The 144,179-nt window shown below is 35.8% G+C and overlaps 1 long non-coding RNA gene across 1 annotated transcript; it reads left to right on the forward strand.

Annotated features, from left to right (window-relative positions):
- The first annotated feature begins 11,678 nt into the window (after positions 1 to 11,678).
- LOC118555492 (uncharacterized) lies at positions 11,679 to 43,624 on the forward strand. The gene is made up of 5 exons (XR_013443009.1): positions 11,679 to 11,758; positions 25,257 to 25,359; positions 36,434 to 36,551; positions 37,364 to 37,504; positions 43,543 to 43,624. It is a non-coding gene; the product is annotated as an uncharacterized LOC118555492 (long non-coding RNA).
- Positions 43,625 to 144,179: the final 100,555 nt, after the last annotated feature.

A 144,179-nucleotide genomic window follows, 5' to 3' on the forward strand; every position in this document is an offset into this window, starting at 1 on the left:
GAGCCACCCAGGCACCCAATTTCTTTTGATACTAGTCATTCTGACAGGCATAAAGTAACATTTCATTGTGGTTTTGATTTACATTCCCTGATGGTTGGTGATATTGAGCCTCTTTTCATGTGCCTTGTGGTTTTGATTTGCATTCCCTGATGGTTAGTAATATTGAGCCTCTTTTCATGTGCCTTGTGGTTTTGATTTGCATTCCCTGATGGTTAGTGATGTTGAACCTCTTTTCATGTGCCTGTTGACTACTTGTATGCCTTTTTTGGAAAAATATCTATTTAGATCTTCTGCCCATGTTAAAATTTGATTATTTTTGTTATTGAGTTGTATTAGTTCTCTGTATATCTCAGATATTAACCCATTATTGCATATATGACATATATTGTAAATATCTTCTCCCATTAAGTAGGTAGCTTTTCATTTCATTGATGATTTCATTTGCTGTACAGAAGCTTTAAGTTTGATGTAGTGCCATTTCTTTATTTTTGCTTTTGTTGCCCTTGCCTTTGGAGTCAGGTCCAAAAAATTATTGCCAAGACTGATGTCAAAGAACTTACTGCCTATGTTTTCTTCTAAGAGTTTTATGGTTTCAGGTCTTACATTCAAGTCTTTAATCCATTTTAATTTTTGTGTATGGCATAAAGTAGTGGTCCAGTTTTATTCTTTTGAATGTAGCTCCAGTTTTTCCAACCCCCCCTAGTGAAGAGACACCGTCATATATTCTTGTCTCCTTTGTCATAAATTAATTGATCTTATAGGCATAAATTTACTTCTGGGATCCCTATTCTGTTCCATTGATCTATGTCTATGTTTTTATGCCAATACCATACTGTTTTAATTACTATAGTTTTGTAATATAGTTTGAAATCAGGATGTGTGATGCTTCCAGCTTTGTTCTTCTGTCTCAATATTGCTTTAGCTATTCAGGATTTTTTGTGGTACTGCATGAATTTTAGAATTTTTCTTTTCTATTTCTGTGAAAAATGCTGTTGGGATTTTGATAGAGATTGCATTGAATCTGTAGATTGCTTTGGGTAATATGGATATTTTAACAACATTAATTCTTCCAATCCATGAATATAAAATATCTTTCCACTTACTTGTTTCATTAGTTTATCTTATGATTTTCAGTGTATAGGTGTTTCACATATTTGGTTAAATTTATTCTTAGGTACTTTATTCTTTTTGATGCAATTATAAATGAAATTGTTTTCTCAATTTCTCTGTAGTCGTTAATATGTAAAAATGTGACAGATTTTTGTATATTGATTTTGTACCCTGCAACTGTACTGAAATTTTCTAACAGTTTTTTGAAGGAGTCTTTAGGGTTTTATATATATAAATGCATGCTGTCTGTGAATAGTGATGGTTTTACTTCTTCCTTTCTAATTGGGATGTCTTTTTTTCCCCTACATAATTGCTCTGGCTAGAACTTCCAATGCTGTGTTGGATGAAAGTGGTGAGAGTGGGCATCCTTGTCTTGTTCCTGATCTTAGAGGAAAAGCTTTAAGTTTTTCACCATTTCCTTTGATATTAGTTGTGGGTTTCTATTATTAGCTTTTTATTTTGTTTATCCCATATGGCCTTTATTATGTTCAGGTATGTTCCTTCTACATCCAGTTTGTTGAGAGTTTTTATAAATAGATGTTGAATTTTGTCAATGCTTTTTCTGTATCTATTATGATGATCATATGATTTTATCTTTCATTTTGTTAATGTGGTGTATCCCGTTAATTGATTTGTGGATGTTGAACCATCCTTGTATTCCTGGAGTAAATCCCACTTGATCATGTGGTATGATCCTTTTAAAGTATTTCTCCCTTTAGGTCTGTTAATATTTGATTTATACATTTAACTGCTCTTATGGTGGATGTGTAAATATTTACAAATATTATATCTCCTTGTTGGATTGTCACCTTTATCATTATGTAATGCACATGTTTGTATTTTATTGCAGTCTTTGTTTCAATGTCTATTTTGTCTGATATGTTTAGCTACCACAGCTTTTGATTTTCATTGCACAGAACGTCTTTTTCCGTCCTTTCACTTTCAGTCTGTGTGTGTCCTTACATCTGAAGTGAGTCTCCTTAGGCAGCTGATAGATGGATCTGTTTCTTTTTTAATCCATTCTGCTAGTCTATGTCTTTTAATTTAAGAATTTAGTCCATTTACATTTAAAGTAATTATTGATACATATGTACTTATTGCCATTTTGTTAATTGTTTGTTACTTGTTGCCATGAGTCTCACATATAGCAGCATACATATGTAAAACAGTCTATTTTAAGTTGATACCAAGTTAAGTTTGAATGTATTTTAAAACTTTACATTTTTACTCATCGTAAGTCCTATGTTTTATGAGTTTGATGTTACTTTTTGCATCTTTTTATTCTGTGTATCCCTAAGAAATTATTATAGTTATAGTTATTTTTACTACTTTTGTCTTTTAACCTTCATACTAGCTTTATAGGTGATCCACTACTGTTACTATATATTTACCTTCACCAGTGAGATTTTTACTTTCAAATGTTTCCTTGTTACTAATCAGTGTCCCTTTTTTCAGCTTAAAGAAGTACTTTTAATATTTCTTGTAACTTCAGGTTAGTAGTGATGAACTACTTTAGCTTTTGCTTGTCTGGAAACTTCTTCATCTCTCTTTCAATTCTGAGTAATGATCTTGCCAGGTAGAGTATTCTTGGTTGGAAGTTTTTTCTTTCAGCACTTTGAATATATCATGCCACTCTCTTCTGGCCTGCAAAGTTTCTGCTGAGAAATCTGTTGATAGTCTTATGGAAGTTACCGTGTATGTAACAAGTTGTTTTACTCTTGCTGCTTTTAAGACTCTCCCTTTATCTTTAACTTCTGACATTTTAATTATAATGTATCTTAGTGTGGGTATCTTTGGATTCATCTTGTTTAGAACTCTTTGAGCTTTCTGGATCTGGATTTCTGTTTCCTTCCCCAAGTTAGGGAAGTTTTCAGGTATTTTTTCTTTGAATAAGTTTTCTGTTCTTTTCTCTCTCTTTTTCCTCTATAATCTATTACTCTGTTTGATGTTGTTTTAGAGGTCCCTTAAGCTATTTTCTCTTTAAGACCTTTTCTGTTGTTGTTGCTCTGTTTAGATGAGTTTTACTGCCATATCCTCCACATCACTGATTTTTTTCCCTCTGTTTCATCTAGTTTCCTGTTAACCCCTCTAGTGTATTTTTCAGTTAAGCTATTACATTCTTCAGCTTTGTGACTTATTTTCTTATATTTTCCTTCTCTTTATTGAAGTTCTCACTGTGTTTATCCATTCTTCTCCCAAGTTTGGTGAACATCTTAATGACCATCACTTTGAACTCTTTGTCAGGTAAATTACTTATATCCATTTCATTAAGGTTTTTTTTCCTGAGGTTTTATTTTGTTCTTTCATTTAGAACATATTCCCTGGTTTCCTCATTTTCTTGACTCTCTGTATTTGTTTCTATTTATTAAGCAAAATAGCTATCTCCTCCAGCTTGAAAGAGTGGACTTGTGTAGGAGATGAGACTTATTTTGACCTCTGCCCTCACTCTTGGTTGTCTCTTAAACCTTTGTGATTGTCTAAGCAACTTGATTTAGATTTGATAGGTCCTAATTGTTGAAGGTGTGTTAAGACCTGCGAGTGTTCCAGACGGAGAGATCTAGTCAGTGCCTAGTTTCAGGTTCATTGGAAGTTAGTCCCTCAGGCAGCAGCTTTTAAGTTATGCAAATATATACAGTCCTGTGGGACCACAGGTGTATAATCTGCTGGCTGCCAGACCATGCAATCTGGAGCTGTCCCCTTCATAACAGTTGCAAAAAATTGGGGTTCCAGACAAGCTCCTTTCTGGGAGGTATCAGTGGGCTGTAGCAAGGCCAAGGGATATGTTCCCCGAGAGTACTTCTGTGGCCTCTAGATAGTAAACCTGAAGCCTTCCCCCAAGCTGAAGCTCTCGGACAATAGACTTTTTCACAGGAAAACTGGTGGTGTGTTTCAGTCTTTGCAGTGCTCTGGGGGTGGTAGCCTGCCAAGAACTGTCTCTCCAATTGTTTCAGACCTCTGGGCCCCAGAAATGTAATCCCCCAGCCACCAGAGCCAAGTGCTCAATGTGTGGGCTGTGCAAGCTTGCCAGCTTTGGCAGGGCCCTGGGAGCCATGGCAGCAAGGGCACTTGCCTGTTAGCTTTGGTGGGACTGTGGGATTGCTGTGAGAGCAGGGTGTGACCACCAGCACTAGGAAGTCAGAGGGAGAGTGCAAAAATGGTGCCTGCCAGCAACCCTATCCCTGCAGAGAGTCCCAACAGGCTCCTGTACCTTTGGCAGATGCTTTAAGTTAGCAAATGAATGTCCTTCACATATGGTGTAGGTGCATTTCAAACTGCTGCTTTTACAATGGGTCCCAGGGTGAGTGAGTCTCTGTGCAAGCTCTTTTTTTTTTTCTGTACAAGCTCTTTAAGAGTGGACTCTCTGTTCTCTATAGCCTTATGGTTCTTCTGGATATAAGCCCCACTGGTTTTCAAAGCCAGATATTTTGGAGGCTCATCTCTCCTGTGCAGATCTCAAGGGCTGGAGTATGTGATGAGGGGCACAAACCCCTTGCTCCTCAGGGAGCAGCTTCATATTTGTGAGATCTCTTCTAATTATGGATTGCCATACTAAGGGTGAGGATTTTGATGAGACTGTTTCTCTGACTCTTCTACCCATCTTGATGTGGCCCTTTCTTTTCTTTCTTTTTCTTTTTCTTTTTCTTTTTCTTTCTTTCTTTCTTTTCTTTCTTTCTTTCTTTCTTTCTTTCTTTCTTTCTTTCTTTCTTTCTTTTTTTGCGCACGTGCGTGAGAGAGCACTTGCACATGCACGAGAGGGGGGAGGAGCAGAGGGAGAGGGAGAAAGAATCTTAGGTAGGCTCTGTGGAACGTGGTGTGGGGCTTGATCTCACAACCCTGAAATCATGACCTGAACTGAAATCAAAATCTGGTTACTTAACCGACAGAGCCACCCAGGTGCCCCCTGATGTGGCCCTTTTATCCTTTGTTGTGGAAGAGTTGTTCAGCTATTTTTTAGGTCTTTTTCAGAGGGAATTGTTCCATATGTAGCTGTAGATTTGTTGTGTCTGTGGGAGGAGTAAGTAAGGAGGAGGATCTTCCTATGCTGCCCTCTTGAACTTCATCCAGCAGATTTTTAAAGGAGCATATTTCAAACTCCCTATGAAGTAATGAATTAGAAATTCATTTCTAATGAGTTTGAGTTCAACTTGGTTGGCTTTGAGTTCAGCTTGGTTGGCAGCTATTATTTGGTACATAGATCTCATGAGAGAGTAGAGTGCATTTATATAATAGCTACTCTGAATTCTGCATAGCATTACATGGTCATATTAGAGATAATTCTTAGGCTTTCCATCCATATCAAAAATGTTTGAGGGTTTACTTTCACATTTATGATGTAAGACTGGAGCCTTATAACACTACTGTGGGGAATGCAGAATTCAGGATAAAGTGGATGTGTTTCTGATTCTATCCAAGGGGATTTATTACTGGAAATACCAAAAGGATCTCATTGTACCAAGGTTTCATTTATAATAAAGTTGCATGGCATGGATCTTGTGGATAGCATTACAGTATAGTTCCAGGTTTCCAGGACAGATAAAAGCAATTACATATAAAAGAAAAACAATCTCTTTCTTATAAGCTTCCAGTGAGTTGCACTATGGTATTTAAATACTTACTATTTGTTTTGAACAAAATTCTGTGCCATATCCTGCTCCTTTTCAAAGCTTTGTGGTTAGCAGTGACAGAGACTTTTTTCTTGACCAAATTTTGGTCAGACTCCTTGGAGCCCACTTGTAAGCTAGGTCCCATCCTCAGTCTCATCCATCTTCAGCCTACCTAGTCTAGTTGTAGCAGGAATTCTGCTAAGTCAGTTTATTGAGAATCTCCCAATCCTTGATATCTGATCATCCTGGTCTGTCTTCAGCAAGAAACCTGTGAATTGGATTTGGCAAGAATTCCTCTGCGTTTGATGTCTTCTCTTCATAATTTTTCATCCAGTGACTCCCTCCCTCTGCTTGTTGACTCTAAATCCCAGCTGTCTTTGCTGTATTGAGTTGAGCCCCAGTCTCTCTCCCCTATTGTAGTTGTCTTGACACCTATCACAATAGTCCCGAATAAAGTCTTCCTTACTATTTTAACAAGTGTTAGAATCTTTTTTTTTTTTTTTTAACAGCGGGAAGTACCAATCATGTTAACCCACACCCTGGACTATATTCAACCAGTCAGAATATTTTTTTAAACTGCAGTTCTCTTAATGGAGTTATACGGGTATGAGCCCTAAGCTGCTTAGGACCATTTCCTGCAACCACCACATGAAGAAGGTGCCATTAGACAATAATATCACACAGACAGAAAGAGGGTCCAGGTTTAGCTGCTTTTAAGTCCTTCTTTACAGCCATCCTTAAAATCGGCTCTACTTCTGCCCTTCCCAGTTGTGAAAGCAAATAATTTCCTTCCTTCCTTCCTTCCTTCTTTCTTTCTTTCTTTCTTTCTTTGTTTCTTTCTTTCTTTCTTTCTTTCTTTCTTTTCTTTCTTTCTTTCTCTCTCTCTCTCCTTCTTTCTTTCTTTCACTTAAGAACATTCAACAAGGTTTCAGTTTCTTAAAGCAAAAATGTCCTGATTTATTCACTCATACAGTACTTTTCATCTATCCTATTATATTATTGATTTGTAATCTTAATTTCTCAATTATGCTATGTATAATTATACTTTGTATAACTCCACAAAACATAGGCTCTTAAGATTTACTGATTTTTCTCATTTTTTATGTTCTTGAAAAGTAAAGATTTACAACTTGACATTTTTAGAAGTTCTATGTTCTAAATAGTAAATTATTTAATAAAATGTATAAAATAAATAAGTTTATTATTTAGAACATAGAATATATGGATTAATATGAAGGTAAACTTATCTATAATTTCAATATGCAGAGATGACCTGTGAATAATCAGTGTACACCCATCCATCATTTTCCATGGGATCATAATATACATATTACTTTGTTTTATTTTCATTTTATATCTTTTTCTGAACAATATATTGTGGACATCATTCCATGAATTAATAGCATCATTTTATCACATAAAGGCAATGCACTTTAAATATATATAAAATATATTAAAAATATATTTAAAAATCTCCTATTTTAAGACATCTAGATTCTTTCCAAAGATTCCCTATGTTTAATACAAACAAACCAAACAAGACTCAAATTTTTAAGCATTCTTTTTACATGTTTCTCACATGTTTGACTATTTCCTGAGGAGATATATACATTTTAAAAAAACCTTTGGTACTTATTGCCAAATAACCCTTCAGAAATATGGTATAAATTTATATCATAAAGTAATAAATTAACAGCCTTATTTTTTTTCTCAAATTGTAGCTAAAAACTCTTGCTTTGTTGTTTTTAGCTTATAGTTCATTGTGTTTGAGGGTAAAGGTATTTTTTGGTTTATTTCTTTAACTTTTTCTTTGTTCAATTCTTATCCCTTATTTACAAAATTTAATTAATCTCATTTTTCTATTGTGATTGCCATTTTTTCTTACTGATTCGTTAGAACTTTTAACATATTAAGGAGGTTAGCATTTATCACTGATGATGATTATAACGATTATATTTTAGAGTTATTGGCTCTTTTTCTTTTATACATTAAGAAGTTTTGTTTAATTTTTTGTTTGCATTTTAATTTTTGGTAAAGTATATTTAGAAAAGCAGCCAATTTTTGATGTTTCACTTTGTTATTCCTGTAAAGGCTGGCCTATTTGTAGATCTTGGGTCTTATATATATAGAATTTTGGATTATATATATATGTGTATATAATTATATTTAACAGTCATTAAATAACTCTACTTTTTAAAAGTGATGATCTGAGTATGTTTTGCATTTTATATTTGTATGTATTTTATATTACATACAAAATATGTTATATATAAAGTTACATATTATATGTAAAAGGCATATAGCATATATAACTTCATCTTACAATTTGGCTTAATGGAATTTATGCCATGTTGTAGCAATTTGACAATAACTTTAAACTTGGTAAAGGTTAGAAGTCAAGATTAACAAGTAGCATATTAACATAACACTAAAATGTTAAGAATACCCTGTAGAATGCAATTCTAGATGTTTGTTACAATGGATCAATTTTTCATTAAATTCTTTAAACCATTTCAATACTGTCTTGGTACAAAACCAACTGCCCTTCTTAATATTTGCCAGAAGATGGCGCTATACTAATAAACTAAGATCTCTCTATATTTTAGGAATTGCAGATAAATTTTGTCCAAGTATTAAAATCAAAACAATTCCGAGGGCTTGACAAATAAATCTCTAATGATATGCTCACCTTATCTTTAATGCCTGTATCTTAAAATGATAAGTTTTCTATGTATTTGTAGGGAAGGCCTTAGCATATTTTACTCAGTATAATTTTTTTTTTCTTACATTTTCATTCTTCTTCCTTTTCAAGTTATAAGATAAATTTGGGTATAAAAAGGCAGCTAATTAGTGGATTTTAAAGTTACACTCACACTCACAGGCACAACTACTTCTGTGCTGAGACTGAAAACATTGACTGAAAGAAACCAAAGCCAAAGCTTAACATTGTGATGATTCCATGGGACTAATCACAAAATAGTAGCTTTTGTATTTATAGTTATTTACATTTAACAACAGTCCACTAAAATTTAGCTTAGGGGAATGTTTACACTGTATTTTACTTACATCAGGACTCAGTCATTCATCAGAGGTTCTATAACAGAGCAAGGATTCCTTTAACCACTGCTTTTATTTAATGCCTTTAAATATAGGTGTCTTTTAAAAGGCAGCTAATTTAGTGTAAGCTGAAATGCCTCAATATGTGCTAATAATGGAACCTTTGTTTAGCATAAAAAGTGAACCTTAATAATCCCCTTTCTTTCTGTATTGCTCCTGGCTCCAGAATTTTCTAATGAGTAGTAACAGGAGCTCAGCAACCCAATGTGGTTTCTTAACTTGACAGTAATTGTGTCTAATAAGTAGACCAGAGTATTCAGCAGAAGTTCCATTGAGGTATTCAGTATTACCTAGCTAATTCATACTAAGAACTGGGAAACAAATTGTATGCATTAAGATTGTCCATGAAGCCCTGGTTCAGAAGAAAGAACCATGGAGATAATGTAAAACTTTATTAATGAGCACAAATATCATCAGTAAATGTGTTATTTTGTTGTGTCTTTGGTATGTGCTTTCCGAATCCACATAAATACATAGATCAGCAGTGTCTCACTCCTTTCTTTATAATATGTAGCTCAATAGTTATCACTACCTTTATTGAGTTCCTTCTATGGGCAGAGTGTCTTCCAAATATTCAGAACTGAAGGGCACATTAAAAAAGAAAAAGAAAGCAATGCTTTTTGGTAACAGTCATTTAATTAGGGAGATAGAAAACCATATTCATGCAGAAAATAGCAAAATAGTTTATAGCACTAGGTAATATAGTGTAAAATGATTGTGGGATTAATTAGTGTCTACCTTGATTTTTGATTAATGCTTTTATTAGACTCTGAAGAAAAAATCTAAATATGTTGTTTCATACTCATCACAGTCCTACTATGTAGGTATTATTATCTCCCCTTTTTGATAAATGAGGACACTAAGTCGTCCAGAGGCTGACTGATTTTCCCACTCACACAGCTAATAGGCCATGGGACAGGATGCGGACTCATCTGCTCTATGTCCGGAGCTAGAGCTCTCTCCAACATGCCAGACCCTTTCAGTGCACGCCTGGCACCCAGCTTAGCCCCACACTCATTTTGTCTGCCTCCTAATGTGAAATTTTAGGTCACCTGTCTTTACTCTCTTCAAATAAAAATCCCACAGAAGATTTTTCGGCGTCAAAGTTGAGATTGATTTCTGTGATTCATTTGTCACTGTGAAAAGAGATTAGAGATGAAAGAAAAGTGACTCATAGGGTGGCTCATGTTCACTGCTGCATGACAGGCAGCTTCTAGAACAGAAAAACAGACTTTTCCTTTCCTTTGGGGGTAAGCAGCACAAGGACATTTCATTCAGAGAAGCTGATGAAATTTTGCTTTAAATTGGATACCCTATTTCTCCCAGGATCACTGTACAGTAATATTCCTATGTCCATAAAGTTTCAAGTTCATTCTCTTTTCGCAACTGTTTACACTGTGTACTTCTCTTCTAATAATTTTCACAAAATTATCTTATGTATTTAGGCCTTTAGAAAAGAGAAGTTGCTTTCTGAAAGCTCCAAAAGCAGAACAGTTAAATATTCCTTCATGCAATTTGTCCCATTCCCTCTCAACCTACTGCTTTGATTGGTTTGTTCTAAATTGTCCTCAGATTGTCTATGTGCTTTGAAACTCTTTAGAATTTATTACTTTGCTAACTATAAAAAAAAAGAGGGATGCCTGGGTGGCTCAGTCGGTTAAGTACCCGCCTTCTGCTCAGGTCATGATCCCGGGGTGGGGGTGGGGGGCTGCTTAGCAGGGGGGAGTCATCTTCTCCTTCTGCCTCTCCCCACCTCTCCCCTCTCATGCTGTCCCTATTGTGCTCTCTCTCTCAAATAAATAAATAAAATCTTTTTTAAAAAAGGATACATCTTTCCTAGAAAGTGTTTTGCCTTATTTGCACTTAGATTACTGATTTTGATTCCTGGTTTTTAGTAAATGGAGCCCAAAACAGTCTGGGGTAATAATTCATGATTACCCTAGAAATTTCATCTCTAAGTCATTGATAAAACTATTTATTAATCAAGCTCTAGTCAACAATGCAGAGGCTTTGTGAGTTATAAATAAATCTATACTGGAAGACAGTATCACAGAGGCATTGAAATATGCCCTTGGAGTAAGACAAACCTGCGCAGGAATTGCAGTGAAAGCTTGGATAAGTTACCTAAATTCCCTCAGCTTTGATTTCTTCTGACTTGTTTCTTCAAAAGCTTCTCATAAGAATTAAATGAAATCACATATGCGTGTGTATTATATGTTTATATATACATATATTTATTTATTTTTAAAGATTTTATTTATTTGAGAAAAAGAGAGATGAGCAAGAGAGAGAGAGAGCATGAGCGGGGAGAGGGGCAAAGGGGGGAGGGAGAAGCTGACTCTCAGCTGAGATGAAAGAAAAGTGACTCATAGGATCCATCCCAGGCTCCATCCCGGGACCGCAGGATCATGACCTCAGCCAAAGGCAGAGGCTTAAGTGACTGAGCCACCCAGGTGCCCCTATATACTTATGGTATTTAGCATGCTCTCTGGCACTTAGTAAGTCCTTAAGTGGTAATTTAAATTACTATCTCTTGCTTTTCTCTTTCATGGTTTTTAAGCCTTTATTCACAAACCAGACATTTTTTTTCCCCACTCCTTTTGCCAAAGATGTGTTCAGTTTCTTAATTTCAAAGAGAATGACCAATAATCTATTGCCACAATAATGCTGTATAACAAGCAAGTAAAATCCTGTTGGCATACACAATAAGCACTTGTTTTTGTTTACAAGTCCACGGTTTGGTGTTTTTGCTGATCTGGGCTGGGCCGTGCCAGTTTCCACTGTGTCTGTGGTCATCAGCAAATCAGCTGGTGGCTAGCTTGTCTAGGATTCTCTCAGCTGGGTTATCTACTGTCTGGTCCACATGATCTCTCATCCTCCAGCAGACCAGTTTGGGCTGGTTCTTTTTCAAGAAACAGCATGAGGAGGTATGTAAGATTTTTAACAGTTCCAAGTTCTCTTGGAACTGGCACACGGTCACCTCTGCTTTATTCTTCTGGCCAAAGTGTCTACCTTCTAAAGGAAGGAGCTGCAGAGTTATACGGCAAAAGATGTGGATATAGGAAAAGGTGGAGAATGTTTTTTTGTTTTGTTTTTGTCTTTTTTTACAATTAACCTATCATAAAGACAAGCTGGCTAAGAGAAAAAGAGACTTCAAAAACCTGCTAATCTGTTTTTGGCCGTTTTTATATCTGTTGCTTTCCACTTCTCATGATTTTTACGTTCGTAGCTGGTATCAGTGCAAAATACTCTTTTATACAAATAATAATAATAGCTGGCCATTATTGACTATATACTAAGTGCCAGGCATATTGGTATTTTGCATTCCCTTTCTTATTTAAATTTCATAATTACCCTTCAAGGAAGATACTATTATTATTTTATTATTATCATCTCTATCTTGGAGGATAGAGAACTTTAGAGAAATAATTTATTCATGGTCAGGATGCTAATAAGCAGCAGAGCCAGAATCTGAATTCACGCTGGTTGGAGTATAGAATTTGTATTGCAATACTGCCTTTCTCCCCTCTTCCATCAATCCTGTTTATTGATTCTGGAATGCGTTAGCCAAAATAAAGAAACAAACACTGACCACTTAGGTGGTTTTTACTTCGTATTAAATACAGATGAATTAATTCATGCCAGAAGCTATGGTTTTGAGACATAGCTCTTTTATATATAATTATTACTACAAGAGGCAAGCTAGAGAATACCGTGGAGGTTCCTTTTCCACCTGCAGTGTAGCAGAACTTAACCCTTTCAGAGCCTATATTCTAATTGGTGGCCATGTTCCCATAGCAGAATGAACCAATTAACTAAGTTTCCAACCAGCTTCTTGCTAAAATGTCAAGACTAAAACAGGATTCATTTAAAAGGCATACAATAATAAATGGGGTCCATTTAAAACAAGACACCCTAGGCTGTATTCCTAATTAGAAGATTGAAATGATCTCTATTCCAGAAATTGTAACATGTTCTCAGTATTTGTGTAGTTTTATTAGATGTTCTGATGTCTAATATCACCTGAGTCACTGAGACATTTTTTGGAAAGTTTTCTACTACATGAAATAACCTTCACACAGAATAAAACTAATTGGCTTGGATGCATATGAACTATACAAATTGACAGGATAACTGTTAACCTAGGTCTCTCACAAACCTCAACATCATCCTTGGTTTCTCTCTTCCTTCTGCTTCCGTCATTCCCACTTCTGCCCCCTCCCCCTGCCAATTTTCCAGTATACGCTTGCAAATCTGTAGATGAAATCTTTTCCATTTTCCCTCTTCTCTCCATGGTCCCTGCCTGCCACTGCCCTGGTCCTGACTCGTCATCTTTCTTTTGGAATGCAGAACAGCCTTCTAATATATTTTCTTACCGTTAGTGTCTGTTTCATCCACACTGATTCCAGTTAACATTTCAAGATAAATATCCCAAAATTCTTTATTTTAACATGGCCTTAAGTACTCTTATTATTGATTACCCTCACCTCTGTAGAATTGTCTTTCAGATTATTGGATGTCTTGGAGAGATCTGTATGTCTGATGGAAAAATCTCCATCTCATGCCAATCATTGTTGGGTGACAATTGGACAGGGCTGGGGATGTAGAGCTAGGAAAGGGAAGAATGGCCTGACATGTCACTCTAATCATCGGTACAGGGTATTGACTGCTGCTTACAATTTTGATCAGGTGTACAGGGTATTGATGAAGGGATCAGATGACTACTGTAGATTAGGGAAGCTGGAGACTAAATGTAGGGAAATAGGTTAACATTTGGAAGGCAAGTACCAGAAAATGTAGTTCTATGCAGGAATCATGCAATGGTCTGGGATGGGTCAGGTAGAGAGGCACTAGGTGGTCAGTACTAAAGCTGAGCTTCCCAAAACCACAATGAAGAGTTAGGAATCTCTCTAAAGATCACAGGAAAGGTGTAGGGAGCTGGTGCTAAATGATGCTGGATGGTACTGTGCTGTTGTGTGAGCAGGTCTCCATTCATCACTGGCTTCTTAGGGTGGTTCACTCACAGATTCTTCCTCTCTGATTTCAGTCGAAGAGAATTGTATGTGGAATTTCTTTCCCATTCTTATTGGGCTGAGCCCCATTGGGCTTAACTTCATAGAAAATGACAGAAAGCAGAGGAAAAAACATGATGCGAAGAAGTTATTTAAATGATCATTATATGTGAAAAATGCTCAAGCTTAATAGTAAACAAAGAACTATAATTTGAAATGAGGTAAATTTTTATTGATAAAATTGACAAATATGAAAATATACTCGATGTTGCTAAGAATGGGTGCAGGTATAGATTTCCTGTGAGTTTTGAAGAGAATTCCTAACTATCCTTTGAAATTTTGGGGAGCCCAGGCTGTAGTATTGGTGATGATTTTGGTGCAAAATGTTAGAATTTGGTTTGGTGATATATATTTGAAGCTTAAAAATATTTACATTGTTTGACCTATCAATCTACTTCTAATAATTTTTCCTACCAAAATCATTGAAGATGTTTCCAAATATGTACAAATAAGCATCTTGGACAAAATTTTATAAATTTTGGGAAATAGCTTAAATATACGGCAATATGGAGTTGGCTAAGCAAATGCTGGTCCGCTGATGCAGCAGACACCCATTAAAACTTATGCTATAGAATATTTAATAACATGGGCAAAATAATCATGATGTTTTATTATGAATATAACAGCACATTAAACAACTGTGTTTCTGTAGAAATTCAAATGTGTATGTATATACATGAAGAATCCTGTTAGGCTATAAACAAAAATGCTCTTAGTGATTATCATTGAGGGTGAGATTACTAAGGTTATTTGTTTTCTTTGTGTTCTTATACTTTAAGACATTCTTTAATGTTTATTTTGCAATCAGAATAAAACCTATACATTTTATTTTTTTAAAAGTGTTGACTAATATGTTTTATATTTGCTCTTATTATTGAAATATGCATTTTTTTTCCTTTTTGTTGGTGCTTATCTAGGGATGATTTCTATGAGGTCCATATTAGTTTAAAATATATCTATATGTTGCTAGTACTTATGTGAATGAAGTGTCACTATTAACACAATACATTTTAGCAGCATTAGCACATAACACTTACTTAAATAGTAACATTATATTGGGAATTCTTCACAGAACAACAAAGATATGGCAAGGAAAGGCAAGGGAAGAGAGGCTACAAAGGGAGTCATAATCACTCGGCCGACGGCTTCTTAAGCTAACCTCCCAAGTCTCCCATCAATATCTGAAAAATCAATTTTCTTCTCTCAGATTTCTTCCCAGTCTTAAAGCTAAGGCTAGCTTTAAACTGGATGAGTTTGAGGTTTGGGGGGATTACTCTATCAGGATAAGTTTATTGAGGTGGTGATATGTGAAATTTTGCAAAAATATATGGGTAAACTTACAACTCAAAAACTAGGTAAAAATGTTTGATGTTTATTAATTTCATGAAAGAGAGGTTATTTCACACCTCTGTTTATGCTATTAAAGTATTCATACAGGTAAAGTATCTGAAATACTTGCAGTCCTTTGCAGAACATTCCATTCAAGTGACATCTCTATGCCTCTAGAGAAGCTTTATCTACCAAGAAACAATAGCAAGGTAATTTTATCAGGTTGTGATTATAGTTTCATCTGTGGGTGTATCAGGCTTTGAAACAAGGTCCAATCTGATCTTGCAGAGAATGCACATTTGCTTGCAGCACTGCTTTTGGGGGTTTATAAGAGGAATCTGGAGCTCAGAATGTGAGATTTGGAAGCAGCGAGAGATAGCACGGTAGCTGAGAATGCTGTTAAGCATTACTGACAGTTAAGAGCCAGTTAAGAAAGTTTCAAGATAACTATCAGATATGCAAAGCCATAGAAGCCACAGCTATTGATGGTACCTTGATATCAAAATATTTTGAAATAGATTTGAGATCCAAGCTTGTATTTCTTTGAAATTCTATCTGGTTTAAATTACTCTTTTGAAAAGGACTTTTTAAAAATAGAGAGGTCAAATTAATAGAAGTAAACTCCGAAACAGGTTAAACCAAAGTATAACTGAACATTATTATCAAATTGAAGTCAAAATCCTAACTTGGTACTTAAGAAGGCTTTATTAACTTTTGATAGTGTCTTATCATCCCTGGTTAACTTATCACAATAAAGCATTCAAACATATAATTATGCTAAATACATACAATGCCGGGCAGTTCACTTATTTTTTATTTTTCAATACTAAAACACAGATGAAAGAAAATAAAAATATGTTTTATTCTGAATATATCAAGGTACATATTAATTTTTCTGGAATTTTTTTGAAAACTCCATCATTGAAATGTGATAAATAGGGAAATAATTATGGGTATTTAAACAGATTTTATGGTTAAAATACATATTTTTACATTATATTATAAGTGAACAAACTTTTCTAGATATCTGACCCACTGAAGACATTATACCATGATATTCAAATAAGTCTTTACTTGCGCAGTATTAGAAAGCTAACAAAAAATACCATGTTTGTTCTTACCCACAAGGTAAGATCCAGCAATCCTTCCCAAACTTCTCAAGATCAAGCTATTCTATTACTTGTTGAAGAAGGAAATCATGAACTTCCAGTTTCTTCTTTATCTGGGCCAGTGGCTATTTAATGGAGTCAAAAATTGCAGTGGACTCTAATCAAATAATACAAATTGCTAAAGATTTTATAATGGGGGTCAGAAGTCCTCTCACATTCATTTTCCTTTTTAAGCTATTATATTATATTAGTCTTTACTAGTTAGTGTCCTGCTAACAAGAGCAAAAATTTGTGAGATGAGTATGCATCCAGTAGAGCTGGGCTTAGACAAGCCTCTATGGCCGGCAGCCCTCTCCGTTATTTCAGAGCTTGCTCTACCAAATCAGATGGTCAGCTTTGCCCTGCACTGTCCGTGCTGCTCTCCTGGGCTCTCAGTGCATGCCACATTTCAATATGCTTTGAGGGGCATTGCCATACTCTGTCACCTATCATTCAATTAAAATGTAATCGAATGAGCCACCTGGACTGATAGGGCCTAATAAGTTGCCTATATAGACAGGAAAAGCTTCTAGATAATATTTCATATGTTAGCTGGGAGCAAATGGACAAAATCTTTATTTCATTTGCATAATCATTAATGATTATAATTTTGGAACTTTCAACCCAAAGGTTTGAAAGGTTTGTGGGCTATAGTGAATTTTGAAAATGAAAGTCCTAAAGCATTCAGATCCAAGACTATGAGGCAAGATATTTTCATATATTCATCCATTTAACACATACACACATATATAGATATTAACATAGATACACAGATTTAGTACCCACTGGATTGTCAGGCATGGTGTGACTATCAGAAATGTGTTGGTGAACAAAAACACACTATTGCCTGTAGGAAATTCACTCTCTGGGGGCACGGAGGCATTTATTTGATAACATAATAATGAATATATACAAGTGGGATAAGCGCAATAAAAAACAGCTTAGTGGTGTTAATGAGAGGATATAATTGGGGATTGGACCTAATTAGTTGTGATGACTGAACCCAGAGAAAAAGAATGTATCGATATTAACCAGGCAAAGAAAGGAGCGGGGTGAACATGCTCCAGGCAAAGGCAACAGAAAGGGTGGAGTTTCCTTGAGGAATGTGTGTCTTAATGAATCACCTCCACTTCTTGCTGTCTGAGAGTTAAAGGCAGAGACCAAGGTGGCTGTCCTTTCCATCCCCCAGTTTTTCCAACAATGACACCAACTCTCAGCTCAGTTCCCAAGTCTGTGCTGTAAGACTGAGGGACACAATGGAAAAAACAAAACAAACAAAATCAGCCAAATTATTTGTGAAGTAACTAAGACAGGGAACTAAACACACAATTTGCTAGCTTCTTTAGGTAAATATCTTTAACAATTTAAATCTCTGTAATCTGATGCTGGTTATTTCTGATGATTTAACAGTAAATCAATTAAGTGATGCTCCATAAAAGACTTTTAAACTTATGAAGCGAAGATCCATTCAACCTATATGGAAGTTAAATATTTATCAATAATATCATGATTAGCATAAATCTATTTGGATACTTACTGCTTTGACATTTTTCACATATCAATTTTTTTTGAATAAACAAACGAGTTATAGAGAGAGCATAAAGAAAAAAGGTTCTAGGTCTTTAGTCACAGAAATTTGTTAATTCTCTGGCAACATAGTTTGCTTTATAACTGTCAAATACTTTTTCCCTTTTGAAATAATACTACATCCCAAACAAATAATAGTGGTTACCCTTTCATGTCATACCTGCAACAGCTCCATATCACAACTACAGGTGAGATTCTCCCTGAGTTCAAGTCAGGAAGCAGTGTGTTTCAGAGTCTTGAAGAATAGGTAGATGCTGAAAAAAGAGGAATCAGTAATGATTCTTTAGGTAAGGTAAAGAAGGTAAGGGAAAGAAATAAGAAAAAATAAAATAACATGTCTACTATGGAAATCACTCTGGTGGACAGACAGATGGTGAATCTTCTGGTGAATATATATACATTCACTTCTGTCTATCTACCACTGTGTGTGTGTGTGTGTGTGTGTGTGTGTGTGTGTATCCACTAGAGAGATAAACACACATACATGTACAATTATACGTGTGTGTATATATGTATATGTATATATATATAATTACAGTGAGAAATAACATGGAAGATTGTCAATACTACCTATGTTATCATTACTTGAAGATGGACTTATTATCAAGATAAAAGTGATAAACACAAGTTTTTGCACCCCAGTATATATTTCTCCAAGACTATGAGACTATCTATTCCTTTTAGAAGAAACCTCACATTAGACAACTAGTTTGTGTGGTTTAGTTCTGTGTTCCTAATGAGACAGTCCCATAAAAGTCCTGGCCAACCAGCCTTAAAGAACACCATGTGTGGTAATCACAGCCCAGGCCAGGTGGGGATTCTCATTAAAGGTTAAAAATGTGTTAGAATTATAGTAAATAGTTTTTTGACATATATGCTACAATGGGTCACAAATTTAGATGTCTGTAGGGCTTGGCAAATAATGTAAATGCAGAAGTAGTGTAGGACAATGGTTGTCAAAATGCAGTCCTGGGATCAGGAGCAGAAGCATCAAATAGGGAACTCGTAACTAGTACAAATACTTGGGTTTCACTGAAGACCTAGCAGATCAAAAACTTGAGGTGAGGCCAGCAGAACGTGTTTTAACAAGCTCTGCAGGTAATTCTGACTCATGCTCAAGTTTGAGAAAACCACTGTAGAATAATGGGGAGTTGTGGGCTATAATGAATTTTGAAAATGAAAGTCCTAAAGCATTCAAATCCAAGGTCAACAAACAGAGCTGACCAAAACAAAGTATAAACACCATATAGGAGTGAAGAATGTAACCCATGGTACACCCATTTAAGAAAGAATAGATGTAGGAGTGGTTATGTTATAGTAATGGTTGTGAGGAAGAGTCAAATGCAGGTATACCACACACTGAAAAAGCTGAATTCTTTTTGAAATAAAGATTCATGTTTATAGGGGGCGCCTGGGTGGCTCAGTTGTTAAGCGTCTGCCTTCGGCTCAGGTCATGATCCCAGGGTCCTGGAATCGAGCCCCACATCGGGCTCCCTGCTCCGCGGGAAGCCTGCTTCTCCCTCTCCCACTCCCCCTGCTTGTGTTCCCTCTCTCGCTGTATCTCTCTCTGTCAAATAAATAAAATCTCTAAAAAAAAAAAAAAAAAGATTCATGTTTATAAATTATTAATATATAACATGTAGGAAACAAAAATTTTCACTGAGAATACATCTATAAATGTATAATCAAGACCAGTGTGAGAATGATTCAATATTTGCTTCATGAAGGAGTGGTGTGAGAATTCTTAAGTATTCTTATTATAATTAATACACTTAAATATGTGCAGCATGTGGCAAAACAAAATAACTCGATTTTATTTACTCTGATTCTTCTATCCATGGATCATTGGTTAGAGTGCCATATATACTTGGAGCTCCCTTCACTAAAGGAAAAATTTATAAGAGAGAGGTTCTTGTTTGCCAAGTTTCTGTTGTATCCTATTTTCCAGATTCTTGGCACACTGTTGGTACTCAGTAAATATTTGTTGAATAGATGAAAGTGAAGACAAAGTATTTTAATTTTCCTGCCTACTCACATCCTTTTTTTCTAAAATTATTCTTCCATAACTCGAACTCTGTGTACTGTGGGGCCTAGTTACCACCCTTTCACCATGGCTGATGGACTGTATAACTGCGAGATCAGAATGAATCTGGCCATTTTCTTCTTTGTCCTGGAGATATGGAATTGGGACACCGAGACTTCATGAAACTGTATTTGGCATTTGAACTGGGTGGTACTAGGTTGGCTATTTTCTGTGAATCTTTCAATGGGCAAGTAATGATTGTCTACCTACTATCCCTAGGATGACAAGAATACTTCAGTCAATAAACATGCTTAATTTATTGGGATGTGTAGATTGTTAAAATAATTACATAAATTGGGGCACCTGGGTGGCTCAGTCAGTTAAGCATCTGCCTTTAGCTCAGTCATGATCTCAGGGTCCTAGGATCCAGTCCCACATCAGGCTCCTTGCTCAGAAGGGAGTCTGCTTCTCCCTCTACCCCTCCCCCTGCTCAGGCTCTCTACCTATATATCTCCCTTGTGCATGCATCTTTTCTCTCAAATAAATAAATAATCTAAAAAAATACATAAATAATGTTAAGAAATTAGTGTTGTGAAGAAAATTAAAGCAGAGCAAGGTGATAGATAGCAAAGGGGGGTTATTATTTTAAATTGTCAGGGACTGACTCTAACCTGGTGCCATTTGATCAAAGACTGGCATTCAGTAAGGAGCAAATCTTTTGGCTATCTTGGAGAATAATGACCCAAGCAGGGAAAACAGCAAGCAGGAAAGCTCAAAAGCAAGAAGACCAGTTTGGTTGGACTAATGTGAGTGAGATAAGAGATGAAACTAGAGATAGAGTCAGGAGCCAAATCCTTTGTCAGGATAAGCTCTATGAATTTTTTCTAATGGCACTGTTAAAACTTCTTAAGAGTTTTAAGTAGGGGAGTGATTTATGTTGTCAAAAGATCATCTTGGGTGACAAAGAGTGGAAACAGGGAAACCATTTAAGGTGTTAACGCTGGTCAAGCAGTAAGGTGGTAGTGGATGTGCTGATGGTTAGATTTAAAATATGTTTTGAAAGTAAGCTTAGAGGATTTACTGTTGGTTTGGATATGAGGTATTAAATAAAGAGCAGATTTACTGGGTGAATCTCCTAAGTGAATGTGGTGACCTTTATGGAAATAGGAACACTCGTGGGGGAAGCAAGTTAGTTTGGGGTTATAGTGGCAACAGAATCAAGAGTGTGGTTGTAAGCATCTGAAATTTGGGATTCCTATTAGACATGGAAGTGAATACACTGAGTGGACTTCAGGTTATATGTCTAGAGTTCAGCACAGTGATTGACAAGGGCAGTTTTACTGGATTAGTGGGGACAAGAAGATGTGCAAGGTGAACTCAAGAGTGAATAAGAAGCAAGGAAGTATAAAGACAGCAGATGTAGACAATTGCTACAATGAGGTTTTTTTTTTTTTAAAAAAAAGAGTGGAGAAATAGAGTACAAACTATAAGGGGATTGTAGATCAAAGGTTTTTTTTATTAAGATGGATATTTTAAAATATTGTAACTTAAAGGTATGTATGACTATGGAATGATCTAGCAGAGAGTGGAAAAAATGACACAAAAGAGAGGGTAATTATAGAACTGACATCTTTGAGCAGATGTGAGGGGGAAGTGTTCTAGTCCACTAATGAAGGTGTTGGCCATAGACAGGGAACAATTTCTCTATTATAAGAAGGATGAAAGCAGAGTGTCTGAAGATAGACACAGGTCATTTGGTAGGTATGATGGTAGGGAGAATGTGTAAGTGCTTTTCTGGTTACTTCTACTTTTCAGTGACTATGAGGTAAGGTTCTCCGTTGAGAGTAATATGTGGGAAGGGGTGTTGGAGATTTTGAGAGAGAAGAGGTGCAAAATTATCTTTCAAAGTATATAAGAGTGAGTTAATTAGGGAAATATTTTGTGCATGAAAGAAGAGTGAAGGAAAAATGAATCTGAAATCTAGACAGAAGACCAAATGGTAAAATGGAAATAGAGAGAGTGATTTTGAGTCTAGTCTCACAAAAAGCTCAGCTATTCCTCTTGCCCTTGGGCATGTCTCTTTTCCATAAACCCATCTCTCCTCCCAGCCATTTGTTTGTTTGTTTGTTTTTTTGTATTGTTTTGTGTTGCTGAAGCAAGTTTGAAAACATTATAGTTATTTTTTTAACTATCATTGATTCTTTTTTTATTATTATGTAATGTTAGTCACCATACAGTACATCATTAGTTTTTGATGTAGTGTTCCATGATGCATTGTTTGCATATAACACCCAGTGCTCCATCATTGATTCTTGATGAAAACCCTGTGTAAATATAGAAAGGTATTATTGTGATATACTAACCAACATCTTTTTGATCCTGGGAGTTCCTCCAAAGGCTTTTCCCATTCTGTCAGCAACAGTTATTGTCTCATAAAAGCAGATGACAAAAGAGATAAATTTTTAGTATTAGGATTACTAAATAAAGCCCTGAGGGACACAGAGAATGAAGTTTATGCTATTAGAAGATAATTTTGAAGAACATGAGATCAGTTAGTGTCAGTCTGTTTGTTTTCACTGGCTCAGGAAGATGGAGACAGTTGGGTATAACAGTGCTTCCTTTTATAAGTCATGGAATTCATAAAAATTTATAATATTTGTAGAGGCAGCTAACTGTGGGCATCTCATACCAGGCCATAGCCAGCTATCCTAAGAAATGAGAGGATCAAACCTCATCACACCCGGAACCCATTTACAGCACACGTGTGGTGTGGTACACCCACCAGGAAAACTGGTAGAGCAAAGAGGAGAACACAGACATTGGTGCCTATGCATTAGGGGGTTTAAAAAATTGAGTTACGATTCTTCCACACTTAGGTTTTGGCTTGAATATTGTATTTCTTTTTTTTTAAGGGAGAAAGAGCACTGTATGAATTTATGGAGAGGTGAGACAATCTGGTTTCTTGTTCTTGTTTCCCTCTCCAGCTGCCTCTATTTCAGGATCAGACAACAGAATTTCTCCTTCCTTTCAGGATGCTGGGTATTGATATATACAGTCCTGTGCCACTGGAAGCAGAGAATTGAGAGTTGTAGATAATGTATGAAAGCAGCTAGCCCACGGGCTTGGGATAATATCTGCTTGAGAAATCTGTTGAATGAATTGAATGACTAAAACTTTAATGAGTAGAGTAGCTTAAACATTCTGATTGGGAGTCCTGAATCTTTGGTTTGATTCTATTAACATAGATTTGAGCCTCATCTTGTTGAGTATGGCTTTTTATTTCTGGGTAATTTAAAAGTGTGATTAAATGAAATCATAGAACTATTGAGGATCCAAAAGCAAGTTAATTATTTTAAAGTAGAAATTTCTGGGTCTTTTTTTCCCCGGAAATGTTTTCTCTGCTCTATGAAGTAATTTGGGTGAAAATTATGAACATTAAAAAAGTTAAGTGCACATTGATGTCACTAGCTCTAGAAATAAATTTCCTTCAAGGCCCACAATCAGTGAAGGAGAGCATGAGATTCCCTGAATGACTTATACTGGGTGGCCAGAAGTAAATAATTTCACTTGACTGTATGGGATTTAAGTAAGAAAGAAACATAATTGATTCAATACAATATTGGTCCCAACTTGGGGATGATAGCTCTCCTAAGAATTATAATCTACTTAGTATACAAATTCCTCAGAGGAAGTAGAAAAAAAAAAAAAGAACAAGATTAGCAAGTCAATAGGAAAAAGAAATCTATATATATAATTTTGTATTGATTTTTTCATGGTATGTAAATTAGAAAACTTGACTGACTCTGTATGTGAAAAAATTAAAAAACAAAACTGATAGAGCTTGTGAAGAACATAATTATGATTCCCAGAGGTGTGGGACCCACAGCCAGGGCTCAGATACACATGCTGGTGTAGAGTCAGATGATTATAGGGAGAAAAGGCATAAGTATTTGCATTTGTGGATACATGCAGAAGCTGAAATAAGATTAGATTTTAGGGAAATCTTCAAGATTTGTACATCTTGCTCTTAAAAATATATTCAATTTCTTGAGAAAATTGAGGAAGTTTTTGTCATATTTTCCCATTAATAATCAAAATAAGATGAGACTTACAAATATTTTTATATACAGTCCGCCCAGATAAACTGCAATAACTTAACTGTTTTGCTAAACTGCAAACAATCTGTTGTTGTTTGTCTTGTGTTCTGTTTGTTTAATGTGAAGATGCAGACAGCCTTCTGTTCTTTCGTTTACGGGGTCTCTTAATTCTCTGGCTCTCCTGGCACTGAGTCTTTTTTTTTTTTTCTTTTCTTTTTTTTTCTAAAAGGTAACAGAGTTATAAGTACAAGACATTTATTTCATTTGTTTTAATTTATAAAATCATGCCCATTCTCTAGGCCTTTGGGGGCATGAACTAAATAAGAACATATGGCATAATCTATTATTTTCTCAACTCTGGTTATGTTGTAAGGCATTGTTTAAATGTCAATGAGGAAACCTCGGATTGCTCTCCTTGGAACAGTGATTTCTTGGATAATGTTCACTTAAATTTAATAAAGGGGCATTTTATTTTCTTTAAGTAATCCACCAAGGCCATTGTTTTCAATCTTTTAAGAATAATGGCTGTAATCATTGCATTCACTGCATTCAGAATTCCTTTCTACTCCTGGAAGTCCAACTAACCTAATTAGTCATTGTCATAGGGCATATTGTTTAAAAAAATATCTTTGTAGTGTGTACTGTAAGTAAATTTACAATGTATTCAGATGGCTAACAGTCATAACATTTATTTTTTAGTACTTATAGTCTTAATTCCTAATTTAAAAGAAGTTTAAAAATGTGGCTAGTCAGGGAATATCCTTTTTTTTCAATTTTTTTTTTTTTAAAGATTTTATTTATTTATTTGTCAGAGAGAGAGAGATAGAGAGTGCACAGGCAGGGGGCAGGTAGAGGGAGAAGCAGGCTCCCCGCTGAGCAAGGAGCCAGACATGGGGCTCCATCCCAGGACCCTGGGATCATGACCTGAGCCGAAGGCAAACACTTAACCGACTGAGCCATCCAGGTACCCCAGGGAATATCCTTTTAAAGAATATTATTTTATTCACAATAAGTTTATATTTCCATGAGTAATGTTGACAGAATGGTTACAATTATTTCAGACAGCATAAAAATGACTATGCTGACCATAGAAAGAATGGATAGGTCATGCCAGGCCAAAGTTTCTAAAAGCCAAAAGTTTTTGTTTGTTTGTTTGCTTGTTTTACCAGAAGCCAAATCAGAAAACATGGATTTAAAGTCTACCTAAATGGCCAGCACAAGAGGCAAAAAGGATGTTCCGCTTCTCTGGAGGGTTCTACTTTGATCCTATCAGTAAGTAGTTGAGAACAATTCTGAAACATTGACCACCTTTTCTCAGTTTCTTTCTACTGCTTTCTTCCCAATTTTCTACCGGTGTTTCATATATATACACATGCGCATGCACATCCTGCCAGGTTACTACTCTCTGATGGTAGGGTGGGTGAATAATTGCTTTCTCTACCAATTTACATCTTGGCTTTTATTAACATTTTTATCTGAAAAGTTTTGCTGAACCTCATAATGCTCATATGTTAGAGATTTGCACCTATTTTGGCTGGAAACATTTAATGTCATCAAGAATCTCACATGTATTAGATTTACATTATTCTTCCTTTGCTTTTTTGGATAGGACCAAATGGCCTATTAAAAATCTTTTTTTTTTTTTTTTAAAGATTTTATTTATTTGAGAGAGAAAGAGTGTGAGAGAGAGCACAAGCAGGGGGAGCGGCAGAGGGAGAGGGAGAGGCAGGCTTCCCACTGAGCAGGGAGCCCGATGCGGGGCTCCATCCCAGGACCCCGAGATCATGACTTGAGCCAAAGGCAGACGCTTAACCAACTGAACCACCCAGGCCTATTAAAAATCTTTGAAGAGATCCTATAGTTGGAGAAAACTCCATGTCATATACTATTAACATAGAGCATGTCAAGAACTGTGATACAACTTGGCTAAATAGAGCATCAACCCCTTGAATATTGCCCTACAGACATTTTTCTCATTTCATAACCAGGACTATTAACATTCATAAAATAAAATTTGGTTGAAGTTAGGAGATCAAAATAGCAAAGAAAATATAAGGATATTTTTTTCCAAAGAAACTGGAATAGATGTTTACTATTTTTAGTGGTTCATCTGTGTTTTTTAATTTCTCACTAATGAATTTTAATCTATTTATTTGGAAAATAGATTTCATGAGAGATCACGACCCTATCTAACATTTAATAATGGATTTCCTGTAGGCTCAAAAGATTTTATACCTAAAGAGATATTTGCCCAATATTTCACAACAAAAAGAGATCCACGTGCTGATGCTTTACCAAGCACTCTCCTTAAGCCAGATCTCCTTCTTGGGCTCCAGATCCTTGCTGATCATTTCAACTTGTCCATTACATGGAGAACTAACACTCAATAAATCAACAGTGGAGCTAATCATCTTCTTGAATCTGCTCTTAGTCTTGTATTCCCCGTCTAATAAAATATGCACTTAACTTCTTCCTACCATACCATGATAAAAAAGTTAACGGTGCTGTTCTATCTCACCATGCTATGGCTCTTTGAAACCCGTTTGTATTGAAATAATACAGGTCTTTTTGCCTCTGTAGTTAGTTCCTTGTGCCTTTTATATAATTCTGATTTTATCAGTATTCATTATGTGCCATCATTTGCTGTGTTGCCTCTGAACATTGGCTTCCAATGACTCCCTCAGCAGTGGTTGCTGTATTTCATTGATGACCATGATAAGTGTTAGTCTTACCCAGAGTATGCAAGTTAAATCAGAATAATCATTTCCTGTTAAATTTATCATGCAAAATTTTGTAGCCTAAAAGTAGAATAACACATCTTTCAACTATGTTATTCTTTGGCTGTAATCATTGCATTCACTGCATTTCTAGAAGGTGATCTTTCAGTGTTAACTGCTTCTCCTCCTTCCACATACTGTCTCCTAGATAGGAGCAGTGACCCGTGGGCAGGATAGGCAAGAGACTCACGGACAGAGCAAGAGTAGTATCATTAGTTCGAAGAATATCCATCCCTGTCTGGCATAGCTTAAGACTGGCCCAGGAGATTATAATATTACTACACTGATCAGAAAAGAGAGGACCATTCAGAAAGATTGGTGTTGTAAGCAAGAGTCTTCTAAAGCTTTCACGGGAGATGGCACCTGACATATACCACAAAGCCTGCTAAGGGGGTGGAGTGTTGTGTAGCCGCACTCCTGCAGACTCTAAGCCAAGGTTGAGCAATGACCCAGTGAGACTGAAAAAAAGACCCAGAGATGGAGAAGGGGACGTCGGATTAATGCAGGAACTAATGTACAGGGTGTCTGGGAAAGGCAGACTGGATGAAGCATCTGCTGCTGGAATCTACATGCAGCAAGCTTCATAGGATAGCTACTAGCCTAGCAACTCTCTGTAGCTTTCCCCCTCCTTTCACAGCCAACATTCCAAGATCAAAGCCCACTACCTAGACATTCTGTGTTACCAATGAGATGCCCCAGGTTGGCCACCCCTGAAGCCCCTGACTTGAAACATTGAACAACATGTTTTTCTACATATCTTGTTTGCAGGAAATAACAGAGAGAGAATGAGATCTGTACATTCTCCAGATAATGATTAACAGGGGCATTCAGAGTGTGCCTGTATAAACCAGCCATCTGCCACTTATCATTCAGTTGATCTCCCTGGCTATCAGCAGCAAGGGCACACATAGTAAAAGTCACCTACCACCAACGCTGGCACCATTTTGTGCTACAGACTAGAGGTAGCACTATGGTTGGAACAAGGGGAAGGGTTAATGCATGGGCCCATACATATGACTCAATGACAAGGGTCAGTGGTTTTCTATCAGTAGCCAGAACCCTGAACTCACTCTATGTCCAATATGAGTGAAAGTCGCTCAAGTCAGTGTGGTGGTTCAGTTTTCTGAGATCCTGCAAAAGCAATACCTTGCTGAGCAACTGGAGCAATCTTCTTGCTAGACTGTCTTCCCAGACCTGGAGCTCAACCGTGAAGAACTGGGAAGACTACGTAGGTTGAGTGAGTCTGCTCCTTGGGGCATCCAGTTGAGCCCATGTACCAGATAGAGTGTCAGAGAATGCCCCAAGTAGAGAAATGGGCACCAGGGCTCATCTGGCCCCCTGTCTGGCCTATGGGACTTTGCCCAGATGGCATTATAGGCCATGGACCATCCCAGGGACAGGATGACTTAGAACATTTTGAAGAAAGCTCTTAGAGGCATGCATCCTCTGAGGTGGACAGCCTAGGGCAGAGGCCCCACTTGTCTAGGTCTAAAGGCAGTACTGGGTCAGCCCTTTAGTTAAAAATACCCAGGACATCAAACTTTCAAAGTGGTTGAATAGAATAATTTTGTTAAATGGAGATAAACCAAGCTGAATTAAGTGTGAATGGTAATTTTTGAGTATTCAATGTCAGATACTTAGGTATTCACAATAATTTAAGAATTAATTAAGCTGTATATATGAACATACAAATTGTCCCTTTTACCTGAAGCTTTGTAAATTTGTGACATTGTCTCCTGAAGGGAAGGAAAGAAAGAACACCAAGGGATATTATGTGTGAAGACATGTTTTCCCTCCATAATATTACCTGCAAAGGTTATATGGCATGACACATAACATTCATGTATTCATCCTAAGTAAATGCCCTTGAGATTGAAGAAATAAGAAAAAAGTTCTAGTATTCCTAAATTTGTGCAACAAATATGTAGTTATATTATCCATGTGAGCCCTATATTTTCAGAAGTTTCAAGGAGCTTCAGTCATCCAGAACCATTCATAACTCCTTTCAATGGCCATTTGTCTCTATATACTGGCATAATTATTTGTTAATGTTACTAAAACAATTTTACAAAACTCTTGATTTTTAATCATTTCTTTAATATTAGAGATTGCATGCTGCAAAGTAAGAAAACTTCTCATAATTTACAATATGACTAAAGTATAAAACTTTTCTAATTTAAAGTCTTTCAATTTTAGAAAAATGGAGGAGTCTGAAATCTTTAGTTAACTTTGAAATACAGGGTTTCTTGGGTTTGTAGTTAACATTCAAATAATCTGAAGTCACATAAATCCTGCATCTGTAAAATTCCACTAAAAGAACTGGCAAAAGTGAAAAGTTCAGCAAATCCAATTAAATACTGCTAACAGACCCAAACTGACACAAGACAAACAAAAATATATCTAGGCACTGATAGATATTTTAAATGTTAAACCTCCTCAGCCCTGGTTGAAGAGGATAAATTGAGTGAAATTGGGGGTGTATTTGGCCATAGATTAAGATGAACTGAAATTTTCAAGGTGACTAACTCCTCAGTCTAAATGAATTTGATGCTTGTAAGAAGTTGTTGAGAAAATCTGACTCACTCTAGTGGTCTCTTGAAACCTTAAAAAATATTACAAAAACTCTACCCAGTACCCCTGAGATATGCAATATAAATGTCTATAGAAAATGTAAGCAAATAACTGGCAGTGATTATGAATTAGAAAATACAAGAAACTTTTCACGTAAAGGAATTACCCCATTAAATAATTACTGAGCTCAAGAAAGGAGCAACACTCCTGGACCCGCACCTGTTGGTTATATATCCAGAGAGCTAATTCATCAGGAAATTTTCTAAATATATTTTTATTAGTAAAACTTAAGTTCCCTAACCGTTACATGGTAACCCAGAAGATGGGAAATACATAAAAATGAACTAATTTAGCCTGCTACAATAACATTCCAGTTTGAGTATGTAGACTGTTTATTTTAGCATGCTTAACCCTTTTGGAATTAATCTCCAACTCTTCAGTTAAAGGATATGAAAGTAAGTAAAAATGGAAAAGTCTAAGGAAGATAAAAATAAAGACTGATTCACCATTAAAAAATCACTGAAAATATAGATTGTTATTTTGGCTATCCATTATTAGTAATTATAGTAAACTGAACACCTAAATAGAACAGCATGAGCTCTAAACATGGCGGAAGAATCAAAGACTTTAAAACACCTCAGCTTAAGGAAGAGAAAAATAAATAATAGGAATGATTTTTCCTTCTTCCTGTTCTTCTTTTTCTAAAATATTTCTACCATGAGGGGTAATGAGAATAATAAAATTGAGATAAAACACTCTATTCCAGATTGGTTTTGACCGATGGAGAAGTGGAATAAAATTAAAACACTCGACACTGGGATCCATTCCTCTCTTATCCTACACCTCTTAAGTCCTCTCATACCTCTTTATGAATATTTTTAAAAGGTTTTTCTCATACATTAAACTTCCATGAGAATTTTAGGAAGTATTAAGAATATCGGTGATATTGTAAGCCTGAATTTCTTAAACTCAGTCCTATTGACATTTAGGGCCAGATAAGTCTTTGCTGTGGAACTGTCCTGTGCATCTTAAGATGATATTTTTTTTTTTTAAGATTTTATTTACTTATGTGAGAGAGAGAGAGAAAGAGAGAGAGAGAGCATGAGAGGGGAGAGGGTCAGAGGGAGAAGCATACTCCCTGCTGAGCAGGGAGCCCGATGTGGGACTCGATCCTGGGACTCCAGGATCATGACCTGAGCTGAAGGCAGTTGCTTAACCAACTGAACCACCCAGGCACCTTTTTTTTTTTTTTTAAAGATTTTATTTATTTATGTGGCATCTTAAGATGATTAATGGCATCCCTAGATTCTTCTACTCACTAGACACCAGTAGCACATCTATTCCCCATTGTGACAACCAAAAATGTCCCAAGACATTGCCAAATGTCCCCTAACTGGCAAAATGACTCCTAGTTGGGAACCAAGGCTATAAAGTATACATGATACAGGATTTAAAATTTTCTTGTCAACAGGTAGAAACTGAGGGGTTTTTCTGCTTTATCAGAAAAACAAACATCTTAATAGGTAGGAAGAGACAAAGAATGACATGATTGCATACATTTCACTGCTTATGTCTGTATAGCACAGAAGAATTTGAACACTGCATCAACAAACGCATATTATTTAATCCAACAGATATGATCCTGCATACTATAGTTGTTTGTTTCTTGTTGAATTGGAATTAGTTGCTAGAATTTAAAATTGAAATTATTTCACTAAAATACCTCGATTATGACTTCTGAAAAATCAGAAGTTCTAGCAAATTATCCTTAATTCCCCTAAATATAATTCTCTGGATGTTGCCTTCTTTGGATACGACATGTGCCCTCTATTTTATCACAAATTTTAATTCACAATACATTATCTACGTAGTCCCTATAATCATTTGTAATCTAGTCTTTAATCAAAGCCAAATTAACTTTAAGGAATGAATTATAAGCTCCAAAAATTAGGAAGAAAAGGAGAAGCATTAGTGGAGAAGGGCTCTTGGTGAGAGGAGAAGAAAGGGATGATTTCTTATTTTCTTCAGTGTAATGTACCTGGGCATTAGGTATTATTATAGCTCTCTAGCATATTAGCTTATTAGGAAATCTTTTGAGCTTTTTTTTTTTTTAAGATCTTATTTATTCATTAGAGAGAGGGAGAGCGCATGCACAAGTTGGGGGGGGGAGTGGCAGGCAGAGGGAGAGGGGGAAGCAGGCTCCCCACTGAGCAGGGAGCTAATGTAGGGCTTGATCCCAGGACCCTGATCATGACCTGAGCCAAAGGCAGACACTTAACCAACTGAGCCACCCAGGAGCCCCTCTTTTGGGCTTTTCAATAACTCTTTATTTTTAAACTTGTGGTAGAATAACCAAAACAGTATACAGTGGGCTGCAATCATAATACTGAAAAGATCAGATGAATAAGCCGTGGGCAAGAGTCACATTTTAGAGGACTTTATCTTTGTCAAATAAAAAGAAACTATGGACCAATCCTTTCACATCACTCAAGGGAACTATTTCTCTCTGAAAAATTAATAATGAAGATTTATACTATGAATGTATATTCTCTAGTAAAGAATATGGTATAAATCACCACCAGCAATAGGTTGTCTGCTTTTATTTTATTTATTTTTTTATTTTATATGGCAATTGTGGAAAATTGTGCTTAAATAATATACTCTCTCTAGGACTCTTTTGAAACTAATCACAGGTGTTGGTATTGAGGTGAGTGTAGAGTAGATAGAGAAGTTTAGAGTTCAATTTCTTAGTACTACTCTGAAAAACTGCCTTCTGAGTCATAATAAACAATGATCTTTTATTGACTCAAGTTGAGACAGGGTGGTTCCATATAAGCATGAAATGGTACTTAGAGAAATTTTAAAAATGGATCCAAGAATTCTGAGAAAAGAATTCTTTGTCCAGGAGTGGTGACTCTGGTGTAACTTTTAAAATAAATATAAGTTCTTATCTATAAACTACATATTAATCATCCTTGGACATATTTTACTTTTGATTTAGCAGATGCCTGTCCTGCTTCAGAAAAGAAAGCCAAATAAGGTGCTATTTGAAATTACTTCAAAAATACCTTGTTATTTGCATCTAGTTATGAAATGTAAGCAAATAAAAGATAGTTTGGAATGTTTCAAAATGTTAATACTTTCAAATCATTTGAAGGCAAAGGTAGTCATTTATAGTTGGAAAACCATTAACTCAATGAGCAAATATTTAAAGTAAAACCATTGTTTACCAACCATTAGCTTTTTGCTTTAGTTGTCTTAATCAAACAGCCATTGGGAATAACCCCTGTAACTTTTAGTGAGGAGAAGAAGGTATTATAGCTCCTTTTTGGGGGACAAGCAAAACATTATTCTACCTTAAGAATTGACATTTTTAAAAGTTTTAATGCATACAGATTTTACACATAATCAAGAAAAATAATATTGCTTAGATGACATCTTTAATATTCATAATTTATAGTAGACTGAAAGCTTCCTAATTAATTTTTGATAAGCATTTTTAGTTATTACTGACTTCCTACATGGAAAGAAAGCACAGTATTCTAATCTGGTGCTTTTTTCTTTTTAAAAAATACATTAATATTTCTTAGCAGTGGTTTCTGCTATGAGAAACAGAAAACTAATCGTAACTTAAGTAAATGAGTTCTTTTTTCCAGGCAAATAGCTTGAAAGTAGGCAGCAACTGGCTTAAGTTCATTTTAGTTGGTAATTTCTTTGGATAGTGATGTATTTAAGGTAAAAGAAAGAAGAAAATGTACCAGTCACATTTCCCTCCTTTTATTAAGAGTATACAAGCCTCTTTAGTCTTCCTTTTGTGTCCCATAAGCCAGAACTATGTCACATGGCATTCTCAGCTGTAAAGGACACTTGGAAATTGAATACTTGTATTTCCAAACCTTTACAGTTATAGTCAAACAAGGATGTTGGGAGCGAGTATTGGCCACAATCCATGCCTAACTAATAATTTGATCATGGAATGACATATGTCAATGGAATTGAAGTATCAATATCTTAAAGAAGTAAATTTCCCCAATAGACTCCAATCAAATTTCTGGCAGGTTTTTCTGGTGAAAATCAACAAGCTATTTCTGTTTTCATGGAAAATCAAGGGCCATGAATAAACAAGGCAATCTTGGATAAGAACAAAGCTGGAGGATTTATAAACCAGATGCAAATTTTATTATTTAACAATAGCAGTTAAGACTGAGGTATTAACAGAAAGATAGACAAATACAGGGATGAAGCAGAATAGTTTTCAGAAAGTAACCACACCTATATTATCTGCTGATTCATGACAAAGGCGACATGATAATGCAGAGGGAGAAGGATGGTCATTCAACACATGGTTCTGGGTTAGTTAAAAATCTGAAATAAAAATAAACTGTGATTTCTACTTTATACCTCATACAGAATCAGCTCAAGATAGAGTGTAAATTTAATATGAAATCTAAAACAATAAAACTTTTGGAAACTTTTAGAATCTCTACCTCTGTCTCTTGCCTTTCTTTAAGAATGACCTAAAAATTCAAGTCCCTAGCCATTTTGTTAGCAGGGGCTACATTTAGTTTCTTGGAAGCTGCATAATTAATTGCTTGTGTTATGAGAGTTGGGTAGATCTGAGAAAAATGAGTGTAAGTGGGTCTCTAAAGTCATTGTATTGATTGCATGCCTGCCACCTCCGTGCTTTTATTCTCATTGCATATCCAGGAACCTGTAAAGGAGATTTTGTGATATTTGTGTGGCCTCACCTGGTGGCAGATGTCTGGAACTGCTCAGGTTTGTTTAGACCATCTAAGGTTTGATGATTGACTGCTTAATTCAAAAATTATGTTGAAAGAAATCTTTCTTATTTATTTTTGTCCGTTGCTTTTCATGGCCAGGATAAAAATGTATAGGTGTTTCAGGTTCATGTTTTCCTAGAGATTATCTTAAGCAAATGTCATTCATTTGTCCCTGCAATAAATACTTTTTGTTTAAATATACAAATAACTAAAGCTCCTTCTTTGAAGAAAGATTCTGAGACAGACAAGTGACTACAGAACAGGATGAAAACTGGTGAGTGCTGTTTTCAGGGTGATGGAGATGCAGTGCTGTGGGAGTTTAGGGATGGGGGAATTCCTTCCAGCTGAGGGATCAGGGGTATTTTTATGGAGAAACTCACAGAGATAAGTAGTTAAGGGATCTAGGGATAGGTCGCTAAGATTTGGAACCACAGAGATGTAGTATGAGGCATTTCTGATGGTGGAAAGACCATGAACAGAGTGATAGAGGCATGAAATAGACATACTCTAATCACTAGGTATAATTTGAGTGATTTGCATCGTTCACAATTGCTAAAACATGACAAACTGTTTAGAAATTATTCTTTTACATCCTGCCTATTAAATATAATCTTCAATGCAAAAAGGCAGTACTTAAATATCACAATAAAAATTGCACATATTCTTCTATAGCACATGTACTAAAACTAGTGTGACTACATGCTCTAGTTTCTCTAAGAATCAGCCAGAGAAGCTCACAGCAAAAGTAGGTTGCATAGGATGAATAGGTATTTCATATCGCCTGACATTCTCTCTTGCAGTAAATTAATTTTATTTTATATGAAGTAGGTCATTTTGTACAGATAAAACTTTCTGTTGTGCACAATTCTCCCTTGACATCCATGTCATATTAATTGCTTATTGTAATATTTTTTTCTCTAGTTCTCAGCAATTTGTCTACCATCTCAATGTGTAGAATCAAGTTTTACCTCTGTTACATATTACAGATTGGTACCAGCAATGAGTACCTACCTGTAATTGTCGATTTTTAATACTCAAAGACATCAAAAGGAATTTTTCTTTCTGTATTTCATTCAGAGCATATTAAAACAATATATTTATTTATAGAATGATATCAATTTCACTTTATGTGAAAATTTATGAAGTAGGTCAAACAGGAAAGAAAAACAACTTGATAAGTTTGAAGATAATATTAGTTTAGCAAAGGATAAATTGTATAGAATTGACTGAACCTCTTCTATTTCATTGTCAACTTTTATGAAAGCTTCATCGGTCATATGACTGGGCAAAACAGGAGGGTAATATGTTGAGAGATAATAGATAGGAGGTACAACCTTTGGTTCTAGAATGAGGTAAACAGGCCTAGTCCTTAAAATCTGCACCAGGATGGTATGCAGTTGGCTCTAAAAGAATTTAGTTCATGACTGACAATGTAGCTTGTGTTTAGGTTGTGGGGAAGGTAAACTGTTCTTTCTCTTGTGGTCAGCTTGATGGGAGCAACTGGTAGCAAAGCAACCTCTAATTAGGTGGCTCTTTCTATGGGGAAGGATGAGTTTTAGTTCAATTTCAAAGCTGATGAGTTTGGCCCTTTGACTTAGGTATTTATTATTTATTCCTTGTAGTCCCAATGGCCTGGTGATGCTAGTGGGTTTCTATTTCTGACACTGGGTATCTCTCAGAATTTGTAACCAATGTACGTACAGTGACCTGTAATGATTTCTGTTGTCACAGTTCTGATATAGACTATCTGGATATTTCTAAGAGCCAATTGATTTCGTCACTTTTCTGCCCTCTCATAACTTTTTACTTGAGAACAGAGGGAGGGATCATCAATAAAAGTATTTCCCTTACCTCTCTACTTGGCTAAATCCTGTTCACCCTTCAGATTCTAGTTTTTACATGACTACATTGGGGAAACTCACCTTAGTCTCTCATATCTGATTTAGATCCTCCCCTTATCTTCCCCTTCAGTGCCCTATCTTTTTTCTGTCAGACCACAAATCTTCCTATACTGTCATTGCTGGCTCTGCTGAAATTTCAATGTTAAGTCAATTTCTTCCAAATAACTTAAAATATCTTTTGCCAGTAGCCATGACCTGCATCAATCTCAGGAAACACTATTATCAAACATTTTATTAATGCTCATCTCTGCACAATGCTTTATTAGGACAACTTTATCACATACCACTTGAAAAGTTTTCTTGTCACGATTGGCAGCTAAAACAGACAAGGGTCAACCAGTCAACAGTGGCTTTTGAAAGAATAACTTCATCTTGAACTGCTGAGAAGAGGTGACAGGAGTGTGTTTCCATTACTGTTAATACGTTAAGAGAAGGTAAGGATGATTTTCTTCCCAGCTAAGGCAATACAACTGAAATACTGAACCTGTTGGGCTAAGCTAAGCAGGAGTAGGCTGGGTCAGTATTTGGTGATGTCTCTGAGGAACACCTTCTGTAGAATAGCTATTTTAAGTAATAATTCAGCAATAGGACTATCTTTGAGTCAGTTCCAAACCAGCCTTCTGGCCAGAGGTTCAGACAATTCTTCACCAGTGGAAATGCTATCTTAATGATGGTCTCTTTTACTTGTGATTATTATTCATCATGGGAGACTTGACTTTCCCAAGCAAGGTGAGTCAGCCACTGCAGTCCTAGAAGCAGGAGGAACTCAAACTGAAACCTGTCAAGGGAACACAGTTTATAATTCAGTCAGTCAGGGCACAATTTATACTTCATTTTTTTCCTCTACACTCCCAATGCCTGAGGTGTTCTGAAGAAAAGAGGACAGGCAGAAGATGCTACTGGCTTTATGCCAGAATGGAAGAGGTATTATATAAAAATCATAAACAAATGCTAACAGGGGAAAAAATCCACTAAACTGCATATTTGATATCTCAAGGGAAAAATGTAAAGTAGAAGTAAGCTTTGTTCTGAAGAGTGTAAATGGAACAGTTTTTAAAAGAGTCAAATATTTAGTAATATACTGTTAATGATCTTATAGAAAATGACCTACTGTGTTAAGTAGTGATTTATATTTGTGTGTGGGGGGGCAAATATTATATATAACTATTTAAAATTTCCATCCTCCTCACTCAGGAAGGTTTTTGTATTTGTTTCCTTGACTCCTGGAGTTTTGTTGTTGGCCTAGGTGATGGATGAAGATACAACATGATTAGATCTGGAGCAGTATTGATAAGCACCTTTTAAGGAGTGTGAAGACATGTTGGCACAGATTCTAAGCCAAAAAAGACTCCACTGGTGGATATTAAGAAAAGAGAGTCTCTGCATGGTGAGTATAGTGGGCAGGAGTGGAGTGACAGTATATGCATGGACATGGAAGAGTAAGAGTATGTGAATGGGCAGAAAGTTATGGAGAAAGCAACAGAAGATTTGAGATTTGGGAGTAATGAGTAAATACTTTGAGAGATGGGTGATTAATATCTTCACTGTAGACTGAAGTTAATGGTGACTTTTTAATACATTTCGGATGTCAAACTGGGAGGTAAGCTTATTTGTTTGTTGTTCTTAAAACGACATGAATATTTTTATTTTGTATATCACCCACTCCATATTATCAATTCTCATAGTCAATCATTAGGAATTTAAGGCCACAGAATTAAATAAAACTGTATTAAACCTCAGGTGCTATGTTAGAGAACTTCATATAATTGAGAACAAATTTCAAAGAATCTGAAAACACAGATAATCAGGCTTAAATTTTTATAGCTTGAATTTTTATAATTCTGATTATTTTTCCAGATATCAAAAATATAAAAGATTAAAAAGTGATTATTGAAAAGGTCATTAATAGACCAGTGAAGATTTTCTGATTTTTCTTTGCTATTTTAAAAAAGTTCTAATAGTCCCTAAATAAGGAAAAGGTGTTTTTTATTGGGCTTAAAATAATAGTTTAGAAGAAAAGAATTATTTTCCAATTATTAACTCATATATCAATCTGATCATCTTTAAAATTTAAATTATTTTGAATGAAAACTTTCCATGTGGTATTGCAACAGGTTTTCTAATGCTTAAAAATTTAATATTAATAAGAAGTTTTTGAGAAGTAAATGGAATGGAATATTGTTCTGGAAGAAACTTGTAAAATTAATATTATAATAAAATTGGAGTAACCACTAAATTAGTGAAAAAATTCTAAATACATGGTCATTCAGAACAAAACTTTGTTTCTTTTTGAAAGACACTTAGTTCTGTGGATTTAAGCATAGAATTTTGGGCTTGCATTGTTATTAAATTTTACTAAAATTTATTTAAGCAAGCAAATAAACAATGATATTAAAATATGAAACTTTTTTTGTAAGAGTGGAAAACATTGATAAGAAATATTTTATGGTAAGTTAAAGTGAGAATGGGGCATTTTTTTAAGGGAAAATGTAATATTGAGGAAAGCAATTTAATATTTTGGGGTCTCTATTTACATTTCTGAGCTTTAAAATTCTGTGGATACATAAAGTAGCCCTAAGTGCTAATCGATCATCATAAAAGATTGGTAAGCAAAGGAGAACAAATTTTGACCTTTGCTAACATTTATGTAGGTTTGGTCATTTTGCCAAATCCCACAATTTGTTCTAATTTCAAGCATCCAATAACTGAAGTTTGAGCAAGCCATCACTCGATGGTGTGTGTGTAGAGATGTGTGTGTAGAGTGTTAGATATAGCAGAGAGAGCAGTTTTCCCATAAGCCAGCTTTAATAGGTTAAGGTAAACTCATTCATTAAAGTGAACTCTGATATTCACAATTAGTTCTAAAAGCAAATTTCCTTTTAGGGAAAGAATACAAGACACACAATTTGTTCTTTGACATTTGTACTCACCTTCTCTTATTCTTATGTATATGAACAGTAACGAAAGCCATATAAAATTCTGATTAAATTCTTGATTCTTTCCTAAGCCACAGTAAAGTGTAGACTGTTGAACAGTTTTTTTTTTTTTTTTAAAGATTTTGTTCATTTGAGAGAGAGAGAGAGAGCTTGAGAGAGAAAGAGTATTATTTCTTTTTGAAAGTCCTGAAGGTAATGTTAGGACTGTAGCCTAAGAAATAGCCACAGATAAAGCCAGGTATATGGAGAGTCTGGAAGCTAGAGGTTGGTTGTATGATCCTCTTTGCAATGGGACAACATGGAAAAGCTAGAGATATTGTTAAAATCAGGGGGGGAGGGGTAGAGGAAGAAGCAGACTTCCTGCTGAGCAGGGAGCCCAATGCGGGACTCCATCCCAGGACTCTGGGATCATGACCTGAGCTGAAAGCAGACACTTAACGCCACCCAGGCACCCTAAAATCAATTCCAAAAGAAGTGTGATGGACTCCATAAAGTCAGATTTCTAAGAATAATAATATTTCCAAATATCTAACTTCAGTTCCAATATTCTCTTCTATCTCAATATTAAATCAAATTCTAACTTTAAACCAAACCCTAATCTTATGGTTTTATGAAATAAAGTAGCAGGGAGATCCCTTGATCATCAGTTCAAACTGGGTTCTTTTGGAGCATGACTTGGGAACTTTGGGTGAAGTGGGAGCTCCTAGGATAGGGTCTGGTCTTATTCTGTAGATTATGCAGAGAACTCAACCTCCCCTTTCCTTCCTAGAATATTTTTCCACCCTGTCAAAATTCTGCCTCACTCCCCCAGTGCCATTGCTTTCAATGGGAAGGTTTGGCCTCATATATCTTTGAATGTAGACTGCATGGTTTTTGATCCCCAAATGAGAGGAAATAGCTCTTGTTACTGTGACTACTTCCTGCCTCTTTTTGTAAGAAATAATCGTTAAAGAAAGAGTGCTTTGTTCTTCCCACCGCCTTTCACACCATTTCCTTCTTTCTTAATGCATTCGATATTTGAGGAATCCATTCTCCCCTTAATTCTCACGTGCTGCCAGAGGCAATAGAAGATTATTGCAAGAGTTAATCACTGGCCTCTCTTTTGTAATATAGTTCTCAGATTAAGTTTTCTTGCCAGAAAAAATGAACTAAACTCACTTCCTACTGAGAAAAAGATTTTCACTTATTTCTTAGAGCTGACATGAATACAAATATTCTCTACCCTATAATGAGCTGTAATCTTGTACACATGATTAGTAATTCTGCCACCTATTAAACAATATAGGAGGCATATGCATACATCCAATATACTCCAAAAATATGAAGGAATGGTTACCGCTGAAAATAGAAATTATGTACTAGCATAATGCCAAATAAGTTCTACATTGCATATCAGGGAGACCTGTTCAGGAAAAACCACTGCTGAATGTGATTGTGCGGGCATAGTTAGGAATAGCTAAGAAAAAGTCAGAATTGAATCAAAATGAGAGAAGGTGGCAGGGTTGTAGAGTAAGTCTGGAAAGAGGATCTGCTGTGACTATTGGAGCTGGGGCAAGACATACTGTAGGCCTTCAAATATGTGAAAATGCTCTCTTTCTAGAAATCCTGGATTGGTCCTTAAGTAGCTGCCATTGCAAAGAGATTCTTTTCCTATAAAAGCTTTTGCTAGGGTTAGTCCTCTTTTATTAAAAACATTTTCATTTAAATATGCTCATTCTAATATATTCATTTAAATACATGTAAAGAAGGTAAGTTTACCTTGGCCAAATATGTGTGTAGCCATTAGGAAGATTATCATTGAAACATTTCTCATACCAAACTGTTGCTTATTTGCATAGAATTTATCTATATATACATTGCTGAATTACTTCTAGGGGTTAGTACCTCAAATATTTCTAACTAAATGGACAATATATCTTGAACAGCTTAATACTGAAATCATTTTTAGACAATAACAAAAGAGTATTATTTCTTTTTGAAAGTCCTGAAGGTAATGTTAGGACTGTAGCCTAAGAAATAGCCACAGATAAAGCCAGGTATATGGAGAGTCTGGAAGCTAGAGGTTGGTTGTATGATCCTCTTTGCAATGGGACAACATGGAAAAGCTAGAGATATTGTTAAAAGAAACGGGTTTTAAAAAAAATCCCTACGCAAATACTTAGGCAATTTGCTATGAAGGAGATTCATTGGCCCCAGCAGGATCCAGTTGTAAAATGTTGCCTATTAGATCCTGCAGCTGTGAACAGGTGAGCCAGAATAAAGAAATAAGTCTGGGTGGCAGAACTAGAAATAAGGAGGTAGAACTAGAACTAGAACTAGAAAAGGAGGTAACTGAGTACCCTTAGATAGGACCAAGGAAAATTAAAGGGAAAAGGACAGATGAAATAGCAAGGCCAGAAGATGAGTGTTAGTAGCCACAGTGGGTATCTGTACTGAGCAAACTAAGAATTCTGCATGAATACTTGTCACTGAAGCCCTTTATTCTTCCTCATTCATCACTAAGTCTGTAAATACAGCCGCAGTAACCTGTCTTGGTGATGAATAGCGGTTGTATTGATTCTCACAGATTCCTTTTCTGGACAGACCACATCAACATATTTGGCCATGTCCAGATCTAATATTATGATATCAAATCAACCAATAAAATAACAAATATTTTAGTCAAATTGACCTTTTAACATTGACTACATCAGTGATTCTGTAGCTCTTTAAATCTGTAACACATATAAGAATTTCTTAGACTTAGCTCTGGATGATCACCAGAGCAAGCAAGTGGCATGCAATTGTGAAAAGATCTTTTTTTTGAGAGAGAGAGAGAGAGCACACCGCATGAGCATGGGAGGAGGGGAGGGGGCAGAGGGAAAGGGAGAGAGAGAATCTTAGGCAGGTCCCATGCCCAGTGTGGAGCCCACCTCGGAGCTCGATCTCACAACCCTGAGATCATGACCTGAGCAGAAATCAGGAGATGGACATTTAACTGACTGAGCCACCCAGGTGCCCCTATGAAAAGATCTTTTAAATATATACATAAATACATCCTAACCATCATCACCTCTTTTCACACTAAGCAACTGTATTGCTTTTTATTATTTTTATTATTTTTTAGCCTTTTCTCTATTTTCCCAGTCAAAATTGACAGATAGGGGTGTAAAATTTTAGGGGCATTATGATTGTGTTTTGTCAAGGACATTTTTGTAGGGAACCAGCCTTGTGTTCTTGGGAAGCTTTGAGCCCAACACTGCTAGAGCCCAGAGTTGGAGATAATCAAAGATTAACTGGTCTAGTTCCTAGATTATTGGTGCCCATCCTCCCCCCAACGCACACAACTTCATCATCTTTGCAATTATTGCCTACAACCTGCAGACCCTTGTGGCACTATGAAGAATACATTCATTCCCTAACAAGCAACAGACCTTCAAATAACTCCTGATTTTATTTCATTAAATTTATATACATTTCAGCCATATCCCCAAAGATCTCAAGCAGTTACAACATACTCTGGATAGTTTTATTTTCTCCTTATAGATAAACATACAATTTTGTTATTTCAGTATTTTAAAAAATTTATGTCATGAAACCATTAAACCAGTCCTGGGGTATGGAACAGTAGAATGCTACATGCTTTGAATAGTACCCAGTTTATTATTATTATTTTTAATGATTAAAATATCATAATAACATTAAAATAAGTATATTTGCTTAAATGAAGAATATAAAAAATAGTTGTGAAAAATCTGCATTTGGTGTTATTGAAAGTAAAAAATACGGCTGTGAAATAAAAAAAAACTTATAGGATAAAAATATTCACAGCAAATGAAGTGTAATAAAGAGTAACCTAAAATGAGTACAAATCAGTGTTTTTTTAATTTTTTAGTTTTTTAAAAAGATTTTATTTATTTATTTGAGAGAGAGAGAGCAAGAGCGAGCACAAGTAGGGAGGAGAGGAAGAAAGAGGTTCCTTGCAAGCAGGGAGCCCTATGCTGGGCTCAATCCCAGGACCCTGAGATCATGACCTGAGCCGAAGGCAGACCCTTAAGTGACTGAGCCACCCAGGTGCCCTGAGTACAAATCAGTGTTAAAACTGAAAACCATCTGAATGAGATGACTCAAGAATCAAGAAATTACTTCAGATGTTTGTAGAGTTGGACAAAATTACATATCCATATACACCTGGTCAATATTCATTATTTAATGTCTATTAGTAATTCAATTAATTTTATTATTAGAAACAATTAGAAATTTAAAAGTAATAATGGAGAAGAGATGAGAGAAAAAGAGGAGTGGAGCAGGGAGGGGAGGGGGCAAGAAAGGCAGAAAGGGAGAGAGGAAGAAGGGGAGAGAAAGATTGTGGGTCAAGAATGTCAAATAACTTGGTTTATACTCAGCCAAATCTGTTTAGAAAAGAATAATAAAAATAATAAAACAAAACAAAAGTCTAATGAATGTTTGAATTTTTTACTTCTCAAGTTTTTGTTCTTGGGTTTTGCAGGCATGCCCAGAGGAAGATCAAAGAAAGCAGAACCCGCTATTCCTAAAATAAAATCTTGAGAAGACACCAGACTATGAACTCATAGGGAATTGTTCTATTATTTTATCTTCATTTATTCTTTCATACTCTTCCTTTCTTTACATAGATCTGCATTTCTGACCTATATTGTTTTTCTTCTCTTTAAAGAACTCTTAACATTTCTTGCAAGGCAGGACTACAAGCAACAAATTATCTCAATTTTAGTTAATCTGAGAAAGACTTTATTTCTCCTTCACTTTTGAAGGATGATTTCATAGAATTCAGAATTGTAGGTTGGTGGTTTTTTTCTCTCAATATTTTAAATATTCCACTTTGCTTTCTCCTTGCTTGCATTGTTTCTGAGAAGTTGGATATAAACTTTGTTCCTGTATAGATGAGATGCTTTCCCCTCTGGCTTCTTTCAAGGCTTTTTTTTTTTTAATCTTTGATTTTCTGTGGTTTGAAAACAATATGCCAAGGTGGAGCTTTGGGGGCATTTATAACTGCTTGGTGTTCTCTGGGCTTCCTAGATCTGTGATTTGGTGTCTCACATTAATTTGAGGGAAATTCTCAGTCATCATTGTTTTAAATATTTCTTCTGTTCCCTTCTTTCTTTCTTCTCCTTCTGGTGTTCCCCTTAGGCATATGTTATACTTTTTGTAGTTGTCCCAGAGTCCTTGAATATTCTGTTCTGATTTTTTTTCAGTCTTTGATTTCTGTTTGCTTTCCAGTTTTGGTGGTTTCTATTGAGATAGTCTCAATATCTCAGAGATTCTTTCCTCAACTGTGTCTGATCTATTTATTAGTAGTATTAGTAGAATGAAAGTCATTCCTTATTTCTGTTACAGTGTTTTTGATCTCTAGTTTTTTGTGTTTGTTTGTTCTGTTTTGTTTTCATTAGGATTTTCATCTCTCTACTTACATGGTCCATTTGTTCTTATATGCTGTCTATTTCATCCATTAGAGCCCTTAGAGTATTTATCGTAGTTGTTTTAAATTCCTGGTCTGGTAATTCCACATTCCTGTCCCATCTCATTCCGATGCTTGCAGCGTCTCTTCAAGTTGTTGGGTAGTTTTGTTTTGTTTTGCCATTGGGAATGCCTTTTAATGTTTTCTGGATAGTCAGAAATGATGTACTGGCTAAAAGGAACTGCTGTAAATAGGCCTTTAGTTAGTATGGTGATAAGGTGTGGGGTAGGGCAAGGGTTCTCTAGTCCTGTGATTAGGTCTTAGTCCTTAGTGCGCTTATGCCTCTGATCTGTGAGCTTCACAAGTGTTCTCAGTATTTTTTCCTTCTCCCTTAGGTGGGAGAGGATGGCTGTAGTGGGCTAGTATTGGGTGTTGCCCTTCTCCCACATGGAAGGCTAGAGGGGGCTGCAGTTTGGTGTTTCTTTTTCCCCCAGAGCAGTTAGGATCTGATAATAATCAGCTGGTTAGGCTTGGTTAACTAGTTTCCCCTGGGGCCAGTCCTTATTAAGAATAACAGAGGGCTGGGGCTCCTGGGTGGCTCAGTCGGTTAAGCGGCGGCCTTCGGCTCAGGTCATGATCCTGGGGTCCTGGGATCGAGCCCCACGTCCGGCTCCCTGCTCAGCAGAGAGCCTGCTTCTCCCTCTCCCTCTGCCTGCCACTCTGCCTACTTGTGCTCTCTCTCTATCTCTGTCAAATAAATAAATAAAATCTTAAAAAAAAAAAAAGAATAACAGAGGGTCTGGTATATTTCAGAATGGTTCCTTTCTCCCTCTCCCTGCCAGGATCCCAAGATCATCCCCGATCTTTACTGTGAGAACCTAGTCAAGCTCCTGGAGGTAAGTCACAAAATTGTGTGTTTCTCTATGATTGGGTCCTCCTGTAGTTTTTAAGTCTCAGATTTATCTACACTGAGTCTCCAGCAGCTCCTGAATTGCAGTTCAGACTTTCCTACCCAGCACTGGGTCCTGGGGATCCACTCCTGAGTCTCTGCTCTGGTAAGCCAGGACCGCCTGTTTCACCTGCTGGACTCTTCAGTCTTGGGGGCAGTGGTTTGCCCTGTATCCTCACCTCTCATGGATCCTGGATGAGTTGTTAGTTTTTTAGTCTGTTAAGCTTTTCACTTGTTGTTAGGACAGAACGAGGACTTCAAGCTCCTTACATATAGAACCCAAACTGGTTATTGATCTCTTATTTTACACTTTTTCTTTGCTTATTTTAGTGTTGAATTAACATTTTATTGAACTGCTATGTGTTAGTGCTTTCTGCTATATAACCATGGCCAAAAGTTAAGTGGACTAAAGTTCTCCATAACTGGTTCTGCTGCTTCTCTCTTTTCCCTTAATTGGGATCTCCTCTCCCTGCTACAAGGTGTTGCTCAGATGCTTCCATGGCCATTCTACACCTCTCTTAGAGCACTAATCTCACTCCAGTGTATTATCTGCCTCTGTCTGTCAGTCTCACTAGGCTGTGAGCTCATGGAGAATAGTACCTACTTATTTATGATTGTATCTTCAACGTCTTTAAACATTACCAAATGAAGGTGAAGTCTCTCCCAGCACCTTTCAGCTAAGGTTAGAATTCTTCTGGTATGAATGTTACAGCACACAATAGCTGAGTATCAGTGGACTTTTCACAAATTAACTTGCCCCAGCCCAACTTGTGCCAACCAGATAATTCATTAAGTATTTATTGAGCATCTACTTGGGTCAAGCACTTTTCCAGGAACTGGAAATAGATTTGTGAACAAAATTAGTCACGTCCTGACCTCATGGCACTTGAATTCTACTAGGATATATAAAGGATATATAAAGATATAATAATACGAGTACAAGAATAAACATAAAGCAGGATAGGAACATAGATTGTGATGAAGGTGATATTTTAGTTGGATAGTCAAATAAGGTTGAATGATCATTTTTAGAATACTTGCTTTTTTAAAAATAGATTTATCTTGGGGCACCTGGGTGGCTCAGTCATTGGGTGTTTGCCTTCAGCCCAGGTCGTGATCCCGGGGTCCTGGGATCCAGCACTGTGTTGGGCTCCCTGCTCAGCGCAAAGCCTGCTTCTCCCTCTCCCACTCCCCCTGCTTGTGTTCCCTCTCACGCTGTCTCTCTCTCTGTCAAATAAATAAAATCTTAAAAAAATAGATTTATCTTCCCATTTAATGTCTCGCCTTTCCTGCCTTATTAGATGATCAGTCACATGATTTTGGCTCTTTGTTACTGCTTTCTTTTGACTCTCCTCTGGCTATTTAGCCTTAAGCTCTAGGAGAAGCCACCATCACATCTAGTTTGAGCTGTCGTTAGGACACCATACTTCTAAATGGAAGAAGTTGGGGCTCTAATGATAGGGTGCATAGTGACAATTTATTTGTGAATCTACCTAGTACCTAGCTTTTTTTTTTAATGCTCATGTCCCCTTCAGGGACATGCTGTCCTTTCAATTTAAGCATGGCTTCTCCAAAGAATGACTTTATTACATCGGACTTCCCCAGGCCAGTCACTGGGCAATTACACAGGTTGAGCTAATCATGAAAAACCATCTTTCTGGTTACAGTGATTGGTATGGGAGTGGGCATTTAGCCCAAGTTGGGTCAGAATCCTTATTCAGGATTTTAAAACTAGAACCAGCTGGTAAGATTTTTTTCTCTGATTATAAAACCATAGGGATATTATAACATTTAGGATTTAGTCAAAGAAACAATGCATTTTATATATTCCTGGTGTTAAGGGTTTTAATATAGAGAATTAGGAGCTTACACCTGTTGGAAGAGCTAAAGATTTAAAAGTCAGAGAACCACCACTGACTTTCTCAGCTATGGCTCTGAAGCTTACCCGGAAGCCGCTGTAATTATGGAGATTCTGGGAATTTCACTCCAATTGCTACAGATGGCTGCAGTGGAGTGGCAAACCAGGATGCCAAGGTGTCTTACTCTGTTCATGTGCGTCTTCTCTTCCACCTTCCAAATTTGTGTGTGTCTCCCTATTGACAAATTACAACTCTTAATATACAGCAAAGAGGATTCTTGAAAATGTATTTCCTTTTTTTTTTCTGTGATCGCAGAGTCCTTATAAAAAGGTAGTGGTAATGTAAAATTGACAACAGAATCCAGCACAACTGTGATTCTTTTATTTAATCTTTTTGAAACATTTTTTGAAGTTTTTATTTTAATCACCAAATGCTCATCAGAAGTGCATTCCTGAATCCTCCTCACTTATTTCACCCATCCCCTCATCCATCTCCCCTCTGGTAACCATCAGTTTTTTCTGTATAGTTAAGAGTCTGTTTCTTGGTTTGTCTCATTATGTTTTTTATCCCCCTTTGCTCATTTGTTTTGTTGAATTTCATATGAGTGAAATCATATGGTATTTGTCTTTCTCTGACTTACTTCAGTTAGCATTACACTCTCTAGCCCCAATCATGTAATTGCAAATGGCAAGATTTCACTTATTTCATACAACATCTTCTTTATCCAGTCACCAGTCAATGGACATTGGAATACTTTAATATCTTGGCTATTGTAAATAATGTTGCAATGAACATAGGGTTGCATGTATCCTTTTGAACTAGTGTTTTTGTATTTTGGGGTAAATACCTAGTAGTGCAATTGCTGGATCATAGGGTAGTTCTATTTTAACTTTTTGAGGAACCTCCATTTTCTACACTGGCTGCACCAGTTTGCATTCCCACAAAGACTGCAGGAGGGTTCCCCTTTCTTCACATCCTTGCCAACATTTGTTGTTTCTTGAGTTGTTGATTTTTTTTTTTTTTTTTTAATTTGACAGAAAGAGAGACAGCGAGAGAGGGAACACAAGCAGGGAGAGTGGGAAAGGGTGAAGCAGGTTTCCTGCAGAGCACGGAGCCCGATGTGGGGCTCGATCCCAGGACCCTGGGATCATGACCTGAGCTGAAGGCAGATGCTTAACAACTGAGCCACCCAGGCACCCCTTGAGTTGATTTTATAACAGTTGTGAGATGATAGTTCATTTTAGTTTTGATTTGCATTTCCCTGATAAATGATAATGCAGAGTATCTTTCTGTTGGCCATCTGTATGTCTTCTTTGGAAAAAATGTTCAAGTCCTCTGCCTATTTTTAAATGTGATTATTTAAAAAAAATTTTTTCTGGGTATTGAGTTGTATAAATTCTTTATATCTTTTGGGTACTAACCCTTTATTGGATATGTCATTTGCAAATATCTTCTCCCATTCATTATGTTGCCTTTTAGTTTTGTTGACCCTTTCCTTTGCTGTAAGAAGCTTTTTATTATGATGTAATCCCAATAGTCTATTTTTTGTTTCCATTGCCTCAGGAGACTTATCTAGAAAAAAGTTGCTGTAGTTCAGGTCAGAAAAATTACTGCCTGTGCTCTTTCCTAGCATATTTATGGTTTCAGGTCTCACAGGTCTTTAATCCATTTTGAATTTATTTTTGTGTAAGGTGTAAGAAAGTGGTCCAATTTCATTCTTTTGCATGTAGCTATCCAGGTTTCCCAACACCATTTGTTGAAAAGTCTATTTTATTCCCATTGCAAGTTCTTGCCCCCTTTGTAGAAGATTAATTGACCATACAATTGTGGGCTCTTTCTGGATTTTCTATTCTGTTCCATTGATCTATGGGTTTATTTTTGTGCTGCTACCATACTGTTTTCATTACTACTGCTTTGTAATATGACTTGAAGTCTGGAATTGTGATGTCCCCAGCTTTGCTTTTCTTTTTCAAGATTGCTTTGGCCATTTGGGGTCTTCTGTGGTTCCACGCAAATTTTAGAATTGTTTGTTCAAGTTCTGTGAAAAATGCTGTTGATATTTTGATAGAATTTGCATTAAATGTGTAGATTGCTTTGGGTAGTACAGATATTTTAATGATATTTGTTCTTCCAATCCATGAACATGGAATGTCTTTCCATTTCTTTGCATTGTCTTCAATGTCTTTCATCAGTGTTTTGTAGTTTTAAGATTACAGGTCTTTCACTTCTTTGGTTAAGTTTATTCCTAGGTATCTTATTCTTTTTGGTGCATTTATATATGGAATTGTTTTCTTAATTTCTCTTTCTCCTGTTTCATTATTAGTGTATACAAATACAACAGATTTCTGTACGTTGATTTTATGTCCTGTGACCTTACTGAATTCATTTATTAGTTCTAGTAGTTTTTTGGTGGAGTCTTTAGGGTTTCTATATATAGTATCATGTCATCTGCAAATAGTGAAAGTTTTACTTCTTCCTTACTAACTTGGATGCCTTTTGTTTTTGTTTTCTGATTGCTATGGCTGGGACTTCCCGTACTATGTTGAATAAAAGTAGTGAGAGTGGAAATCTTTGTCTTGTTCCTGACCTTAGGGGAAAATCTCTCAATTTTTCCGCATGGAGTATGGTGTTATCTGTAGGTTTTTCATTTAAGGCCTTCGTTATGTTGGGGTATGTTTCCTCTAAATCTACTTTGTTGAGGGCTTTTATCATGAATGGATGTTGTACTTTGTCAAATGCTTTTATCTGCATCTGTTGAAATGTTTGTATGGTTCTTATCCCTTCTCTTATTGATGTACTGTATCACATTGACTTGTGAATATTGAACCACCCTTGCAACCCAGGAATAAATCCTACTTGATCGTGGTGGATGACTTTTGATGTATTGTTGGATTCAGTTTGCTAGTGTTTTGTTGACAATTTTTGCATCTCTGTTCATCAGAGATACTGAATTTTAGGGGTACCTGGGAGGCTCAGTCCATTAAGCATCTGACTCTTGATTTCGGCTCAGGTTATGATCTTCAGGGTCGTGGGATTGAGCCCCAAGTCAGGCTCCATGCTCAGCAGGAAATCTGCTTGAGGATTCTTTCTCTCCTTCTCCACCCCCCCCACCCACATTCCCTCTCTCTCTCTCAAATAAGTAAATCTTTAAAAAAATGACCTGTAGTTCTCTCTCTCTCTCTCTCTTTTTTTTTTTTGTGGTATCTTTATCTGGTTTTGATATCAGGGTAATGCTGGCCTCATAGAATGAATTTGGAAGTTTTTTTTCTATTTTTTGGAATAGTTTGAGAAGAATAGGTATTAACTCTTCTTTAAATGTTTGGTAGAATTTACCTGTAAAGCCATCTGGTCCTGGACTTTTGTTTGTTGGGAGTTTTTTGATTACTGAGTCAGTTTCTTTGCTAGTTATCAGTCTCTTCAAATTTTCTATTCCTGGTTCAGTTTTAATAGTTTCTATGTTTTTAGGAATTTACCTGTTTCTTCTAGGTTGTCCAATTTGTTGACATACAGTTTTTCATAATATTCTCTTATAATTGTTTCTATTTCTGTGGTGTTTATTTCTCATTTGTGATTTTTGAGTCTTTTTTTTTTTCTTAATAAGTCAGTCAAGAGGTTTATCAATTTTATGGTTTTGTTTTGTTTGTTTGTTTTTAGAACCAGCTCCTGGTTTCATTGGTCTGTTCTGTTTTTTAAGTTTCTGTACCATTTATTTCTGCTCCAATTATTTCCTTCCTTCTGCTGGTTTTAGGTTTTGTTCTTATTCTTTTTCTAGCTCCTTTAGGTGTAAGGTTGTTTGAGATTTTTCTCTTCTTGAGGTAGGCCTGCATTGCCAAAAACTTCCCTCTTAGAACTGCTTTTGCTGCATCCTATAGGTTTTTTTTTTTTTAAAGATTTTATTTATTTATTTGACAGAGAGAGACACAGCGAGAGAAGGAACACAAGCAGGGGGAGTGGGAGAGGGAGAAGCAGGCTTCCCGCAGAGCAGGGAGCCCGATGCGGGGCTCGATCCCAGGACCCTGGGATCATGACCTGAGCCGAAGGCAGATGCTTAACGACTGAGCCACCCAGGCGCCCCCATCCTATAGGTTTTGAACCTTTGTGTTTTCATTTTCATTTGTTTCCATGTACTTTATTTTATTTCCTGGTTGACCCATTCATTGGGTCAACTAAACAATGACCACTCCATTGTTTAGTAGCATGTTATTTAATCTCCATGTATTTTTGGTCTTTCCAGAATTTTTGTTATTGGTGACTTCTAGTTTCATAGCATTGTGGTCAGAAAAGATGCGTGTTATGACTGCAATGTTTTGGAATATGTTGAGGCTGTTCTATGACCTAATATGTGATCTATTCTGGTGAATGTTCCATGTGCACCTGGAATGCGTATTCTGCTGTTTTAGGATAGAATGTTCTGAAGATATCTGTTAAATACATCTTGTCCAGTATGTCATTCCAAGCTGCTGATGTTCTATTTAGATGATCTATCCATTGATGTCAGTAGGGTGTTAAAGTCCCCTACTATTATCATATTGCTATTGATTAGCTCTTTTTTGTTTGTTAACTGTTTTGTGTATTTGGGTGCTCCCATATTGGATGCAAAAATCTTTACAACTGTTATATTTTCTTCTTTGATTGTGCCCTTTGTAGTTATATAATGTCCTTCTTTGTTACACTGTTTAAGTGTATTCTGTCTCATAAATGGTGCTACTCCAGCTTTCTTTTGACATCCATTTGCTTGATGTTTCTCCATCCCCTCACTCTCAATCTGCAGGTGTGTTTAAGTCTAAAATGCATATAGATGAGTCTTCCTTTTTTTTTTTTTTAAGATTTTATTTATTTTTTTGACAGAGCACAAGTAGGCAGAGCAGCAGGCAGAGGAAAAGGGAGAAGCAGGCTTCTGCGGAGCAGGGAGCCCAACGCAGGGCTCCATCCCAGGACCCGGGTATCATGACCTGAGCCGAAGGCAGACGCTTAACCACTGAGCCACCCAGGTGTCCCAAATCTTGCTTTTTTTTTATCCATTCTGACACCCTATGCCTTTTGATTGGAGCATTTAGTCCATTTATATTCAAAGTAATTGTTGGTAGATATGTACTTATTGCCATTTTACTGTTTTATGGTTGTTTTAGAAGATTTTCTCTGATCCTTTCTTGCCCTTCTCTCTTTCATTGTCCTTCTTCTCATTTCATCTTGCTGGTTTTCTTTAGTGATATATTTGGATTTCTTTGTCTTTACTCCTTGGATATTACTGGTGGTTTTTGATTTGTGGTTATCATTAGGTTTGCATATAACATCTGCATATAGCAGTCTATATAGTAAATTAATGGTCATTTAAGTTTGAACCCATTCTTTACTCTTCCCCTCCCCACGTTTTAGGTATGGTGTCATATTTTACACCCTTCTATTTTGTGAGTTCCTTGACTGATTTTTTTCCACAGAAATATTCATTTTTTTCTGCTTTTGTGCTTCCTGCCTTCATACTGTCATTTTTGGTCTCTGCTTTTTTTTTTTTTTTTTTTTTAATTTATTTATTTGACAGAGAGAGAGACAGCGAGAGAAGGAACACAAGCAGGGGAAGTGGGAGAGGGAGAAGCAGGCCTCCCGCCGAGCAGGGAGCCCGATGCGGGGCTCGATCCCAGGACCCTGGGATCATGACCTGAGCTGAAGGTAGACGCTTAACCATCTGAGCCACCCAGGCGCCCCTGGTCTCTCCTTTTCATTCAAAGAGTCCCCTTTAATATTTCTTGCAGAGCTGGTTTAGTGTGAACTCCTTTAGTTTTTGTTTGGGTAACTCTTTGTCTATTCTGAATGATAGCCTTGCTGGATTGAATGTTCTTGGCTGCAGGTTTTTCCTATTCAGCACTTTGAATACATCATGCCATTCCTTTCTGGCTTGGAAAGTTCCTGCTAAAAAATCCCCTCATTGCCTTGTGGTGTTTCTTTTGCATGTAACTGTCTTTTGTCTTGATGTTTCTAATATTTTTTCTGTATCACTGTATTTTGCCTTTTTAATGGCAATATATCTTGGTTTGGATCTGCTTTTGTGGATTTTGTTGAGGGTTCTCTGTGCCTCCTGGATCTGGATATCCATTTGCTTCCCCAGAGTAAGGAAGCTTTCAGATATTATTTCTTCAAATAAATCCTCTGCCCCCTTTTTCTCTCTCTTCTTTTTCTGGGACTCCTATAACACAAGTGTTATTACTCAGTCACTGAGTTCCCTAAGTCTATTCTCATGTTGCATAATTCTTTTTCTCTTTTGTTCAGCTTGATTACTTTCTATTACTCTGTCTTCTTAGTCAGAAATTCATTCCTCTGCTTCTTCCAGCCTGCTGTTCATTACATCAAACATGTTTCTCATTTCATTTATTGAGCCCTTTATCTCTGTGATTTCTTATCTCTGTGTTACTGTTCTCACTGATGTCCTCCACTCTTTTCTCAAGTCTAGTGAGTATCCTTATGATCATTGCTTTAAATTCTCCATCAGGCTTGTGACTTCTATCTGTTTTGTTTAGATCTCCAGCCATGGCCTTGTCCTATTCTTTCATTTGGGACAAATTCCTGTCTTCTCATTTTAAGTGTCTGTGCCTGTTTCTGTATGTTAAAGTCAGCTACATCTCCTGTTCTTGAGGTTAATGGCCTTAAGAGTTCCTATAGTGCCCTACCATTTGGTGTATCCTATTCCCTATGGCCTGGCACTTCTGGGAGTGTCTCCAATGTGTGCTGTATGGACTCTGCTATTTTGTCCCAGCCACTTTATCCTTTAGGCCAGTCATCTGCAGAGGCTCTCTTTGCCTGTTGTAGGCAGTGTTTTGTCGCTGGACTGAAGGCGGCACATATTAACTATGTGCGCTCTGGTCTGCTTGTGAAATGAGACCCGAGGCCTCACAAAACTCCCGAGTTGGGTGAGGTGGTGTGGGCAGGGGTTTGTGCTGATCTTCTGGGTGCAGGGGCCCATAGTAGTAGAACTGAGGCAAGCATGATGCGGAAGGACATTTCCTCTGGAGCATGGGAAATTAGGGCTTGGTGTAAGCAGCCTCAGTAGCAAGTGTGGGTATTGCCCTGGTTCCCACATTTAGCCCTGTGCTTATACTGAGGGGTGGGAGAGGGAAATGGTACTGGCCAGTTTCTTTGTTCCTGAAGGTGTGTCTCTGTGAACATGCCTTTGGGGGATAGGCTCTGAGATGAGCAACTGACCTCTCCACTGTGTGCCCCAGGTGCTCTTCAGATCACTGTTTCCATGCTTTATGTCCACAGGCTATTTGCTCTGCCTTTTCTCCAAGAGCAGTCCCAAAGTCCTCTGAGCTCTCCCAGAGTCAAGCATCCTAACTTAAAACTCCAGGCTTTAAGCCCTGCTGTTTGCAAGAACTTATGAAATTCGGGCCTTCTCACTTCCCAAGCCAATTGCTATGGGGATTTGTCTTCCTTGTGTGCTTCTCTCTGTACTAGTCTGTCTCTCACCCTTCTCTGTGACCCTGGTTGCCTCCCCACCAGAGCGTTCACAATCAGTTTCTCTCCCAAACTGTGTCTCTGTCCTTCCTACCTCCTTCAATATGGCCTCTTCTCTACTTTTAGTTGTGGGGTTTGTTCTGCCAGTCTTCAGATTGATTTCTGGGGTATTTAAGATGATTAATAGTTGGATTCATGGGACAAGGTGAGCATAGGGTCCTACTCTGCTGTCATCTTCCCCCTCACCCTGAAGCCACAACTGTGATTCTTATGTGTTGTCTGGCCTTTATTCATCCACTTGAGAATGGGGTGGTGGGGAGGGAAACAAGCTGAAGGAAGTAATGAAAAAGGAATGGGGAGGGAGTAAATGACTGTGCATATCTAATCAGGACAAATATCCTGTTAATTTACAGGGGGTATTTAAATCTTTGGCATCTCTTTTAATGTACAGATTGCCTCCACTTCTCTTTTTTTCTTAAAATCTATTTATTGAAGAAACCCAATAGATTTTGACCCGAGGATTTTCCAGTCTGCTTGTGCTTATTGCATCTCTATGGGATATTTTAACATGCTCCCCTATAATCTAGAGGCTGACTCTACTCATGTTAAATTTATTTGCCAAGACATCTTCATAGGTCTATTGTATTCTTTTTTCAGGAGGCATAAAATCTTTTGTTGTCTCTCTCTTTGGGATGTATTAGGCATAGATGCTCAAGGTCTATGACATTTACCTCATTAAGGATATTTGTTAGTGTAATACTTAAAGGGAAACCCCTCTCATGTAGGAATGGCAGAATAAATATTTGATAACTAAAAAAAAAAATATTTTGAAAAAGTATTGATCTCCTTTGGAGGAAGACAGGAAACCAATTTTTTAAAGTATGACTTTTTAAAGAAATATCTCAAGAGAAATTTCGTATACATTCATATACAAAATGCATGTTTAAGACCAGATCAGAAAACCTATAAATAAATCTATTTCATTACTCTCTCATTAACTATTTATTTGACCTTTATTTTCACAATCCAAATATTTGTTCCTAAATCACTAACAGTGAATCTATGATGGGAAATTCTCTGAAAGATATAATGAAAATGATATCCTGGGGGGGACATTTTTTTCTCAGTATAAACATTTCATGTATTCAAAAGTCTAAAAAAATGTTGAATACACTTGAATCTATAGAACATTTTTATATTCAATAAAGATATATTTTATTAAATAGTCCAACAAAGTAGAAATCTTAATTAAAGGAACAGCATTGTGCTTCATTACTAAAAGCAATGTGACCAATATAAAGAATTTTGCCTATTAATGATATGGAATTTAATTTGGAGGAAAGTTCTAATGGATAATTTATTGCAAACTACACAGTACACAGACCATGTTTCTTTTTGTTACTCTGTGACATTCAATCATCTCAGATCATCCTTGGATTAGGAATTTGGAGGAAGTCAACGATGATGACTAAAAGCAAGGATTCTACTTTCAGAAGAACAGCATCAAGTACAACTCTGAAAGTTTGTGTTTTTCTATTTTGTTTTATCAGTCTAGGATTTTTTTTATGACTATTGCATGTTTATATCCTTAAATCATTCCCAAGTGTTCTTAGGAAACAACTGTGCCACATAGTGTCTCTTGTAGCCTTATTTTATTCTGTCAACACTGCAGGATGCAAAAATAATAAAAAAAAAAAAAGGTAGATGAGAGGACATATTATCTGTTGTTATCCAGAGCAGCAAAGCTTAGAGAGGGTTTTAAAAAGGATGTTAGAAAATTAGCACACAAGATAATTAACCTGTATAGTTTACTACCTATTGCCTAAAAGTATATTGAAGTATTTAGAAGAGAGTTGGTTTTATTTAACTTCTTGTTAAGTATTTCCATAAATCAAAGATTTTAACCTGTAAGAAAATAACTTTACTTCTCAATGATCCTTATTTATAAAGCAGAGAAATAGCACATTTAAGAACTTGTAAATTTAGATTCTTTTCAGATGTGAAGTTGACAATAAACTATGATTAAGTGATCACATTACAGGCATGCTGTGTTTCAGATATTTAAGTCAACTATTTATTTTAAATACTTGAATATTAGCAATTCTTGACCATAAAATTACTTTATTTCAGAATAATTTGAATCCTAAACATGTGGTGATCTTTTTTTTTTAATGCTTTTTTTTCCTTTTTGATGAAAACACAAAACATGGATTGATTTATGTTTAAAAGCTTAAAATAACACCTAGATAGGTGCTAATAAGCAGGCTTTGCTTTATACTTCTTGTAAACAAGAAAAGACAGTGCTAGTTTTAACTTAGCACCTGAATATTTCTGGCTGGTGGATTGTTCACTAGGCTAGAGCTTCATGTTCTGGTTGAGCTGGCATTTCAGTAAACCTCTCCAGGGAATTGTGCTTTCCAGAAAGGGGAGATTTATGTAAGTGCACTACAATGTGAGATGTGTAAGTGCAACTTCACGAGCCCATGTGTGGGTACTATTCATTTAAGTTAAATAGTTTTATACCATAGAAGTGTTTACTGCCTTGTGAATGCAAAACAAGACACTCTCGGTCAGGTGAAAATATTTGTGCATCATAAACAAAAGTTGAAGCTACATGGGGTAACAAATGTGTCTAAAACTGAATCAAGTGTTTGGGTAGAAGAGTCTAATTTTTTAATCTTTATTTTTTTAATAGGTAATGTTTGTTTCTATCCTTAGATTTCAGGGTTTTTGTTTTTGTTTTTTTTGAAGATTTTATTTGAGACAGAGAGAGAGAGAACAAGCAGGGGGGAGGGGCAGAAAGAGAGAGAGAGAGAGAAGCAGACTCCCTGCTTAGCAGGGAGCCCAACATGGGGCTTGATCCCAAGACCCAGAGATCATGACCTAAGCAGAAGGCAAATGCTTAACCAACTGAGCCATCCCGGTGCCCCTAGATTTCAGTTTATTATATGGTTTGCTTAATAGAGTTCCAAATACTTTTTATAGTATAAACTAAATCTTTTAAAGAGAGATAGGTCATAAAATGAAAAAAATAATGGAGATGATCATTTACTTTTTTAGCATTAAGAATGGTTTGCCTTCAAATAACTTATTTTCCTATTAATGTTTAAGGTAATATAATTTACTGAAATTCAAGTTGAATATTACCTTTCAGGAATTCAACTAATATATTAAGCAAAGTGGCCAACTAATATAATGCAGACCATCAACTTAAATCATTTTTCAACTTTTTGAATTTCTTGTTTATACATGGCAAGTTGACAGTCAACACTCAGTCAAAAAATTATCAGTAAATCAAACCAACTCCTTGTCAGATACAAATTTAGTCATAAGCATACTTTTAAACATGCATCATACAAAACTATAATTTATTAATGAAGTCTGTTACCATATATTATCCCAGAATTTCCATATAAATTTTCAAATCTTAAATTGATAGATAAGACTATTTCTTACCTATCACCATGTTTGTGACAGTTAATAGAGAATAAAATGATACAGGTTTTATTAAAAGCTTAGCCGTAGAGATTATGAAAACAGGAAATATGTGACTGCTTTATAATATACACATGTCAGAGGATTTTCAGCAGAGATTATGCCTGAGTTTCAAAATATTTCAGCAGAGTAACAAAGGAGTGAATGGAATCATAAATTATGTTTTAGGAATAAAACTGTTACTCCATTGCATTATATTGCTTCCCTGTGGTGCTTATCGTAGGAAGAACTTGGGTTTTGGTGAGTTTTGTGTCCACTCTTCCCTGAAACAAAGATTCTTATTTAATGGATTTTACTAGATTGATGAAACAAGCAAAGAATAATCTAGAATATCAACTCCAGTCACACATCAAGTCCTCAATAAATGGTAGCCATGAGCAGTATTGCTAAATAATGTAATTTTCCTTAACAGAAGTTATCATGGGGAAGGTCAGCTCGGTTATAGAATGGAAGGATAAAAATTAAGAACTGGAAAAATGTATGTATGCTGCTCTGAGATACAGAGTACAGGAAAAAGCTGCAATTATTTTCCAGTTTCTCAGCTTCACCTGACAAAACCATCTAACCTGGAGAGGAGAAATTGAGGGAGATGAGGGGGATGATTTATTGTAATAGTCTGTTCACTCCCAACAGTCAAAAATGAAAATAGCAATTTTAGTCCCTTGTAATTTTGAATAGTATACTAGTATACTTTATTTTTCTCTGTGTAATAGATTTTCTGCATTCACTAGAACTTGAACAATACCATTGGGGAAAAACATTGAAAATAAGCTGAATAAATTACATATTATTCCTATATTTATGCTAATAGTTATTTATTATGGATTCTTTTTTTTTTTTTTTTTTTCTTTTTGGTCCATGACTGTAATCATGGATGATTTCTTTCTTTTTGACAAAAGGCCAAGGACAATTCGATACCACCATTTCTTTTGGATCAGTTACCATTAGTGACCTATAAATATAGTGGAATAAGTTATTATTACCCTGAGGCAGCAAGGATTTTTATGATTCAGACTCCTTCTTTCTGCCCTTCGTCCTATCTCACCTGAGTGGAACGGAATGCCTCAGTACATTTTGTGACAACTTATATAGCTTGATGGGTTAGTTTGCTCACTGGGTAATACAGTTGCAATAATTTATACTTCATATTGTCCTACAAACGTCCTGGCCTTGGGCTCCATTTTACACATACTTCTTCCTATGAACTTCCAAGGCCAAAATCTATCTTCAGATATTCATAAGCAGTCCCCACCAAACAGTATTAACCAAATACTCATTTGGGGTAAAGAAGTATCTAGACATCTGTTCACCTTTTCGGGGTGGGGGGGAAGGACTGATTGTGGTGAATTTGCAAGTTGTTACCTAGTCAGTGCCAGGTGTCACACTGAAAAGATTTTATTTTTGCCCTAGATTATTTCCATTCAAATAAATAAATTAACAAACACCTTCTGGTGCCTCTGTCTTTAAGTAGCATGCCACAGTATTAGTACTAAGGTTGCTTAGCAACTGCAAATAGTGAGATGGCAGGATTGAAGAGCCCAATAAAATAAGTCTTTATATTTACATACTTACAGTAAGAGGAATACTGCTGGTTTGGTCAGCCTTCAGACCTATGAAATTTACAGCATTCATTGTTAAAATTGTGGGCCAGTTTTACAATAGTATCTTTAGTCCTCATGTCCAGTTGTATTATAGCTCTGAGGAATGCCATCTGCTGATTTCCTGTGTAGTTATTCATTGTACTACTTCCCAGTCTTTATAAAGATTTCAAAAAGCAGTTCACTGTTAAAATAGGTAGTGTATAAGAAAGATTCAGATAGATTTCCCAAGTATCTTTTTTCAACCATGTAACATTTTACAGTTAAAGGCGGGATTTGGTAGCCGGGTGTGTTTTTTTTTTTTTTTTCCCCTTCTTTCATGAATTCTGTCTCAATGGGTTTAAATGGAAAATACTTAATGATATATGTTTTAACAGACACAAGTAAAGTTTGTGTTTATATGGGCAAGAAATAAAATATCCCAGCTTACTTGAAGTAGCAAGTGCTCAATAAATGTTAATTTAATAGATAGGTTTAATTACATTTGTTCAGAAAATTATCTCCCATTGACATTAGGGAATACACATCTGGGGACTTTATAAGAACAGAATCTAGATGCTATATAGGAGTTTGCTTTCTGGATAGCTAATAAATTCATTCATCCATTAAATGCTATTGTATGCTATTATGCACTGAGCGTGGCCCTAGAGCAGGAGAAAGGTCTCTGCCATCCAGAAACTCACAATAGAGTAAGAGTTCTAGTTTCAATATATAAAGAGATGCTAATGTGGAGGTACAGCTAACAGTTTGAAAATGTAGAGGAAGAAATAGCCCTTTCTGGAGGAATCTGGGTAGACTTCCTAGAGGAGCTCTCATTTGTTCTGGGTGTTGGCCACTGACTAGGATTTAGTAGGCAGGGAAAGAGGAGAGGGTATGTCATTAAGTGTATTTGCATGGGGATAGACAATGTGGAGGTGAACTCAAAAGCAGGCACTTCCAGAGAACGACCAATGTGAGCCGGTATGTCTGAAACTTAGAATTGGGTCATGTGGAGTGGGAAAACACACCACTGGAAAGGTAGATTCCGTCCAGCCAGTCTTGTAGAGAAACTAATTCTGAAAAAGCAATGTTAAATAGGGTGTAATAACATCAAGAATGGGTCAAAGGGGCTTGACTTTTCTCAAAGCCTTTATCCAATGGTGGGCTTTCCTGACATCCCTTATTTGTCCCTCACCAGCTATACCAAATATGCTGAACACATACACAAAGTGATTCATACTTGATACAATTTCTGAAATTTAATTAGCAAAGAACTGTCCATAATGAAGGTCAGCCTTAGTGTTTCCACAGCTGTCATCACCTCCAGCAAGGAATATTTCTAAAATCTGTCTACGTCCACATCCCACATTTCTATCTTTACAAGTTTCCCATTGCTGCTAGTTCAAGAAATCTGTAGCAAACAGCATATTAGAAGCTTAGCAAGATTTGAAAATCTTTTCTTATTAATTTCACACAAATTCCCTGAACTGATGATAGAAAATAACGTTTGATTTTAGTTTGGGTATCAGATCTCAGCAGGAAATAATAGCACAATCAAATTGGAGAGAGTTGAGGTGAATGTAACGAAGGGCTGTTACAAACGTTTGGACAGGATACAGGGAAAACACAGGAATAGTTTGGTACCCAGGGGATAGTGGGAAAAGGATACCAACCCCATGCCTGAAGTGTTGAGGAGGGAGGGTGATTAACAATTCATGGAGAGAAACCCTAGGAAGGGGCTACCTCATGGGAGCCACTGGGACCACCAGCTTAAGAGGACTTCCCAGGGTGGAGGCTCAGGAAATAAACTCCAAACATACTTTGCTCCTTCCTTCTAATTTCTGCTAACCAGAAGCCAGAATATATAGGATTCTGGAATGCAGACATTCAGGGCCCAGAGTAATGTGGGAAGGGTGGAGAGTATATCCTCAGGGGCAAATGGAAGATGTCCAGCAGAATTTGTTTAGATTAGTTTAGCTTTCACTCACTTACATTGTTACCACAACACTAAAATGGTGATCTAAGGTGATTTGGGAGGACATAAGTCATGATCTGACATGATCCCCCTACTAACTCCCAGAGTGCTAAACCTGAAATACCACACCATTTTCAAAAAGCTAAAGGTGTATGGAACAGGAAATGAGTTAGGACAAAAGGCAGCAGTGTGGTAGATAACTATGCTAACAATTTTAGATTTGGAATTTTATACTACGTGACCTTAGTCTGCCACGGACCCCCAATTTTTTTTTTTTAATTTTATTTATTTATTTTAAGAGAGAGAGAAACCACATGAGAGGGGGGAGGGTCAGAGGGAGAAGCAGACTCCCTGCCAAGCAGGGAACCCGATGAGGGGCTCAATCCAGGGACTCCAGGATCATGACTTGAGCCGAAGGCAGTCGCTTAACCAACTGAGCCACCCAGGCGCCCTAGACCCCAAATTTTCCATAGGTTTTAATCAAAATGGAAATCATTTGTTATTTCCTTTAGTGATTAGAATTATATTCTTAATTCTCAAAAATGCTAGTTTTTTCAGTGTTTCTTGCTAAGACCTATATAGTGATATTATCTTTATTCATACTTAAATATTAAAAGTTTATGCAGCCTCTTTCCCAGTTTAATTTTTCCTATGTAATAAGTAACCAAACCTTTTTTTATACCAACATTGCCAGGATCATTGTTTGCATTAATTTCTTAGTATTTGTCCTGTTACAGTGTTTTCAGTGATTACAAATATTCTCTATAGCTTATCTTGCATTATGTATGTCATTATCTTTTTGTATTGAACGCCTTTGTTACTTGTTATTTCATTAACATGACTTACAGTCCCTCCCTTTTAAGACCAATTGTGCAATCCTTAATTAAATTCCAAATTTCAATATCTGTAGTGAGATTGCATTTAATGTGCCCTATAAGGCTCCTGGGTACATTCTTTAGAAGAATAGATGGCCATTTCAAAGAAACAAAATAGTGAATAAAGCAGTCATTTTGACATTTTAACAGAGCAAATCTATTTGTTTCAGTGGTCTTAAATTTATTCATTAGTGTCATGGATTCACAGAACACGAAGAACTTGGAAGGCACATACCAGAAGAGGCTACCTAGGAATAGCTGAGGTGGGGAACACACTTGAGGAAAATCCTAGATGCAGGTAATCCAGTCAGGCAGGTGATCTGAGTGTCAGTTGACAGACTGTCCAGAGAAGAGATTCCTTTCAGCAGGAAGGGAGGTGGAGATTTAGGAAGTTAGGCAGGCGGCCAAGACTGAGGATATCAATGAGTGCACACAAGAAACCTAACCAGGGACTGGAGTTACAGAGAAAGGCTGTCAGTGGGGGAAACAGGTGAAGACTTAAGAAGAGAGGAGGGTTCTAAGCTCAAAGTGCTGTTTATGGGAAGGTGCCTAAGGAAAGGAATCAAAGCTGTGGAAATCTGGTTGGAAAAGTACTCTTTCAGAAAGACATTCATGTCACTGTCTGCCAGTTTTGTCACACTCATTCCAATATCTCTGCTGTTAACCTTGCTTTAAGTTGTTTATCTATTTCTCTCTACTCCTCCAAATCTCATATTTATAGTCTTATCTCCAATCACACAACTTCCATAAAAGTGTCTCCACTCTATTGTGGTCCTTTTTGATTGCTGGCCTGTCAAGGGTGTTTTTCTTAGTGAAGTACACTTTAATTCTTTATTATATTTTTATCTATTACTTGTAAATTTTCCTGTGACAAAATGCATTTTTTTAACAACTAAATTGCAAAGCTACTCAAAGTTGGGGTCCCTGTTGTTGGAATCTCCCATATTATCCACCGTGCTTAGAGAAGCATTAAACTCATACAGTAAAGATTCCATGAAAATTTGTAGAATTATGTAAATATAATATTTATCATTTATCTTTGAAAAAGCTAGTTACTAATTAAAATGTTTCTAAGATAGGTTAGAAATCATGTTCTATATTTCTTCTACTTAATACTAATTATATTCCCCACTGCTTGATGCCATGTACCTCTGCCCCAATCAAGCTGATCTCTCAATGTCAGGATTTTCTTTGGGGTTCTTTACCATAACATACAGGGATGGGCACATATATAGTACTCTACAAATACTTGCATTTTTACTTTTTAAAATGGGTTTGAGTGCCTTGACACAGCCAGAGTTTAGGGAGCCACTTCACTTACATACACAGCCCAACTTGGAACGTAAGGTTTAATTCTCCTGTTGTTGTTTGATTTTTCCAGGTTGACTATTTCACATGTTCCATTAAAGTTTTGAAGTGGGATCACCGGGCACTGAAACTGTATTCAGAGTGACTTAGTTCTGCCAAGCTGAACATATGAAAAATCAAATAGAAAAGATCCATGTAAGACAGAAGGGTAGTCTGAAAGCTATTGACATGGCAAAGCACAGACCGGCAACTGCAAGCAATTGAGCTGAACGAAATAGATGACAAGAATACCATGAAATACTTCACTGCTAGTCTCCAAGTGACATTACCATTTATTCCTAGGGAGTGACAGAAACAGGTGGATCACAGGGTCCCTCAGGTAAATATATCATGAAGCTAGAGAATCAAGAAAGAGTCATAAACAATAGGAGTACAGGCCACACAAGGGTTATTTTTGCCTCACTCCTATACCATGGAGGCCCTTTTAGCATCAACAGTAATTTTGTAAATTTGATAGCGAAGGTCAGAAAGAGTATTGGCATACTCCTAATAAATTCTAAAAGAGGGGGTTTAGGAAAAAAGCAGGTGGCTTTATAGATGACTCTAAGTAATTCATCTTCCTTAGTTTGAATCCTGTGTTTGAGACCTAAATGAAAATAGCATCTGTTCCCTCTTATGTTAAATTTTTAAATTAAACTTCTTATTTTGAAATAATTATAGATTTAAATGCAATAGGAAAAAATAATACAGAGATATCCTGTACTCTTTCCCTGGTTTTCCCCAATGGTAACCTCTTGCAAAGGTGTAGTAGGACATCACAGCCATGATACTGAAGTTGATACAGAGAACACTTTTATCACCACAGGTGTCTTTATGTTGCCCATTTATAGCTAGACCCACTTCCCTTCTATCCCTACCCCCACCCCACCTTAACCCCTGACAACCACTAATCTGTTTTCTATTTTTATAATTTGTCATTAATCAATGTTATGAAATCAGAGTATGTATGGATTTTTTATTCAGCATAATTATCCAGGTTGTTGCATGTATAAATACAATGTGGTATCAGTGTAACATAGTTTAGTTAAGCATTCACTCATTGACGGACATCTGGATCATTTCCAGTTTGGGACTATTATGAATGAAGCACCATAAACATTTATGTACAGGGTTTATGTCTTTATTTTAAGCCTTCATTTCTCTGGGATAAATCCTCAGGAGTGTAATTGCTGGGTCATATGGTAGTTGCAGGTTTACTTTTTTAAAGAAATGGCCATATGGTTTTTTAGGGTGGCTTACCACTTTACATTTTCAGTAACAATGTATTTGTGATGCATTTCTTCCATATCCTTGCCAGCATTTGGTCTTACTATTTTTTCCTTTAGCCATTCTAATAGGTATATAGTGATATTTTATGAAAATATTTTGGACATCTTTTCATGTGGTTTTTTGACATCTGTGTATCCTCTGATGAAGTGTCTCTTCACATCTTCTTACCTATTTTCTAATTAGATTATTGTTTTCTTTTCCTGCTGAGTTTTGAGAATTCTTATAAATTCTAGATACTAGTTGTTTGTGATATGCAAATATGTTTTTCTCTGTAGCTTGTGTTTTCATCCTTAACATGGTCTTTCACAGAGTAAAAACCACTTACTTTATTGAAGTATAATTTGTTAATATCTCCTTTTATGGATAATACTTTGATTTCAAGTTTAAGGACTCTTTGTCTAGCCCTAATTCTTGAAGGTTTTTAAATGTTTTTTTTTTCTGTAAGTTTTGTTTAGTGTTATTTTTTCATATGAATGTCCAATTCCCAGTTGCTCTAGGACCATTGTTTAAAAGGCATTTTATGTCCATTTTAATGCCATCAATTTCCTCTAAATAACTGTAGCACACACATTATGATATGTTATTTTTATTTTCATTCAGTTTAATGTATTTTTTATTTCCTTTAAGACTTACTCTTTTGCCTATGGATTTTTAGAAGTGTTTAATTTTTAAGCATTGAAAGATTTTCTTGCTACCTTCCTGTTATTGTTTCTACTTTGATTCCACTGTGTATGATTTCAAGTTTTGTAAAATTTGTTGAGATTTTGCTTTTTGGTCCAGGATATGGTCTATATTAATATATGTTCTGTGGGTGCTTGAAGAGAATGTATATTCTGTTGTTTGGGTGGACTATTCCATAAATGTTGAATGAATCCTTGTATTTGGCAGAATTATTGGGTTCTATATCCTGTTGATTTTCTGTCTCGTTCTATCAATTGTTGAGAGAAGGGTGTTGAACTCCCCAGCCATAATTGTGGATTTATTTATTTTTTCAGTTCTATCAGTTTTTGCTTCACACATTTTGCAGCTCTGGGTTTGGCGCATACACATTTAGGATTGCTATGTGTTCTTGGTGAATTAACCCATTTATCATTTTTAATGTTTTTCTATTCTGGTATGAGATTTTGGATCTTATTTAAACTTTCTATTTTATTTTTTTAATTGACTTTATTTTTTAGGGCAGTTTTAGATTTACATAAAAATAAAGTACACAGATATCCTCTTTCCCCTACCTAGTTTTCCCTATTATTAATACCTTGCATTAGCATGGTGTACTTGCTACGCATGGTGAGCCAGTATTCATATATTATTATTAATGAAGTCCTTAGTTTACATTAGGATTCACTCCTTTTATTTATGTGGTTGGCAAATATGTAATGACATCTATACCCCATTATAGTACCATGAAGAATATTTTGACTGCCCTAACAATTCTATGTGCTGAACTTATCGATCTCTCCCTCCCAACCTAGAAACCCTGGTAATGACTGATCTTTTTACTGTCTCCATAGTTTTGCCTTTTCCAGAATGTCGTATAGTTGGAATCATGTAGTATGTAACCTTTTAAGATTGGCTTCTTTCTCTTTGCAATATGCATTTAAGTTTCCTCCATGTCTTTTTGTGACTTGATAGCTCATTTCTCTTTGTCTCTGAATAATATTTCATTATCTGGATGTACTATAGTTTACCCATTCATCTATTGAAGGACGTTTTGGTTGCTTTCAAATTTTGGCAATCATGAATAAAGCTGCTATAGACATTTGTGTACAGAGTGTTGTGTGGACATAATTTTTCAGCTCATTCAGGTAAATACCAAAGAGTGCAATTGCTGGATCACATGGTAAGAATATGTTCAGTTTTGTAAACTGCCTTCCACAGAGGCTGTGACATTTTGTATTCTCATCAACAATGAAAGAGCATTTCTGTTCCTCCAATCTTCACAAACATTTGGTAATGTCAATATTTTTATTTAGGTATTCTAGTAGATATATAGTAGTATCTTGTTTTAATTTGTAATTCCAAATGACCTATGATATTGGGCATCTTTTTATATGCTTTTTTGTCATCTGGTTCTCTTTTGTGAGATGTTCAGATCTTTTGACCATTTTCTTCATTGGTTTTTTTTTTTTATTGTTGAGTTTTAAGAGTTCTTTGTATACTTTGGAAGGTAGTTTTTTTTTTTTTTTAATAAGATACTGGTTTTGCAAAAGATTTCTCACAATGTGTGGTTTGTCTTTTCATCCTTTTAACAGTGTCTTTTGCAGAGCAGGGTTTTTAATTTTAATAAAGTCCAGCTTATCAATTATTTCTTTCATGGATTGTGCCTTTGCCTAAAAAAACTCACGATGAAACCCAAGGTCATTTAGGTTTTCTATTTCCTAGGAATTTATAGTTTTGCATTTTACATTTTGGTCTGTAATCCATTTTGAGTTAATTTTTGTGAAAGGTATAAGGTCTGTGTCTAAACTCACTTTTTGTCATGTGGTGTCCAGTTGTTCCTGCACAATAATAATAATAAGCGAGCACAATAATAATGTTATAAAGTTAACAATGTATTAAAATGCCTTACACCTAGAAAGAACTTATAAATATTGATTCTCCATTTATTAACCTTAAATTTGTACTGAAAGTAAATGCCACACTCAAAATTTGTGCTATGCTTTTATGTTTTCTTTGATGCAGTTCCAGTTTTTTTGGCCATTAATTATAGTTTCAGACAAAGGCAAGGGTGGAAAATTTATTGACTGTTCTTGGCCTATGAATGTTCATTATGTGAAAATCCCAAACTATATAATTTTAACAGTATCAATATTAAACACTTTATTTTAAAAGTTAATTGAAAGTAATCTACACAGTATGTAGATATTTTTGCCAGTTTTGTTCAAATATTATGTCATTGGCATATGACACAGCAAACTTTTTGTCAAGACTGATGTTGTTTGGTACCTTGAATTTTGTACAAAGGAGACAGAGAAATGGACTGGTAGCTTGAGGAGGACCTAGGATCAAGGAGGGCTTTTAGGAGATGAAGGGTATTTGTATCGCCTTATTTATTCTAACTGGTCCCCCCTCATCCTCTCTTTAGTCCAGTAAATCAAGTTTTTATCCTGTGGTAGACACTCCTTGTGTTCACCAAATATTCATGTTCTCTTATATTTTTCAACTTCCTTGGCAATGCAATTAGATTATGCTAATGTGTATGGAAATTATGAAAACAATATCCAGGCCAGGTCTTTAAGTATACCATGTCATCTCTTACTCTGTTCTTTTGCTGTGACAACTTTGCAAGCCATTTGTATAAAATGGCATTATGTAAGATGAATGAAGGCTACCAAACTGGAAAAGGGTTCAATCAATGATTGACCCCTGGATGTTGCATATTTAACAAATAAGCTTTTACTGGGCTAAGCCACTAATATTTGAGAGTTTGTTACCACATCATATCCTAAGTGTCCTTCACTAATATACATCCTCATGAACCCACTGATAAAATCTTGCCATAAATCACCACTGCCTTTCATTGTGCTTCTGTCTTCATCTCTCTTGACTTATCAGGATTCAACACAGTTATCTACTCCTTCCTTGAACCATTTTTCTCTTGGTGTTCGTGACACCATACTTCTCTAGTGTTTCTCCTCTCTCACTGATATTCCTTCTCAGCTTCCTTTGCCATTCCTTCCTTTCATGATGACCTGTTAGTGTTGCAGCATCCCAGGGCTTAGTCCTCTGTTATCTCTCCTTACATCATATCCAGTCTCATGGCTTTAAATAGCAGCTATATGTCTATGACATTTACATTTATATATTTTGTATCTCTAATTTATACCTTTTTTGAGCCCTAGACTGATATAGTCAACTTCTTACTTGAGATCTCTACTTGGATGTCTAATAGACATCACAAAGTTAATATTGCAGAGGAAATCTCTGATTCCTATCTTCACAATCTGCTGCTTTTAGTTTTTCCTATCTCAAGCAATGGCTCCATACCCACTCCTTTACTCAAACCATTAACTTAGGGGTCACTAAGTTTTTTCCTTCCCCACATCATTTCACAGTCCAGGTTTGCAAGAATCCCACACTTCTGACCACATCTGCTATTATCACTTTATTACAGCTACCATCATTTCTCACCTGGGTTGGTATGGTTCCTTTAAACAGCTCTCATTGTTCCTTTTACTGGCTTATAATCCATTTTTTTATTCTATAGCCAGACTACCCTTGTTTAAAGTATAAATCAAATCATGCCAGTCTCTTATGATTCTACAATTATGTCCTACTGGATTTAAAATGTAATGTCCTTAGGATTTTCTGGTCTCTGACCATTTGCTTCCTACTTGCCTCTCCAGCTTCATCTCAGATATAATCCCTTTACCCTCTATACTCCAGCCATACAGACTCTTTCTCAAACACACTCAGCTACTATTTTCTGTGCCTGAATTTCTTTCATTCACCATCTCCCTGTGTGAGGCTTCTTGTGAGAATTCATGTTTCATGTTTCAGGCTCAAATTTCACCTTCTCAGACACTACTTCCAAACTCATTCTCTCTTTTTTTTTATTTTTTATAGTCTTCACAAGGCTTATAGCTATGTGAAATTATCTTGTTCATATAGTTATCAATATATATTACCTATTGTGTCTTCCTTCCCCTTCAAGAATATATGAGGTACATTGAGGGCAAGAAGTTTGCCTGCTTTTTTCACTTAAATACCTTAAATGGTGCTGGACACATACCTGGTACTCAGTAGATCAATGAATTGATGAATAAATGAAAGTTTGAATGAATGAATAAATGTCATTATCCTTTGCAGAAAAGGATTATTTTAACCTATATGGTTCTGTGGGTTGTATTTGGGGGTTTCAAGTTTTTGAAACTTCTTTAAAATAATTGTTTCTCACTTATGTGTGCAATATTAATTGTGGCAGGACTACTTCATCAGGTTCTCAGTAACCTGCAAAAATATGAACAAAAAGAAGTATTTTCCTTCTTTGTGTCTTCTTTAATTTTAGGGCTGGGATATCACCGGTTTTCTGACATTAGAAATCTCAGGGAATCTTTTCTCTTAGCTCCTTACCAGCAGGGACCATTTGTCAATACAACCCAAAGGGAGATGCTCTGTAACAGGCATAAGAGCCTTGGTTCTCCTCAGGAGACTAATTCCTGAATTGTGCATTGAAAGAGTGTTAAATCACTCCAAACAAAGGAATGCTGTTTACCTAAGAATCTGTGGGCCCACAATTAAAGCTTCTCTTTTTAAGGCTTCTCTCTCTATGTGATTTTCATCCAGTATTTACTAAAAAAACAACAGTGCTTGGAAAATGAAAACAAGAAATCTGAATGGTTTTCTCCTTTTTCATAAAAAAATAGATCTTTATCATTTTGCCATTTCTTTGCAGAGCCTTTTTTTACTTTGAGCATGAAATACTCGGTAAGAGATGAAAAAGCTTAATAGAAATTGGGAAAAGGAAGTAAAACATTTTCTGGGATGAGTGACTTTATTGCTTTTATACACAATCATTTTTAGAATAATTTATATATTCCACTCTGGACAGAGTGCAGTGCTGTGACTCATACATATATATTTTTTAATCTTTCTCTCTAACAAATGGCTTTGTTTGTTTGACCTTTGTTGAGAGCCTTTGATAATAAGGTTGAGAATTAAGACCTTGCCAGACAGTGGTGCACAGATGGGCTTCAGCTGATACTTCAGAAAAATAATATCTTCATCCTCTAGCTATTTCCCCATAAATCTAGCCACCTTACTGTTTCACACACACAAAAAACCTTCTGCTTTTTAATGCTACTGCTACTTTTTGCCATGATTAAAAGTTGTCCTACTATTTCTGTCCTCTAAGTAATTGTATAAATAAAAAGCATAAAGTGGAAGTAACTGAAATCTCATAAGAAGGGCAATACTTTGTCCAGATCAAATATGCTGACTTTGTTGAGGGTCACTTTAAGTTTCTGGAGAGCTTCTTCACATTGTACTGCCACAGGTCTGAAAATGAATTAATGGCCGCATCGCGTCTCCTCAGGAAATTTAGTTTCTATATTTGTGCTATCTCTGGGATTTGAGCAATAGGTTTCATTTTAGTTAGAAGGAAACTATACTACCAGAAATAAGGTTCTCCCTACCATTTTTTTTCCCAGAGCTATTTCAGGTGATCAAAAATAACTAATAAACTAGGAAAGGAAATAAAACTACCTCAGTAGCTCAAGGCTCTAAAGAAATTAGGGGAAATCTTGGAAAATCAGTCAGTGGGATTGAAAACAAATGTTTGAACCCGGTCCACTCCCAATATTGTGTATGTGAGGATGTATGTGTATTATTAAGGAAGCAATATGAATACTTCTATCATATTAATAAATCTAGTCTCCCCAAATGGCAGAATAAGCAGTGATCTCTATGACTGAATTTAAAAGTTCTAGGTAAGACCTTCCTGTCCTTTTGCCAAATCTCCTCTACCTACCTACACCCTGAGTTCTGATACCTTTGTAACATGTGACAAGGCTTTTAATTCTGCTCTTAGACTTCAGGATTAAAATGTAAAACCATATTGACTTAGGTTCGAGTAAGCATATAAAAGAGTATTAATATCAAAAGAGATCTAAAATGGATTTCACATGTTTAGTGGCAACTATATGATGGACATGTCAACATTCATTCTCTCTCTTAAGATACAAAATAACTCTGTGAATTAGATAGTATTGCCTTATTTTCTCTGAGCATATAAAGATGAGAGGTTAAGTAACTTTTCTAAGATCCTAGAGAGTCAGAATTGATGAAACAAGAAATCAAATCTGGGTCCCTCTGACTATAATGGCTCTAGGTCCTAGGCCTCTTGCCCTGTGGAGCATAGTTAGAAAATCAGGAACAGCTCTTGGAAGGGAAAGGGGAAAATTGCTGAATTAAAGGTATGCTTAGTATGCTTCATAATTTTAAATAAATGTTTATATTCACTAAAGCTATGTTTATATATTATAGGCAAATGGGGGAGTATTTTAGAGTCTCAGAAGCTATGGGTTTGTGTTCCATTAATGAATTACCAGTTTGTAAACTTTCTCAGGTTTTAGTGCACTTTGTTACACAAAAGTTGGTTCCAAACATATTTTGACTTTTGTTCCTAGAAGGGTCTAGTTCATGGTGTTAAACATTGTAAGTGCTGGATTTTTGGGGGGTGGGGGGTAGGGGGGTACCAATTGCCACTCTTACACACATTTGCTTATGTTATTTCAATAATTTATTTAATGTGTGTGTTTGTGTATATATATATAAAATGTACATAGATGTATATATTTCTGCCCTCTAAGTAATCAACATAGAATGTTGTGACAGTTTTTCCACTAGTATGTATATCTCTGATCTCATAGACCAGGTTATACCCTTTGGCTCTATGCTTCCGTACTTTTTCTGCGTTCCTTTTGTGACCTCATACACATATCCTTACTAGTTTAACATCTGTCCTCTGCAAAAATGTCATTTCCGTGAAAGCAAGGCCATGACCATCTTGCTCACTGTCATATCATTAGTCCCTAGCGAAATGACAAAGTATATAGTAAGAGCTTAAGAAGTATTTAATGAATTGAATTGAATTGAAATTCAGTATTCCTTTTGTAAAAGGCAACTGTCCTTGAAATGAGCAACACACTAAGCCATGTTATACTAAAACTGTATATTTTCAGGCAATATCCCAGAAGGCAATGTTGGAGAAGAAAGTTATGTATAAATGGTATAAAGATGCTTCAAAAAGTAATTTGCTGAAATTCTAGTTTTGCTTAGAACTATCTCATATTTGTAATATTATCCATTCTCGTAGAAAATATTTTTGTTAGGCATTCTGTTAGATGCTAAAGATTGAAGATAAATAGAATAGACTAATTAAGGGAATTAATTCTTAGGAAGGTCAGAAGGCCTTTATGAAAATACATGTTACTTAGGCCAGAGGTCTTCAAATTTTTGCTGATGTACTCACTCCCAATGACTATTTTGAAAAAAGTGTGGGTCCCTTTACACATTTTAAAATCACTATAAAAAATTGCATTATATGTTTAAAAAGAAATAAAGAGTGTAATTTCTGGCTTATCTTAAATATTGTCATTTTAAAATTTAAAAACACTACATAAATCTTTTACATTTTAGATTTCAGTAGAATCTAAATGCCATAGCACTTTAATATCTACAACCAACCATTTAATAATTACATTAGCAAGCTTTTCTTTAATCCTTGGAAATTTGATATCCTATCTTTTATTCTTTAACCTTATTTATATTTCATTTCCCCTAGAAAATTTTATCTTAAAGTAATACATTTATAAACTCCTATCTTTTACTAATTAAGTACTAAAGTATTTCACACTTCTCTGTAAGAAAACTGTTTATAAATTAAACATGTATTTTTATTTTCCACTACTAAGATTTTAAGTGGTAAAATTTTTCTCTTGTAATGAGTTATATTTATAATTACCATTAGTACACAATTGATCAAAGCACCAAAAATATATAAAACATTTGACAAGTTATTACTAAGTGTATAAAGAAAAATTTTATTGTAAATGCTCTTAATAAAAAAGGGACTATATTTTTCATAGTTCATTGGTCCAAAATTGATTGTTTTTATTGTTATAATATGGTGTTCAAAAAATCAATTTTATTTCTATTTTTGTTGCTGTTAACATTGAGAGATATTTTCTTCATAGATATGTCACATATTTTCTTGAACTTCTAAATTTTAAGCTAAAGATCATTGTGCTTTATCATTATTTTTGATGCTATATCAGCTGATGATTCAATTAAGTCTTGCATATTTGATGAAAGCAGCGACTAGCCATTTGACTTTCAAATGACACCCTATAAATAGAATCATCCACTTCCTCAATTCTTGAAAAGTATATCAAAAGACTTCATCAAAAATTATCAGCTCCTTAATTTACATTTTACTTCTTAACCTAGGGGTACCTTTTTTAACCTATCATTGTCAGGAAAGTTTGGGAAAATCCAAATATTGTTAATTTCAGCGTAATTTTGGTAATGTAATACATTTTGGTAAAGCTATTTTATCTTACAATTTTTGAATAAATTGTTTTTGAAACCTTGGAATTGCTCACTTAGTTCATTCAATTTATGGAAAATACCTGTAACAAATCCTAATGGTGAAAGCCAATTCTCATTGTCAAATTAATCAAATAAGAATTATTTCTTATAGAAAAAGTCTGACTTCATTTCTCAATTCAAATAAATACATTAATACATTTACTTGTGACAACCATCTTGCTTCTGAATTCTAAGATAAATAGATGGATAAGGCCCAAATTTTGTCTTGAGTAGGTTGTACCCCAGATGATATAAGGCCTCATTGCTCTTAATATGTTTTACCAGCCCTCCTTTTGTTTTCATAGACCTAATTCTCCCTTAGGAGAAATGCATGTGAAAGATTAGAAAGGGGAAGTTTAAATGACAACCCTATTTTAGTGTTTTTCCAGGCAGATTAATTTTTTTTTTTTTTTAAGATTTTATTTATTCATTTGAGACACAGAGATAGAGAGAGAGCATGAGCAGGGAGAGAGGCAGAGGGAGAGGGAGAAGGAGAAGCAGGCTCCCCGCTGAGCCAGGAGCCCGGGTGGGGCTGGATCCCAGGACCCTGGGATCATGACCTGGGCTGAAGGCAGATGCTTAATGACTGAGCCACCCAGGCACCCCTCGATTTTTAAAAAAAGAATATGAACTTGGAAATTTGAAGATTACTTATCTTAAAACTTGTTACCCTTTACTCCTTGGAGAGTTTTCATATAATTTTGTTTGCATACTTCTAGGTTAAATGATTTGCATAAAGTCACACAACTTATAAGTAAATAAGTTGCTGTTAGAACCCAGGTCTAACCCCGAAGTTCAAGAACTTAACTATTCTGCTGTATGTTATGTTTTATGATCTCATAGAAGGAAATGAATGGTGTCTGTAGAAAAATTTAGTATGTAAAATTAGGAGATAATTTTCTCTCTCCTCTTCCCCCGCCCCCCGACCTCCCCCGCTCCATGCCTTTTTTGTAAAGTGGGGGAAGGATCATTGTAAAAGAAGAGTTTAAAAAATAGACATGGCATGAAGCCTAACTTCAAGTTCTTTCTCAGACGCATTAATTTTCAGAAATAGCATCTGAATTTGAATCAGTTAAAATTCCCCATGCCTAGGTACAAGTCTTCATGCGTTTCCAGGACTGTGCATGGTCTAGACTGAACATCATTGATCTAAGAGAAGAAATAATGCCTGAGACCAAGTAAGATGTCAGCCACAGCCTTTTCTCTTTAGTCTATTAAGGCAAAACTGGTTCTCAGAGTAGGCTTTCATCACTTTGGGGAGACCAATTCTGAGGGATGGTGGGTACATTTTGATAGAAGGAGCAGAGGTGGTAGTTGGGAGGGAGGTGACTCATGATTATTATACAATCAGGCCTTGGTAATAGGGAATATCAGAGGGGCACAGTCTGAAGGAGGAAGGATTACATGGAATCCACAGTGGGACCTTGGAAACCAAGACAAATGTACTGAACTAGGAAATTTTAGGTCCTAACTTACTGTATAGTGTACATGTAACACCAGGTCCCAAATTTTCTAGCCCATGCAAAACTGAGTGAAGTCTCTTAGTTACGTTTTAATTATAATGTAAATGTATTCACAAAAGAAGTGAAAGAAAATACAACTAAGGAAATGTATAAAATTTCATCTTTATTAGTTTAAAAATTTTATTTTGATCAACTTTCTGCTCTTAAAATTGGCTGAATCACCCCACACTCGTGGTATTACCTCCAGGGCTGAGCAGTCTGCTACAGTTACAGTGTCTGCCCTGGATTATGTGCAGACTGTTAGGCTTGATGCTGCTTGGCCTCTAGCCTAGAGCATTGAAAAAAGAAAGCATGTCTTCATCTTGTTCAGTATGTGACTGGAACAAGAGAACTATCCTGCTTTTTCATTACATAAAACCTTTTCTTAAAACAAACAAAACACAAAAAAACCCTTAACTCTCCAGAAGCAGCAAACAGATGGTATTCATATGTCACTTATCGGTCACATCACCTAACCTCTTCTCCCAAATTTTTTTCCAAAGCTGACTCTTTTCCGAATCCCATGCAAATGAAAAAATCAAGGTAACAGAGAAATGTTGTTACTTCCATTTATGTGCTTTGACATAGGTATAGTTTTGATAAATATCTAAATGAAAAGATAGGTGTGGTGATCTCCTGAAAAGTCTATGCTTATGTCCTTTGAGTTTGTGATTGGCCTGGGACTCTTGTCTTTTACAGATTTCTGAGCAGAGTAGTACAAGAATGTCTTCTATTTCAGGGCTTGCAATTTGGGCAGCTGGAAAGGAAGCTAACAAAAGAATCCATCAGAACATGATTCTCAGTTTCACTTACTCAGAATTAAAAGTAAGTTGGGCAGTGGATTAGGAAAACAGCCTGTAATCAGATCAGTGACCCCCGTGAGACCCTGTCATTAAAACTGTAGTGTTGAGCCTGGAAGCCTCTGTTCCCCTGATTAGGCAATTTACTCTATTTCCATTCTTCTGTCTGCCAAAACATTTAGTTGCAAAATGTTTTCTAATTCTCTAGACTCATCAAATGTTGTTCTGAAGAAAAGAGAAGGAGAATGGATTATCTTATTTAGTGATCCATCATGATGCAATCAGAAAACAGGAGGGATTTATAGGTAATATTATAAAGAGACAAAAGGAGATTTCATTTAGATGGCCAGAAGGGCACAGACCCTTGCTGAGTCCTAAAAGCCCAGTATTTGTGTCTTTGTTCCTCAATGTGTGGATCACAGTGATTACTTCTATCTGTTAGCAACATGGTGGAGGGGACACACTGGGGCTGCGTTTTCACTATGTTGATTATTGCTGAGGATCACAACTTGACTCTGCAGGGACTCAGTTTCCACATCTGTGTGGTATGAGTAATAATTCTTTCCATTACCTTGCAAGTTTATTTTGATGCAGTAATTGTTGGGGAAGTGTTTTTATATGAATATAAAATTATTATCTAACTCATAAGTTCTGACTTTGATTTTTAACTCAGATCTAGCTATGTTGGAGGTTATTAAATATGGTCGTTATTGTACTTCTTATTCTAGGATGATACTGATTTAAAAACTGCAGGGCAATATCTAATGGAGTCACTGAGGTATTTATATCTTTTGTGAAAATTCCAAGATACTACGTCCTACTTCCATTAGGGATGATTGGAGACACCAGAAAAGACTTTATTGTGCATCTCCTCTTATTTCTAAACCAATGTGGGAAGCCACAAATAGAAACACCAAAATATTATGGGCTATAGAACTTCTCAGATGTGTTTCCTTCTCATCTGATTTAGATGAACTATTGCTAGACTTCTGACCCCAACTGCTCATAGTTTGATCCCTAAATGTAATAGATTTCTCAAGCATTTGTCTTAATAATGCAAGTAGAACCCACTAACATCATACTTGTTAATCTGATTTGATGCCAAGCCTTAGATCCTCAGAGATGTCCCACTGCCTGTTAAGAGTGAGTAAAGGAGATAAGCCCAGGTTGTAGAACATTTAGAACAAAAATAATGAGCAGGGGAGAAACACAGTTGAAAGAGATGACAAAGGTATCACTGTGTAAAACACATTTTCCTTTCCTCAGACTAAGGGCATTCTAAATTGTTTTATATAAGCCTTAACCTTTCCCACGAAGGTGTCTGTAAAAATAGTGTTTTTGCAACCTCATTCATGATGATTCTGTAAATCAAGAAAATATCTTCAACAATAGAAATGTCACATCTGCTTATGAGCCATGTTTAGTGGAGTTTTTTCCCATGGTTTTTTGAATCAAAGAATTTGCTTCTCTCTCACTTGGCTTTGGAGACTATGAATGCAACATGACATTGTGAAATGTTAGGGAGGTTATTAATAGCAACTGGGTTATTTTTTAAAATACAATGAAATATTTAGTATTTTGTGGCTGCCTCCATCAGATGAAGTTTTAACATTAAACAAAATGCAAACATATACTCTATTTTAAAATGAATACTGCATTATAATGGACATTTTAAGAGTGTAATTTGTTTGTTTGTTTTTATAAATTTTTTATTGTTATGTTAATCCCCATACATTACATCATTGGTTTTTGATGTAGTGTTCCATGATTCATTGTTTGTGCATAACACCCAGTGCTCCATGCAGAACGTGCCCTCCCTAATACCCATCACCAGGCTAATCCATCCTCCCATCCCCCTCCTCTTTAGAACCCTCAGTTTGTAATTTGTTTGGTTTAAATTGGTCTGCTTGCCAATTACCTCAAAAAAAGCAACGAGGGACAGTGGGGATCAGAAGACTAGTGTGTATCCTTAATAGTTTATCTGATGTGCTCCTGGATGTCGAGTAAAAATAGCATATCCTTCTAAGTGCCATATTTTCTGTCTTTAAGGGGGAAAGTACACCTGTATACTCTTTTTTTTTTTTTAATACAGTATATATACTGTGGAAGAAATGGCTAAGATGTGAATATAATACCAAAGTGATGACTTCTTTATTAATCTTGCTTACCTTTCTCCTTAAAATGGGCATGTTGATGTGGCAGCATTAAAATATATACAGATATAGGGCGCCTGGGTGGCTCAGTTGGTTAAGCGACTGCCTTCAGCTCAGGTCATGATCCTGGAGTCCCTGGATCGAGTCCCGCATTGGGCTCCCTGCTCGCGAGGAGCCTGCTTCTCCCTCTAACCCTATCCCCTCTCGTGTACTCTCTCGCTCTCTCAAATAAATAAATAAATCTTAAAAAAAAAAAAAATAAATAAAATAAAATATATACAGATATACAGACAAAAGAAAAAAAACAGGGCGTTTTTGGTAAGATACCTCAGCAATGGTATAGTTTTGGGAAATCACCCCCCATCATTAAAAATCAAAACAAAACAAAAAAACAGGACTAGGTTAACAATTTTAAAAGCATACATTATCCACAAATAAATCCCAAGAATCCAAAATATATGTCAGCCAACTCACCAAGAGCAGTAAGTCACATTTGGTATTAGCAGCTGTGTAGAAGGAAGAGAGGAAATAAAAGTAACTTCTGATGACTTTTAAAGCAGGAAAACCTATGCATTTAATCAACAACATGAAATGCAGCCCAGAATTGCAGTTATCATGAGAAGGTCAGTGGGCCAAATTCAGGAAAGTAGCCTAAACTAAGGATGCAGAGCTCCCAGGCTTCAGTTCAGGAATGACTGTAGAAGGACTACAGAAGGGTTAGTTGTTATGGGTCAGACTGGACAACTAAACTTTTTTTTTTTTAAGATTTTATTTATTTATTTTGACAGAGAGAGACAGCGAGAGAGAGAACACAAGCAAGGGGAGTGAGAGAGGGAGAAGCAGGCTTCCCGCGGAGCAAGGAGCCCAATGTGGGGCTCGATCCCAGGACCCTGGGATCATGACCTGAGCCGAAGGCAGACGCTTAACTACTGAGCCACCCAGGTGCCCCTGGACAAGTAAGCTCTTAAACTAACCAACTGATACTGTTTTCCAGTACCAAGCCCTGTAATATAGAACTGCTTCTGAAACTGGAATATGACCTGAGCAGGATAGGCGCAAAGGAAAGAAAATATCCAGAAAAGATGGGGTAAGGGAGCAAAGGAGGCAGATCTCAAAAATGCTCAAGACCATATTTTTGAATCTTTTACTATACTAAGAGTACAAAATCGTAAGTATTGGAAAGCTGTTCTTGTCCACCTTCCCTATTAGTTAGGAAACCTATCTTGGTAAAATATAAGCAACATAAAAGAATTATAATAAAATCCCACCCCACATTTAAAAAGATAACAGTGATCAGAATAAGATTCATATAAATATTGCAATAGTCTTGTGATAGGAGCTAAAATAATTTAAGACAATGAAAGCTATAAAAGAGTAAATCAACCAGATTTAAATAAACGCAGAGATAAGAGATGTTTGAAGAAAAGGAAGGTTTCTAAAGTAATTTGACATAACTCATGAAAGAATTCAAAACATAAAATCATTTAGGAAATAAGTTCAAACTAGAATTCAAAAAAGAGCAAATACCTTGGATAATACCTTAAATACAAAATGGAATATGCAAGAGATTTAGAATAAATGGAGAAAAGGTATTAATGAGTAAATGATAGATATAGAAGATTGGTTAGAACATAAAACATGCATAAAATGATTCTTCCTTATAAGAACCCAAGCACTGGACAAAAATAACTAAAACTCATAATTCAATAAAGAATATTAAGCCTATATATTGAAAAGATGTACAGTGTACTTAGGGAAAGCAGTAACAACATAATTTGAGATATAATCTGATGATATTGGGCATGTTCAGGGTGGTATGGCCATAGACAATTTGAGATATAATCTAAAAAAATACATTGGCAGTCAAACAAAATGTCCAAATACTTTATAAGCAAAAGATAAGCATTTATCAGACTTTTTGATATCATGTGTGATGGAAGAAAATGGCAAACCATTTCTAAGATAATCAAAGAAAGGAAAATGGAAGCTAAGAATTTTATATCTGGCCAAACTGGCCTTCAGGAAATAAATGTTGATTACATAAAATCTAGGCAGTGAACTTCAGTCCACCAAATTGACTGGAAAGCATTTACATAAATTGTAGTGAGAATTGAGTATATGTTAACTTGTGAAACTAAATTATGGATCTAAGGAAGACAGTACAGAATATAAAGGGTACATGCAGTAAAAATATAGTCAACTACTAAAAGTGAGAATAGTAGCAGACAATATACGGAAAATAGACTAGGCTCATTTATCACCTCATAGAAATTAACAGAGTAAAAGGATATTGCTACAGATTAAATGCCTGCAAGAGAGAGGGTTAGCAGTTAATTTTCATATTGCTTAGAGTAGGGAACCAATACAGAATACCTAAAATAGAAGGGACTAAGGATACTATATAAAGTCACCACTACATAACAATTGGAAGAAAAATAGGTACCTTTCTAAATAAGAAAAAATATATCCACCCCTCCAAAAAAAGACAGCAAATAAAACAAATCACAAAGAAATATAAGACTGAATATGACAAACATAAAAGGGTCAAAGAGATATACCATGAAACACTAAATATTAGAAAACTGATATTCTAGCATCAGATGAAGTATGCTGCAAAACAGGTATACTACCAAACATAAAGAAGAATGTTGCATAATGATAAAGGATTCAACTTATCAAAGAGACCTAGTAATCCAAAATGCTTGTACACTAACAACGGTTTCAAAATACATGGTGGAAGATTCGATTCCAGGACCCCAGGATCATGACCTGAGCCAAAGGCAGATGCTTAACTGAGCCACCCAGGTGCCCTGAAATTCTTTTTTTTTAAAAAAGATTTTACTTATTTACCAGAGAGCGAGAGAACACAAGCAGGGGGAGGGGCAGAGGGAGAGGGAGAAGCAGGGAGTCTGCTGAGTGTGGAGTCTTACGTGGGGCTTGTTCCCAGGACCCTGAGATCATGACCTGAGCCGAAGTCAGACATTTAACCCACTGAGTCACCCAGGGGCCCCTAAGTGAAATTCTTAAGCGAGCAAAATAAAACTCTAGTGTGTCATGTCAGAAAAACTCAAGTGCCATTATGGTAGAGGCTTCTTGTTAGGCAAAAATGGGCACTGAGGATAATAACCACAATGACTTGGAAACACATCGAACATGTTTAAGTTTATAATACCAAAAATGATCTTGCTCATGACTTGAAGAATGCTAGGGAATAAACTTGTGAATGCTTGTGAACAAAAGAAAAACATTTATTCTGCATTTTCCATCCCATTTGCACCAAATAGTTGATAAGAGGAAGCTCCTTTTTTAGAAATATTCTGGAAAGAAACTGAAGACCAAGTTATGGAATTAGAAAAAACAATTACCATTTTTGCAACCCTTGCAGAATGGAGCATCAGCAACTGCTAATATTGCATACAAGCAAAACAGAAGACAGCTAGACATTACGTGTCTTTTAGTGGATATGTGTACTGCTACATATGAAGTATCCTTGACAAAAAATAATAAACCTAGGTCCATGTCACTTCTGTATCTAACTATAATTAAAAAAAAAAAATACAGATAACAGAGGAACATGTTAGATGGCATTGCAGGAATGCTATCACCAAAATTCAGTTTCTGGAAAAAACAATTCCATTTCTTCCACATATAAATTGTAAGGATTAAGTAGAGGTAGGAAGAATCTATAAATTAAAATAGACGTACCAGGCATTCCTATTAATTGCACTGTATGAACTTTAATTGGATTCTGATTTGAACAAATATTTGTTAAAATTCTGTGAGACTATCAGGACAATCAGGAAATATGAACACTGCATATTTGCTCATATTAGGGAATTTTGTCAAATTTTTAATTCAAATGGTATTTTGATTATATTTTTGAAAGAGTTCTTATGTTTTATAGAAAAATACTGAAATAATTATAGATATCATATTTGGGATTCGCTCCAGAATAATCTGGTCAGTATGACATTGGATTGAGGTGAAACCAGATTGGCCATTAGCTGCTAATTATTGAAGCATGGTTAATGGATAATTTGTGGTAATTTATACAACTTTATACAACTTCCTGATGTGATTGAAAGTCCCACAGCAAAGATATAAAGAAAGAAAAAGGCTGTGTCACTGTATTCCCAAAATCAGATATGAATTCTAGTCAGTGAATCACTGAGCACCATCAAAGCAAAATGGTAGCTGGTAATAAATGACACTATTATATGTTGCTATCTAAGTGAACTGTCCAACAGATACTTGACTTTATTCACTGCATTTCCTTGACTTTTAGCACTGACACATTTTGCATTCTGTAGTTCTTGTCTCTAGTTTATCATCCATAGAGACCTGATCTTAATTTTTGAAATTGTCTTTGCCCTTGCTATTTCAACGATCACAAAGGGCATCACATATGCCAAACTTAACTACTTCTTCACAATAATCAATCTAGTCAGTTCTGAACATCCTTTGCTTCTTGGAAGAATCTCCATTTTAGTAAGAAACTCTGTTCATTCTAACTTATAGCTCCTTTTCTTTATTGAACCTTGAAATATAAAGTATTATCTAAGAGTTTACCCAGGCAGTCCCACTGACTAAGCACTGAAAGACAATGGAAGCCAACTGAAGAAATAGTTTCAATAAGTTCCAAAAAGGGTAGTTATAAAAATTGGAGATGACAGAAATGCTGTATTTGGTTATTTATTTTGGGACAAGGAAGAAGGTGGTTTTGAGGAATGCAGTGGCTTCTCATCACTGAGAACCAACAATTTTCAGACAGTCAATGAATGTAGAATGAAAGGATAAAAGTACAAAAAAAAAAAAAATGATAGATGAAGTTTTTTTCCAACCATTGGTTGAAGAGAGAGTGTATATAAATAGAAATATCCATTGGACTTTTTATTTAGATTAGCCTCAAGTGGCCGAATAAATACCTGTTGAAATGAACTGAACTACCAAGGTCACAATAAGTAGGATGGTGAGAGTGGAGAGCTAATCACATTGGATTGAGGAATGATCAGGGGTTAAGAAGAGACATTCAAAATTGGCTAAAATCAGGGTGACTGGCTGGTTCAGTTGGTAGAGCATGAGACTCTTGATCTCAGGATTGTGAGTTCAAGCCCCATGTTGGGTGTGGAGCCTACTTAAAAAAATATAAATAAAAACAAAATAGGCTAAAATAACTTAATGGGTCAACTTCTTTTTTTTTTTTTTTTTTTTAAAGATTTTATTTATTTATTTGAGAGAGAGAGAATGAGAGAGAGCGAGTACATGAGAGGGGGGAGGGTCAGAGGGAGAAGCAGACTCCCTGCCAAGCAGGGAGCCCGATGCGGGACTCGATCCAGGGACTCCAGGATCATGACCTGAGCCGAAGGCAGTGGCTTAACCAACTGAGCCACCCAGGCGCCCTTAATGGGTCAACTTCTTAACCAAGAATATTGTCTATAGATTAAATTAAATTTGTTTCTATAAATATATTAAATTTATATATAAATATCCAGCTCCAAGTCCATTTTCTTTTCTTTTTTAAAAAAGATTTAATTATTTATTTGAGAGAGAGAGAGCTAGCACACAAGTGGGGTCAAAGGCAGAGAGAGAAGTAGACTCCCTGCCGAGCAGGGAGCCCAATGCGGGACTCGATCCTGGGACTCCGGGATCGGATCATGACCTGAGCCAAAGGCTGATGTTTACCTGACTGAGCCACCCAAGCACCCTCCAAGTCCATTTGCATTGTGAAACTTTTTTTTTTTAAACTTCCTCAGGTAGCACAGATCTTTTTCCTTTGATCCATCAAAGATAATTGGCCTCATTCCATTTTGCCTCATGCATATGTTATTTACTGTCTTACTGAGTGGGGATTAATTCTTTTGTATATGTAATATAGTCATTTAACACTGTACCAGATGTCCGAGGAAATAAATTGTAGAAATTTTATGTTTACTAAGAGTTCTCCTAATTTCAAGGTCTCCAGTAAGGAAATTTTACAGATTCTCTTAAAGTAAATGAAGTATCTAATGCTTCTGATTATCTACTCTTATTCATAAGGAAGCTTGATGACAGTTGGTGACTGTTGAGTAAGGGCCTGGGAAGGAGCCTGCTAGTTGCCTACTAACCATCCACTATTCCTTTCCCACGTAACAGAAGCTCTATTGTTTGGAATGGTGATGTGCCCAATAAATAACAACAGCAAGTTTCAGTTTCTCTGCTATCAATAAGATTTGCATGAGATATAAGTAAAATTCTGATGGTTTCCAGTTAGAAGATAAATTAAATTTGGGGGATACACTGTTCAGCACAGTGACTATAGTTAATACTGTATTGTGCATTTGAAAGTTGCTGAGTAAGTCTTGGAAAGTCTCATCACAAGAGAATTGTAGCTATGTGAGGTGATGAGTGTGTTAACTAAACATTGTAATCATTTCCTGATATATACATATATCAAATCATTATATTGTACACCTAAAACTAATTTTTTATGTCAATTATATATGAATAAAGCTGGAAAAAATGTTTAATGGAGCATCTAAAAAAGGCCATTTTATTCTTCCTTCTGCTTGGGCTGTGGGTGTGATGGTTAGAGCTTTAAAACCATCTTATAACTGTGAGGTAAACTTGCAGATAGAAGCCAACCACAAAGGCTGGAGGATTATCTTATGTAAGAGAAAAAGAAACACTATCATGTGTAAGCCACTGTATTGAGCCGTCTCTTTCACTATCAGTTGAATGTCATTTCTGGCTAATACACCTACTGTATTTTTTTTTCAAATTTTTTTATTATGTTATGTTAATCACCATACATTACATCATTAGTTTTTGATGTAGTGTTCCATGATTCATTGTTTGCGTATAACACCCAGTGCTCCATTCAGTACGTGCCCTCTTTAATACCCATCACCAGGCTAACCCATCCCCCCACCCCCCTCCCCTCTAGAACCCTCAGTTTGTTTTCTCAGAGTCCACAGTCTCTCATGGTTCGTCTCCCCCTCCGATTCCCCCCCCTTCATTTTTCCCTTCCTGCTATCTTCTTCTGTTTTTTTTAACATATAATGTATTATTTGTTTCAGAGGTACAGGTCTGTGATTCAACAGTCTTACACAATTCACAGCACTTACCATAGCACATACCCTCCCCAATGTCTATCACCCAGTCACCCCATCCCTCCCACTCCCCACCACTCCAGCAACACTCAGTTTGTTTCCTGAGATTAAGAATTCCTCATATCGGTTTGATCATATGATACATATCTTTCTCTGATTGACTTATTTCCCTCACCATAATACCCTCCAGTTCCATCCACGTCGTTGCAAATGGCAAGATTTCATTCCTTTTGATGGCTGCATAATATTCCATTATATATATGTATCTATATATCTATATATCTATATATATATATATCTCACATCTTCTTTATCCATTCATCTGTTGATGGATATCTTGGCTCTTTCCATAGTTTGGCTATTGTGGACATTGCTGCTATAAACATTGGGGTGCATGTACCCCTTTGGATTAGTACATTTGTATCTTTGGGGTAAATATCCAGTAGTGCAATTGCTGGGTCGTATGATAGCTCTATTTTCAACTTTTTGAGGAACCTCCATACTGTTTTCCAGAGTGGCTGCCCAGCTTGCATTCCCACCAACAGTGTAGGAGGGTTCCCCTTCCTCCGCATCCCCACCAACATCTGTCGTTTCCTGACTTGTTAATTTTAGCCATTCTGACTGGTGTGAGGTGGTATCTCATTGAGGTTTTGATTTGGATTTCCCTGATGCCGAGCGATGTTGAGCACTTTTTCATGTGTCTGTTGGGCATTTGGATGTCTTCTTTGGAAAAATGTCTGTTCATGTCTTCTGCCCATTTCTTGATTGGATCATTTGTTCTTTGGGTGTTGAGTTTGATAAGTTCTTTATAGATTTTGGATACTAGCCCTTTATCTGATATGTCATTTGCAAATATCTTCTCCCATTCTGTCAGTTGTCTTTTGGTTTTGTTGACTGTTTCTTTTGCTGTGCAAAAGCTTTTTATCTTGATGAAGTCCCAATAGGTCATTTTTGCCCTTGCTTCCCTTGCCTTTGGCGATGTTTCTAGGAAGCAGTTGCTGCGGCTGAGGTCAAAGAGGTTGCTGCCTGTGTTCTCCTTTAGGATTTTGATGGACTCCTGTCTCACATTTAGGTCTCTCAACAATTTTGAGTCTATTTTTGTGTGTGGTGTAAGGAAATGGTCCAGTTTCATTCTTCTGCATGTGGCTGTCCAATTTTTCCAACACCATTTGTTGAAGAGAAACACCTACTGTATTTTAAAGATATTCTAAATCAATCCTATTTTCCTTTGAATGATTTATTTCCGTTATTTAAACCTTAACTTTATGACTAATTTACTGGCAATCAGCATTTCAAAGACTGCTCTCGGAACCTATTTGAATTTCTTGTTTTGACTGTACAGTGACATAAAAATATCTTAAGTCTCTAATATAGGAAAAATTGAGTAAAACTATATGATGAGAGTTTCTTTAATTATCATGGTATGGATAGTTATGTTATTTTCTACCCAGGAATACCAGATACGTTGTGCAACCTTTAAAGATTAAGAGAAAAACTAATACAGCATTTTTTAAGGTAATGGCATCAAAGTATGCAATTTCAATAAACATATATTGAGTCTTGGAGACTGAATGGAAGCAACATGAGTTTGGCTCATGGTTACAAATCTCACATTATTTCCTTTTAATTGAGGAGACCAGAATTGGAGGCAGATGTTCCTAAATATCTCTCCTCACTGAGCATTCAGAAAGATTTTTGCATGTGTAGATTTTGTTGTTGTTGTACTCTGAAGTTAATTACTTTTTTTTTTCTGTACTGAAAAGTAATAAAACTGCATTCTGAAAATACATAATTCAGGGTTTTTTCATTAACTCAGACTAGCCAGCTCATGGATTAGTTGGCATTTAAGATATTTTAGAAAATAAACTATTAGATTTTACACACAAAGCATGACTGAGAAAATAAAATGTAGAGGAAGGAGAGAGAAAGCAAAAAATCTCTTTGCATTTGAGATAATAAATACACATTTAGAAAAGAGTCTGTTTTGTCAGTGGTAATGGCTGTTCAAAATTAGATTTGCTCCTATAGGTTCAAACTACTTTTATAGGGTCATTGAGGAGTCAATGAAATCTGCTAATGATTTTCATGTTTTTAACAAGGATGACATGGTTCTATTTCTATTAGTGGTCATGCTTTCAGATTTGTATATTAAACATATTTTAATATCCCACTTGATGTAGGTCACTTGGGCTTCATTCTTTCAATTTGCAAGACAGTTCTCAAATATTCTTTCTGAACCTGCCTCAGCAAGCAATTTTCTGAGAACTTTTTTTGTTCTCTGGTGGGCAGTGTTGATGATTTCTGCATTCCAACTGAAGTGTCTTTTATTTTCCTGAAATTGCAAGCTTAAGATCTTTGGAAGGAAATAAAACATATAAAATAAGAGTTGAATTGACAGCTGGGAAAATTGGGGGTGGGGGTTCAAATCTTCCTGAAAACCAAAGGGAAGGGTCCACCTAGAGAGCTAATATAAATAGACTTATTTTCTCTTGCAGCTTGTTTTTTGTTTCCACTTTTCAAAGTGGGAAGTTTTGTGTTTTTTAGTTGCAAAGAATTGGCCTACAAGACAGAAGACTTATAGGTTAAAGTACATAGTTGTGGTGTTTAGTTTTATTCTTAATGGTTTGCATTTTGCAACATAGAGGATATACTCCAAACTTGTTAACTCAAGTTTTCTCAAGTATTGTGCCATGACTTGAACACTGACCCACAGAGAGGCATGAAGCTTAAGCTCCCTTTCCCTGGATTCTTGAGTAGCAATTTCTCAACATCTGTTATCAGCAATGCAGCTTGTCAGATGCACATCTGAGTTTACAATCTGGGGACGAATCAGAGAGAGTTCTGAGGTATTTATCCTTAAGACGATGTGTTTCATGCTTCCATAGAGTCAAATCAAGCCTGAAAATAATCACTAAGTGTAAAATAGTCCCTTGAATCTGATACATTCCATCGAATAAACCCAAGTTGTTTTTGTCCATCTCTGTATCAGGTAGTGGGAGAGCAGTGAGAAGCTCTAGATTTGGAGCTTTGGGTCCTGGATTCAAGTTCCCCAACTCTGCAACTCACCACTTCTATAACCTTTGGAAAGCCATTTAAAGTCCGGTGTTCAAATTTCTTCAACTGAAATAAGACCGAATAATTATAATCACATTTATCAGGTACTTTCTATGTGCCAGGCATTGTGTACATTACACGGATTATTCAATTCTCTTACTGCCCTTTGAAGTAGATGCTGTAATAATTTCCATTGCAAGTGAAGAAGACTGCAACCAACAAGAATTTGGGCAACTTCCCCCAAATCCTAAAGATTTCAAGTGCTGGAGTTGGAATTTATCCCTGGGAATTTGTCCAATCTGTTTCCAGAACTCACACTTTTAACTTCTGTATCACGATGTAATTTGTAAAGATTTAAAGCCCATAGAAATGTAAAGTGGTAGCATTTTTATTATAAAAACTTGAACTGTGTAAGTGTAAATTGGTTAGTAATGGAGACTGCTTGATATTGGCAGGAAGACCATCAACTGGGAGGCCTTTTGGCTGTTCAGCCAGTTTCTATTCTTCACTTAGGAGACCTGAGGCAAAAAGATTGGATTAGTGTCTGTTCTACCTATAGATGACTTCACCCTGAAATCTGCTCTTATTCTTGAGAGTATCCAGTGGGATGTACAAAATACTTTTGATCAGTATGTTCGATCAAAGCATATGAAGTACTGTTTTTTTCTCAGCTTAATTATTACCTGAAAGGGAAAAGATAGAATGATTAGATAAATAGCATACTTTCTATATTCTTATTGTTCAAAAGACCATGAATATTTTGTTTGTATATTGTTATTAAGGATATTAAATTTTGTGTAACATTAACCTTAAAATTTAAAATTGCTTTCTGAGCTACATCTTAAGCTTTGGTTGCCCACGCATTAGAGTGGTCTAATACCTATGTGCTAATTTTCTTATTAATTAGTATGCCCTTGGCATCTGGCACCATATGCTGCAATGTTCCAAAAAAGTTACCATAGCATAACTTTATTACTGCAAATCATAACATTGGTGATGCATGATTTAGTAAGCACAGTGGTATTTGGCAGAACCTTCATGCAATTTTTACGGCATATTTAGTATGCACTTCATCAAAGCCTTGTGTATAGTCTCAGAGATAGTAACCAATATAGATGTACAAAAAGAACATTAAAACTACAACAAATATGATCAATAATTTCAGTGAATAAGTATTCTCCATGTGATTTTTAAAAAATGTTTGTACCTTTATTTTCATATAGTCTCGTTAAAATGATGCCCTCAGAAAGGTAAGATCACTCTCAATCATAGAAATAAATGATATATGTATTTCTAAAACCATTTAATTTTCAAATTTTATACATATCCTTCAATTACTTAATATATATTAAACATATTTCATAAAAACATATTTAGATATTAATTTCTTTTCCTCAAATAGTCTAGGATTTTTTTTTTTTTTTACACATATGTGTTTCTATATGCCTTTAGGAGACTGCCACCTCGTATCTTTGTTTTTCAGATATGGATGTCTTCAGCTGAGATTAATTGGATATGGTTTCTAATTAGCAAGTTAAAAAGTTGTGAAGAGGCAAGAGTAAATGATAGCATTTTATCACTAACCATCATCCACCATCTTTTGGACTGGAAAGTCATTTTGGTGTCTTGTTTCAGTGATTTGAGCCTATTTCCCAACAGAGGTCACAAATCTATTGAATTTCTATATGTTTTAATTTATCTTTTAAATTTTTCGATAGACTGAAAACATTGGCTTTTCTGTGTGTTTCTGTGTCCTAAGGAGAAGTAGAACACCCTATTCAATACCTTTTAAACATAAAATCTTTAAAGCAAAGTTAAAAATTATTTTTAAAGAATAGAGTTTTGTTTTGTTTGTAGAAGTAAATGGTCTTAGGAAATATGAAATTGACCTTGGTAATTTTACAATTGAAAGAAATGAAATCCAGCGAGTCAATGAAGTCAACTTATATACCTCAGAATGACAAATTTGGGACAGAATCTGGATCTACTCCATCTAATGGTACTCTTTGGACTATGTCCAAGTTTTATTGTTCACTAAGGAGGGATGGGGAGCAGATAAAGATGATAGGAATGTTTTTCTCAGAGACTAAGGGAACCAAAGGGTCTGAGGTGTTATCTCTTCACTTACTGTCTGTCATTGGAACTCACCCTTTGAATATAGAGGAAGGGTAGCAATTGTAAAGTGGCATGAGGGGAGCTTCTGGTGTAGTATAAATGGGAATAAGTTATCTCTGGCTCTTTTTCAATAAATTTGGGTGTAGTCTTTCCTGCCTTTCCTGCTACACACTGGTTTGTGGGAAATCATAAAGGTTCAGTGTGATATCAACCAAAATTCTATTAGTTATGTTTATGAAAATTTACACATTGACTATATTTATGAAAATTTTAAAATAGTAGCTAGGCTCATCCTAAAATAGAACAAACTCAGATACCAATATTTATTTTCAGGATAAACATAAAACTGGAACAATGATAGACTAATAGAATAGAATAGAGTCCAGGAATAGATATACACACAGCGACTCTTGATTTATGATAAAGATGTAACTGCAAAATAGTGAGAGTGGTTTATATCAGGGAATAGTGCTGGGCCAAGACTATATGCAAAAAAGGTGGGGGGTGGAATTCTCAATCCACTACTTGACACAGTAGATGAAGTTCAATTCCAGGTGTATTATATGTTTACATATGAATGGTAAACAATAAAACTTCTTGAAGATAATAATAGAGAATTTTAAGGAAAGTTTATAAAGTAGTATATGAACATTAAAAATAAGCTATTAGTAATATTATTTCATTAAAATTTTAAAAATTCTATTTATCAAAAGACACTATTAAGAGAGAAAAAAGTCAAGCCACTGAGTAGGGGAATATATTTGCAACATATATAAGAGTTGAAAGTTTCATGTCCAATATATATAAAGACCTCCTACAAATAAATAAAAATGGGACAGATGGTCCAACAGAAAATGTATGAGGGGATTGGGCTACCTCTTCACAAAAGAAGTTATATAAATGGCCAATAAATGTATTAGAAGATGCTCAACCTTATTATTCAGCAAGGAAATGTAACCTTAATATAATATCTACACACTAACCATAATGGCTAAATTTAAAAATTGATAATATCAAGATCTCAAATGCTGTGGCACAATCTCATTTCTGTTGGGACTATAAATTATTTCATCATTTTGGAATACTACTTAGTAGTGTATATCCCATAATCTAACAATTCCATTCCTAAGTATATTCCCAACAGAAATGTGTGCACATGTACCCACAATGCATGAGCAAAAATGTTGAGAGCTCCAAAATGGAAACCTCCCACTTGCCCATCAATAGTGGAATGGATAAAGTGTGATATATTCATATTTTAGGATATTATATAACAATAAATATGAAATAATCACTGGTAAAGAAATAGTATAGATGAATTCAACAAACATTTTTTGAGGGAAAGAAACAACCAAAAAAATACATATTGTGTGTTTCCATTTTTTGAAGTTCAAAAATAGGAAAAATTAATCAAGACTATTAGAATTCAGGATGGTGGTTATCTTTGGGAAGGAAGGAAGGGTAGCAATTGTAAAGTGGCATGAGGGGAGCTTCTGGTGTAGTATAAGTGGTATTTTTCTTGATTTTCATGGTAATTGCACTTGTATGTTTATTTTGTGATAACTCCTTGAACTCTGCACATATGATTTGGACATAATTCCGATGTAAACGATTATTTTTATTTTTTTAAGTTTTTATTTAAATTCCAATTAGTGAACATACAGTGTAACATTAGTTTCAGGTGTACAATATACTGAGTGATTCAACCCTTCATACAACACCTGGTACTCATCAGAGCAAGTGCATTCCTTAATCCCCATCACCTCTTTTACCCATCCCCCCCACCTCTCTGGTAACCATCAGTTTGTTGTCTATATTTAAGAGTCTGTTTCTTGGTTTGCCTCCCTCTCTGTATTTTTTTCCCTTTGCTTGTTTGTTTTGTTTCTTAAATTGCATATATGAGTGAAATCATATGGTATTTGCCTTTCTCTGACTTATTTTGCTTAACATAATACTTTCTAGTTCTATCCACATCATTGCAAATGGCAAGATACACACCACATCTTCTTTACCCATTCATCAGTCAATGGACACTTGGGCCGTTTACATAATTTGACTATTGTAGATAATACTGCAGTAAACATCGGGGCACATGTGTCCCTTTGAATTCATATTTTTGTATTCTTTGGGTAAATACCTAGTAGTGCAGTTGCTGAATTTGTAGGGTAGTTCTATTTTTAACTTCCTGAGGAAACTCTATACTGTTTTCCAGAGTGGTTGTATCAGTTTGCGTCCCCACCAACAGTGCAAGAGGGCTCCCCTTTCTCAATATCCTCACCAATACCTGTTATTTCTTTCTGGTTGATTTTAGCCATTCTGACAGGTGTGAGGTGATAGCTCCTTGTAGTTTTGATTTGCATTTCCCTGGTGATGAGTGATATTGAGCATCTTTTCATGTATCTGTTGACCATTTGTATGTCTTCTTTGGGAAAATGTCTATTCATGTCTTCTGCCCATTTTTTAAGTGGCTTATTCATAAGACTTATCAAAAGAAGAGGATTTGAGTAGTATTTTCTTTTTTTTTTTTTTAAAGATTTTATTTATTTATTCATGAGAGACAGAGAGAGAGAGAGACAGAGGCAGAGGGAGAAGCAGGCTCCCAGCGGAGCAGGGAGCCCGATGCGGGACTCGATCCCAGGACTCTGGGATCACGACCTGAGCCGAAGGCAGACGCTTAACCGACTGAGCCACCCAGGCGTCCCTTGAGTAGTATTTTCATAGACTACTCATAAACTCTTAGGCTTATGACCTTTTCTTGTTTTATATAATTTTCAACTCAGTCTAACTTTGATTTCTGTTTATGTTTTTTATAACCACACCTTTTAAAATTAACCCTGTTGCTAGTATCTACCACTGTGAGCCAATTCATGGCATCTCTGATATTTATAGCACAGAGAAGAAAGTAGATTTTCAAGAATTCCTAGGAGGATTTTGTTTAGCTGTATTTATGTTGCTTGGAGAAGAATATCATTTCTCTACTAAATCATCTATAGAAGATAATTGAGGTCCTAAATGCAATTAACCAGCTTGCTGGATTTTTTAGTCCCAGGAATCCAGTATACTTGGGGATTTGAGAGTGAGTTGAGAGTCTTATTTCTAAAAGCTTTATTAATTATGAGACTCATTCTTGTGGGCTTGGCCGACTAGTTGGTATTGGGAAAGTGGCTGAAGGAAATGTCTTTTATTTACTTCTGATTCATCTATCCCTGAAATGGAATTAAGATATTTTATATCTCCAGGCATCTGGAAATGATTTCTCTGAAGTAGCACCCAGGCAAAAAATAAAATAAATGTTCTTTCTTTAACTTTTCCCTCTCAAGTAAACAATCCAAATGCACACAGTTTGTTGAAGGAGCCCAAAGCCAATATTTAAGTCATCAATTAATATATGGATAAATTTTGAATACCTGAAGCAACTATTTCTGGGCGAAATAAGGTATACTGGTATGCATTCCTAATGATATCAGTAGAGATTTCTAATTTCACTTTGAGTTCAGGGTAAGTGATGATTTTTCAGTTTTTTTTTTAATACTTTACATTTGCTTCTAAGGCTGAGTACAATTTTATATTTGCTGTATTTATGACAAGGATCAGAAGTAATTATTAACTTAATATGATATCCCACTTTCTGTTGCTTTATATTTCACTCAACTCGTTCCACCTGCTAATTCATACTTTATATTTTTCTTCACTTTCGATGTTTCTTTACCACAAAAAGTGATATTTTTGAACAGACAGATATAATGGCACTCAGTCACCTAGTATATAATCTATGTTTTGGTGCTGTATTAGAAACACATTTTTGTAGAAGTAGGGGGCATACTGTTCTTAATTAGAAAATGAAAACTGTCTCAATATGTATACTTGTAAATATCTACTTAAGGCCAAGGCCATGCAGCATGTTAGCAAATTTTTGAATATTGCATTTGGAGATTTTATTAAATAACAAGTTAGTATTGGTATGTGATACACATAGAGATAAAATATGCATAAATTATTATGGAAATAATATTTGATGAGGTCTTAGGAATATAAATGCATTTAATGAAGTTATATCACATTCCTGAAACAATTTTTTATTCATTCTTCTGACATATTGCCAACTGTAAAGTACATGAAGAACAATGACTAAAGAAAAATAAGATGTATATTATAGACAAATTCAACCAGGCTCTTCCCACTGCAATAGTAATAATATAGCCTTAGTCCAATGTTTATGAATTTTTTAGCAATAATCTGGATAGGTTCTGTGTCTTTAACTTATTACTCATATTACTTGAAGGGATTTTAATCATTGCATAGATAAAAGCCTAATTTAAGGGAAAAAAGCAAAATCATGATCCTCAGGTAAATATAAAATAAACATGTCAAAGATTTTATTTAATTCCTTAATTAGTGAAGGGACTGGTAAGATGTTATGACTGATTCGAAGAGTACTTTGAAAGGTAGGGTATTTAAAAAAAAAAAGAAGTTAGGGTATTTGTAAGCAATTTATCAAAGAAAATTTAGGATAAAATTTCTGAGTTGGGTAAAATACTCTCTAATGTCTAATAAGTCATAAATCTTTGGAGTTACATGTTCTAACAGATAGAAATTATTTTCATCCTCATTGGATATAAAATCTACAAATTCACATGTAACTTCACTAAATCTGGGATCTTTAATTAATAATAAACAATGCAATGAATTAAGCACCTTCTCCTAGACATCCTTGGGTGGCTTTTGCCCTTCTATAATATTGAAAGGATGTGTTTTAACTTACTTGCCTTATATCCAAGTTTTGGATAATTTTTCTGATACAAAATAGATATGCAACTTATCTTCATATAAAATGCAATTTGAAATTGACAAATAGTTTTCCCTACTTAAAACTATATTGCCAGAAGGGGTAAAATTATCCCCTAATTCAAGTGCCAGACTACAGGTTATTAAATACCAAGAAGGAAGAAATGTGCTCACAAGAGGTGCAAAGAACTGTGGGTGTTTATACTTCAAGTAATGCGATGAAATTGACTGTAACTAATAGAGTGTGAAATAGTCTCCCAAGGAACATAATGAAGTCCTAAAGAGAATAGCTTAAAACAGCAGTGGACGGAGGTCTTGAAAATACAAGCAAGGAAAATCACTGCTGCATTGGAAGGTGATTTTTAAGTTATTACAAAGTGTTGTGACTCTAATTTTGTTATTTTTATCCATGGCTGGCCATGTGTCATTTTAGCATTGATTTACCTGATTTATATGTACTCCAGAAAACAAAATAGAATCAGAGAATCCAATGTTTTTAAATATCAATAAGGAACAGCAAATATTTGCTCCTTAGGTAGTGCTGTCTGAAGATTCACATTATGGGGAAAGTTGCTAAACTGGTTTTCCTAACAGATCTCAACACTGATTTTGTGCATCATTGATATCCTAGTCAAGTTTATTGTTAAACATACTGGATGGTACGGTGGTTTTGTGGTCTGGACAATTACTCCTGAGGGTCTTCACTAGGAGCCTAAACTGCCTCAGTAACCAACAATGTTAGATATAACTTTATAAACTCAATATTATATCAATGAAATTAGATAAGCAATGCCTTTTAATATAGTTATAATAAATAGACATTCCCAGGGATTTAAATAAAAATGTCAACTTTTATATTTAGAGGTAGACTTCTTTATATTTATTATCAGCACTTCATCAGTATTTTCCTAAAAGGATGATTTCTGTCATATATCAGTGTTGTTTTGTTTTTTAAATTTATTTTATTTAAATTCAGTTAGTTAACATATAGTGTATCATTAGTTCCAGATGTAGAGTTCAGTTATTCATCTATTGCATGTAACACCCAGTGCTCATTACATCACGTGCCCTCCTTAATGCCCATCACCCAGTTACCCCATGCCCCCACACACCTCCCCTCCAACAACCCTCAGTTTGTTTCCTATAGTTAAGAGTCTCTTATGGTTTGTCTCCCCCTCTGATTTCATCTTATTTTATTTTTCCCTCCATTCCCCTATGATCCTCTGTTTTGTTTCTTAAATTCCACAAATGAGTGAAACCATATGATAATTGTCTTTCTCTGATTGACTTATTTCACTTAGCATAATACCCTCCAGTTCCATCCACATCGTTGTGAATGGTAAGATTTCATCCTTTTTGATGACTGAGTAATATAATATATATGATGATAATGAGATATATATAGACATATATATATATATATATATCTCACATTTTCTTTATCCGTTCATCTGTCGATGGACATCAGTGTTTTTTAAAAAATAAATGTAATCACCAGACCATTTCTTCATCCTAAAATTTTAGGACACTTTCATTTATGCTAGTTTATCTCTCAAACATGGGTTTGATGGATATTAGCTACAATTTCTCTTACTTATAACTATTAAAACATGAAAAGTTAAATGCAAACAAACATCAGTAGTATCAATATTTTTATAGTGAGTGAATTTCAAGAGCTATTCTACATTTAATTCTATTTGACCACGGACATTGCAATTTTGTAGTAATTTCAAGACAGTTGGTTTGTATTATTTGTTTTGTTTTCCATGTTTGATGTAGGCTGCTATAAACATACATGTGTAGTCATTCAAATTTATTTATTTTTTTATTTTTTATTTTTTAAAAGATTTTATTTGACAGAGAGACACAGCAAGAGAAGGAACACAAGTAAGGGGAGTGGGAGAGGGAGAATCAGGCTTCCCGCTGAGCAGGGAGCCCAATGTGGGGCTCGATCCCAGGACCCTGGGATCATGACCTGAGCCAAAGGCAGACGCTTAATGACTGAGCCACCCAGGCGCCCTGTCATTCAAATTTAAATGGTATTTAAACCCACTCATTTTTTTTAAGGGAATTTTTTTTTATCATATAAAGAAACTATTTTTGCTAGCACCTCTATACCACATATTCCACTAATATTAACTAATCAAGGCATGTGGAAGTATTACTTAGAATTTTTTTACTGTATAGGAAGATCCACCATAAAAATAATTTTTGCTCCTTAAAATAATTGTCATTTAAAAATAAAAACTAAAACTTACCTTGTTGTACTTTTAAATTTTTGTATTCAACAGAGATAAGCAGATGCAGATACTTACATTTTGTCTACACAAACATTGACATTCTATGTGTTTATTTTTATTTTATTTTTTAAAGTATGAAATGCAATGTTTTAAGATTATGAAAAACAGGTGTTTTATTCATATTTAATGGTTTTTTCTATTTTCAAAATACTTATAACTTACTATAGTTAATCACAAAAATATAGCTAAACAATTTCCAACATTTGTAATTATCACTAGATGAAATATGACTAATTTGAGATGACTCACCAAAGAGATGAATAAATTGAGCCTGTCATGATGTTATATGTCTATTAAAAATGTTCTAAACTTGGCTGTATATACACTTTAACCAATTTTCAGGAAAAATTTTATAATGAATGTTTGTGCACATGTGTGCATGTGTCTGTGTATGTTTACTGTTTTTTCCAGAGAGCTGTTTGTTAAACATTTATTATTATTGGCATAGGACCTTAACTCTTGTCCATGAGAGGAAAAGCAGATCCTTATTCATCCTTCTCTCCCCAGCTCTTACTTGAGCTAGGAGCACTCATCTCTGGCTTTTTTTTTTTTTTTCCTAAGACCACATTGTTCTCTGGTTATTCCAATAGTGTCCTCCCTCATCTTTTCTTCTTACTTTAGTTTCCCTTCTCCACACAGCAGTGAGAGTGAACTTTATAAAACACGTAAAGCATGCCATGTAACTAATTAATTCTTTAAGGGCAGGGCACCTGGGTGGCTCAAAGCCTTCGACTCTTGATTTCAGCTCAGGTCAAGATCTCAGGGTTGTGAGATCCAGCCCAGTGTGGAGTCATGGAGTCGGGCTGGAGATTTCTCTCCCTGTGCTCCCTCCCCCCGCTCAAATAAATATTTCAAAAAAAATTTTTAAGGGCTTCTCACTGCACCAAGCAGGACCCTAAATATTGACCATGGCTTCCCAAACTCCACATGATCTCTCCACACTCAGCTTTCTCTAACCTTCTCCCTCTTGTTCACTATGCTCCAGACAAACTGGCTGTCTGTTTGTGGAATACACATGCCCTTTCCTGTCTCAGGATCTGTTTTTGCTCCTTCTGCTGTGAATGCTGTTTCTGGCTTTCCAGAGTGAACAAATATCATTAGTTCAATGGTATGAGCCAAGCTACTCATGCTGTTTGACAAAGTCCAAGTATGGGGGACGATCCTGAAAACAGGAGACTCCACAGCTGGCTCCTGCTAGTCTCTTTCATTTTGTTTATGGCAATCTTTATAATTGTGGGAATATTTCTGGGGTTTCATGATAAAGTGACTACTCATCTTAGTTACGCCTATCTAAGCAATCATAATGAAACTAATTCCACGAAAAATTAGTTTCTATAGAACAAAATAACAAGACGGTCACGCTCTGTCTAGCACCTTTCTCTTTGTGTACTGTTTTTTAGTTTTAGCGAAAGCCAATAAGCCGAAATCAATAAAGGTCATGTTAATCATTACAAAGGAAAAATGAAAGAAGGCTATGACTATAATCCAGAAAATGATCTAAGATTTGGAAAAACAAAAATATCCTAACATATAAATAAAGTTCCTCCAAGGCTGTCAGGAGGAGATGCTTGCAACCTGATCCTATGTCTGTGTCTCCTCATTCGCCTACGCCGTCCTTTCCTACGAGAGACCCACCCCGGCTGGAGCTGGACTCCGGCAGTTCAAAGAGGCCTTCCCTGATCACCCTAACCAAGGCTCTATCACTCACTCTCTATCACCTCATTTTACCTTTATTTCTTTTGTAAAACTTTTCACAGTCCATAATTACATCACTTATATCTATATCTGTTTACTTGCTTATTATCTGTATCCCACAGGAGGATGTGAGTTTCATGAGTGCAGACATGCCGTGTCTCTTTTTTATTGCTATAATCTCATTCCACTAACTCTAGAAGGGTGGATGCTATTTGTTATAAGAAAGGAAGGGCAAGGAAAGAAGGAAGAAAGGAGGGGAGGATGGAAGGGAGGGAAGAAGGAAGAGGAGAAGGCAGAAGAAAATTACTGCTGTTACTATTAGCTTTACTCTTAATTTACAGACCAAGTTCAGTAAATCAGATTAATTCTTTTACTGGGTCAGGCTGAGTACTGTAAAAATATTTTTTATTTAGTGGCACATTTGGAGTCAAAAATCTTCCTCCATTCTGAATGTTAATATTCTGAACATTAATAAGAAATCTGCCTTTATTTAGAGGCCAAGAAGTATCTATAGAGGAAAAAAATCTCAGAAGAGAGATTAAATCTGCTTCATTTTTTTAACGTGAATCCACAAATTTAAATAATCACAAACAGAGCTTTAAGAAACACCTTTTACAGATGTAGAATATGTGTGGCTATTAAATCTTAGAAGGTTAATGGAAGTGGAGGCTAACATTCTCAGAAAGAGTTAGGATGTGCCTCAAGGAGAAAGTGGAGGGACCAGGACTCCTTGGCAGTGGTAACTAGATGAGTAATGAACCCCAGGAACTAAGTAACCATCATTCTCTATAAAAGAGATTGAATCAGATAAATTGTTTTTTCATTCTCTACTCTAAGATATTTTAAAAATCTATGTAATATTGACAGCCTTTTGGCAAGAGAAATATATGTTCACTCTTTCCCCACTAGTGCTTTTCCAACCAGAACCTTTTGCTCTGCATATGGATTCATGCCTAGAGTTGAATGCAGATATTTACAACATCATCCAATTGTTTGTCGTCTGGGTCCTCCTATGGTTGGGCATCAAAGTCTCTTCAATTTTATTGTAACTATTCCAGGAAGGAGGAACTGGTATCCTTGGTCACATCCTCCTTCCATGTAGAGTGCCTTGCATGTGGGGGGATCATGGCTGGGATAATCCTTCCTTAGGCATCTAAGGATAATTAAAAAAATTAAAAAATAATTAATAATTATCTAAGGATAATTTAAATAATTAAAAAATAATTAAAAAAAAAACTCTTTGAAAGCCTATATTTGCTTCGTGCTCATGTATAGAAAATCAAACACACCTAATATTTCAGATCTTCCTCAACTCGTGTTGGCGCTTATGTCCCTAAACGCATCATAAGTTGAAAATTTCACAAGTTGAGAATGCACTTACTACACCTAACCTACTAAACATCAGAGCTTTGCCTAGCCTACACTTACATTAGCCTACAGTTGGGCAAAATCACCTAACACAAAGTCTATTTTATAATAAAGTATTTAATATCTCCAATAATTTAATGAATACTGTATTGAAAGTGAAAAACAGGGGCGCCTGGGTGGCTCAGTCGTTAAGCGTCTGCCTTCAGCTCAGGTCATGATCCCAGGGTCCTGGGATCGAGCCCCACATCGGGCTCCCTGCTTGGCGGGAAGCCTGATTCTCCCTCTCCCACTCCCTCTGCTTGTGTTCCCTTTCTCACTGTGCCTCTCTCTGTCAAATAAATAAATAAAATCTTAAAAAAAAAAAGTGAAAAACAGAATGGTTGAATGCGTAAAGAATGGTGTAGCATTTGTTTACTTTCATGATGGCATGACCGGAAGCTATGACTCACTGCCACTGTCCAGCATCAGGGGAGAGTACTGTACCGCATATCACCTATCGCTAGCCCAGGAAAAGATAAAAAGTCAAAGTTTCTACTGAACTTGTATTGCTTTTGCACTATCATAAAGTTGAAAAATTCTAAGTCAAACCATCATAAGTTGGGGACTCTCTGTACTTGGATGACATGTAATTTCTGAAGAATATTTTATCTAAATACCACGTGAATGCTGGATTTGGGAGATCTAGTTTAGTTGATCAAAATTGTGAAGTTATCTCTTTCTGGGCCTCTAGAGAGGTCTCTGTTATCCTTGTTAAAGTTACTCAGTAAAAACCAAAAGTACTTTTCATTTTTATTATATGAAGTATTAAAATGCTCAATACCTCTTTCTCCAACACCATAAACTTCTTAGGAAAATATTCAATGTATGTAAAATATGGAAAACACAGAAGAGTAGTGAGTCTCTGCTTTTTTAGAACTTTTCTGCTTTTTAAATTTTGTTTAGAATGAAGCTGCTTGGTGCTAGCTGAAGAACTTTAATAGTAATACACACCTTCTAAGCTTCTAAAGCAAAGCCATCCATGGAAAGAATAGCAAAAGCAATGTGATTTCATGTTTGGAAGACTTGTAATGTATCTAAGTTCTAGAGTCATGTTCTAATTGCAAGAAATAGTAATTTATTTACTATAATTTGGCCAGCTAGTTGCATAAGAGTTTATTACCAAGAAGGTAGCAGGATGTCTCAATGTGTTAATCAGTGGTATGTTTCAGCTTGTTGATATCCAAGGAGTTCATTGGTACTATTTTTCAATTTGTTACTTAGTCATAAGTAGGTGAAGTTACTGGAGCACTGATTCAGGAATCAAAAGATCCAACTCTGGCACAAACTGTGCAACTTGAAGCAAACCAAATCACCTTTCTCTGTGCCTTAGTTTTTTAATCTGCAAAATTAATGAGTTGGATTTAATGAGCACTTAAGAGATTTGCTTTCAGCTTTGAAAAAATATATTTCATTCATCTCTTGCTATTCTCATTTGCTGCAATAGTCTTTACCTCATGAAATATATGCTGAAGCATTTAGGGTAAGGTATTATGATATTAGCAACGATTCAGGAGAAGTGAGTGTGTGTATCTATCATCCAACCATCCATCCATCCATCCATCCATCCGTCCATGCATCTAGAGACAAACAGAAACTAGCAAAAGCAAATGAGGCAAAATATTAATTGGTGAACATAAGTGGAAGGTATGCAAATGCATAACATTCTTGGAACTTTTTTAAAAGTTTGAAACTTTTCGAGAGGAAAAGTATGAGACAGGATAAATAACCCTGTTACAAACACAAGAAGCAATAGCCAAATGGCATAAAAATGAAAATGTTTTATTTGGGGATTAGTGCCAAATACCCCATAATGCATGATTTTGCTAAACCTTGGAAGTATGTGCATCTTTCTGCCTATGAGATCAAATCCATATGGTGATTCTTACTCCCCTATTCCTATTTATATGTGTGGTAGGGAAGAAATAGAGCTAAGCATGATGACAGGGCCTGCTGGTGGCATGTCCTGTCATGTGCAGTGGCTATATGTTGGCCAAAGAATAGAGGGGCCCGGGGCACATGCACTTTACTTTTAAATAAAGCATGGCTTCATTTGTAAACACAGCCCAATTAATGTTCTATAATCACATTAGCAGTATCACCTCTTGAAGAGGTGTGAGGAAGAAGATAGGGATAAGAGAGCAGAGATCACTTTTTCAGGACGGATGGATAATCTATTATGTTAGCATAATAGCAGGTGTAGTAACCGGATGGGTATGCAGTATATGTGAATACAAGTAGAACAACTGCTTAACTTAAAACCTTGGTGAAGTCTCTGCTCTCTACCCTAGCCTATTAGTTTATACTTTTAGTATAATGTCAATTTTCAGTTTATATTTTTGACTCAAGCTACTTAATAAATTCAATTTCCATACTAGGTAGACCCTTTGTCTTTTATAATCATCTCTAGCTTCTTAATATATCAAATTAAAATTTGTTTCTAAAACACATTTCTCAGAAGTTCTGAAGGTTTCTCTTTTTCTGCCTTTGTGAAATTTTGGGGAAAGACCATTTTTCCCTCTGACTTAATTCTGTTTGAAAAAAAGTCATTAGAAACAACCTTAACTGCACATTTTTTAATGAAGTGTCTTTGAAAGTATGTTGTTACTGAGATTGATAGACCAGTTACACATTATAAATGCTTGATTGCAGAAGTTCTATATTTCTGAAACTAAATAATTTACAGATCAGATATACAGTTTTAACTACCTAAAACAAATTTTCAGAGGCAGTTTCTTATATCTTATAATGAAATCATTAGTATTTTAACTTCTCAAAGGAATCCTTCCAGAAGTCTTTAAGTTGGCCCTATGGAAAGAAATCCGACACAGGATAGAGCAAAGTGTGATATGCTCTGGCTATGGTTAGCTGAGAGGTACTTAACATGTTGATGTTTCTGCAGTGAGGTTTTGTTGTTGTTTGTTTGTTTAAATCTAAATACTGTGCCCTTAAGTTAATATTTCAAGAACTGAAAGAGAGGAACTAAATTACAACCAATGTTGGGTCAGATATTGGTTCAAAAATCTGATTTTTATATATGTAGTGTCTTAAGAGGATTATTTTCAGCCAAAGTCTAAAAAAGGCCCCAGAGTAAAATCGATGACTTTCTTTTTAAAGAACTGGAACAAAATTCCAACAGTGGGAGATTCTACATCAGGAAAGAAGAATATGAATAAACATAACCTTCTGAAAGTATATGTTAAAAACAATCTATGTTGAGGGGCACAATTACAGAATCAAAGAATGAAGTTGTCATGAGTGTAGCTTGGGAATGACCACCATAGATGAAAAATTTCATGAGTATGGGAGGACCGCTGAAGTTGCCGACAGGCTCTTCCGAGGTGGCAGGGATCGAGAAGTCTTAAACTAAGGACCAGTCAGAGATGGTCTCTGAAATCTCTGAACTGTGGGAGGTCATAATGACCAAGGTAAATAAGAGCCCAGGTGGACAATATCTTTTTAACGCACCATCTTGTTTGTTATTCAACCAGTAACGTTTGGAAGCAAGTTTTACTAGCTCAGTTTTACATATAAGGACATTCAGACCCAATGATGTTAAGACACTTATCCAGAATTATACATTAAGCAGGTATCAGGCCTGAAGTTCAGACCTACAGTCTCTAAGTCCAATTTCGGTGCTCTTCCTACGACAGCAGGAGGGAGAATGCGTACCCTCCAGGGGTTTCATAGCACATGTGTTATGAAATTAGCTAGAACACTAAATTATCCAGAATGCTTCATTCCTTAATAATGTTGTTTGGTAATGATAATATTTTCTTTGTAGCTCTTCAACTTTTATTGGAAGGACATCATTTTAAGATGCTATCTTTGAATATATTGAATTTTTAACAGTGGTATGTAAATGCTCTCCCAAAGCCAGCCATCTGAGACACTGTTTACTACAGGTGGAGGGGTAAACATTCAAGAGTTGGGGACAAAGTAACTCAGCTGTATTTAGGAAACCATTCTATAACCTCTCTTTACCTCTTTCCCTCCCATTCCTATTCCTAGTACTTTAATTCTGGTCTAGTTTTTAGTTTAAACCAATGTGTGAGAACTTCTTATACATCACTGCAAAGTCTCTTGGGTGTGCCTCTTACTATAGTCACTGCTGGATGCACAGTTCCTTGAAGATATCCCTCAGCCTCACACAGGTGAAATTTGACAGTGTTTCACCTTGGGCAAGAGCTTCCTCTAGCTTCCTGCTCCAAGGCTGTTTTGAGGATGCAGCTTAGAACTCTTGGGGGAGTTTTAGGGACACTCATGGATGGATAGCTGCGTGTGGGATATCAGTGTCTGTGGGCTACCCTTGATCAGTAGGAACCGAAATTAATGGAAAAATAATCCTCCTATTCCCTTCTGGGCTGCAAGTTCTGACGTGCATTTCATAAACTTTCTCAGAATGTCCTGCAAGATTAAATACTGGCATCCCAGCCTGATCAATAATGAAATAACACATCTTTTGATTTGTTGTCCTTGTTTTCCTGTTAAACTCTCCTCACCTCCAACTTCCTGGGATCACATTAGTTGCTTTGCAAGTCTTTGTGGCTCTGCCTTTGAGGAAACTCAGGCTAATGATGCAAACATATAGAAAAGTAGCTCAGTTTTCTCCAAATCTAGGGCACTATTTCAATTGTGCTGAGTGGGAACCTAAAGAATCTGGAGACTGGGACTAGTCATGAACCTTTAATGAGCCCTGGCACTCATTAGACATGGAATCCCAAGAAGAACTGGCTGAAGTTCCTGCCCAATAGAATCACAAGTTGGCAAGTTTCCTGGTCCAGCATTAAGTATCTAGAGGGGAATAGAATGTGGATCAGAACTCTGTATTCCCTCTCATCCCCCAGGCACCTGCTCCCTCCTTTGCCCCAAGCCTCCTGAGATTGAATTGTCTGACTCTGAATTTAATGGAAAACTCTGCTCTTGGAACTGCATCTCAGAGCCAAAAGCAAAGCTAGTAATGAGCCCCAGGTGGTATGTCCATTTGCTACTCTACTTCACAAGGTAACTATGGCCAAAGAATTTTACCTTGTGTTTTCATGATACATTTTTTTAAAACATAGATTTACTTTACTACTAAACTCTAAGTATATTTTTCTTCTAATTTTTCCTATGATGTATTTAGATGTAAAATTACTTATTCTTCCTATAAAGAATCCTAGCACAGTTCCAAACTTCTACTCTAATGACCAAAATAATGTTCAATTTCATTAAAAGCAGCAATTACAGTACATGCACTAAGGGATTATGCTCAATTCATTTTGCAGATTTGCTTTAATTTTTACCTTTGAAAAGTGTAATTCCCTTTATCAGAGATGATAGTGATTGTTTCCAGCGTTCAGGTTGCTAGTAAAATATCAAGTGGCAAATATTTAAAACCGTACTTTTCTTAAAGTTTCATTTTTTAAAATCTAGATATTTACTGGTAATGAGTGTAAAATCTGGGCCATTAAGAAAAAAGATTTTATGCAGTTAGCTGCAAATAGAGAAGTGCATTATCAAACTAGTGTCATTTTAATGGACTAGGTGACATATCTTTAAAAATATTTTAATATTAAAACCTTTCCTTCCCTTCAGATGGACCTATGTGAGGTAGTTAAGGCTTACTGCTGAGTAACATTGCTGATGAATCTATTTTTCATTTTTTTCCGAGTCCTAAAGCACCTAGAAGGTAGACTCTTTGATATACATGCCATATCTAGTTGCAAACTGTGTTTTATATGCTGGCCTTCACAACAGAGAATAGAAATCTGCTAATTAATTTATTGGTAGCTTAATAGCATTTTCAATGTCATAAGTGTTAAAAATGTAAGTATTTCTTTGATTATGTATGCATACTTAAATTGCATATGGATTTGTGTATTGTCAGTAAGGAAAAGCAGCAAATGGAAATATTTTAATATCGTGATTTTTTTTTGCACACTACATTTTTGTGGTCTGTCCTAAGGCTAAGTCAGCACTCTATTATCTTATCACTTGTTGATTTATAGTCATACTTAACTTAAATATTTTTGACTTTCAAAACAGAAATAGTCTTTGAATTTTCTTCATGGATTTTCTTACAGGGCTTCTTCCATGTTCATCTCAACTATCCTTTGATCATTTTCTGTTAAGATCCGTATACATAAAATAGATTTTAAGCTTACGGGCTGTATAATGTTAAGCTATACAATATTTACCTTCTCATGGAAATTGCTCTCAACTTCTTTCTCTCAATTTTACTGAACACAACATGACTAGCCCTAGATTCCATACTTATTACCCTAATATAATTTCAATGACAGTTAAGCATAGTGCTTATGCAACTAATGTCACACGTTCAGTTGCTGAAGCGGTCTCTTCACACCGAGAAAGGCACTAATTCTCAGCTACCAACTGTACCTGCAGGTATGAAAAACATACTATCATTTATGAAAGATATTGCTGAATAGGCAAAAATTGTGTTATGTAATCTAATTTATAGAAAAATCAAGAAAGTAATACTATCGGAGGCATTATGTTCATCAACTATTTCATTTGTCCCTTTACATTTTCCAGCCCTTGAAATTAGGCAAAACACTGTCAGTAGTAATAGTCAATGGGCTATGAACAGAAGTGAAGCAAGTCATACAAAATCCCATAGTACAACTCAGATGATGTAACCTCTGCTAACCTGAGTGGACTTCAGGAGGACAGTTTTACTGCAGAGTTGCTTGGAGGCACACCAAATTTTGTGTGAGAGGGAAATAAACTTTTGTTATTAGCCACTAAGTTTGGGGGTTGTTCGTTCAGAATAGTCAAGCCTGTCCTGACAGATGCTGATACTGGAACTGAAATTGGAGAGCTTTCTTAACAAAAACCTAAAATATGGGTCAGCACGAAACTGATGTCAAAGCCTAAAAGAGATGGTGATCTTTACAATAGTAAAATATTTGGCAAAATGCACACCTGCAAGGTTTGAGGAAGCAGATCATACACCTAAAAACAAAGCAAAATGAAACACCACCACCACCACCACCGTGTGGCTTTAGGGAAAGAGAGGCTGAAAGAATTAGAATTTTGAATAGTTGTACATGGTTGTACTTGAGAAGATATTAGAAGGAAGCAATGAGTTCAGGTAATAGTTGACTGATCTCTAAGCAAAAATGGATGAGAATAGGGATAGTGCTCAAAATCTGGGTCTCTCAGGATTAAGACAGTCCACTGTTTCTGGCCTCCCACTCGTAAAAAATAAGATGAAAAAATTTTGAGGAATAAATTACAGTAAAATCTTTAAATTGACTTAATTGTCTCAGGGGTGGGGGGGTGGGAATCAAACTAAGGATATGGAGCCAGTAAATACTTTCAACTGAATAAAATCATTTAGGGCAAAAATCTGATTGGGGTCCAGATAAGCACACAGCCTCAAAATACCCTTATTTAAGTTCACAGAAATATGTGGGGGCAAGAAAGCAAAAGTTGTAGTGAATCTAAAACTTATATTGGAAAGACCAAGGTTAGTTTTGGGGGAGGTGTCACATCTTAGAGCAAAAATACCAAGGCTAAGACTCAAAATCACTCTTAGTGTCTTAACATAAATTAAGGAAATGAGTTGACCTACCTCCTCAGCCACTAAAAGGGCATGATCTCCAAATGATCACTTCAGACATGGACAAGGATGATAAACACAGACACAAAGCCCACAGAGAACACTGGATCATAGTCACTCGTTCTATAGATCATGGTCAAAGACTAATTCTGGAACATTTTCTGCTCTCATGACTTGGGGTCCCTTACAGTGCCATCCCAATGGGGTTGCAGAATGGATATGTGACAGATATCCCTGTATATATGGAAAATGTAAAGGAACAAATGGAATGGTTGGTGAGCATTACTGCCTCTCACAGTATTACATTCTCTACCTATAAATCAAATAGACTCTATCGCTCCCATTTGTCTCCCATTCTTCCTTCTTCTAAAGGGTAGTGATTTGCACAGTTATTCTGTACAAGCTTTATTATTATATTGGAATATGGAAGGGAGTTAACTTGTATTTTTAGTTCAGAGAGCTCCAAACCAAGCAAAGCCACACCTTGACCTGATATATTCACTAATGAATATCATTCAGAGATAAGCCTTTGAATTGGATGCACTGATGGGATAGACCTTCGGGCTATCTCCCTTGAGGAGGGATTCCATGTGAAAGGGATATTTGGAGGACAGAAGGGCAGACTAAGGCAGAGATATAATGGCCACTGAATAAATCATTTCTTTCTCTCATACCCAATGCCCCCCACCCTTGCTGTGAGGCAGGGCCATAGGAATAAGGTCACTACAATAAGCTGAGAGTAGAAGGGACCTGTATCACTGAGAAACTGATCTCATAGGCAGGTATGATCCTTTATTTTCTCTTTCCCTGACCAAAGAGCTCTATGTTGAGATTCTCCATCAGCCAGCATTACTAAGAGCCCACATGGAAGGTGATTGCTGCCTCTGAAATAAGAGGGAACTATTTGTTATTGCAGTATTATCAGGCCTTTCTTGATTGAAACATGGATGATTGATTAGTCACCCCAAACTAATATAAGAATGGCTAGAAGAAATGCTTTTTATTGCATTGTCATTTTATCTCCCCCTTAAGAGTTTTAGAAACAAATACGAGACCTTTGAAAGTACATTTTAAAGGTATAGAGTGCCTTTTAGAGATACATTCATCCCTAATTCTCATGAACGTTTTAAGTGTCTACAGTGTGAAAAAGAATTACTTTTCAATGAACAAATATGTCCCTCAATAGTAAAAACTGCAAGCATTTATATAACATTTAGAACATCATGGGGATTTTTAAAGCAAATTTATGTATAACTATTTGGTCTTCAAAATTCTATGAGTAGTTACTAAGTATCTTCATTTTAAAGGTGAGAAACTGAATGTACAGAGTCATGCCCAAGCTCACACAGCTAGGCTTGAAACATGAACTCAGTCAGTTGTAGTCCATAATCCGTTTTAACCACTATGTACTACTGCCTCAAATCGATATTGAGCCTCAGCTAATTGGAATGGATTCATAAAACTTTTAAACTATTGATATACAGGTTAGTGCCTCTTTAAAACCAATTATTTAAAAATACAATTTAAGAAAGTGGTGATTTATTTACATTACAACACATATTTTTAAAGAGGAAGGTTCTCTTGCATCATTGAAAATGTGATTTTATGTATAGAAATTCATGCTCGAGATCAGAAAGCTAGGTCTACCTGCATACCTGTGTGGAACACAAAGATAGCATTTATCATAGGGGATTGATGAGCTATGATAAATAGAGGCAAGAATGAAAAGTAATATCAATGGATACCTCATCTTCCTTTTTATTACGCCAAGAAAAGAAGTACAATTTGGTATAATTATGTTCAAAGATGATAATTTGTAATGGTTGGGTATTTTTTCATTTTCATTTGTAAATTATTCACCTGGTTTTTGTGGTCAACACTAGTGTTTAAATATAGTGTTTTGAGGACATTAGTTAACCCATCATATTAATTCATATAGTTATTTATATTTATGTAATGCTCTGAGGGTTTTTTATATGTTTTTGGCACATGAACCTGTGAAAAAATAGAGAAAATGTAGCTTGAGAAAACACTCTAGGAATGATTTAAGATATAGAACTCTTAGAGATAATAGTTTACTGAGTAAACTTTGTTTTCCAAACACAAATGTCAGTAAACCAAGTGTTGATCATCATCTTCATGAGGTGCCGTCAAAGCAAAAATTGCACCAAAGTTAAACAGACAAGGAAGACTTTATTCAAGGCTATTGAAAATAGGTTAGGGAAGCCAGTGCTAGTCTAAGCTCAACTAGAGTTTTTAGGAACTGATGTAAGATGAGGGATCGGAGGCCATCTGTGTTTGCTAATTGACTTCTAAATTAGAGAATCATTTGTATTACTAAGAACAGGGTCTATATTTAATGATTGTTATCTTTTCACAGACTTTTATGGAGAGGAAAGATTCTTGGGCGGGGGGCAGGAGGAATGAGAAAGTATCATAGACAAGGTGTGAATGGGGAGAAAGAGTTGACTATTTAAGGCAGATTTCGTTATATATATATATTTTTATCCCATGAGAAAATGCAAAGTTGAACCAGAATATATTCTTCAATATTCCTGTTGTGTACCCAACATGAAAGAATGTTTGCATTGTACTCTAGCATACTATAAGAATGATTTTCTTTAGGGAAGACAGGGAATGTAGAAGTTGAATATAGATTGTTGGCACTTGTATGAACTTTTTATGATATGGATGTTTAAACTCTCCTCTTTCTACTAACTGAATCGAAATGGCTGATATGCTTAAAGCCTTCAAAATACTTGAACTATTATAGGCATTACAATGAAAATTTTATTAAAAAAAAAAAATCCTACCTTGCTAGGAAGGCTTTCTATTTTGTTAAAATGATCTCAGTGGATTTTCTGTTTGGACAATGGTTTTTATAGATTAAATTTAACAGAGGATCTTCAGTTTTATAGATTAGATTTAACAGAATATATGTGCCAAAAGAACTTCTTGGCTTCCTTGCCTGCCTTGGGAATCTTTCCTACCATACATAAAGACTGGGTGCTTTCCCTCTAAGAACAAGACCAAGACAGGGATGTCCAATTTCACCCCTTCTAGTCAACATTGTATTGAAGTTTCTAGACAGAACAATTAGGGGGAAAAGTAAGAAAAAGAAAAAGCATCAAGATTGAAAAGAAAAAAGAAATTATTCTTATTCACTGACAGCATGATCCTGAATATGGAAATCCTAAGGAATCTACACCCCCCCCATACCATCAGAAGTAATAAGTGAGTTAAGTAAATTTGCAAGATATAGAATCAATATAAAAAAAATCAATTGTATTTCTATACAGTGGCAATGAGCAATCAGGATATGAAATTAAGAAAACAATTTTATTTACAAAAACATCAAAAAGAATGATACCAAAACCAGATAAAGACTCCACTAAAAAAGGGAACTACAGGCAAATATCCCTGATGAACATGGATACAAAAATTCTCAATAAAACACTAGCAAATAGAATCTAACAATACATTTTAAAAAAATTATTCAACGTAATCAAGTGGGATTTATTCCTGGGTTGCAAGGTGGTTTAATATTTGCAAATCAATGGATGTGATACACCAATTAATAAAAGAAAGGATAAGAATCATATAATCCTTTCAATAGATGCAGAAAAGCATTGGAGAAAGTACAACATCCATTCATGATAAAAACCCTAAACAAAGTAGTTTTTGTTTGTTTGTTTGTTTGAGGGGGCCCTGGATAACAAAGTAGACTTAGAGGGAACATACCTCAACATAATAAAGGCCATCTGAAAAACCCACAGCTAATATCATTGTTGATATACAGGTTAGTATATCAATGGTGAAAATTGGAGAGCTTTTCCTCTATACTTAAAAACAAGACAGGGATGTCCACTCTCACCACTGTTATTTAACATAGTAGTGGAAGTCCTAGCATCAGCAATCAGACAAGAAAAGAAATAAAAGGCATCCAAAGTGGTAAAGAAGGAGTAAAACTTCCACTATTTTGCAGATGACATGATACTCTGTATAGAAAACCTAAAAGACTCCACCAAAAAACTGCTAGAACTGATACATGAGTTCAGTAAAGTCACAGGATACAAAATCAACACAGAGAAATCTGTTGCATTTCTATACACCAATAATGAAGCAGCAGAAGGAGAAATTAAGGAATCCATCGCATTTACAATTACACCAAAAATGATTAGATGCCTAGGAATAAACCTAACCAAAGAGGTGAAAGACCTGTATTCTGAAAACTATAAAATACTGGTGAAAGAAATTGAAGATGACACAAAAGAAATGGGAAGACATTCCATGTTCATGGGTTGGAAGAACAAATATTGTTAGAATATCTATACCACCCAAAGCAATCTTCATATTTAATGCAGTCTCTGTCAAAATACCAACAGCATTTTTCACAGAGCTAGAACAAACAATCTTAAAATTTGTGTGGAACCACAAAAGACCCTAAATAGCCAAAGCAACCTTGAAAAAGAAAAGCAAAGGTGGAGGCATATAATTCCAGATTTCGTTATTTTACAAAGCTGTAGTGATCAAAACAGTATGGTACTGGTGCAAAAATAGACACATAGATCAACAGAACAGAATAGAAAACCCAGGAATGAAACCACAACTGTATGGCCAATTAATCTTTAACAAAGCAGGAAAGAATATCCAATGGGAAAAAGATAGTCTCTTCAACAAATGGTATTGTGAAAACTGGACAGCAACATGCAGAAGAATGAAACTAGGCCACTTTCTTACACCATAAATAAAAATAAATTCAAAATGGATTAAAGACCTAAATATGAAAACTGAAACCATAAAAATCCTAGAGGAGAATATAGGCAGGAACTTCTTTGACGTTGGCCCTAGCAACTTCTTTCCAGATATGTCTCCAGGCAATGGAAACAAAAGCAAAAATAAACTAATGGGACTACATCAAAATAAAAAGTTTCTGTACAGCAAAGGAAGCAATCAACAAAACTAAAAGGCAACCTACAGAATGGGAAAAGATATTTGCAAATGACAGATCTGATAAAGGGTTAGTAGCCAAAATATATAAAGAACTTATAAAACTCAACACCCCAAAAATGAATAATCCAATTTAAAAATGGACAGAAGGCATGAATAGACATTTTTCCAAAGATGACATCCAGATGGCCAACAGACACATGAAAAGATGTGCAGCATCAGTGATCATCAGGGAAATGCAAATCAAAAGTACAATGAGGTATCACCTCACACCTGTCAGAATGGCTAAAATCAACAACACAAGGAACAAGTGTTGGTGAGGAAGTGGAGAAAGGGGAACACTCTTGCACTATTGGTGGGGATGCAAACTGGTGCAGCCACTCTGGAAGACAGTATGGAGCTTCCTCAAAAAGTTAAAAATAGAAATACCCTATGATCCAGCAATTACACTATTAGGTATTTACCCAAATAAGACAAAAATGCTAATTCAAAGGATACATGCACCCTGGTGTTTATAGCAGCATTATCTACAATAGCAAAACTATGGAAACAGCCCAAGTGTCCATTGATTGATGAACGGATAAAGAAGATGGACTATAGCACATCTTACACACACACACACACACACACACACACACACACACACACACTGGAATATTACTCAGCTATCAATAAATGAAATCTTGCCATTTGCAATGACATGGATGAAGCTAGAGTGTATTATGCTAAGTGAAGTCAGTCAGTCAGAGAAAGGCAAATACCATATGATTTCATTCATATGAGCAATTTAAGAAACAAAACAAATGAGTAAGGGGAAAAAAAGAGAGAGACAAACCAAGAAACAGACCCTTAACTGTAGAGAACAAATTAATTGTTACCAGAGGGAAGGTAAGTGGGGGCATGGGTAAAATAGGTGATGGGACGAAGGAGTGCACTTGTGAGGAGCGCATGATGTTGTATATAAGTGTTGAATCACTATGTTGTACTCCTTAAACTCATATTACACTGTATGTTAATTAACTAGAATTTAAATAAAAACTTGGGGAAAAAAGAACTTAAAACTTTTTAAAAAAAAGAATAAAATACTGAGGAATAAATTTAATAAAAGTCCATCATCTCTCATGGTTCATCTCCCCCTCCAATTCCCCCCCATCATTCTTTCCCTCCTGCTATCTTCTTCTTTTTTTTTTTTTTTAACATATATTGTATTAGTTGTTTCAGAGGTACAGATCTGTGATTCAACAGTCTTGCACAATTCACAGCGCTCACAAAAAAAATAAATAAATAAAAGTAGTAGAAACATACATTTAAAACTAGAAAATGTGGTTGAAAGAAATTAAAGAAGTTCCAAATTAATGGAAAGACACCCCATATTCATTGATCAGAAGACTTAATATTATCAACATGGCAATTCTCTCTAATTTGATCTATAGATTAAACATGTTCCCTATGAGAATTCTAGCCAACTTCTATGCAGAAATTGACAAGTTAATCATCAAATGTGTATGAAAATGCAAATCATCAAGAACAGCCAAAACAGGCATGCCCTCAAATTCACCTATTTTTATGTTAATTATGTCTCAGCAAAGCTTTTTTTTTTTAAATATAAGCAGCTAGCTTGTGTTAATCATTCATTGAGAACTTTGATGTTCAATACTTTTGAGTGACTCAACGAAGTTAAACATTTTTTTTTTTTTTAAGGGAGAAGCAGGCTTCCAGCTGAGCAGGGAACCTGATGCGGGGCTCGATCCCAGGACCCTGAGATCATGACCCGAGCCCAGGGCAGTCGCCCAACCAACTGAGCCACCCAGGTGCCCCAAAGTTAAACATTTTTAAGACATATATAGTGTGTGCTTTACTAGCAACATAACAATAAAAAAGAAAATGGAACCAATTGGTACTTAATGCTAAGATATATTCAGTAGTATTAAAAACTCTTTTTAGACCTTTGTCATGGAAAACATTGATGTTGTAGTATATGTAAAATATGCATTCTTATTTCTTTCTACAAATGATGAATTGTGCATCTAGTTGAATGTTCATTCTTCTCCCAACATATTCTTTTAATTTCATTGTCTATTTTCCTTATGCCCAGAGGTGAAAAAAGCAGGGGGCTTCTGCAGAAATCAGTTGGAAATGTAAAATTACATGGATAGAATATTTTAGCAAATGAAAACAAAAAATATTCTGTGTCTCATTAGTATGTCATTATTTCACTGTCTTACTGGATATGAACAAGTCTTAATAACTAACTCATAGAAAAATAAGGAAATGGAGGAGCTCAATCCATCTAACAAACATTTAGATCAGTCTATGTGGAAAGTGCTGAGCCAGTAAATGTAAGAGGAGAAAAAGGCACCATTGTTATTTCTAAGGAAATACTATTTAATATGGGGAGACAGAACACACACACATAAATAAGATGAAAATCTGACTGTGTTTGACAAGTGCCAAGTATACAATGACACTCTGACAGTTAAGAAAAGAGGTAGATTACTAGGAGTAGAGGTAGTTTACAAAATCTTGAGAGAATGAGGTGAAGGTTTGAGCAAAACCTTGAAAGATAGTATTGCTCCTTTATGAATACCAAAACTGAGGCTCACAGGGTTAAATGACTCACCTTAAACTCTGTAGTAAATGATAGATTTGTATTTAGTACAAAGAAAAGTTTGCAAACTCTGAGTCTGACATAATCCTTTCTGATTTCCTACTGGCTGGAATTTTTGACCAGGAGTTTATCAATACATGTTCATGCACAATAAACAGCATTTAGACACTGGCTGTTGAAATACTATATTTGATCTGAAAGGAGAGACATTACTGCTAGGAGGTTATGCTAAAGGCAGATGAACCCATTAGAGTGGAAGACAGAATCTCAGCTAAAATTATGATTTCTTACCAAATGCCAAGAAAAAACTTGGGCATAGTCCTGAAGCTCCCTGTGCCTTAAGGATGTTTCTTCTCAGAACTCTCTTCACTTCCCAAAGGTAACTGCAATTCTAAAGGGACATCAATATCTCCTAAACACACTACAAAGGAGCTGTAGGGAAGGGCTGTCTATGGGATTGTTGGTGTGAGCAAATCTCAGCCTTGTCAATCATTTGGAAATGTACACGGAGAGACCACAGCACATGGCAGAGGGTGTGCTAAGTAAATATCAAATTTTACTGATCATCATAAAAGAAGACTGGACTAGAGACATCGCATGTTTCTTGATGGAAATGAGATCTTGTAAAGATCCAAGTTACCCCTCTCCCCCCCCACAAATTAATTTATGAGTTAAATTTAGTTAATGCATTTAGTTAAATGCAACTAAAATGACTTTTTTAAAAAAAAATTTGGCAACAAATTCTTAAAGTTTCTATGGAAGAAAAAAAGAGTGAAAATAACCACAAGCATTTAGAGAAAGGAAGATGAGAGATTCTTGTCTATAGGATATTAAAATATATATTAACACCATAACAATGAAATCAGTGTAATACTGCTCCCAAAATAAGAAAGCCCATAAGATACTGTTCGAATGAAAACATACATTACAAAGCTGTGTGTGTGTGTGTGTGTGTGTGTGTGTGTGTGTAGCATACAGGCAGATTTATAAGGTTGATAACTAATGTGTTATTTCTGATAACCTCTGGGAAGTCAAGCTTCAAGTGTTTTTTTCTTTCTTCTTTATACTTTTCTGTAATTTGTGAAGTATTACAATAAACATGTATTATAAAATATACATTTATTTTCATTAAATTATAGAGAAATAATTTAAAATATTAAAGGAAAATACAAGCAACTATATGTATAATTTTATAGTAGGAAAAGTCTTTCCTGGCATGACTCTGTTATTCAAATAAGTTAAAATATAATAGATATGACTACAGCATAAAACTTTTTTTTATTACAAACCAAATTAAAAGGTAAATGGCAAATTAGAAAATATTTTGAACATATGTAACAAAGCGTTAATATTAACACCCAAAGAGTAGTTTTATATATTTTAAAGTTAGAAACACCAATAAAAAAGTCAAAAAACATATATAGGAATTTCAAAGAAATAGAAATGGCCAAAGAAGATATAAAAGGTGTGTTTAACGTCACTAGATTTTAAACATGCAAACTGTAACAACAATGAAACACTATCTTTTTAACTATGGCATCCATTTTAATTAAAAGGAATAAAGATAGATGATAAAGGAAATGTGAGGTTAATTAAAAAAAATTCTGTATCCTTATTTGACAATATCAAAATTTTAAAATGTGCTTATCCTTTAATCAAATCCCACTTCTAACATTATATCCAAAATATATTATTAGTGAGCAAAGATATAGGTACAAAAATGTGCACCATGGTATTATATTAGAATATAGGAACAAACTAATGCACAACTACATGGGATTAGATAATATTATACTCATCCATGTAAAGAGTATAAAGAGCAAATAAAAATGATGCTGTAAATCAGAGATATTTATTTTAGCTTCTCTAGAAGTCCCTGGATGGGCTTCAAAGGATTTGCTAGTTCCATGATAGTGTATTTCCAGTTTGTGTGTATGTAGAAATATACATGCATTTTGGGAGGTATAGGATGACAGGGTTGGTAGCCTTTTTAAAAAATGTTTTCACACAGTTCTGTGCCCATAGTTTAAGGAGCATTGCATGTAGTGTTCATAATTTATTGTCAATGAAAAGCAGCAGTTGATCATTATGTCACTGTATTGTATGTGACATGTTTATACATATATACTCATTTATATCAAATGTTGATTGGTGGCTTATGATTTTTCATTTTGCTTATCTATATTGCCTAATTTATCCATAAAATACTATATTACTTGCATCACAAATATGAGTAGTATCATAAAAATACTGTGCTACAAATTTCACGATAGAGCTTTGGTCTGCAAGATGACTAAGTGAACTGTTTTACAATGGAGATAAGTTCCTTCCCCCAAATATTTGCTTATCTATTGCATTAATAAAATAAAGTTTAAAAATTTGCATATGGCACTTCATACAGACTTGACTAGAATTTGGTGATATTAGAGAGGCTTGTTAAGTGTCTGCTCCAACTGATCTTTTGCCAGTCTCCATTTGTAACTGAAATTCCATTAGAATGATATTTTGGTTAATGAGTTACTTCAGAACTCCCTTATTAAAACATATTCCTAGGGAGGAAAGCAAGGGTTTACACTATAAAATTTGCATGAATCATTCTTTTTTTAAATTTTATTATGTTATGTTAATCACCATACATTACATCATCAGTTTTTGATGTAATGTTCCATGACTCATTGTTTGCGTATAACACCCAGTGCTCCATTCAGTATGTGCCCTCTTTAATACCCATCACCAGGCTAACCCCTCCCCCCAGCCCCTCCCCTCTAAAACCCTCAGTTTGTTTCTCAGAGTCCATAGTCTCTCATGGTTCATCTCCCCCTCCGATTTTCCCCCCTTCATTTTTCCCTTCCTGCTATCTTCTTCTTCTTCTTTTTTTTTTTTTTTAACATATAATGTATTATTTGTTTCAGAGGTACAGGTCTGTGATTCAACAGTCTCACACAATTCACAGCACTCACCATAGCACATATCTTCCCCAACGTCTATCACCCAGCCATCCCATCCCTCCCACCCCCCACCACTCCAGCAACCAGCAACCCTCAGTTTGTTTCCTGAGATTAAGAATAACTCTAGATCTATTAAAAGAAAAAAATCTGTGTATAAGTAGACCCACACAGTTCAAGGCCGTAATGTTCAAGGGTCAACTGTAGTTGGTAAAGAAGGGTTACATATCAGTGAGAGACTGGATTTTCTGAATATAATTCAACCAAAGCAACATATTGTAACTGACTGCATACCAAAGCAAGTATGAGAATTCAGTTGTCTTCTAATCAGTCTGACATTAAAAATATTTGTAAAAATGTAAAATAATGCCACTCTTCTCAAAAGTCTTTTGTTTTGGAAATTACTATTTTTCATTAAAATGTTATATGTGATAAAAAAATAAAATAAAATTTGCATGAATCAGAGCCCCTCTGCTAAGACTCCAAGGTGAACTTGAACACACCACTATGAACAGGACCACCAACCTGTTGAAGGTCCTTTTAGTCACATGATCCAAAATTTTAGAAGACTGTGGGGCTCGATCCCAGGACCCTAGGATCATGACCTGAGCCGAAGGCAGACGCTTAACGACTGAGCCACCCAGGTGCCCCGACTCATTAAATTTCTAAAATTCTGTTCATATTTCCTGAGGACATTGATATTAATGTGTTTTTTTTTAAGATTTTATTTATTTTAGAGAGACAGAGAGAGTGCTGGAGGGGGTGGGAAGAGAAGCAGAGGGGGAAGGAGAGGGACAAGTAGACTCCACTCTGGGCTCAGAGCCCATCTTGGGGCTCTGTCCCATGACCCTGAGATCATAACCTGAGCCCAAACCAAGAGTTGGATGCTTAACCGACTAAGCCACCCAGGTGCCCCAATATTAATTCTTTTTAAAAATCAAAACAACATATATCCTTGATTTTAAATAACAAACCTCAGACAAATTGCTCCATGAAAAAAACTGTGTCATTTTATATCTTAAGCCTCTATGTTGATTTCCACACAATTTATATATTCTGAACTTATTAAGATTTATTGCCTTGGGGCGGCTGGGTGGCTCAGTCAGTTAAGCATCTGCCTTCGGCTCAGGTCACGCTCCCAGGGTCCTGGGATCCAGCCCGCATTGGCCCCCTGCTCCGCGGGAAGCCTACTTCTCCCTCTCCTACTCCCCCTGCTTGTGTGCCCTCTCTCGCTGTCTCTCTCTGTCAAATAAATAAATAAAATCTTAAAAAAAAAAAAAAGATTTATTGCCTTTATTCACCCAGTTTCCCAAATGCTTTTTTTTTTTTTTTTTAAGATTTTATTTATTTGAGAGAGAGAGTGAGAGAGTGAGAGCATGAGCAAGGGGAGGGGCAGAGGGAGAGGGAGAAGCAGACTCTCCACCAAGCAGGGAGCCCTACATGGGGCTCAATTCCAGGACCATGGGATCATGGCAGACACTTAACCAACTGAACCACCCAGGTGTCCCTCCAAATGCTTTTTAAAAAAAAGTTATGTTATCATCTGAAATGGACATTAATTTTGCTTAATTACTAAGCCCCTAGTGATCCACAAGAAGAAAAACCTATTGTTATGATGTTCTGGTTGCTAGAAGAGATTTTCACATTTTCTATTTAGTTAGCAAAACTAGAATTTATTTAAAGTTGAATCTTGATTTTCTTTTCACTTTGCCCTTTTTTTTTATTTGTTATTTTGTGTTTTAAAATAGAGAATTATTTGGTATTGATATTTCTCTTCTTCATGATCTAGCAGGAAGGCCAAACTTGGGAAGGGTCTACACTGAGTTATAATAAAACAAACTAAGTAGTCTAATAATCTAATATTAGAACTCTAGTTGAGTTCTAAGAAGATAAACAAAAATATTTTCAGAAATTATGTATTTTATATTCTCAAATTTTTAAAATGTAGTTAACATTCTTAAGGATAAACTTTTAATGGTGTTTCCAGATTATCTTTGCTTTAAGAGAACTCTACATCCTGCATCTGTAAAAAAAGAAAAATTTAGCATGGTATATTAAAAAATAACAAATAACAACAAACCAAAACATATTACAATACAGTAGAATCAAGAGACCTGGGTACTGGTAATAATTCTTAAATTAACTTTCCTTGGGCCTCAATGTTTATAGCTGTAATATGAGATGGTGGGTAAGTTGAGTTGTAATATTCCCCCTTCACTTTTTTTTTTTTTTGGAACAGCCCCCTTTGTAGATCTGATGAAAACAGTAGATCATTAAATACATGAGGAATTTCATATAAGAAGAACCAGGACCAGCTTAATAGTGTGCAACCTATGGAGTCCTACAGGACCCATGCATTTACTTTACTGTTCTACTGTTACTGTCTTGAAATTCTTAATTTTTAAACAAGTGGCTCCACATTTTCATTGTGTCCTGGATCCCAAAAATTATGTAACGGATGCTGCCTGAATCTCTTGAATCTGATTATGAAGTTTTGGTCCAGATGCTCTCTAAAAAAAGAAAAAAACCCTCTTTAAGGTTTGGCTCTACTTCTAATATACTGTAAATCCTTATTGATGTCCATGATTGCTGTTGAACTGTGGAAAGAAGAGAACTGAATCTTCTTTAACCTTATCCCTTAAAAATTGTGACTGTATGTCAGAAGGCATTTGGTCTATGGCTCAAAGAGATTATGAAGAGGGCTGACTGCAGTTTAGATACTTCTATTCAGTAATGATAACATTCTTTCAATTACTATTATTGGTTTTGATTTAGAATTTTCCACATAGAATGCTACACTTTGTGATAATTTATTCATATAGCTGTTATTAAAATTAAAGTGAGAACACTTATTTTTTCAAAGAACAAATTTAGATGATAAGCTATACCTAAAATGATGTCATTCTATTATCGCTAAGAATCAAATCCTAAGAAAGTTTTTTTTTTTTTTTTAAACACTCTTGGGGGACCTGGGTAGCTCAGTCAGTTAAGCCTCAGACTCTTAATTTAGGCTCAGGTCATGATCTCAGGGTCGTGAGATTGAGCCCCAGTCTGGTTCTGCGCTTGGCGTGGGGTCTGCTTAAGATTCTCTCTCTCCCTCTACTCCCCCAACCATCCCCCACTATTCCCTGCTCATGTGCTCCCTCTCTCAAAAAAAGAATGCTCTTGTGGTTTTATGATTAAATGAGCAAATTCCTCTTTTAACATTTTTTTTTTTTACTTTTTTTTCCCCACCATATGTCTCAACCACAGAAAACTTGAAAAGGTAAAGAGGTGTGATATGAAAGTAACTCTTTATTCAGAAATGTATTCCATGTTTGCAAATGAGATGTCAAAGCAAACTTTCTTTAAATTATATGTAAGAACAGGTGTTAAAAAGTGCATAATTAATGTACCTGTGGTTTGAGGTTTAATTTTAATTTTTTTGAGTCTTCCTAAACCCCAGCTGACTTAGTAATAAAATATAGAATTACATACAAGAAAAATGGATACCAGTAATCCATTTGGTTAATAAAATCTTTTGGACATAGCTGGGAAAAAGAGCACATGTTTGACAAGTTTAGGAAGAGATTATAGGGATACATTTCTGTCCCTTACTCTTTGTTCTATTATGTGGGGCATTTAAATGAGCCTTAGGGAAAGATTTATATTCATAGCTTGATATCTAAACTGGAGTAGCTATCTTACTAGGGCTTGGCACTGTTGATATGGAAAGTGGTCTGACTTCTGATGCTTTAGGAATAAGGGAAAATTTGAGTTTTTGTTTTATCTTTTAGAGATCAGTTTCCTTGAGGTTTTTAATGTTTTGGAGTCCTGTTTATGATGATATGGGAATTTTTAAATAGAAGAGTTATCTAATTTCCAGTCTTAATTTTGTCTATATTTTACCTTTTTTAAAATTTAAACTTATATTCTGCAATCTTTCATATTTCCACTTCCCCACTGAACCCTCATTCTTGAATAAATGGCTTTTCCAAATTTAAAAAGTTGTTTCTAAAAACAATTAGGTAAACCTATCGAGTTATGTTTGTTATTTAGTTAACTTATGTTAAGTCTAATCCAAAACAGATATTTGAGCTGGTTGTCCAATTTGTGGAGAAAATATCCATGACAACTGCTATTTTATTGAAATGACAGTTCAAATAAACTTGCTAAACAAAATGATCATTTTAGTAGCTGCATTAAGACAGTCTTAACCTCAATTCATTGGCCTGCTAAGATGTCAATTTACCATCAAATTTTATTTTATTTTTTGATCTTCATAGTAGGACTGAGATAAGTTTGAGTATACCCTTGAGTTATATCCATATTTTCACATATGAATAGGTACTGTATCAATAGATAACTTTTTATGATTGACCATTTGACATCATTCTGATAAAAATTCAGATTTTACTATTAAAACAGTTCTATGAACTCCCCTCCCCTGAGACAGAATTAATAGACTTGCAATATTTTAATTCAGAAAGAGTAATGCTCACCACTTAGAGGGTTAGATTGTCTTATAATAGAAACCCATTATGGAAAATACTTCTAACTACCTTCAATTGTCTCTTTTTTGTTGAAGCAGAAGGGTATAATTAAATGCAATATTTGAAAGTGTAAATATGCTGTGATTAGAGTACTCATTATTCTCTATTTTCATAAGGTAAAAAGATAAATGATAGAAAATATTCTCACTTTTGAAGCATTAGCTTTCTGTAGTGTATACATTTAGAGACACTGTGACTCTATTATCTAATCCAGTTCTCCAAAAATATAAAGAAATGGAAAACAGAGCCATTAAGTTGGTGGTGCAGAGTGCATACTACAAAACTCTAGTGGTCATCATTCTCATAGCCTATGCTATAAATATGTCACCATTGTGCAGTAAATAATCTGAAAAAAACATGCATAAGGACCTTGATTAGATATACCTTTTCTTGTCCTAGGTACGGATATTTTCATTTAGAATTTTTCATAAATAATTTAGTTTTTATTACAGTGTTACAATGGGGGCCTTTCCCTATGGAATTGGCTTATAAATAAAATGAACTTTGGCTTCAAATATTAAACCTATTCAGATAGAGTTATGACAGTGTCACTCTATACTTGTTGGGGTGTAGGCAGTATAACTCAGTTTCTTTTTTTTTTTTTTTTTTTTAAGATTTTATTTATTTATTCGACAGAGAGAGAGACACAGCGAGAGAGGGAACACAAGCAGGGGGAGTGGAAGAGGGAGAAGCAGGCTTCCCGCTGAGCAGGGAGCCTGATGCGGGGCTCGATCCCAGGACCCTGGGATCATGACCTGAGCTGAAGGCAGACGCTTAACGACTGAGCCACCCAGGCGCCCAGTATAACTCAGTTTCAAATTACTTGATATCGAAGTTAGGATCCAGGCACTATGGTAGAGAAAAGGACTCAGGTTAGGGTGGGATCCAACAGGTAGATGCTGGACTTGGATTCAGATGTGGGCAGATTCAAGGACATATTCTACTGACCCAGCCAGGGAACACAGCAAAGGATTACTGACCAAGAAGGTGATAATTGTAGGGGAAAAGCCTGAGGCACAGCTTTGAGGTAAACTATTTATCAAATAGTTTCAAAATAAAATTGATTTGGAAGCTTCAGGGTTCAACGTTTATCCTGTGTCACCCACTCCACTGGTACTTTTCTTAAATTATTTAATTGGAATCCTCACAAAAATGGCCTGATTGTCAGAGAATTTAAGTGACTTGCCCAAGTTAGTTTAAATACCAGATGAATCTGACCATAAAGTATGTCATTTCCCCACTTTAACATATTGCTTAATAAGACTGAGTCTTCATGCTCTTAAAAAGCCCAGGATATAGTTCGAGGATGATTAACAAATGTTCATGATTGGTCTGTAATTACTCATGAACCACTAGAGTCTGTGTTAAAATGATGGAACTAATTTTTCAAAATTAATTTCTTTTTTCTTTATGGATCCATACTGTCCACTTGTAGAATAAAATTCTGTCAAGGTTTAGAGTTTTCAGTATACATACATTTTTTTTATCCAAAAAGGATTAATGATGCCAGAAATTATTATTTTTCAGAGAAAAACTGGAGATCATTAACATACAGCATAGTCTGTTAAAGTCTGTGGTATAATCAAAACACTGTAAATTTGGGGACTGACAGAAACTTGGTGGCTACCTCTCTGACCTTTGGGAAATTTCTAAAATTTGCTGATTTCACTCTGTTTAAAAGAAAGCAGCCATTTGCATCTGATTTTAGAGGGATAAATTATGAAAAATTATTCTAGCTTACTTAAGATCAAATTATATTATACAAGCTTGCTAGTAATTCCAAGTAGAATACAATGAAAGAAGTAGAGATGTTATAACTACAAACAAAAGATGCCAGGAAAAATAATCAGAGAAGCAGCATATCTGTTATTTTTATGGGTATATGATTATTGTTAATCACGATATAATAGATTTAGGAATGTTATTTTATAGATATTATAGGCATCAAGTCATTTTCTTCACATCTCAGGACCAGAGCAGCATTATTTTATTGTTACATTTTAAGATATTTCATCTAAGCATTCAACAAAAGGATGAGAATCTTTAATGGTTTTCCAAATGCTTTTCCTAAGCTAACAGACCTTGTTCATTCCTTAGCTATTACATTTATTCAACAAAAAATTTTCATGTACAAGTCACTGGGCAGTAGCATATGGAATTCTCAAAACAACCTGATAGACCCAGAAAAATCAAAACAATCTTGAAGAACAAAGTTGGAAAACTCACACTTTCCAATTTCAAAATTTACTATAAAACAACAGTAATCAAGAGAATTTGTTACTGTGATAAGGATAAACATACATCAATGGAATAGAAGCATGATTCCAGAAATAAACCCCTATGTCTTCGGGTTAACTTATTTTTACCAAGGATGCAAGTCCATTCATCAAGAAATAAATAGTGTTTTCAATAAATGGTGCTGGGGCAGTGGATATTCACATGCAAAATGCAGTTGAACTCTTATCTCACACCTTATAAAAAGATTAACTCAAAATGGATCAAAGACCTAAATTTAAAAATGAAAACAGTAGAATTCTTAGAAGAAAGCATAAGAGTAAGTCTTCATGACATTGGATAAGGCAATGGTTCCCAACATGTATTACCAAAAGCACAGATGGCAAAACAAAAATAGATAAGTTGGAATTTATCAAAATTAGAAGTATTTGTGCTTCAAAGGATACCACCAAAAAGTGAAAAACAATCCACAGATGGGGAAATATTTACAATTCATATATCTGACAAGGGATCTGTATCCAGAATATGTAAAGAATGCTTTTAACTTAAGAAGAAGACAAATATTTAAAAATTGGGCAAGCGACTTGGATAAATATTTCTCCAAGGAAGATACTCAAATGGCCAATAAACACATGAAAGGATGCTCATCATTTATCATTAGGAAAAAGCAAATGAAAACCACAGTAAGATATGACTGAACCATTAGGTTGGCTATGATCAAATGCACACAATAACTAGTATTCACAAGGGTATGGAGAAATTGGCAGAAAAGTAAAATGGTACAGAAAAGTATTCTTTGCTGGCAGAAAAGTAAAATGGTACAGCTACTGAGGGTCTGAGCTATCTGCTGGGAGGCTTTCTTTGCTGGCAGAAAAGTAAAATGGTACAGCTACTTTGGAAAAGAGTTGAGCAGTTTTTCAAAATGTTAAATATAGAGTTACAATATGACCCAGAATTTCCACTTCTAGGTATACACAAGAGAAATGAAAGCATATGTTCACACAAAAATTTGTACACAAATGCTTTTAGCTTATTCATAGTAGTTAAATGTAGAAACAACACTAGTACATATCCATTCACCATTGATAGACATATACATATATAAGTGTGTGTATGTATACACACATATATTGGATAGGCCTATACATATAAAATACATAAACATATATCTATATATATATACTTATAGATATACTTTTAAAAGGTGAATTTTATGGTATGTGGATTTTATCTCAGTAAGTGTTATATATGTACATGCACAGACACATATGTACATCTCAATGAAGATGTGTGTGTGTGGGGGGCGCATGCACATGTGTGTCTGTATGTACAATTGCCCTGGCAGATGTTAGAGGGAAGACTAAAGAAGTAAGCATTCTTGAATTCATATATTATGTTCAGTCAGATGACCCAATGACCTACAAGAAGATTATGTTCTGTAACACCTACCAGAGGCCATACCATCCACCAAGGTAATCATAAATATAGTGGTGAGAGGGGTACCAACATAACTAAGAAGTTCAGTGGTGGCTGTCCTCTACAAGCCAGCTGGTAAGGATGGCCAAAAAGGATAGCTGCAAACCTGGTCTTATTTGTATTTGAGACTAATGGCATCCTAAGTAACAGAAGCCAAGCGATGGCTGCATCTTGCATCCCGTAGAACACACAAAAAAGAAGCACATCATGTGGTAGGCCACTTTGGTTCAGAAGGCAATACATTCCATATTTAGGAATACTGTTCTAGCCCATTTATTGAGTGGCATAAAGGGCTGCCAGGTTTGAGTGGTGACCAGAGCCAGAAAGTTTGCTGTATCAGATCCAGGTCATGGTGCAATCTGCCCTACCACTTGGGTCCTACCACCTGGCAGACATATGGTGTTGGAGTGTCAGTGGTTGAAAGAGATGAAATTAAAGTATATGGCAAGCTGCAGTGGAATGACAACATAGGCCCTTTGGCTTCTGTAGCAAAACCACACCATCTGCAGTAGATAATTATACACTCTTTCTGAAATAGCTTGTGGTCTGTTACTGGGTCCTGGTAGAGATGGAAACATTGGTCATGGGATGGCAACTCATTATGCCTATTATGAGATGGGTTCTGTCAGATCTTTCAAGTTAAAATATTGTATAGGCCTTGCAACTGTCTATTGTAAGATGGAAATGGCATATCCAGGAACAAGACTGCACAGGACCAGAGGGTGTGAGTAAGCCTCCCAGCAGATAGCTCAGACCCTTATGTCTCTCATAACTCTTGCGTCAGTCCTTTTTTCCATCTGCATATTTCTATACATGGTTCTGTAGGACAAACTGAAAGAAGAAAAAGCATGAGCCTGGTTTATAGATGGATTGGCTCAATGAATAGGTGCAAACCAAAAATAGATAGCAGTTGCATTACTAACACTTTCAGATTTGACCCTGAAAGACAATGGAGAAGAAAATATGCATTCCTGGCTATTGGCCAGAGGCCTGGCTATTGGCAAGTGGCCTGGCTATCTATTCAAGGACCTGGAAAAGAAAGGACTGTGAGATTGGATATAAGGAATTCTGGAGTAGATTCATATGATGTAGATGGACATATAAGGGTTGGAGTTTGTATTCCATATTAAGGCCATCAGAAAGCATTCACCATGGGAGAGTCACTGAACAACCAAGTTGTCTCAGCCTTTGTCATCAACCATTTCAGACACAGCACAATGGGCATATGAATGGAACAGCTATTATGGCAGAGATGGAGACCATATATGAACCTGACAGCATGGTGTCCCATGTATTAATAACAATCTACCTACTTCTGCTTCTAAATACACAATTCATAGTAATACAGTCCAACCTTAATCTTTTTCTTTATTTTTTAATTCCAGTATAATTAATGTACATTGTTATATTAGTTTCATGTGTCCAACATAGTGATTCAACAATTCGATACATTACTCAGTGCTCATCATGATAAAGTGCACTCTTAATCCCCTTCACCTATTTCATCCATCCCTCCACTACCTCCTCTCTGGTAACCACCAGTTTGTTCGCTATAGTTAAAAATACGTTTTTTGGTTTGTCTCTTTTTGTTGTTGTTCATTTGTTTTGTTTTCTTTCTTAAATGAGTAAAATCATATGGTATTTTTCTTTCTCTGACTGATTTATTTCATTTAGCCTTATACCCTGTAGATCCATCTATGTTTTTGAAAATGGCAAGATTTCATTCTCTCTTTATGGCTGAATAATATTCCAGTGTGTGTGTGTGTGTGTGTCTTTATCCATTCATCAGTTGATGGACATTGGGCTGCTTCCATATCTTGGCTATTGTAAATAATGCCATTATAAACATAGGGGTACATGTATCCCTTTTAAATAGTGTTTTTCTATTTTTTTGGGTAAATACCAGTAGTGTGATTGCTGGATCATAGGGTAATTCTATTTTTAACTTTTTGAGGAACTTCTATACTGTTTTTTATGGTGGCTGCACCGTAAAATATATAGTGTCCTCTGATATAATTATTGGATAGTTTTCCAAGTCTTGGTGGTGTTGGTGAAGAATAGTTTATAGCATTGCCTTTTTTATTTTATTTATTTATTTATTTATTTATTTATTTATTTATTTATTTATTGTTATGTTAATCACCATACATTACATCATTAGTTTTTGATGTAGTGTTCCATGATCCATTGTTTGTGCATAACACCCAGTGCTCCATGCAGAATGTGCCCTCTTTAAATACCCATCACCAGGCTAACCCATCCTCCCACCCCCCTCCCCTCTAGAACCCTCAGTTTGTTTTTCAGAGTCCTTCGTCTCTCATGGTTCGTCTCCCCCTCCAATTTCCCCCCCTTCATTCTTTCCCTCCTGCTATCTTCTTCTTCTTCTTCTTTTTTTCTTAACATACATTGCATTATTTGTTTCAGAGGTACAGATCTGTGATTCAACAGTCTTGCACAATTCACAGTGCTCACCATAGCACATACCCTCCCCAGTGTCTATCACCCAGCCACCCCGTCCCTCCCACCCCACCCCCTACTCTAGCAACCCTCAGTTTGTTTCCTGAGATTAAGAATTCCTCATATCAGTGAGGTCATATGATACATGTCTTTCTCTGATTGACTTATTTCGCTCAGCATAACACCCTCCAGTTCCATCCACGTCATTGCAAAAGGCAAGATCTCATTCCTTTTGATGGCTGCATAATATTCCATTGTATATATATACCACATCTTCTTTATCCATTCATCTGTCGATGGACATCTTGGCTCTTTCCACAGTTTGACTGTTGTGGACATTGCCGCTATAAACATCAGGGTGCACTGTATTTACCCCAAAGATACAAATGTAGGGATCCGAAGGGGTATAGCATTGCCTTTTAATAGTGAAAACCAAATGAATGGCATGGGTAGGCAGTGAATAATCCTAGCACATAACACTCAAATGATATGCAGCCTGAGAGAATTATGTAGGAGAAACTAGTCTTACAGGGTGTTGGTGGGAATGCAAAGTTGGCATTCTCACCAACAGTGCACAAGGGTTTCTTTTTCTCCACATCCTTGACAACGCTTGTTTTTTATTTTAGCCATTCTGACAAGTGTGAGGTGATATCTCATTGTGGTTTTCATTTACATTTCCCTGATGATGAGTGATGTTGAGCATCTTTTCATATATATGTTGGCCATCCGTGTGTCTTCTTTGGAGAACTGCCTGTTCATGTCTTCTGCCCCTTTTTAGTTGAATTATTTGTGTTTTTGTTGGTGTTGAGTTGTATAAGTTCTTTATATATTTTGATATTAAACCCTTATCAGATATGTCATTTGCAAATATCTTCTCCCACTCAGTAGGTCATCATTTAGTTTTGTTGATTGCTTCCTTTGCTGTGCAAAAGCTTTTTATTTTGATGTAGTTCCAATAGTTTATTTTTGCTTTTATTTCCCTTGCCTCAGGAGACATATCTAGAAAAATGTTGCTATGGCTAATGTCAGAGAAATTACTGCCTGTGGTCTCTTCTAGGATTTTTATGGTTTCAGGTCTCACATTTAGGTCTTTAATCCATTTTGAGTTTATTTTTGTGTCTGGTATAAGAAAGTGGTCCAGTTTCATTATTTTGCCTATAGCTGTCCGGCATCATTTGTTGAAGAATCTTTCTCCTGTTGCATATTCTTGCCTCCTTTGTTGAAGACTGATCATAAAATTGTAGGTTTATTTCTGGGCTCTCTATTCTGACCCATTGACATATGTGTTTATTTTTGCACCAGTACCGTATTGTTTTGATTACTACAACTTTGTATTATATCTTGAAATCTGGAATTGTGGTATCTCCAGTTTCTCTCTTTTTCAAGATTGCTTTGGGTACTTGGGGTCTTTTGTGGTTCCATACAAATTTTAAGATTATTTGTTCTAGGTCTGTGACAAATTTTGGTATTTTGATAGGGATTGCATTAAATCTGTAGATTACTTTGTGTTCTGTAGACATTTTAACACTATTGGTTTTTCTAATCAAGCATGGAATATCCTTCTATCAGTTTGTGTCATCGTCAATTTATTTGATCAATATTTTATAGTTTTCAGAGTATAGGTCTTTCACCCCCTTGGTTTAGTTTATTCCTAGGTATTTTATTATTTTTGATGCAGTTGTAAATGGGATTATTTTCTTAATTTCCCTTTCTGCTGTTTCATTATTGGTGTATAGAAATGCAACAGATTTCTATAGATTGTTTTTGTTTCCTGAGACTTTACTGAATTCATTTATCAGTTCTAAGAGCTTTTGGTGGAGTCTTTAGGGTTTTCTATATATAGTATCATGTCATCTGTAAATAATGAAAGTTTTATTTCTTCCTTACCAAATTGGCAGTCCTTCATTCTTTTTCTGGTCTGACTGTTGTGGCTAGGATTTCCAGTACTATGTTGAATAAAAGTGATGGGATTGGACATCCTTGTCTTGTTCCTGAACTTTAGGGGAAAAGCTCTCAGTCTTTCCCCATTTAGTATGATATTCACTGTGGGATTTTCATCTATGGCCTTTATTATTTTGAGGTATGTTCCTTCTAAAAGTACTTTGTTGAGGGTTTTTATCATGATTGGATGTTGTACTTTGTCAAATGTTTTTTCAGCATCTATGGAAATAATCATATGATTTTTATCCTTTCTTTTATTGATATGATGTCTCACATTGACTGATTTGCAAATATTGAACCATCCTTCAATCTTAGGAATAAATCCACTTGATAGTTGTGAATTTTTTTTTTAAATGTATTATTGGATTCCATTTGCTAGTTAACACTTCTTGTGAGGCTGGTTTAGTGGTGATGAATTCCTTTAACTTTGTTTGGGAAACTTTATCCCTCCTTTTATTTTGAATGGTAGTCTCTTATGGGATAGAGTATTCTTGGTGGGAGGTTTTTTTCCTTTCAGCACTTGACTATATCATGCCCCTTCCTTCTGGCCTGCAGTTTGCTGAAAAATCAGCTGATGCTCTTATGGGATTTCTGTGGTATGTAACCGTTTTCTTTTTTCTTGCTGCTTTTAAAATTCTTGCTTTATCATTACATTTTGGCATTTTAATTACTACGTGTCTTGGTGTAGACCTGCTTGGGATGATCTCGTTGGGGGCTCTCTGTTCCTCTTGGATCTGGATATTTATTTCCTTCACCAGATTTGGGAATTTTTTAGCCGTTATTGCTTCAAGTAGATTTTCTGCCCTCTTTTCTCTCTTCTTCTTCTTCTTCTGAGATCCCTATAATGCAAATGTTATTATGCTTGATAGTGTTGTTGAGTTCCCTAAATCTATTCTCATTTTTTATTTTTCTTTTTTCTTTCTCCCTATTCAGTTAGATTTCTTTCCATTACTCTATCTTCCAGGTTGCTGTTCCATTCTTCTGCTTCTTCTAATCTATTTCCTCTAGTGTATTTTTAATTTCAGTTATGAGTTCTTCATCTCTAATTAGTTCTTTTTTTATATTTTTTATCTCTTTGTTGAGAGTTTCATTGAGATTCTTCACTCTTTTCTTAAGTCCTGGATCTTTATGACCATTATTTTAAATTGTCTATCAGGCATATTGCTCATTTCCATTGCATTTAGCTCTCTTGCTGTGATTTTGTTCTCTTCTTTCATTTGGGACATGATCCTCTGTCTCCTCATTTTGTCTAACTTTTTATGTCTGCTTCTATGTGTTAAGAAAGTCAGCTTTGTCTCCTGCTCTTGAAAGTAATGGACTTAGGAAGAAGAGGTCCTGCAGTGCCCTGTAGTACAATATCCCCTGTTCATCAGAAACTGGTGGTTCAGGGGTATCTCTTATCTGTGTTGCATGTGCCCTATTTTGCAGCTGAGCTGCCTTTGCCTTCACTTCAGTTGTCTGCAGTGGCTCTGTTTGCCTGTTTGTGGCAGGGTTTGGTCCCTGTGTTGTTAAGGCACCATCTGGGGCTACCTTGCACTTGAGTTTGGTCAGATCAGGTGTTTGCTAGGGATGCAGTAGCACCAACTACAGGGCACTCCCCCTGTATTGTCTGTTGAGAGATCAGAGGCCTGCCCGCAGCCCACTGCTGGGTCCATAATGGAGCTGGTGTGCGTGGTTATCTTTCCCTCTTCCCAGTGGAGGAATCACTTTGGAGTGGCCCTGGACACTGTCAGGGCTGCTTTCACAATGCTGTGCTTCTGGTGCCCCTTTGGATGGACTCCTGCTGAGGGCAGGTTGGATGGGGCAAGTCCACAGGAAAATACAGGAGTTGACATTTGGTTTTAGCAAGGTTTGGGCTGGTCTGCTGTGGGAAGGGACTTGTAGCTGCTTTGGAGAACTTCTGATGGTGGATTAGAGGGGGTGGGTCTGCAGAGGAGCATGGGGGTGGGGTATGCTGTTAGAAAGCTAGGTGTTCCCACTGGTTCCCACAGGTGTCCATGTATCTAGGCTTGGAGGTGGAGGGGAGGGAAAGGTGCCTGCCAGCTCTTTAGTTCTTGGAGAAGTCTCCTAAAAATCCTTGCCCCACCAGTGCATGTTATAAGATTAGTAAATAAATCTTCCTGTGCATCCCAGGCATTTTTCAAACTCCTGCTTCTATGTTGTATCTCAGCAGGGTTGTTTGCTGTTCTATCTCTTTAAGGGTAGGGACTCAGTTTCCTATCACCCTCTTACTCTCCCAGAGTGGAGCCCACTGATTTTTAAAGTTTCTGGTGTTCACCCCATTGGTTGTAAAAACTCATGAGGTTAAGCCTCTATGGTTTTCAAAGCCAAATATTATGGGGATTCATCTTCTCAGTGCAGATCCTTGTGCCTGGTGTGCCTGGTATGGGGTCTGCTCCTCTCCTTTCTCCTGGCTTTGGGTGGCCTCCCTCCTATGTCTAGTCTTGTGAGTCAGTTTGGTTCCCAACCTCACCTCTGACTTTCCTACTGTTTACAACATGGCCTCTTTTCTATGATTAACTGTGGAGAGTCTGTTCTGCCGGAACTCAGAACTCAGGTGGTTTTCTGGGTTATTTACACTGATGTGGATGTTATGTAGGTGCATTCTTGGGAATTGTCTTTCTCCACCCTTTGTCCCAGAAGTCTGATATGCTTTTGAATTGTATATTTGGAAATTCATAGAAAATAATGTTAAGCAGGACAATACGCAGAATATAAAATTGTAGATAAAATTGATTTCTTTTTAGAAAATATAAACAAAATTATTAGTAGGAAATATATTAAAATGTCAACAGTGGTTAATTTATTATTGTTATATTTCTACACTTTCCTGATGATCTTTGGAGACCATGTAGAGTTAATAAAGAAAGATAATTTTGCATAAACAAATACAGGAGTATTCATTCCAGAAAAATATAGAATGGAGGTAGTACCAACAGAAGAATTCTTTTGTCAAAAATATAAGTTAGACTTCTGGTTGATTAAACAAAGTAGAGATAAGACATAACATGTATCTTGTTTCTATGGCTATTCCATTTGCAAATAGTAAAGATTGTTTATGCCTATTATAAGGAATAGGTCAACTATTGAGCTATGAGGACTATATAGATTATAGATTATATAGATTATATTTTCAGTTATATAGAGCCTGGGTTTGGAGAAGATTTACTCTTCAGCGGCATTATTACTTCTGATTCTGCACCCTACCTCACTGGGGGTTAAACTATAGGCAACAAATAGTTTTTCTATAATCTTGTGGGAGAGGAAAAAGAATTTTCCCTCTACTCATCTGTGATTAGCTGAGACACCCTCCTTTACTAAAAAGATTAACAGGAGAAAAACCAAAGTTTAATAACATGTATACCTCCTATATACATGGGAGATACCCAGGAAAACTGAGTAACTCCCTGAAATGGCCCAAACCATCCCATTAAGTATCATTTTCAACTAAAGATAAAAGATATTGTGTGGAGGGGCCAGTTATAGTAGGTTGTCAGGAAAAGCACTGTAAACAAGGGTATGTAGTCATGATGCAGATTTAAGTTGCCACCTTCTTCATTGATAAGACAGTCTATAGGGATATAGAGTCATCCTCCTTTTCCTGGTACAGAGGAGACACACTTACAAATGTAAATATTCCTTACAAAATGGTAACTTCTAGTCACTTTTTAGAGCTTCTCCTGTATCTATTTCTTAAATATAGTCAGGTGAAAATAATCCTCATACCAAAGAGGCATATTTTGGGATGGTGTATTCTGCTTTTCTACAATCTCATTCTAAAATCATTGGCATGCAGAATATTCTGCAATGTTTTAATACTCCTCATTTGTGAAGGGACATATAATAAGAGGGATAGACAATGACTTATTAGGTCAAAAAGAAATTAGAATATTATAACATCTCATAAATGATACAATTATAAACATTTCCATTGAGTATATATAGGGTATGTTATAAAGCAAGTAGAGCCCCCTTTTTTCCCCCAGAGTTATTGAAATTTTTTGCATTTCTTCCTACTCTGAAATGTGAATAGAAGACAATTATTAATCTGATGACTAAAATAAGTTATATCTTTTACTCCTTAATGTATTAATTCTAATGAAATACATAAATATCTTTTGATGACACAACATAGAAGAGAAATGATATACTTAATCCAACAGAAATAAAATGTACCCCCAAATTTCTAATTGAATGCTTTTGCTTTCTCAGCCATTAGTGAAAATAATTAGTGAGCAGGGAAATATACCATCCTTCTCCTTGGGCTGGCTTTCACATGCTCATAAAAGACTCAAGTCTCCCCAGGGTGATCAGCCTCACAGTTTGAAAAACTCTGTCCCAGTTAGATAGAAAATCAGATAATTGCAAGAACAATTTGCAATCTCCAGGTGATTGAGAAAACAGAAGTAGACTGCAAGCTATATTATTATGAAAAATGACAAAATATAATTACTGCATAGGAGGTCTTTGTTTTTTGAAGCTGCAGTCTTTAAAATACAACAGTGAAGTGAATCACTCTCAGTTTGCTTTCAATCTCTGCTCCTATATTTGGGTTTACCCTTTGTGATCAGACTGAAGTTGAGAAATAATGTTCATTTTTATGATCTAAGACAGGAGTCACCCTATAACACACACATCAACACGTTGTGTCAGTAAATTTGTTGGAAATTTGTATTCTACACTAGCAGGAGCATTTTGTATGTTGCTAGTAATTTTGGTGAAAAAAAACATAGCATGTTGGGGAGGAACAATTTTCTCTGACCTTCAAGGTCTTTCTGGCTGAACTAAGAATCAAATTGACATGAGACAGATTAACAGGAGAAAATAAAATATAGTTTCATATGTAAAGGGAATCCACACAGACATGAAATTCCAAAGGCAGGCAACATGAGGCTTATCTAACATCCTGAACTATGGAGAGGGGTAGGGGTCTGAGGATTCAAAGGGAAAGAAGACTATTAGCAGGAAGTCAAGAGGAAGTGTTTGGAAAGTAGAGTTACCCTGTTAAGCAAATAAGTTTCTTAGGTAAAGAGGAATATCTGTTAATAGCTCTCTTCCTGGTACAGGTAGGCAGTTGAGGTGGAGGTAGAACTTTTCCTGTAGCTACTGGGTTTTGATTGCTTTTAATTCAAAATAATGTTCACATCAAAGTGGCTCATCTTGGGGTGTTCTACCCATAGCCCCTATAGTTATAATGTAAAGTGATCACATGAATTTTTTTTAATATTTCTTGTGTATTCAATAACAATTGTGTCAATTATAACAATGAGTATTCTGACTCCAAATTTCACTTTCAGTTTGGAAATAGGCTGTTTTAGAACTGGGTTCTTCTGGTTCAGCCTTTCCTGTCACTTACATAACTATTTCTGCCTTGTAGCTTTGGCCTAGGTATTTTTATATGTAAAAGTTTGTATTATGTAAGGAATTGAGTAATGACTTCCAAGAGGAATCTGAGGGAGACAACATTGGTGTTTTAAACTTGATATTTCCTAGTTTGTTTAATTACTATATTTGAATTTTGATTTGGAACCCCACCATTGAAGTTTGTTTTGCTGGGGTCGAAAATGGCATATGTGACTTGAAGACTGTTGGAGTACATGGTTCAGGGTTTCGTATGGTAAGATTTTATTCTTATTTAATTTTTTACCTCCTCTTACCTACTTTAAAAGTCACAGTTTATTAACAAATGCAATTCCATTATTTGAAAGTTTTAGTAATTTAACTAGAAAATAAAATGCATTGTTGTAGGGGTGCCTGGGTGTCTCAGTTGGTTAAGTGTCTGCCTTCAGCTCAGGTCATGATCCCAGGGTCCTCGGATCAAGTCCCATGTTGGACTCCCTGCTTGGTGGGGAGGCTGCTTCTCCCTCTCCCCTGCTTGTGCTTTCTCTGTCTCTCTAATAAATAAATAAAATCTTTTTAAAATGCGTTGCTGTAGAGGTAACTTACAATACTTATGGTAAAGTAATACTCTCAATTGAATAAATGAAGATTCCTCATTTCTATGCCTATTTTCAGTGTGATTATTTATGTACAAATTTTTTAAAAATTTTTTATTGTTATGTGAATCACCATACATTACATCATTAGTTTTTGATGTAGTGTTCCATGATTCATTGTTTGTGCATAACACCCAGTGCTCCATGCAGAACATGCCCTATTATGTACAACTTTAACAAACAAGCATTCCAATGAAATATAGACCCTCATCTTTAAATTGACAAAATATAGTGATAGGTAGAATGTGATGGCAAAAGCATACAGAACTGTAGAATTATCTAATTCAAATAAAGTATAATGCTACCAGATTGAATTAAATAAGGAAAAAATAATTCTCACATTGTAATTTATTATTTATTTATTTGAGAGTATAAGAGTGGGGGCGGGAAGGGGCAGAGGGAGAGAGAGAATCTTAAGCAGCCTCTACACCCAGCATGGACCCCGATGCAGGACTCGACCTCACAACCCTGAAATCAAGAGTCAGATGCTTAACTGACACTGACTGAGCCACCCAGGCACCCCATGTTGGTTTTTTTATTTTTAATTTAACTTTTATTTTTCGCATTTATACATGTGCATAATTTAAAGAGTTAAAATGCCCTGTAAGTCTTCAAACCACAAAACTGAAAAAAAAAAAAACCCCACAAAACTGCATTCACTCTGTGCCTCTCCTTACCCCAGACTTCTGCTCTGCAGTGCCTAACATTTTTGACTCCTTAACTGCAAATTTTTGTAATTAGTCCTATATACATAAAGGAAATACTTGCTATGTCTTGATTTTTCAAATATAAACAATACACAATTTTAGTTGGAAGATGAGGATTTATCTTTTGTGTATCCCCATCTCCTCACACTCTCCTTTTTCTGTCTCCCAGTATAGTTATATTGCAATTATTTGTCAAACCAATGTTTCCTGCTTACATTATTGTGACTTTGTAGATATTGTTCACATAAATCCTGTAATGTACTCCAATTACCTTTTCTTTATTATATAATTCTTTGCTTTTCTTAGTGTTAATGACTTCTTTTCCATTTGCCTATTTGTCTTTTAGAAGCTTTAGAGGCTCTTCTCAAATATTTGGTGATATTTACTGTCTATTCATAGTTAAGGGTAGGGCACTAAAATGGTAACTGGAAACCTTGTACAGAATTTACTGTTTCCTGAGCTTCACCATAAGTTGATCAGATATATACCCATGTGTTTAGTTGGGAATTCATACTAGATAAAACATGACTAAATTCTGTAACAAATAGACTTTAAAATGTGTTAAGGCTCAGGGTGCCTGAGTGGCTCAGTCAGTTAAGCATCTGACTTTGACTCCAGTCATGATCTCTGGGTCCTGGGATTGAGCCCTGGGACCAAGCCCTGGGATCCAGCCCAGCATTTGGCTCTGTGCTCAGCGGAGAGTCTGCTTCTCCCTCTCCCTCTGCCCCTCCCCCTGCCCATGCCCTCTCACTCTCTCTAATAAATAAATAAATAAAATCTTTTTTAAAAATGTGTTAAAGCTCAAACACAAATTTTTTTTATTTGCCTTTCTGGTTAATGGGGGATTTTTCTCTATATACAGATTCAGAAACACATACTCTCTTTATCTTGTGAACCTACTCATTCCGTAGTCTTGAAGTACCCAGATGGCAGAAAGGGAAAGAGAACCTTAGAGAGAGCACATTTTTTAAAAATCCTTGGCTTGGAATATCTGCTCGAACTAGAGTAACCAGAACTAGTTCAAAGCAGAGTGGGCTATGTAGGGGCCCAGGGCAGGTTACCCCAAGATGGGCCACTTTGGCATGAAGATTGTTTGAGCTAAAGGCAATCAAGACCCGGTAGTCTCAAGAGAAACTTTTGCCCCTCCCTTAACTACATCTAAAAATCTAAGTTGGGGGTCTTTCCCAGAATAAGGGTTATTGGCAGAGATAAATTTTATCTGAGTGACCCATCTGTGTGGTAGGGCAAGCATCTAATTACCAAACATCTGCTCTTCTTATTGCCATGCAGATTTCATTCCTTCCCTCTTAAGTCCCAGACCCCTACCTACCCCCTTCTCCTTCGTTCAGGATGACATATAACTCATTTTGGCTATCTCTGAAATTTCATGTCTGTGTAGATTCTCCATACATATGCTGTTAAATTTGATTTTCCCCTGTTAATCTGTCTCATGTCCAGCTGATTCTTAGTTCAGCTGGAAGGACCTTTGAAAGGGACAAGATATTCTTGCTCCCCAGCAGCTGGGAAATATAGTCTCAGGCTAGGCAACTGCTTCCCTATGACAACTCTAGTCTATAGGAAGAGTATTAATTTTGATGGCCACTAACTATCTCTGCCACAGGAAATCTCCCTGAAAAATAAGTGTTAGAAATCTTTGCTCTAGGGCTTGCCTGGTGAATATAAACTAGATTGCACATTCTTTTAATTAATACCATAAGTCATTGCTTCTTAAACTTTAAATGTATATAAATACATGGTAAAATATAGATTCTGATTGCATAAGTATAGTGTAGGATCTCAGTTTCTTGACTTCTAACACAATCCCAGATGATATCAATCCTGTGAGCCTATGGACCATAACTTTGAGTAGCAAAATCCTAAGTTACAACACTCTGCCTCCATCTATTCCATTCATTTCTTAGTCCAGAGCCTATTCGATTGAATTTCTCTAGAGAATAAACATCCTCTCTGCTGCTGCTGTGTGTGAGAGAATAATTTCCTGGTGGAAAGGGATAACAGGAAAGGTCCCCTAGTAATCTACTTGTTTTCTATGCAGTTGTTCATAGTGGATTTAACTAGAGATTAAAAAGAGGTAGTTTTGAAGAGTAATAGTGATTCAAGTATCAAATCTTCAAGGAATGAGAAACAGTGACTCAAGTCATTTAGACTGTGGGTCTTTGGAGAGGAAGAGAAGAGAATATGTTGGAAGTGGCAATCAGAACAAGCTTTATCTACCACATCTCCAGGTCCAGTGGTTGGAGAAGGTAAGGAGACAGAACAATTGAACTATCTGTGTGGGCTGGTTAGAACAAGAAAGTGATGAGAATACTCAGAGAATTTGAGGATGTGGTGATTTCTAGAGACCAAAGCAAAAAATTTTAGGAGTTGTGAAAGGGGAAAATTGGGTAGAAAAAAGGCTATAGAGTGTTCTGAGAATTGAAATGTGGGGAATGAGGAATAACTTGGAGGCCTGAGCTTCCTGTGGTGATTGATATAAAAAGAGATGAATATTATAATTAGTTTAGTCCTGATGATTTCAAACAGATAGTAGTAGAATTCAGGAAAAGGGCGGGGGGAGAGGGGAGAGATTAGAGGTGGGTCATGTCAGGGTAAGTTCTGGGTCTCCTGATTGAACCCCCATTGGTGGAGGTCTACAGAACAAAGGTCTAACACTGTATGTGTCAAGGAAGTTTACCAAGGAAAATGAAATAATGTGCCTGGCAGGGAAAGGAGAATTTAAATAGGTATACAATACAGAAACCCTCCATTCTGTACTCTGATTGTATAAATTATATATCTTTTGGATTCTGTTTGATATATTTTCTGCACTAAAGCTGATATATTATCATAACCTGGTTTTTTATTCACATTTTTCTAAATGCAGCTAATTGTTTTACATAATATTGGTGAATGCTTTTGAAAATAGCATGACATTTCTAAGGGATATGTAATCCTCTATAAAATATAAGCTACAAATCTCCCACAACTTAAATCATATCTGATCCATCAATGTATGCTGTGTGAGTTGGTTATTAAAAAATAAATAAATCATAAATTCAGTGAGCAAAGTTAATAAGAAACATAAAGGCTATGGCAGGAGCCAGACCAGCTTCTCTTCTTCTGATTAACTGAAGGAGATTGATTTAAAATTTATACTGTCAAGCAAAAGGCAATTTCTGTATTATCCCCAGGCAGTTACACATTGGTGAGAAACACAGCCATGTACCAAGTCTCTCCATTATATGTACTTACTTTCAAATTGTTAGTCCATTTCATCATCAATCATCCACTCTTTCATTCAGGAAACATGAGCTAGCAGGGCAGTTCATTTATGGAACACTATTTTCATACTTAGCAATGTGTGAAACTGAATTCTTCACGTTGTTAAATTCAGCCTTATTTAGCGCACAGGAATTGTAGACACTTGCAGGGACAGACACCAAAGTGCTGAACAGGCAGAGGGTGAACACAGAAATTACTCTTTAGAATCTTCTCTAAACACAAAGCTCTGAAAAGATGATTTTTTAACTGTTAACTGTCTTTTCATTTTCTGCTAATGTAAATCTAGCTGAGAGCAGAGTCCCTAAGCATTTAAGGTATTGAAGTTGAGATATTGCCAAAGAAGTAATCTCTCGTTTCCTCTTTATCATTTGTAACTACTTCTAAATTCAGTTTTGTAACAGGGATTTTCAAAGCACACAGATAAATAAAATGAGAGTTTATGTAAATTCTTGAACACTTAATATCCTCGGTAAAGGTAGAATATTTTAATTATGTAAATAGTTCCCATCATTTAGAGGCCCCACTGCTTCTAGGCAGCTTTTTAATCAAATGGCCTTAGCTTTTAAAACATTCCAAATAATTTGTATACTTGTAAATTTAATCACTAGTTACAGAATTTGAAAAGAAATATGTTCAAGTCAAACTGGGATGTGTGAGGGGATGTTTCCAAATAACCAACTAAAGGGATTTTTTTTTCCTTTTTAACAATTCCTTTATATTTAAGTTCTTTCCTGTATTGCAATTTCTTTTCTTTGCACTGCTGATCTAATTGTCTGCTGACATATCCATTATCTTTTATAGTCATTTCAAATAGCAAAAGAATTAGTTGCATATGATTTTTTACCACTTCTCTTGAACTTGCAACCAGTTCTCCCTGACTGCTTCATTTTAATAGCCTACATAATGGAATTAAAAAGCTCTAACACCACTTCGGGTATAAGATGTCTGTGACCAATGGAAAAGACAAGCTAAAAGACCTTGAAAATGTTATTGCATATACAAACAAATAAACAAAACAAAAAAACACCAACAACAAAACACACACACACACACACATACCCTAATTTCCTTGGGGTTAAAAAAAAAGGAACAACAAAACCACGTCTGGAATATAGGAAAGCATTGTAAGGAGAAAAAAAGTGAGTTTGTTTTGTTTTGTTTTTATTGAGACCTATGAAGTTATTGCAAAACTTCCCAAGTTCCTTTGTCAGTCACATAGATGAGATTTTCAAACATTTTCAAGCACAGGAAAATATTTTTATTGGAATATCTTTCTGTTTGAATAGAACATTGCATCTGTAGTCACACCTTCCATGATTCTAACTGTAGAGTCTAGAGAGACTTCTCAGGATAATAATCACATTTACATAATCCTGTATCTTTTTTTTTTAATAGAGCAACCTCAATGAAATATGTCTTTCTGAAGCTAAAACAAATGTGTTTATTTTTAATTAATTAATTAATTTTAAGATTTTATTTATTTATTTGACAGAGAGAGATATCAAAAGAGGGAACACAAGCAGGGGGAGTGGGAGAGGGAGAAGCAGGCTGCCCGCTGAGCAGGGAGCCCTATGCGGGGCTTGATCCCAGGACCCTGGGATTATGACCTGAGTCAAAGGCAGACACTTAATGACTGAACCACCCAGGCACCCCTGTTTTTATTTTTTAAAACCACAAAGAAAAAAGGCTGTCAGTAAATTGTTGTTGTTTTAATCTTTTTTCTTTCTTTCTCAAAGTAAAACATCATCTAATTCACTCTTGAGGAAGAACTAAAGGAATCCTTCCCTTAGTGATATATTAAATCTTCTGAGACTTAGAGTATCATATACTTTTTCTGTAAATGGCTTGGATGATGTGTAGGGCTCAAAAGAATACATTTACTTTCTATATATTTCTAAATGACTTAAAACTGGCTTATGCCCTGTGGAAATCAAAGGGTGTATCAAATATTGGAAGGTATGTTTGATGGTTAATTTTATGTGTCAACTTGACTGGGCCATGGGTTGCCCAGATTAAGCATTATTTCTGGGTATGTCTATGAGGATGTTTCTGGACGAGATTAAGCATTAGAATCCCTGGACTCAGTAAAGCAGATTGTCTTCCCTAATGTGGGTGGGCCTCATCCAATTCATTAAGGGCCTGATTAGAACAAAAAGGGAGGACTTGTCCCCTTACTGCCTGCCTGATTGAGCTGGGACCCTGTCCTCCCCTATCC

Source organism: Halichoerus grypus, chromosome 12 (genome assembly GCF_964656455.1).
Source record: "Halichoerus grypus chromosome 12, mHalGry1.hap1.1, whole genome shotgun sequence".
Taxonomy (NCBI): Eukaryota; Metazoa; Chordata; class Mammalia; order Carnivora; family Phocidae; genus Halichoerus; species Halichoerus grypus.